The 144179-nt window shown below is 34.6% G+C and overlaps 2 protein-coding genes and 1 long non-coding RNA gene across 3 annotated transcripts; 2 read left to right on the forward strand and 1 right to left on the reverse strand.

The window, feature by feature from the left end:
* The first annotated feature begins 303 nt into the window (after nt 1-303).
* On the forward strand, nt 304-11139 carry lva (lava lamp). The gene is made up of 9 exons (XM_077436377.1): nt 304-497; nt 2186-2352; nt 2428-2590; nt 2659-2796; nt 2877-3061; nt 3138-3345; nt 3427-10693; nt 10768-10922; nt 11003-11139. The coding sequence occupies exons 2-9, from the start codon at nt 2218-2220 to the stop codon at nt 11080-11082; spliced, it is 8331 nt and encodes a 2776-aa protein (XP_077292503.1). The 5' UTR covers nt 304-497; nt 2186-2217; the 3' UTR covers nt 11083-11139.
* Nucleotides 11140-15693: 4554 nt separating this feature from the next.
* CycD (cyclin D) lies at nt 15694-83587 on the reverse strand. The gene is made up of 5 exons (XM_077436454.1): nt 82976-83587; nt 68738-68959; nt 34100-34262; nt 16376-16521; nt 15694-16255 (listed from the first exon to the last, which is right to left on the reverse strand). The coding sequence occupies exons 1-5, from the start codon at nt 83231-83233 to the stop codon at nt 16055-16057; spliced, it is 990 nt and encodes a 329-aa protein (XP_077292580.1). The 5' UTR covers nt 83234-83587; the 3' UTR covers nt 15694-16054.
* LOC143915701 (uncharacterized) lies at nt 46883-56405 on the forward strand. Its single transcript, XR_013260925.1, has 2 exons — nt 46883-47464; nt 55784-56405. It is a non-coding gene; the product is annotated as an uncharacterized LOC143915701 (long non-coding RNA).
* Nucleotides 83588-144179: the final 60592 nt, after the last annotated feature.

A 144179-nucleotide genomic window follows, 5' to 3' on the forward strand; every position in this document is an offset into this window, starting at 1 on the left:
GACCGGTTGTCCTGTGACCGGTTCACATTTGACTAGTAATCACCGAACCATAAAGCAGATGTACACGGATTTGCGGACTTCTCTGCATCTTTGGAGTAGTGTTTTCACGCAGACAAGGGTCTTCATTGAACCAAGTACGCAGGTATTTAAATCTTTTAACTCTTTCTAATACCTCTCCGTCCGACGTTAGCTCGCCGTTAGGTCACTCTGACTTGACAAGCCTGTATTTCACGCAGTTATTTGCAATGCGCATTTTTTCAATGGATCGTTTGAATACGAATTCGAATTTCGAATAGCCGAGGTATTATGCAAGCGGAGTGAAAGTGCGTTTGCATGGAGTAAACATATGTGTGACGTTTCCGTGTCGTGCTGGCGAGTGACGGCGGTTCGCGGCGCCCCCGACTGTCATCTGTGGCGGCTGACGTCACGCGTCTCGCTGGCCGGGGGGCGCTCACCTCGCCCCTCGCCCCTCACCCCCGCTTCTCCACGTTTTTGAAGTTCGTAATCGTCCGTCAAACCCAATCCCCCGCCTTGACACACTTGCACGCCCTCATCAATACAATTAACCACCACGTCATGCACGTCCGATCGTCTCTTACGATGACATTCGCTGCACTTCATTCAATACATTTTTCGCATCTTTTGACAGCTATCGTCATCAGCCCAATGTAAATAAATAATAAAATGTATATCGTGTTTTAATAAATACATATGTAGGTCAAAAGCTCTCCGCTTCTTAGCCCCGTGTATATATATGCTAATTATAGATGTAAAATTCGGTGCCATGTTTTGAACGCTTTTCATTATTGGACACATTTGACGTTTGTCATTACTCACTTCAGTGTTGCCACTCACATTTTTTATCCCGGTTTTATTGCGGCACACACTGTTGAACCAATTCAGAATTATATTTTATCTTAAAATTAACCTTTGAAGGACGGAGTGTCTCGAACCGCGTATTTTTTATTCAAAATACAGCTTTTCTCAATACAAATAGGTTCAATATATATCTTATTTATCATTTTATACACCAACATAAAAAAACATGTTTTTGACTATTTTTGTATTAAAAAATAACGACAAGTGTCGAGACGCAATCGCACATAGGTAAGGCCAACAGGCGAGTGCACGACTCAATAGCCACGCGCCAAAAGCGACGAAAACAATAGCTTACGAAAATATAGCTGTCTCTTTCTCTCGTATTGATTCATCGATCGACAAGAATATGCAAACGAACAGTCAAAAACATGATTTATCGCAACCGCCTTTAAATCATACTTTGGAACTTAGAAATGTATAAATGTATTTTTTTACGATGTACCCTTTTCTAAATCATACAAAATCTATTAAAATACATTTCTTGTAGTTCGTTCTAGGAATACAAGAAATATAGGGTGTATAGCTTTGAAAACCTTGCACTTGCATACCCCACTTCGGTGAGGGAGGGTTAATGTTTCGAAAAAAAGTAAAACGATTTCGGTGATATAATAATACAGATTTATCAATACAATAGAATAACAATTAAAAGGTATAAAAAAAAGATGTACTTGTTTAGTAGTACGGCCCACGCTTCACGCTCAAAAATCAATTATTAAGCTTCGCTGCGACATCACGACATGTTTCGACTTGTTGACGTAGTGACGTATAATTATCAAATTTACAGCAGAAACGAATAATAGTTTCTAAAAGGTCGCGTTCATCCAGATATGAGTCCACAAAGTCTTGGTTCATTCGTCGTTTTTGTTTATGTCCACATTCGTTCTATCCGTAGGATTTTTTTGAGATTCCTGGATGTATTTATTATTAAATAAGAAAAAAACGTGCATTAAATGAGACATCTATTGAAATATGAGCCGTTATAATTGCAAGTGTAAATCTACTTCTCTTAATTTCTAGAAATATCTCGCAAAACATTAAATATAATGTTTATCAATATTTAAAAATACTGGTGGCCTGTAATAGGTTTATTCTGCTTTTCCGCGATTCTGGACATATCTTATTAAAATAAGTGATAACAATTTGTGAATTATGTCAAACAGAAATGGTGTTTTTGGAACTGAAAATTGGACTGCCGCCACTTTCAAATATAATGGCTCGTATAGTCAAAACGTGATATCGCATTGGAAAAAAATATAAATAATAAATCTTATAACATTTTGATTCAGTATGTGTTGTATATTTTCAGATTTATAAAAATATAAAAATAATAAAAAAAAAATGTCCGAAAACGAACCTTCCGCTGCCAAAGCGTCATCAGAAGATGATGACGATAATAAAAATATAACATTACCTAAATCTGTAGATACGTCGTACGAGATGGACAATTTGGAAGAAAGGTTCTCTCAACAACAGGTACTATTACTATTCACATACCACTTTAAATTTGTCTTTGAATTATAACTAAATATTCGTCTTTATTGTGCTTAGGTAATGATTTCGCAATTGAAAGAGATGGTGTTAGCCGAAGAGACGGCCAGAACTGAAAAAATAGCCAATACTAGGTTAAAAATGGAAAAGTATGTTTCGCAATTGGCGAAAATTCGCGACAGGGCAAAGCACAAACAAAAAATTCCTCCAAGCACTTCTAAAGGTTATTTCTCGTTCGTTTTGTGATGCTTTTGTCAATGACTGATCTTGAATTACTCGTTTGCGTTTTAGTTTCAGATTCCGTTGAAAAATCTACCTCCATAGAAGAATCTAGATCAACCGATTTATCAATAACACCGACACCTGACAATAGAGCTTCGGAATCTGAATCCGCTTCTCAATCTAATATTATATCTCCTAAGCCTTCTGGTTCGTATTGATTGGTTGGTTTCGTGTGCGTTTTTATGTCGTTGATGATTGTTTGTATAAATATTTAATCGAACTTACAGATATTGCAAGTGAGAAGCCTAAATTGCCGAATCGTGAAGTTACTAAACTATTGCACCAACAGATTAAAGAACGAAAAGCGATGATAGCGGAACGAACGAAAAATGAAAAAGAACTCGAAAAAGCCTTAATGAAAATTCAAAAACAGTTGGACGAAAGTCAGTCCCAATCAGCTGAAATTTTACAAGTATTGTTTATACGCTATTTTTTTTTAATTCGTTTTTGTAAAATTCATTTTTCATTTATTGCATATTTTTTTGTAGGTGGGACAATCGAAACTAACTTCTAATATTCCATTGATTTTAAATGAAAATGTGGATACTAATAAAACAATAATAGAATTGAGAAGTAAAATTAATCATCTGGAAGGCAATATATTAGACTTACAAGAAACTTGCAAGGAGAAAGATAATGTTATAAGATCTAAAACTGAAGCCATTACTTTGATGTCGGCCGATCTCAGCAGAAAAGGTGGGTTTCCACTACATATGATTTATTTTTATTGTCGTTTCCAATTTAAATGTATTGAAATTATTATATCTATTTTTATAGGTAAAGCCACTTTGGATTTACTCGACGATACAAAAGAACAGATGCAAAAAATGCAAGAGAATTTTGCTAATATGGAAAGTAATATGAAATCGGACAAAGATGCTTTACTTTCGGAGTTAGAAGTGTATAAAAATAAAATAACCTACTTAGAGGAAGCAAATTCTATTCTAGAATCTGAAAGGTTTAAATTGAGTATTGAAAATACTGGTTTAGAAGACAAGATAGCTGAGAAAGAAATTGAAATCACGAATATTAATTGTATGCTGCAAGAGAAAATTAAGGAATTGGATGAATTCTCATCAAAATTAGAAAATGTGCCTAAGATGGACGAAGCAGAAGAAAAGGGTGTCATTGAAGTGGCAGAAATGAATCAAATGACTGAAAAAATTGAAATTTTAGAAAAACTAAACAATACTTTACGTCAATCAAATATTGAATTGCAGGAAAAATTAGAATCAAACGCAGACAGAAAATCAAATACGCCACCCGCTGAACAGCAAGCTAAATCGTCACCGAAATCAAAGCCAAAATTCAACAAAAACACTTACAAAGGCGCTCAGAAAAGTAAATCTTTTGAAGAAGAAAAGAAAAATTATTTAGATAGCATCAAAAAATTAGAATCAACCATTGAAACACTGAATAAACAAATTCTAGAAAAAGAAATATTATTGCATCAAAAAGAAGTCGAAGTTGATCAATTGAAAGAAACACTAAAACCGGTAGAATCAATAGTTGAATATTCGCAAGATTTGGTCGTCACAGAATCATCACTTCCGGTGGATCAACCGATCGAAGGCGTCTCGGACGTTGTAGTTGGCGACGTTGAAGATCCCAACAACGTATCCTTGAAAGATCAATTGGAAGATGCCCTCAAACAAATTGAAAACCTGACTAAAGATCTTTCGGAAGCCAACAAAAACATGATTAAATTGAAAGCCACTCATAAGACTAAAGTCAAACAAATGCAAAAGAGCATCGATGACTACAGCAAAGTGTCGCATAGTAATGCCGAAGTTGTCAGGCTGCAAAGTGACGTGAATATGTTGACGCAAAAGGTAGCCGAACTCGAGGACGATAAAGGAAATCTACAACTTCATCTGGTCGATTACGACAGCGGTAGAGTTTCCGATTCGCAACTGCACGCTAAATTAGTAGACGTTGAAAGCGTCGCAGAGGAACGATTGAAAGCCATAGCCGATTTAGAGATGCAGAAATTCGACCTGGTGCAAGAATTGCACGTCGTCAAGCAGAAGGCCACCGAATTGGAAGACAAAATGGCCGATTTGACGTTCTTGGAGAACGAACATGTCTCATCTGAAATAAAATATGCTCAATTAGAAGAACAATTGGACGCTTTGAAGTCCGATAAAACCAATTTGTTACAGCAGATTGAAAACATTACAGCCGAACGAAACTCGCTGCTTTTGGACGTTGAAGCTATGACCAAAGAGAAATCGGAGACGAGCAATAAACTGGACTATTATATTCAAGAGAACATGGAGCTTATTGATAGATTGGAAAAATTGAGCGCTGAAAAGGTTAGCTCTGCCGAGTCTATTGAGATGGTCGAGTCGTTGACGTCTCAGGAGAAGTTGGAAATTGAACACTTCCAGAAATCGTACAGTGTTCAACAACACGAAAAAGAGTCCGAAGAAACTAAAGAAGAAGACACCTTTTCTAAAAGTGACACCGATAAAGCTAATCTGTTGAATAAAATTGATCTTTATTCTCAAGAAAGGGATAAAGTCATTGATAAGCTTGAAAGTCTTCAGGCGGCTCATAATGAAATATCGTTGAGGTTAGAAGAGTTGACTAATGAAAAGAAATTGTTGGAAGAACAATACGACTTCGTTAAAAAAGAAAAAGATGATGTTTGTATTGAGCTAAAGACTAATGAAGAAAAAATTGTTCAACTTGGTAATAAAATTGAAGAACTATCCAATGAAAACAGTTCATTGTCTGAAAAATTGAGTCAGTTGTCCACTCCGGTGAGAACGGAAGAAGTCATTGTTTCCGAAACCATCGAAGTTGAAGATACGATTGAAAAGGAGTTCATCGAATATCCGATTAAAGCTGAAGTTTCCGAAGCAACGGTCGAATCGAAACCGATAGAACTCGTGGAAGAGACAAGTAAGCCGGCTAAATCAAGTCAAAAAGGAGATAAGAAGTTCACTAAAGAAATACTCCGTTTGAAGAATACCTTAAAACATAAAGAAACTGAAATATCTGACCTTAACGTGAAACTGTCCGAACTTTCTGAAATGATTAAAAATAATGAAGAATTAGTCAGTAATAATACACACCTTAGTACCAAAATGCAGGAATTAATGGATGAAAATTCATCATTGAATAACCAAATTATCCAATTTAACAGTGAAAGAGACGTATACGATGCTTCCGTTAAAGATTTGCAACAATTCAATGCGGAGTTATTGAAAAGTAAAGACACGTTGGCTGAAAACATGTCGGTTATCGAAAGTAAAGATTTAGAAATACTTAGCCTCAAGCAGAACATTGTCCAAAAGGAAGAAACTTTCAATACATGTAATGCAAAATTAATTTCAGAACTAGAAAACAAAATATCTTGTTTACAAATTGTAATCGATCAGAATAACTGCAATGTTTCTGATTTGCATTCGGAATTGTATGAATCTTTCGATAATTCCGACAAGCTGAATTACCTGATGGAACGTTTGCAGACGAGGACTGCAAGTCTGGTCGGATGTTTAGATAACAAACAATTGGAAATTGTCGCGATTACCAATGAAAAGAGTGATCTTGTGGATAAAATGTTGAAACTTCAACTGCAGTGTTCCGAAAAGGATGAAATAATCAACAGTATTAAACAACAGCTTTTGGAAAGTAGCGAGAATTTCGATGATCATTCGCACGAATCTCTGGTGTCGAAATTGAACGAAAGGTTTGCGGCTTATGTAGCCGAAGAGGCGAGGCTGACTCAATGCTATAATTCGCTCGAGAAAACGTACTCAACTCAATGTACCGAATTTGCAGATGCTAAAAATAATTTGAAGAACAAATCTGATATGTGCGATAAGATGAAAACTGTCATTGAAAAGTTAAAAGACAAATTGAAAGCTGAAATTCAAAGATGTAAAGACCTCGACGATGGTATTAAAGCTCTGAAATCGCAATATTCCGATTTGGAAACGAAATACAATTGTATTCATGCGGATTTGCAACAGAGTTCTGCTTTAGAACATACGGTGACTCAACTTCAAATGCAAATTAAAGAACTATCATCTCAGAATGAAAATGCAATAGTTTCGGTGCAATACACCCAGAAAAATAACGATGATTTGGTTTCTCAGATTGAAGGATTGCATGCTAAGATTTCTCAGTATGAGCTGCAATTTGAACAATCGCGGCAAGAGAATGAATCGTATCTTCGGACTATCCAAGAGATGAAAGTTGAAATCAAAAACAACGAATCCGCTTTATCGAAGATTGCCGAACTTGAAGAACAATTGCTCGCTAAACAGGAAGAAGTCCAAACTTTGATAAGGCAATCGGAAGAACTCGGTAATACTTACAATGAGACAACTTCGGCTCACGAAGCGAAAATACAAGAAAGAGAAGTATACATTGAAAGTTTAGAAATTGATTTGAATAAATGTAAAGAGAAAATCAATCGTTTAGAGGAGAATCTGCAAATGATGGAATCTCTCGAAGAGAAAACGAACAGTTTGGTCACTAAACTGCAAGAGAAGGACCTGGCCCTCTCGGAAACGTTGCAACATGAAGACGAGTTGACCAAGAAACTCACCAGTTTGGCCGCCCAAGATAAACAGCTTCAGAAACAGTTGAACGAAATCAAACACGAAAACAATGAACTTCACGAAACAATCGCAAGTTTGAACGATGCCAAAAAACACCTACATGCCGAACTAGACGTGTTCCAGTCTGAACTGTCTCACGTGAAAAACAGCTTGGTCGATTTTGAAGTCACGAATCAGGAAAGGTATACACTGATCGAAAGATGTAACGTTCTAGAGGGCAATTTGAAAGACGTTTCGCACGAGTATTCGGAAAGGTTGAATGCGAAAACGCGAGAATTCGAATATTTGGAAACGACATTGCAGACTCAGTGCGAAAACTACGACGAGCAAATAAAGCAGACTAAAGAGCACTGCAAGCGGCTGCAGGAAGAGATTGATACGCACTGGAAGACCATCAGCGAAGCAACGGCCGACAACGAACGGCTCCGAAACGATATTGAAAATCTCAATTCTAACAATTCCACCAACATATATTCACCGCCTCTATTCAAATTTGAAGATTCCAACTTCCAACAGAGTCAGATTGTGATCGGTCAAGATGTGTTCAATTTGCAGATCGAAATCGGCAATCTGTCGTCGGCGTTGAAAGAAAGAGATGAATTTATTGTGCGGCTGCAGAATGAGATTTCAAGTTTGTCGAGTGCTCCTCAGCCAGTGTTGAATGAGGAAGTGTATATGAAAGCATCACAAGCGGTATCGATGGAAGCTTCGAAGTTCTTCGATCAGTTGAGCGTCGACAAGGCTCCGATATTCGATTTGCAATCTCTAGAAGACCAGATCGTATCCAACAACGGTGCTAAAGCACAAAATGTTTCAAACGTAGAAACTTCTATGATTAGAGGATTTTGCCACGATCCTCCGGTGGCAGTTGTTCAAACAAGCACTACCCAAACAGCAAACACGTCTATTGTTGACGAAATTATACAACCTAAAGTTGCTTTCAAGTGTTTCACATCTGAAGAAGCGACTGATGATTCGCATAATCAAAAAATATTAGACTTAGAAGCGTCAATGGAAACTTTGACGGCTGAAAAGAAGAAGTTATCGACTGACCTGGCTCAAAATCAGCTCAAAACAAACAAAGCATTGTTGAAATTAAAGGAATATAAACTTCGATATGATAATTTGAGCGTTGAATTTAAGAAGTTGAAGTCTAGTGGGGCTACGTCTGATTTAGACACGGCCATCCAAGAAGAACTCTATTCCCAAATAGCCAAACTTGAGGATAGGTTGAAGGATGTGTCGTCAAATTCCGATAAAGAAAAAATGGAGAAAGATGGTTTGCAGAAAAGGATTGATGTTTTGACGTCTTCCAACGAACGGTTGATAGAAATGAAAGAAAAGCAAGATTTAGAAATGGGCGTTTACAAAATGAAAAATCAATCCCTCAATGAAAAGTTGAAGAATCTTCAGTGGGGGGCAGATTTCGATATGGACGATGAAAATAGTCCTGAAGATGATGCTAAATCTGAGGCGTATTTGGAAACTATCGATGAATTGAATGTCAAAGTTAAAGGTTTAGAAATTGATAATGAATACTTGCAGTCGGCTTTGAGCGAACAGGAAAATAAATTCGAACTTATGATTCAGAATGAAAGGCAGCAAATGTCCGATAGAAAGGGTGAGTCTTTGGATGGGTTCAAAAAAGAAAACGATGATTTAAAGAAATCATTGGAAGAAGCTTTGGAAGCTAAAAATAATTTGAATTCTTCCCTCGAGTCCGCTTCAAAGGAAAATAACGATTTGAAAGATGAACTTGCCAAGTCGTCTGATATGATTCTTCATAATAGTGTTCAGTTGGAGTCGTTCAAAAATGAAAACTTAGATTTGAAATCTAAATTGGAAGCGTTAGTTTACGAATATACGGAATTCCAAGAAAAGTTCCATGTGCTGTTGAACGACAAGGATAGGCTGGAATTGAAGCATACCGATGTGTCAGCATCCATCGCAAAATTAGAGGAAGAAAATAAAAATATCACCGTAGAATTGACGAATTCCAGAAATGAACTGAGCAAAATTTCATATGAAAAGCAAGAATTAGTCGATATGTACGACGCACTGTCGGCGAATCACGACGAGATGCGTCGCAAGATAGAACTCTTAGAGGAAGAACTTCATCAGAGCGATACGGCCAGTTCTACATTTGTATCGGATTTATCAAGCACTCGTCAACAGCTCGAGTTAGTCAGTCAGGAGTTGACCGAATGCAAAAGCGATAAATGTCACTTTGAACTGGAGGTGAAAAATTTGCAAACCCACTTGGATAAGATAGCCAATGCCAAAATGGAAAATCTAAACGAAAACGACGGCTTACACATAGAATGTTTGCAGAAATATAACAACTTGAAGAAAGAAATGGTAGATTTAAAATATGAACAGGAAGAGTATGGTCTGGAGGTCAAAACCCAACTAGCGACGGAGATTCAAAAGTACCATGTGTTGTTTGAGGAGTGTGAAAATTTGAGGGCTGCCTTATCTGAAAAGGAAACGGAGAAGATTACAATGAATAAGGAAGTGGATTGTATGAAACAGCAGCTTTTTGATACTCAAACGACCTTAGTAGAAGCGCATAAAATGATGGAACTCAAAGATAATGATCTGAGACTGTTCTATGAGAAAGAAGGATCGTACGATAGCAAACTTGGTGATTACAATAAGTACTGTGACACTATGGATGCTGAATTAAAAAAACACAGAGATGAGGTTGAATCACTTCAGTACCAACTTCATGAAAAGGAAGTCGAATTAGCCAACATGAGGTTGAAAATGCACGACGAACGAACGCATTTAGAATCTACAATAGTCGAGCTAACTAGCAAAGCTACTTTCTTCGAAAAACAATTGGAGACCAAAGTCGAAGAGTGTAGAAGTCTCAATGCGAAACTAGAGGAATTGCGAACGCTCGTCGACGAGGAAGCAAATCAAATGGGCGAGATGAGACCAGCGCTAGAAGCCCAAGAGCTAGAAATCGTAACCTTGAAAGAGAATTTACAAGCTCACGTAGAAGCGTACGATAAGCTGAGCAAAGCTTACAACAAATCAGGAAGACACGTTACTTTTTCAGACGATACCAAATTCAACGACGATAAGAGCTTAGCTAATGTTAATAAGGATGATCCGGTGTCTCCCCGAGCCGATTTAGACCTGGCTCTGTACATGCTGCACCAACGAGACGTCCGCTGCGAGGAGTTGACTGTTGAACTGATGTCGCTGCTCGAAGAGAGGGACACGCTGCAGCTGAAGCTCTCGAACGCCATCAGAACCAACGAAGAGCTTCGCATCAAAGCTCAACAACCCCCTGCCGAGATTCAAATCGAGGAATCGCTCACTAGTAGAGCAGCACCGCAAACGTCAGCAGCTCCAGATAGTCCCGCCGAGCATCCCGAGGAGCCTAATTTGAATGCCAGAACGCTTTCGGAGACCAGCGAGCTGGACGGCAAAGAATCGGCCGGTTCATCCCTAGAAAATAAGTCAGTAGAAAAATCAAAATGGCGTCTTCATACATTTTCATTTATTTCATTTTGTTTTTGTTTTTTGTTTGTAGGATTTCTGAATTGCATTCCGTTAGTCATTTTAGAGATATTCGCGTCAAGGATGAGCGAGAATCTCGTCAACGGCAAATGGAATTGTTGCAGCGTGACATTCAGAACCTGCCACCTGAAGCTGCTGCTCAATTGAGAGAAGCTCACTATACCTTAAGTGTGTATTTTTTAGGTTATGGTTTTTCATACAAAGTCTCTTGAGTGAGATTATGTTAATTTTTTATGTTCATGTTGCAGGTCGCGATACCCAGAGTGCGTCGACAGTTTTGTTCAACTGGTTATGGGGCCGTACAACGCCCAAAGTGGTCCACATGTAGCATAATATCATATCTACATTTTAATTTATCTATGTAAAAAGCATTCCTTATTATATTATATATATATATATATATATATATATATATATATATATATATATATATATATATATATATCTTCCATTTCTGTATATTTTATAATTTATTTTCAATAATTCAAAATAATATGCATATTTAAATATAATATATATATATTCTGAGAATTCTAGTTTAGCCGATAATTTGCATTTGATATTTAAGTTAAAACAAATGAAACAGACTTGTCTCATTCGTATGTGTGATTATATTATAATATATATAATAATAAAAGATTATTATTTTTTTCGTTCTCTTTGTGTTTATTTGCGTCCACTCTGTGTCGGCGGCAACTATTAAGAATCCATTTTTTTTTTTACTGAGCCATCAAATTTGTAATCATTTTACAAGGGTTTATGCAAGTATTATTGTGTGCATGTACATTTGTAAATATTGTATTTTGTAAGTATTGTAAAAAATATACATAAAGACCTGACAGTAATAAAAATCTTTCTATTATTGGCTGTTTGTATTTTATTTGTGTGCATTTTTAATGCAGTTTTGGTCGCAGTGGATGCAACTTACGGCGAATACACATTCAAATGGCTTCCAGTCAAGAAAGGGCGTTCCCAGTTCATAGTTAATTCGTACGATGTTATTATTTCGACAAGTTTCTCCTACATTTCTTCAAATATGAGATTAGCCATTATCAATCACTGTCAAGATTATATCAATACAATGACAAAATATCACTGAAAATACTCTAGGGGGTGATTTTTGGGACTGTGTGCCTCAGGGATGGCTAGGCATAAACACGTGCCGCGTGCCTCTCTGTGTTTTCGCCCTTATTTAGGGTCGTTCTTGTATTAGTACATATTTTTTTACATAGATATTGTTACGTACACCGCCGAGTAAGTACAATCGGATTAGGCCGAGTAGCATCCCAGAGACTGTGTGACCGTTATAATTTGTTTCAAGGATTATCTCTAAACTAAGTGCATGTAAGCTAAACAATGGCCACCGAATTGGCCGCTATTGGTCCTTTCTCAGAAGTGACCGACACCGTGGGAATACATATCCGGGTACATGCCTAAACAATAGGGAAGTAACCGGACGTCAAAGATGCCCTGATAGACCTTTTCCTTTATAAGGAGGTACTTAGGCGATATCAAGACATTCTGGACGAAGCACTGCCGGTGTGTATCTCTTTAATCACCAATAAATGCTGTGACACGACTTTGGCCTTTTACTTGGATCCTCCACCCACCCCTACGCAACAATATATACCAGGAAGGCCTAACAGGTAGATCCCAATGCGCCTTCCTAGACAATTAATTACAAACGTTGCAGCATTTTTATTACATAAATCACTATTTTGAGAGGCTGAAGAATTAATTAATCCATTTAAACATCTATGGGTTTAGACTTGTATATAATTTTTTACATATTGTACATAAATCAAATTCAGACATTGGTGACAGCAGGTAGGATGATTTTTGCCAATTTGAAGGACCGTTTCAACAATGAAAATCAGATAAATTGGCAAACTCTGATAAGAAACGATCGACTTTCAGTCACAAATATCCAAATCCAACCAGCTGTATTCAAGATTAGCACGGGATCGAACTCAGTAATAGCCATACTGCTGACTATATATATGTGTAATATAAATAAAATAATATGTTTTGAAATAAAAACGTCAGATTTATAGTTGATTTTTTTTATTTTGCAATTACCTAAAGTAAATAGACTATAAAATATGACTGAAAAACATGCAAACGTACTTACAAAAATCTTCTAACATATCTATAACAGAAGTTCGCTGATATATTATAAATAATAGTAATAAAAAATCATCAAAATCATATCGCTATCGAATAGTTACAAAGTAATAATGTAGTACAATTTTATTATACAAAAAAAAACAAACAAAAGATAATCGTAACATTTTAAATTGACTTAATTTAAATCTAGAATTTGTTTTCATCCGGCATACTTCTTATGTTTTAATAAAATAATTTTTAAATGTGCGACTCGTTTAACGCAAAAAAAACAGAAACGCTTACATATAAATGCTTTTGAATAAAATTATATAAAAATATATCTTTTTGAATTGATGATGTGTTACATTTTTAAACTTATAATTATAATAAAAAAAAATACACACAATTTATTTCACATAGTGTTGGAAGACTTTAAACATAATATAAAACTACAACATTGTATTTCTTAAGTGGATAGTGGACAGATTTTACATTCTGTTATTTTCTATTTAAAAATATGTATGTTTAATGTAAAGATATATACAATGAATTTATGAAACAGTCTTGTTTATTCTTTCTTTATGAACGTTTGATTTCTCACTTCTCACATATGTATATCTTAATGTTCTAGGAACTGCATAATGTTCCAAAAGCAACGTATTGTCAGATATTGTTGTTTATAAAGGGTTGGATTCATATTTCAAAATGCAAATATTGAATAGTACTTACTATTTACACAATTCAAGTGACGTTCTCGTGTAAATTCACAAAACATAAAAAAAAATCATAAGATTACTAGATACATATCTACAAGAAACAAACTTAAATAAAACTTCTTGATAGTTGATATAATTGATAATTGACCACTATCTCTAGTGGTTCTTAGGAGTGCAACATACAATATTAAATGACTAACATGACTAAATTTGTGCTTTACTCTTTACTATTCACACGAAACTTTGACTTAACACACACGTATTTGTAGTAAAGAAAATCAGATCGTGTGATCCGGTTTGAAAATTAGGAGTATTTTCAAATTTTACTTAAAAAATTAAGCAAAACTCGACATAAATCTGTTTTTTGTAATGATTTTTTTACTACAGTACATAACATGAAAATAATATACATTTATATATATAATATAATTACAAGAATATCTTGTAGCCTGATACATATTCAATAGTACGATGATGCATAGGTATATTATGTAAAATAAAGAAACAATCCAAATATTGGATCAATATTGCTTCAAGTCACAAATATAATTAAAAAAAAAAAAAAACAATATATATGTGAATACATACATATATTTAAATGTGATGTATAAAAAATTTTTGTACAAAAACAAATCGACAAACATTACTTCTACTGTTTAAATGTACTGCTTTCATTATAAAATATATACAAACTACTTTCTAGAATATATAAGGAACACAATATTGACATATAATCATTTAGAATCGACAAATTCAGTTTTATAAAAACGATCTGTTTAATTTAAGACAATAATTGTCTTTTTTTTTAAATTCTTTAAATCAAAAAATTGGTAAATAAAGACTTAAATTTTGAAAAGAAAAATCCTTTATTTCAAAATGGTAAAAAAAATCATATTAAATGAAAAACAAATCTGATATTATATCTTATGAGGTATGTATATACTTATACAAAAGAATTCTAAACGATTAAAAGAAACATGATTGTTACATATCTTAAATCATACATTAAAATATAAAATATACATTACAAATGGTAAAAATTTACATTATTTTAGTTCTCTATGATAGGCAAAAAATACATATATATTGGTACATATAATATTAGCAGTGATGTGCTACAAACATTCGAAAAGTCCTCTTTAAACATTTAAAAGATTAAATCAAAAGTTAAACATCATATTTTTAGATAGAACATATCAACCAAAATGTATAGAAAAATTTAATATTCATATTAAAGTGAATTGAACAAAATGAAACTGACTTCAGCACACCACTGGGTATAAGGCACGTGTAACACAAAAATAATCATATATACATATATATATATATATGTATATGCATGTATGTATAATTATTTTTGTTAATATATAGAGGTACATAAAACTCCTTCAGACACGACTTGCCTTTATCTTCAGACAAAGATGGTTACAATGACTGACCAGTTCTGAATCTATCCGAACGAGCTCGTGTCTGAAGAGTTCACATAATGCAGAAAGTTAAATCCAAATCAAGCGTACTGCCTTTCCCCAATCGGTCACACAATTTTATCACGACAACTCATCATCAGTGAAAATATAAACGTCTAAACTATGTTAAATATCACATTTTTTAATTACAACTTCTTTACACCGCTTCCACTACTCTAAAAATTGCATCACAAATAGTCATACACACACAAAAATTTCAATTTCATAAAATAAAAGTCACGAGTTTATCGAATATATCGAATGCGGATAAACGTTTGGATGAAAACTGATATCACATTTTTGATATGCGGAATATTTAAGTGCCGCTGATGCAAAAATACAACATTTCATAATACTTACAATTAGCGAAAAACATATTTGATTTGCGTATGACTCGTCAAATAACTAGATATATAAATGTATATATGTATAAATACGTGTGTACGTTGCATGCAATCATCTTTTATCGTCAAATATCACATAATTATAGATATATGTATATAATTTGAAACGTGTCTAATATAATAGTAGGCTTTTATACAGAACTTCTTTTGGAAAGCTTTTGCAAAATACAAATACAAGTTCAAAAATTTCGCCGAAACGTTTCCAAATACACCTTTTGTGGTCCACTGTTTTGTTTTTTTTTTTTTTCACAACTAAATTTTAGTTCATATAATTTTTAAGTCACAATATTTCGATAGGAAATGTATTTTAATCATATAAAAGTCCTAAAAGTAATGCAAAAAAGCGATAGGATTTGACGCCTACAAGCTATCGACGTACTCTCATTTCAGTTTATAATTATTTTAACAGAAAACTTTATATTATTTTCTTTCTTCTTTACTTTCGGGCGATTCACCAACAGCAAATGCACCAATCTTCATATATATTTTTTTTTGGCTGTGGAAAATTTTCCGATTTTCCACTATTTTGTATTTTGAAATATGCGACTGCTATCCTTATGAAGGATAACGTTTCTATACATGTTTTTTTCGCCTGCCACGTTGGGCATTCAAAATTGTACGTCCCGTACATCAGTCGGGGTTCTTGCATTGTCCGGATGCTTCTTGGTTGTCTGGGGCTGCGACCAGTCGTTCGTCTGAACTCCGTTCTCTGTCGCCGGCCCCGCATTCCCGTTTGGGGAACAATCTCGTTCCTCCATAGTTCTCTGGACCATATGCTCAATTTGCTCAGCGCACGTTTGTAAATAATCCTAAAACAAACAAACAAAACCGGTCGGTCAAATAAAGCATATTTCAAAAGCAACATTTCATATAATATATCGGTATATAGCTTAAAGACAAGATTCAAAGATTCAAAGACAATAGTTTACCTGCTCAACGCCAGTCAACTGATGCAACGTCTGTAGTAGATCTGAAAAGGACGATCCATATTTAGACTCCCATCCTAAACCCCGCAACGCGTTTGCTATACTGGCTGCAGCTATAGTGCTCGGCGAGTAAACTGTGAAATCATAATCTGAAACAAAACATAAACAGACTTTAAGTATAATAGTACAATTCAAAATGTTGATAAAATCAATATATAATTGGTGTTAGCACCAAAGCTATGCGCACAGTAAGTCATGCCGAATGCAAAGAGATAAGGGTCCCAAAAACGGATGCTGTTGAAGCACAGTTTTGACGCCCTTGAAATATCCTGTGCTTTTACAAAAACCGACTGATAGCGGCTACGATAAGAAAATAACTAGATGAGCCTATCATCGTCACAAATTATATAGCATGGCAGTGAGTTATCAAAGGACGGACACGGCCCACGTCCAAGCTCAAAATTGTTATGCAAGGAAACACAACAAACTACATACCATGGAGTAATTTGTCACAATGAGTTTGATAAAATCAGAAAAAAAAATAAAAATAGAAATCAACTGAAATTATACCATAATAACAGCGATGGCTTGAGAAAAAAGATACGCAATCAATTTTAACCATCTTTTAATGTTAGTGTATATACTTTAAGTCACACTCTCATGATTTTTGCACTCTTTTTTTATAATTAATTATATAATGCCGGAGATAATAAGTTGTATACAAAGTATATGACAATGTATAGATTTCATTTTCTACATTTATTACATATGTCAATACATCCAGGATATAAAAACATGTTGCTAAGGACTAAGATCAGTAAATAGTTGAATAATGGTTTAGACAACGCTTGGTAAATGTTTCTGTATACATGTGTTATATACTGATATAGAATTATGTATGTATACCAGCAGAATAGATTAGTGGTTAGCATATAATGCTTTGAACAGAGTGGTCACGGGTTCAAATCCTACTGGTTTCTGCTGGCTAGACTTTGGATTTGTGCTCCAGGTCAATCGTTTCCTATCAGAGTTTGCCAATTTATCTGATTTTCATTGAAACGGTTCCAAAAAATTGGCAACCTATCCATTTTCTCTCAAAATCTCGAGTTTTCAGCAATCTCGAATTTCGCTGAATTATATAAAATGCTGAAAATTTACAAATTTGACCATAAATGTATCTTTGGATGTTAATCTGTATGTATGATACTAACAATATTTGTATCAAATGTACTGTGTTTCTGGCCAGGAAGTCGCATTGGGGTTTCCTGTTAGGCCTTCCTGGTATAAATTAAATATAAAATAACATATCATATTGTGATGTTCAATCATAATACACTGGTCGATGGTACCCGTTCAAGATATCTCTTTTCAACCGTTTTTAGTGTCTCTATGAAAGTTCACTGATTTGCACCGATAGTTGGCGCCACTGTGTACATATGTATACTAGCGAAATCCCATTGTGTTGCTGATACGCGCCGTATCAGATTCTTCGAGAATAAATTTGGATGTTTGTATCCAAGTCGAGATTAGTAGATAGTGGGGACGATAGGGAGCGGGGAAGGGAAGGGGAGGGTCGAAACCGTGTGCTGCTGCGGTCATGATTACAGTCGGGGCCCAAAAACCGGCCCAGTCAAAGGGGGACCGCCGGCGGTACTTTTTGCAGACAATTCGCGGTGTTCGGCGACCCCCATTGTCCCGCGGGGGCCTTTCTCACGGACCAACTTTGGCAAAACGACATCGACCCAGACCAACCAGACCCTCATATGAAGCCCCCACTCCTCCTCCATCGTTCGGACTTTTCAATCTCACCGTCGAATTTTTCATCGCAGGCCATAAACATACTAACACGGTGCTTCCAACAATCTGACTACCATTATGTATCCAAAATTGAGTATGGATACAACAACCGAATCTCTACATATCTAATAATGCAATACATGCTTATATTTAGAGAAGACTTGTTAATACTCCCATACTTAATTTATTTATTTATACAGGTATACACCCATATTTTTTATTATTTACAATGCTCTTTAAAGGTTTACGTCGCAAATGAATCAGTATATTTTCCTACAGTCTTACGATTGTTTTGAAACTTTGCCATTTTGCGCAGTTTGGTCAACGATGGAAATTTAAATCGATTCTGATAGTTCAATGGTGAAAAATAGTCATAGTGGACACGTTTAAAAATGCTACAATTTTGACCATCTTGACGTTTACTGGTAAGTAGACTTATATATTTACCTTTCTGCCACCCTCTAGTTTTGTCAGATTTTAATTGTTTAAACGCCTATAACTATATATTTTTCACATTATTTCTTACATAATTATTAACACGACATCTATGATCAGCATTGTACATAAGTAATATTCAAGGCCAATTACAAAAATCGAGCATCAAACATTACAATCATCATAGAGACATCTATGGACAAATTTTTGCAGCATTTTTAAATGTCGAAATTCTAGGACAGTACTTCGAATTTCTTGGAACTGTTTCCAATGAAATCAGATAAATTGGCAAACTCTAAAAGGAAACAATCGAAAAGGAAAAGGCCTGGCCGGCAACAAAGCCTGGGACAGAACCCGTGACCACACAATCGAAAACATTACATCCTAACCACTGATATACATATGTTGCTGGTTCTAGATCTAGACAAGAATAGGAAGATCAAAATTAATGAACACTAATTCAAAATCGTTGCAATAGGATAGCGTTGACAGCTTAAACGGTAAGTAAATAGTACTCAAACCTCAAGTATACTATTTTTTATGAATCTTGTTAATAATTTTCCGACTATATGCTATAAAGTCACTATGGTTTAGATTCAATTTTAAATAAATAAAAAAGTAAGCATATTTGACGTTAAATATGCGTTAATTTGCGTTAAACGCAAAATGTAAACTAGATGAGCACCACAGGGTGGCGAAGGTTAGAATCATCACGGTGACGGTTTCAGTCGTAACCACACTAATATTCACTTATTGTCGTAAAACTATACGAGTCGTCATGACTTCATGAGACACTTAAGATCATGAGGCATTGATAATTTTAAAAAAATCGCGTGTGCACATAATAAAATATGCCATATATATGTATGTACCATGCAATTCCAAAGCAAGGTAATTTCACGTCGCCATTACTTCGATTCAATATTGCACCAGATGATTTTGACGGAATACCATCGGTGTGGTGCACAGCAGGTGCGTTTCAGGTGGGTATATACAGGTTGGTAAGTACGCCTAATTGCACAATCGTGCAATTGTAGTATACGACCTCGTTCGTATGAGTGTCGAAAAACGCTCTCGACTGGTTTTCATTGTGCACACGTGAAAACATAGCCATAGTACATACTAGTTAGTAGCTCTGAAACGTCTGGAAAAAAGAAAGTTCGATCGAATCGAAGAAACTGGTTGATTTTTCGATTTAATTGGACTGTCGCTCGATCTTTAGTCTCGGATCTGTCACTTGTATTTACGACTGTGTATAAAATATACGGTGGATTTCATGACTTCGATTGAACGTTCAATAGTATATGGGACTTCTGTTGGAAGTCCCATGCCATTTTTCTTCGCTATTTAATCCAATTAGCGACGCTAGCCCGTTGCCCGTTGACGCCCAACAGGTTTGAATTTCATTTCAAATCGCAAAATGGGCAATATCACATTGATCTATTTAAGTTTGGACCACAGTAGCGTTACAGGAATTCTCAATGCGCCGGAAATACACCAGAAAATTACATATTTATATATAATGAAACCAATAGCAGCAAAAGTTTAAACAAAAATATATGTTAATAGTCACAAAATTGGGAATGTCTTGCATTAGCAGTCAGCACCAATATATGTATGTACAAGAACCAGCTGTGAATACAAAACCCGTGAGGCCCGAATGGAGGAGAGAAGATCAAAATTCACTCATACATATATACATCACATCAAATTATTAAAATAATTATGAGCGCAGGCTACCATACAAATAGGATAAAATAATCTCTATGATAATCTACGCTCATTCAGTTGGAAAATATCACATTCAGGCACGGCAGCAACAGTTTTAATTAAATAGTCTGATAGCTTTTGGAATATTAACTATCCAATAAAGAACTATGCGGGTTCAAATGACTAGAGGTAGGACCGGAAGCGTGTTTTTTTCCAGGAAACAGGGCGTTTTGGGTCTATTTTTCAGGAAACAGGGCAAACTACAAAGCTAGAGGGCATAAAAAAAAGGTTTATCATAAAAAATGAACAAAGCACGGCGAACAATGAACAATGAACTGCGCAAAGTTGGTCCGCTCTTTAATGATGACTATAACGCACATATGTAATTATTAATGATCTACTGATTTGAGGACGAAAAGACTACCGAGGACGCATCTGACATTTGCTATTAATCAAAATGAACGGCGACAGTCCATAAGATGCTAATATATCGATAAAAATGATATATGTACTGAATTTTTTTTTTTTATTGAATTTAAATAAACACGTTTACATTTGAAATATCTTTGAATAGGAGAAGTCAAAGGCTGTATTTATTTGCAATTTGAACGAAGCGTCGGAAATTGGGTCGCTCGATTCATCGACCACTTCCTATGTACATAAAGTGATATAAACAAAATGGAAATCCGAGACATAGGATCTTTCGCCGTGAACTTTTCACACGTGAAATTCGCCGAGTACGTCACATTCCTGACGCGGGTGTAGTGTAGATGTAGTGCTTAAGTGTGCAATTAGGCGTTCAGCACTATCGCCAAATTGCTGAATATTACGCGAGAATTTTTAGGTGGGGTCCTTGAAACGCAGATCACGGTCACCCTGGTGAGGTTCAAAGACCTCAACGGCTAGTGGTTTAATCTTTTTTTTCATTTTGATCGTGTTCAGCACATGATCAACAGCTTTCGTCGGTGATGATGGTGTCGTGAGCTGAAAAAAACCCACATAGATACGAGAGAAACTAAAATATATGCATATCTATGTATATTACATATATACGAGTATGTATATGACGCCAGACTGGGCGTCATCAATCACTCGATTAATTACTTAACGGCTTACTTCAAAATCTACTTGTCGCCTATTTAATAATATGACGATAGTAACGCCCCCTATCCAATGGGATTTGACTGCGTTTTAAACGAAACACTTGAGAATGAATTGGGAGGTTCATTTGCTATTACGTCGAATAATGACTTTCCAATATTTAATCCGAGTCAAGTCCTCAAATATCGAAAGAAATACTAGAAATTAATTCAAAGTAGATTCGACTAATTTGACAAGTCATGCTGACTTATAAAATGCTTGTATATGATGCAAGTATTGAGGTATCAGACTAGTATGCAAGTTGAATGTTGATGGATGAGGATGAACACTTACATACATCTTAATGCAAATTCAATCATTTTTACAAGCCTATTCTATGTTTCATTTCAGTATGAGTATAATCAGTACTCAATGTGACAAGTAGACCGCGCGTTAATAATAAACTTAACATTTATACTATATATTTAACTTCAGCAAGTGTAATCAACTTTGGTTCAATTAAAAGTTCACTATTTTCAAACCCTCAACAAAATGTCTATACCCTTCAAATAATTGCAATTTGCTTTATATTGTCGACTTTAAAGAGTCTTTAGTTAAAAATAACATATGTATGAAATGTATTATGAACTATTGTCAATAGGTTGTTAAGCATTTTTTCTAATTATGTTGTATAGACTCACACAATGCTAATGATTGCATAAGTTCATGCCCGTTTACTGTTGAAAATGTTTAAAAAATCGGGCATAATCTTATGCAATCTACAAATAATGTGTAAAATATGTAGATGATGACCAGCTAGAATGTATTATGAACAATTCTAAACATTTAACCAGCAGCGTGGATTAGTGGTTAGCATATATGCTTTCGAACATAGAGGTCACGGGTGCGAGTCCCACTGGTTGCTGCTGGCCAGACCTTGGTTTGCGACTCCAGGTCGTACGTTTCCTATTAGAGTTTGCCAATTTATCTGATTTACATTGAAACGGTTCCAACAAATTGGCAAACTTTACCCATTTCTGGCAATAACTGGACTTTTGAGCATCTCCAATTTCGCTGATTCGTATAAAAATGCTGCAAATTTGTCCACAATTGTTTTTCATCTTGAAATTTGACGATTCATATATAAAAAAAGCTTCGAAAATGTAAGTTTATCAAAAATTTGTGAATTGAATGAACTTATCCATAGATGTCTCTATGATCCTTTGGGGTTTACCTGTTAGGCCTTCCTGGTATATATGCTAGTAAAATAAAATATAATTGAAAAAACAATTTAATTATTATCCGACTTGCTTTCTTCTACATATGTATTTACGTACACACTTTTGGGTACCGTTCGAGTAAAAGTCCAAATATTCTAGTATTTTACGAGCCATACTGCACGTTTCTTTGAATCTCAAGCAACATTTAACAATCGTTCAAACTATTCATCGTTAAAAATCAAATTTATTTTACAGCTAGGTCCAATGTTCCCGACTTTCAAGCGTTTCAAGTGCGTATAATTCAGTACCGAGAAGCATAGCAATTAAAAAAATTGCACCCAAGGAGCGGGCGTAATAAAATTAATAATTACGAATAATTAACAACGCCGATAAACCTCCATTGCATCACACAAATTTGTACGCCCACAATAAAAGTATAGCACTCGGAACATCCAGCACGACATCGTCTATACACACACATACACGTCGGCAATAAACATTCTCGCACTTTCGTCGAACGGCCATGTGTTTGCACCGGTGTTTGGCATATTATGCAACCTTACAGAAAAAAAACGTAAGTACATATGTACATGTATATTCCACATGCTTTTTTTTTCTACACGAGCAAGCGTTCTCGGTCTGAGGCCTCTTTTTGGCGCCGGCTCGCGAATGTAAATTTCGAGACGACAATGTCAACTTTGGCCACGTGTGCCTGTGTGTGTGTGTGAAGCAGTCCATCATCGGTCTCAGCTGTTGCGAATGAAAGCCCACGATGTATGCATGCATATATGTATATACACGGTGTATATACTTGTGGAGATATCTAGTGTGTGTTCGGTGATATTCAAGTTGTGTGTACATATGTAGCCATTGTTGGCAATAATCGCATGACGAACGCTACAAACACGCCAGGTGCGCCGAGCCACGCTTTTCAGCAAAGTTTTCACTTCGACGAAATTGATAATTCTGCAATGAAAAAGATGTGCAAATGTGCCGTGTTGACTCTAGATCCCTTTCGGAAGGGTTCGAGCAGACGGTACCTAGGAGCGAAGCTCCCAATTTTGACATTCAATGGAAATGTACGGCAATTTTTCATCAATTAAATTCGAATCAAAGTAAGGGCGAAATCACACAGGGAAGAACGGCACGCCGTGTGCTTGGCTCCCCGCTGTGGGGGTTCTCCTACATTTCTTCAAATATGGGATACACCATTATCGATCACTGTCAAGCAAGGATAAATACAAGGATAAAGTTTTACCGAAAACACTCCAGGGGGTTATTTTGGGACGTAGTGTGCTGGGCGTGCCTTAAATATGTGCTGGGCATGGTACATTTTTTTCACATGTTTAAAAGTGTCTAAAATAAACCATGTGCCGCGTTCTTTCCAGTGTGATTTCGCCCTAAAACTTCTTGGTGAACAGTATGGTGAATGCGTTTAAAAAATTGTAATGCTGAAACATTGCACGAAACTTATGTAAGAAGGAAGATGAGAAAAGTCCCTCATTTGGCGGCATCCCTCATTTACCGCCTCATTGAAAATTACCTCACAAGCCTAACCTTTTTATTGCCTAGAGGGTGTGTAATAATAATTTTTATTCCCGACGATAGGGAGAATATTGCAATCCCTATCTTCCATTTAAACAATATATAGGTAATAATACAAGCGATGAAATAAATATAGTAATATATATTAAATAATTAATTAATCAATTGACAAATAATTTATGCTGGTCGGTTTAGCATTGAGTATATGTACGTAATGAATGGAAATGAGTAGTTACGGCAGCAAGATTTGACGATACAGAGACACGGTAATGTAGGGAGGCCGCTCTCATCCTGAGAATGGCCTCAAAGTGAGGCCATTTTCATGCCCTTCCATACACATCTAAACAAGAAACCCGCAGAGAACACGATTGCAGTTGTTAAATTGTACTTTAGGGCTAAAACACACTGAGTAGGACGTGGGTGCATGTTTTTTTAGATACTTTTGAACATGTGAAAAAACGCAGCATCCCGAGCCCATATATTCGAGGTACACAGTACCAAAAATCACCCCCTAGAGTGTTTTTTCTGATATTTTATCCTAGTATTTATCCTTGCATGACAATGATTGATTGAAAGGTGAATCCCATAGTTGAAGAAATGTAGTAGAAACTTGTCGGTTGCATATGGATATGCATGTGCGACTTCCCAAACGGGAAGTCCTTGAAAATATGACGTCCCATACCACTCAGTGTGTTTTCGCCCTTAATCTTCTTCATTGTTTCCTGTTTAAATTTCGTCCATAGTTCTCTAGTATAGAAACTAGTATAAAAGGACCGAAATAAAGGTGTCTTCACCTTTACGCTGAAGTGGTAAAATCTTTGTGATAGCATACTTATTTGATTTTACACATAGTGCTAAAAGATTTATGAGTAATTTCGCTATGAATTTGTAATTTCAGATTTAGTTAGTTGAATGTTAGTTGAATGTAGTTAGTTTCTTGTATATATCTATGTATTTATAAAATAAACGAGGCAAAGTTAACAAATGTAGTAAAATAATAAAACCGTCAGCGGTATCGAAAAGTATGCATAATGAAAATATTGTACCGATAAAATAATATACATTGTAAGTAGATTATTAAATATTGAATAATTTACGTATATAAAAAGTACATCGGAGATTATTTGCAGGGATGTCGGAGTTATCTGAAAGTGTTCTCGTCGTAAAAGCGAAAAATCTTCCGACACTCGCCAGTGTAAATTTGCAAAATTCAATTCGCGCAAATTTAACTTTTTATGGCCGTCTTGTTTTTATTACTCTCGGTCACATATTTAATTGTATAGCGGATGTTACTTTCGTCATCGTCCTTTTTTCGCTATAAACCTTGCGTGGGGCAAAAATTCTCTTCGATGATGTACACACACGTATACATTTTTTTCATACCATATATGTATGCATAACGCAAGAAAAAAACTCAACATTTGCTCGGGCCATGTGATATAAGTTTATCGAGAGATATGTATTTTTTGGGATGATCTAATTTTTTTTCAAGGCGATTCATTCTGTGAAGGAGTGTACATTTTGATAAGGCGGTTTTATGGTTGTTGAGTTCGGTATACAGTTTGAAATATGGCCATTGAATTAATTGTAGGGCGGATCCCGAATGTTGGTAATTTTTCGATACTATCAATTTTCAGCATAAACATTTTAGTTATACATTTTACATATAATGCGTTGATGATCCAATGAATGGACTTTTCATTTGCTTTCCGAACATCAAATTTTGAATTATTTACTAATAAAAGTTCATAACTGTTATTAGTAAATGCAATGAGGAGAAAAATACGCAATTTATATTGGTTAGCTGTGATGTTCTGACCAATAGTAATCACGTATTTTAAGGTTGGCGCATTATATAGCATTATAACGCATGTCATAGGTTCAAATCAAAGCATTTCGACCAATAGGAACCGATATTTACTGCAATTAAATATACATATCAGATCAATCAACATCTGCAGCCGTTCACCATGCACTGATGGATGAAGGCCTCTCCAACAAGCTTCCACTTGTCTCTGTTTTGCGCAACTTTCATCCATATCACCCCACACATTTTCCTAATTTTGTCTACCCATCATCTTCCCTGCGGTCTTCCTTTTACCCTTTTGCATCCTCTCGGGTACCATTCTAATACTTCTTTTGTCCACCTGTCGTCCATTCTTCTAACCACGTGGCCCGCCCATTGCTATTTCAATCTCTTCACTCTATCCACTATATCCACTACTCTTGTCTACTTCTCACCCACGTATTCCGTTTCCTGTCTTTCCTCACTTCTTTAAATGCATTGGAATTTGTGTAGCATCTTGGTGTTCAATGTCCAAATTCTCATATCAATAAGATGAATATATTCCTATTCCAATGTCCAATCAGATCCCTCCGTAATCATTCATTATTTCCCATTAATCCCTGTTCTTTCAACTATTCTTATAGTTCCTTTTTATATACATGCATACATACAAAGATCTTGCTCTTTTTTTTTAAATCATATTGATCCATTTTGTTGTTCCTTTTCTTGCTTTAAATATGTATTATTTGGTCATTATTCAATACTTAATACCTAACTAGTTAAAGCCATTAGCAGAATGTTCTAATGATTGTTTTTATTTCAAATTGTACGGTTCTAATTTGTCTACAGTACGGTTCAACTTGTTTAATGTTATTTTAGATCAATACAAAACATGTAAATTTCTAGTTTACACGGAGATTCATTAAAGAAATGTCCGTTTATTTTGGTTCAATTTATGTAAAGGTTCTCCACATATGAAACGAACCAGGAAAAGGTTTAAAGAAGAAGGTTTAGAAGATTATTACGACCGCAATCAAAGTTATGTACCGTCGAGTTGCAAATTGAACAAAGTGGCAATATTGTGAGGCAGTTCCATAATCCAGGAAACGCAATCCGAACAGTCGAATAATTCAATTAAATTAACGACGCAATCAATCAAAACGATTCCCGAGTTCGTTGAAGGAAACACGCGTGTATTTCGCAATGGCGCATGCAAATTACCCGCGTAAAAGTCATTGGCGAACGTTAGATAAACGCGCTTTTATCACAATAGACACCGTTGGCGGAGGGTTTCTTCAGGTCACGGCGAATGCAAAATGGTATCATTGTTTGCAGTTTATATGTCTGTATGTTTGTAGTAAAATTATGTATATACTTAGGTATATGTGTGTCGATGTGGCGTCGCGTTTGTCCAGGAAGTGCATCGAATGTTATCGTTGTGTATCTCATGCACATACGTAAGCAGAAAATGTTGAGCTCGAGTGCACTTTCAATAGACGGTCGATATCTTTCGCGCCGGCGGATGTGGAAATCAGATCGAGACGTTGGCGCAAACAGCGGGAAAATGGGTCACAAGTTTGTGCCAATCTTCTATGTGATATACAGATTTGTATAATTAGTGTATTTGAGAAACTTCTCAATTGAAGGTGTGATCGATTAGTTTAGTGGTGGTTTTTTCTGTTGTGCATTTATGTCAAGTGCAATAATGATGCATGTGGAAGGCGTGTTTTAATACAATTATAATCTATGATCATATTTGCGAAGTATTTGCTACCGGATTTGGAAGGAAATAAGTGCATGAGTGATGGAAAAATTTTCATCTCCGACGCATTCTTTATACAAAATGGTAAGAGAAGACTCACGCAGGGTGTGAAGGATCGTTGTTGATACAATGTTGCCTAGCAAATTTTTGTAAGTGTGAAATAGAAAAGATTTGTGGCTGAAAAAAAGCAAAATGGCGTCGCTAGTGCAGCGACGTCGAAAAAAAAAAGGAATTTTGAACGACTTAGAGGAGGGGCCGATGAACTCGTCGCGTCGTTCGACGATGCAAATAAATTAGCGGCAGTTCAATGGCCGATAGAAAAATTTTGCGAAACCGTGCCCCCGAAAATGTGTTATGATTGATTTTCGCAATCGATTCCGAGTTCGCCGAGGTCAATAGAACAACATCGATTGTTTTCCTTTGCGAATATTTAAATCGGCCAGAGGAAGTAGGTTGCCGGAAAAAATAAAACCGATACGTGGACATTTACCATCCATAGAATAATATGTATATAAATAGTGTGAAATGATCGATAGTATAAAGGCGATAGTTTTTCCACTGGCAGGTTTTCTTCTTGCCCGCTAATTGAAATCACCTGAGCAGTGCGCGCTGTATATGGTCAGGTTGTGCACGTGGAGAAAAATTAAGATGTAAAATTGTTATAAAATTTGCACATTAAGTACTTTGAGCTGTGGTGCTCAAATTATAGACGACTATGGCTTATATAATTCTTATAAATATTGTAAATCAAAACATGAACAGCTTTAATCTGTGAATATTTAGAGACGTTGCATCGAAAATGATAAACTTTACTTTTTTTGCGGCTGAAAGTAGGTACTATTTAATATTAAAAAGTTTTGGAATAATTTCGCAAGATTGTGTTACGATTGAAGGAATTAACTAGAATCTTAATGCCTATAACAATATCAAACTTTTACATCCTTTCTTTACTGGCAATCGTAAAAAACTAGAATTTGCATCTGGTACCGATGCACCTGTTCGTTTGCATTGTTGATTGTTGGTATTGAAATACCTTCACGAGCTTTAACATTACCTGTTCGTCGATTATATAAAAAAAAACCCGATGATTCTATATGCTTTCGTCGTATCGTATATTTCGAGGATATACTTTTTCGTGTACACGTATGTACTTAATCGTTAGCTGTAGACTTCCTACGGTCTCGAGGAAGTAGATATCCGCCACGAATTCAAACCCAACAACCGTCGGAATATAATTGACAAGCGCTGGTTTAACACTAGTAGAGCGACGTAATCGTCATTGAATCTCAAAACACGGCTAGTGCGCATATCAAAGGTATGGGTAGTAAAATGGCGAGAATGTGAAGCAGACTGTGACTAGTTAAATGACGTTGACCCTTGCGCCAATGTGAGGTTCACACAAGACGGGAATGTACTCAGTCAAGGATTTATTTATAATGATTAGATACGGGTGCTTACTTTCAGCACAATAATGATTTTTAATAGAAACTGCTTGCACATTTGTTTTATATATTAGATATATAAAATATGTAGATATCCAATATCGAATATGTGCAAAGATTCCAAAACCAATCTCTCAGGATCACCACCAATGTATATATAAAGTTTTGCTAAAAACGAAGAGATCTACAAGGATCTGAAAATACAGACAGTAAGATAGGTGATCTGGGAATGTGAGACTACACCGTCTAATATACATACATAGAAGTCATGCATGTATGTACATAGTTGCTGGATACAACACACCAGCTGAGACGCTTTTAAAAGGCTCAAGAATTGGTAGCCTGAATATGAGAAGTTCAGAAGACAAATTCACAATCTTGGGGGACGGATTCCGTAGTGTCCACGGATATTATCGGTGAGGTTGATAAGATAGCACCAGAGAGAGGCAAAAAAGATGCTCAGCTCTGGGTCTGTACTGTACTCACCTTAAGAAAAGTTAGCAGGAATGCGAAAGCTCTCCAAAAGACGAACAAGGACCGAACCGATCCGTAGAAAGGGAGAGTGGAATGTGGAGTCGAATTTCGTTAATTGGATGACATTAAAGGTAAAGAGCTCACAAAGTGCTCACATAATTAAAACGTTCGAAAACAAACGCGAGTGAGGCATTTTTGATCACATGTATAATGCATATATACAATTGACGTTTCGAGGGAAGGGGGGTTAGGATATTCGCGCGCAATTTGCGGTAATTTCCTACGTGGACGAGACGAGAACTGGTTTGGAACACGAGAGGAGGAGAGGGCGCCCTCTGAAGAATTGAACAACATTCCTGGGGCATGCTCTCAGACGGGCAGACAGACGGACAGACAGACGGGACAGCGTGCGTGTGGCGGCGCTAGTATTAGGCAATTATCTTCAGCTGTAAAGGTGGACTTGGCAATTTGCAATGTACGACTCCGTGGCTTAAAGAAATCCTATTCAAATCCGACGTATCTACATACATATGTACATATACATACGTCATTGGAATGGTAAACGACTAATTTGAGCCCATTGAGTACAAATATGACAGCACCAGTGGCGTGACGTGACTATTAAAACAGGGGATTAGGTTTGGACAGGAAATATATTTTTAAATTTTGAATTATAATAATCTGTCTTGAAGTGATGAGTATAATTTTTCATTTTTGTACCAACAGAAATATCCCAAGTAGTATAATTTTCTTAATAACATCTTGTTTGTCGTCAAAACTTAATCTTGTGAATGCTTTGTCGGAACAATCGATCGAAAATGCAACATTTCAAAGCTTCGTTATTTGTTTCTGCACTCTCGGCACTGATTTGTTCTGAAGGAATCGTTTCGCAATCCGAGTCCCTTGCCAAATTTGCACTCTTAATGTTCAGTTCAGAATCATGTTTGATTGACACAAATCAGAATATTCTTAAAATTTAAATTATAAAATTCCATAAATAATTAAAATCTGTCAAGACGAGTGGGTGGCGGAAACATATAAGGCTACTAGCTATTAAACGTCAATGTCTTCTAATTTTTTGTATTTTTGAACGCGTTTATTACAATTATTTTTTCAACATCGTACTGGCGGTAGTGATTTAAATTTCTATCGTTGACCAAACCACGCAAAAATTTCAAAACGATCGGAAGAATGTAGGAATAGTGCCAGACCAATAAGCGAAGTGAAACATAGAAAGGCCTTGTAAAAATGTTTTACCTTCGACGGAATGCCTATAATTAACAATTTTCCAGTACTGCGAATGGAGCATAATTGAGACGGCGAGCCCGTGCAAGCGAACGACGCGGTGGACCATACCATAACAATCCACTACCACTACAGTACCTCAGGTAGGGCCGATTCCGGTTTCTGTACCTCGCTAATCTGAGTGAACAATATCAATACGGACGATTTGTGTTTATTGTAATTGAATTGTTGATATATTTAAATTTAAGGTAAAAGATTTTTAGCCTAGTGCCTTTAGTCCAATGACGGTACGACACTGGACAGTACATATACTTTATTCTCGATAGCTAGGCAGTAGGTAGAAACAATGATCGCATATAATACATAAGTTTGAATGAAAAAGTGTATAATAAATTGTGTAATATATGTATGTATGTATGTTGGACGAACATTTATGATCCATATGGGTGAGTGCACTGCACAACGTGTTCATGTGTCATGCACGTGCGCACTACGGGTGTGTATTTCGCAGTGCAATAAATTGTAGTTATTAGGGTTGTATGCGAAGTTCATTATAAGATTCTTCGATCAATACGAATCAAGATCCATATTTCGTCTACTGCTTATTACGTAGGTACATAGATTGGTTATTGATATGCAAACTTCACACTACAGTAATCTTGATGTTCGTGTTTAGTTTGAATATCATTTATTTTATAATCACGCCGAGGGTCTACTTAGAGAGTTCGCTGAAGTGCGAAAGTCGAAGGAAGTGTTTTATAATGTTCGAATCCGCTGAAGCGTGTAGGTATATCGTATGGGTACCAAGAAGCTTTGCCTATTTATAGATATTTAATGGCTTAATTCACCTTTCGCTTCAGGATGACGCCAGCCATTGACTGCAGAGGGTTATGGATGATGATGTTGAGGAGAAAAACGTCGACGGAGTCATCTCCAAATTACTCTCGATTTATCAAACCGACCGTTGCTTTCCCGGGGTGGTTATGTACCTATGTACATACGTCGTTTCGTTTGACCGTTGCCGTCTTTGCAAATCGAATTCTCTCGGCTTTCGCATGCGATTTAAATGCGAAATCTCCACAATGGGACGACCAAAAATTTATGGGAATATTACGGGGGTATAAAACGGACAAAAAAATCCGGTCGCAGCTCCTTCGCGGCGAGAGTTCGCGACAAAAAGCATCGATGTCGTCGGATTTATAGCGTTTTATAATGGACGAATACAAAACTGGATGACCTCCCGATTGTGATTTTGACAATAGATTATCTCCAACTTAAGAGAATGCATTTGTGTATATGTATACATATTAGAAAAGGTTAAAAATAGATAAAATCGGACGCGGAGAGTAATGCCGTTGGATCTAAGATGAAAAGCTTGAAAATAAATGACATGATATTTAAGCATTCAAAAATGTTTCAAATGTAAATGTATAACAATTTTGAGTTATCAATTATAAACTTAGTATCCTTGAGTCGGCTTACACTTATTCCAATAATACTGAATGTTTTGGAAGCTGGCCTAAACCTATTTTCCCCGAACCTACATATCGTAAGTGATTTGTAAGATCTCCTATAAAAAATTATGAAATTTTTTCTAACATAATAAAATGTTTTAAAAATAAAGAAAGACGTATTGATAAATATAATGTATACGTTACATGCGTATGTATTTTTAATGATAAAAATATTCCTTTTTGACCGTCCGAAATAAAGGCAACACGAAGTCTCGCGTTATGCAAGCAACTTGTGTGGTTTTTCGTCTCCATGAATGAACGAGGGTTTGATGGAAACTGGGCGTCGAGACCTTCAGGCCCTCCCGACAGATTACTGGTTGAGGTTCTTTTGCCCAGCTCCAAGTGCCGACTTTGATTATACAATTTTCCCGCCGGCAAATTGGCGAACCCACTTTTGGCGCCGGCTTCACGCGATATCCAGAAAAATCGCAAACAAAACCTTTCATCCGCACTATCCTTCATCTGGAACCATTCGAATCGTAGAGCAAACTTCCCAGACCGAAGACTGGACTACCGGCGGTAATAAATCGAACCTGCGATCACTAAATAATCCACCTGACGACTAAAAATCGAATCGAAATTAATTTGTAACGCGTGCGTGTTCCAATTAACGCAACCGTGTCCCACAAACGACGATACTCAAAGCGATCTTAGATAAATGGCAATCTGGTCCTCGACTCCATTCACAACACAGCCTTGGAAGAGGTCGTTCTATGCGGATATTTAGCATTCATGATTTGAATAGTGACATCACAAAGTGCGTCGGAAACATTACACGGACCAGAGATGGGCCACTGTCGACACTGTCGAGTGCCGAAATATTGGCCCCATAGATCATCTTAAATTTTTTGACAAGTGTGAACTTTGGCTGCGGCCGCTGTCACACTCAAATAAATTCCACAAAAAATACATACACACACGTTCGAGTACGAATACCTAATGTTTGTTTAACATTCTCTTAAAATTATAATAAATTCACAATTGAAGTACAATTGTATGACGGTATGTTTTAAATTTGATAATTTATTTGCCGGGGAAAACCACATTGAAACTTTCCACGTTTCCTGTTTTAAAACATTATCATTATTCATTAGATATACCATGTGCTATTATAATATTGAATACATGCTAAAATGAGATCATTGCTTAGAGCAGAGCGAGAGATGGACTAAAAGGTCAGAGCTTAATTATCAATGATTTGGAGCCAATTTGAATATATAAATTTGAATGCAAATAATGCAGAACAACTTCATATCGAATGAGTGCAAATAAACAAGAGGAATATTTTACTTTCGTTTATATTTAAGGAAAATTTACTTTTAGCAAAAAAGATAACGTCCGTTTGTATGTTTGTTTGATGAAAAGTTTAAACATCGTTCGAAATTGTGTAATGAAATTAAGTAGAATTGGCAATAATAGGAATGTGGCGTCAATAGAGCCGCTCCTATTGTTCTATTCGCATTTGCAAGACAATTTTTCCGCAATATTGCGGAAAAATTATCGGAACGTTGACATTTGAAACGGTGCGGCAATGAACCCGCTCGAAAGTCCCGCATTTGAATGTTCGACACGCAAAAAAATTGCGAAAAAAATAAAAATAAAATGAGAATACTACCGCATCGTTACGGCAATTTGTCTCGTCTCGAGCGCTCTTATATAATTTAACAAAAATTGAATGAATTATATGTGTATGTAACAAAAAAATAATTCTTCTTACCTCTAGCCGCAAGCGCGATGAAGGTTTGTGCATGTTTGACAACCGTGTCTTGGTTTATTAGGTAGTGCAGTTGTAACCTCGCCATAAGGAGACCCAAGAAATCTTGTGGTGTTACTGCAGCGACGTCCCATTTTAACTTTGAAAGCACCAAAAGTTCCCATTTCTGCAACAAACAAAAAAAAAATCATCAATAATGTGTACAACATCTCGCAAAGAGAAAAAGCTTCGACACACTACATAGTATAGAAAGATTTTTTACATAAATCAAGCGAGATATAATATTATAGATACATAGCCATTCTGGAAGATCTAAACTTAAAATCTAGACATAAATTATATTAAATTCAGTACTATATCATAAACGTTCAGTAAAAAATAAGCTATAAATCAAGTATATTCTTTATTCAACCGAAAAATTGTTGAACTAGCATGATATACAGGCTTTTTGCAAGCCTCTAATAATACGTTACATACTATTGAATATTAAATGAAAAATTAATTGACTGAAAAATGTGTAAATTGGCACAGAAAAATCACAGCCCTGACAAAAAAAAGCTCACGATTGGTTCCGGTTTGTTTCCTGTGATATTGATTACTATTGGAAAAGGTTATGAACCCTTTGTATATCAATTTCAACGATCACAATTTTAAAACAATAGCACATACACAATCAAACCGAGCTTTCAACACTTCCTGATTTACAATCATAGAATAGGAAAATTTAGCGCCAGTCGTACGTATTCACACGTACCAAAAATAAACAAAAAAAACCATAGTTTCATCACGCATCGTCCATTGTTTTCTTAAAATCGATCCGAATCGACCACGCCCAGAGATATCTCACGTGTACGAGAGATATACAACAATGAAAAGACAAAAAAAAAACGCGCAAAGTCGTAAATTATCAAACCGGAAAGATTTATATGTTGAGATACTTTAGAGACTTGTATACTTCGCCACGCGAGTTTAAACGATGTTTATTTATTAAAAAAATGTATGCCCGTCACGCGGAAAAGGGCGGGAAGCGAAACGCAACATAAAAAAAACACCAATTTATAGCTTTAAATTTTAATTTAAGCCTTAGTATGTATGTGTACCGGTTTTTAGTCAAGTCTACGTGCTTTACGCATATTCGACAATAATTCAGATGACTTCCTAAGCGAGCTTTGGAACTTGCGTGGGTGGGTTTCGGTTTGTGGTGTTGGAGTAGGGATGGTCGTTTCGAAGGAGACACTGAGGAGCCTGGTCCAGCTGAGATAGCTGGCTGTTGCCGAGGATGATGGCAAGGCCGCAACATCCTCGCCGCTCCCACAACAGCTCCAAGGAGAGCCAGTTTCGCCAATATTTACCTTTTGCATGTGAATGAAATGGTGTGTGCCGATAAAGCATTCTTCAACGGTCGTTACTCAACACTCCAGCATCCCGACGAGCAAAAGCGCTCATGCCAAACGACAAGCACACTCCAAGACTCAACTGCGTGTTCAGAGTGTTGTCAGACACAATATGGTTTAAAATCTACATTTTTTTTCACTAAATCAAAGGATCTGCACCAATGATCGAAGATGCTATCAGAGCATTGCGGAATTTAGACTGAGATCTTATTCTTAGAACTCACTATCGATGGAATTTACATTTAAACTAGGGATACCAAATATTTAATAGTAGTTTTAAATAATTTAGATTAAGTTTTTAGATAGATTAAGTATATGAATGCTGATCAACGCCGATCGGCGTTGTATTTTGAGCATGTACAGAATACTGCCCGCTAAGCCTTTACAGGTAGAATTAAAAAAAATCATTGGGTCGTGTAATCCGTGTCAATGTTTATAAAGACTGGTTTACACAGGAATTGCTGAATTTATAACCATAGCAGAATTTCGCGATGGAAATCCCTAACTGCTGAGTATTTTATATTGTGGCTTGGCATTTAGATTGCGAGCATTACATTTTAACAACAATGAAGAAGATGGAACTAGTTTTGGATAAATACATTCATTAATAGACTTCTTAATTTTATATTGTTGCCAGATATATTAGAGAGTCTACACACACCTTTACAAAACTCAAAATCCTCGGCTGTAGTTATCTAGGGTTTCTTTAGGTTAGCTACAATTTTTATACCTGCTTTCTATTGGATTTCTAAATAATTCTAGTTGAAAATGTTGGCAAAATTTTCAGCGTGGCGGGCTTTCAACAGAAAAGACGTCAGCACTCACAGGGTTAAGATATTATGAAAATCTTAAGATAATCCTTATCTGGTACGTCAAATAGAATCAACGGTGCTGTATATTGAAAAAAAAAATTGTATAAAAAGTATTCGAATACTCAAATTTGAGATCACTAATTTTAGCCCTTACTAGTTGTACACTATAATCATATTAAAACTTTGTTTTTACGCTACATTTCAAGTTGGAGACATACAGGATAGATGCTGAACTAAGTCACTTCCACATCAAGGCCACATCCAGTCGAATAACTACTGTATTAAAACACCACATCCTAAACATGCTAGAAACTACTAAATTTGACTTCCTTCTAGTTAGATATTTCATGGGACTGTTTTGTAAGCTCTTTGTCGTGGTTTACTTGAACTCGAACCGTCACTAGTCAAATCAGCCTTGATTCTAATGAGCGTTGAATAATTTAAATATATGCATTAGCATTGTCATTGGAGTCGCCCGTTCATGAATGGCGCAATTTGCGCTTTTCCTACGCGTATACGAAGTCGCTTTTGAACTTGAACCTGAACTTTAAAAACGCACACCCAATGCACAATTTACATATAATCGGCGATGACGTTCCGCGATGATCTTAGCTCGGCTTATTTACAATGCAAAACGACAAAATTTTCACATACATATACATACACCACTCCCCACTCGGCCAGATGGTGAGGATCGAAGCTTGTACTTTTTTGAATATTTTTTTGGAATTTTTCTGATACGTTTAAGAGTGCATTTTTTATAGTGGCGTTCCGGAGGGGGTTTTCCTCTCGCAACGGCGCGGTCGTTCAATCAATTTTCGTTTATTGTAACAAATTTTGCGGCCCCGAAACAGGTCGTTGTTAATTGCCCAGAGCTTGGCGGCAGACCTCACAGCCGCAAAAGGAGCTAAAAGTGCCCTCAGAACATCGTATCGGCATTTGGCTTGTGTAAGACCATCGGCCATTTCGTGCAAAATAATAATTTAACCCTTTGCTCTCTTTGGATCTAATCAAATCTAATTTTTTCCCAAGGAGATGATCGAAAAATGACAACTTGGAGAATTGTAATGTGAAACGAAATTCATACCAAACATATTCATATGTATGTACATATCGACAATTAAACAATAAACATGTTAAATAATATTTTCCTATACCTAGATATAATACATATTACGTAGCAAAATCGATTTTTGTTACTCAATTAGGTATACGTTGGAAAATGGTGGCGCAAATTCAGTTGGCACGATTCCGAAGGTTTCTCCCATTTGCTGATATAATTCAAATTTAAATAAACTAGTCAAATAAATATCGAAATATATTCATTGATGATTCTATTATTGCATGAAAATTTAGATAAAATGTATATTGCTATCAATCATGAGTCTTCTTAGAAATATGAAGTGTATTTGAGAGTATATGATAGCTATGTATCAAATACTTTGGGTAAAAATAAAATAAAAGGGTTAACACATTTATACGATAAACATAAAAAATATTGTATAAACATTGTGAAAAATTTCCATGTTTCAATACACATGGAAATATTTTTCCTCTATGGTTGGACATGAAGAATATATATTCATGATATGCATGACGGAAAATCGTAAAATCGAAATAACGTTAATGCACATACATATTTCTTTATACGTAACCTGATAATATGGACGTGAAATATATGCAGTTCTAGGAATCGTAACGTTTCTCATCAATTTATTTATATTTTCCTCTCTACCTGCATATATGTAATGTGCTCACGTTCGCGCATACCTAATAATATCGCATGATCTAATGTTGAATTTGGTCGGATTCGAATGATCAATAGCAATTCTTTTGATTTTAATCATATGTCATATTTAAATTTGTGTGAGATGCACGTAATCAGTAGCTATCCGGTAAATTCCAAAACATCTACAGGTGGGCCAGGAAGGCCTCAAGCTCTACGGACGAATTCGCAGAACTCCATTGTGTAGAATTGTCATATATGCGTATATAACATATGTAAAATGCATTTTTAATTAAATAAATATTGCGTTGGTTAGGGTTTTTATTCAATTTTCGACAAAGGGGGGTTGATGTCTTTATTTGACGGTAAGATTATAATAATTGGTCGTTTGTAAGTGTTGGTGGAGGAGGTCAAAGTTGAGTTTTGGTTCAATGCTTTGCAGCAGAAAGGCACCCCATGTTGTTGATTCAATTTGAAGATCGTCAGACTTGTGTAGGGAGATGAGGAGGGGAGGTCCTGGGAGGCCTCAGGGGCCACGGGGAAAGTCTCGTCTTGGCCTTTTTTGGGTCTCGGAATGCGCTCTCAGTTGGGCCGGCCGATCACGACCTGGTGAGGACGATCGCCGACAATCCGCAAGGATATCCTCGCGTTTTTGCAGACTCCCTCCCACTCCCGAACTGTCTCTCCTTCCCACCCACCCACCCCGACGACGAGTTTGATGGCCAGCGGGTGGGGGATTGCCGAAAACCGAACCGAGAAGAAAAGCGCCGCTCTGGACCGTTCGAGGAATGGGATCCGATCTCACGGTTTCGAACGGCAAAAGTCACCCAGCCAGTTCGCCGATGTATCGATCGCCAAATCTGATTCCGAAACGTCCGACATAACCGCACTGCGAGCTTCGGAATTTACAGTAAGCGCAATAAGAGTTGGTGCTGAAATGCCAGGAGGTTGGTGGGTTGGAAGGGGGCAATGTAGGAAGTACTCCACTGGCTAACAGCTGTCTTGTTCTGAACCTTTCGACTTAGGAATGATACCATAAAAAGGAAACTTCATAGAATGTGAGCGCAGTAGTCTCTAATATACACAGAAACATATTGGAAAATCATCCCAACAAGCTGACAAGATAGCTGCTAACTAGTAAAGCTAAAAAGGGACCTCCTGGATTTGGATCTCTAAAATCGGGCGAAGTGCCAATAGGCATACATACATATGCACAAATGTAACACACATGCTCGGGAGATAAGTAGGAAGACATTCTTATAAGATTAATTGGTCTGCCCTATCAATTTTGTATGCAACTGTACGAGTAATTGTCAAATTCTAATAGATTCTCCCAGAAATGTAATGTTTTTTCTTCTAACAAGGTTTCCGATTTACATATGTAGGAACTTTCATCTCAAGCTTAATGGTAAGAGCACACTGAATTGTACGGCATGGGACGTGCTCGTGGTTTCTAGCTGTGATGGGCGTATCGTCATGTCACCGAAAAGTTTCTCCTACATTCCTTCAAATATCTGGTTTATACCTATATATGTATACATAGGTACATAAACAACACTGTGCTATATTTTGACTGCAATTTAAAGACGCACGCACATAGAGAGGTACGCGGCACGTATTTTTTTTATGGCTAGCACGCCTGATCTATGCAATAATAATCCTCTAGAGTGTTTTCGGTGATATTTTACCCTTATATTGACATAGGTTTGACAGATATGGTAACGGTGATTCCCATATTTGAAGAAATGTAGGAGAAACTTCATTGTATAGTAAATTAATAATGGCCTGAAGAAGCGCACTTCACAGCTGGAAACCACAAGCAAATGCATGGCGCACGATTTAGTGTGTTTTTGCATTAGCACTATACAATGAAGAGAAATGTGGTGAACCTTTCATTACAATCTAAAAATGAGTTTAAGAATACATACTTAAATTTACACTAGCTTCTTTAGATCAAGTGGAAGACAAATCCATATACCTATGTAATATATAATCATGTGAAAGGAAAGACATTAGGAGTGATAACATTATCAGGCATGTACACACATAGAAACTGTGTCCTAGTATTGCTCATTTTTGACTTCTGAATGATTTACCTAGTACTAGTAGGTAAATATAATTATAGAATGTAATAGAGTAAGTCACTCAGAATAGTCAAAACTGAGCAATGCTAGGACACAGCTGCTACGTACATACATACATAGGTCCTGGTGACGTGTCTTTGCAAAATTGAGACCAGAAAGCACTTGATGTAAATAAACACGTTTGAAAACAGCAAACTAGTGTACATATGTATGCACGTGTACATGTACATTTGAGCACACACGATTCCATTGAAAGACGACTCAAAAGGCCGCTGCTCATTACGACCGTATCGAACTCCAAAGAAACAACGCCCATGACTAATTGGGAATCTTGCGACTCGAAACTTTCACACGCTTTGCGAATTCGATATCTGGCTAGAATAAAACTGTATGACGATTCGATTGCATTTGACATGACGGTGAAAAAATTTAAGTTCGGGTTGGTTTGTCGGCGATTGGACTGCCGGAGGCAGGTGGACCTCGGGACACATTAGACGAGATGCTAGGTCGTAATAAATCATTCCGAGGAGCTATTGTGGAGAGATTGCAGCTCAAAAGTCTTGGAAACAGGTAGAGTGCATCCCTGAGATTACGACTTTTCAGGTAGGTGTGGGGCTGTTTTGAAGGTATTCTTCTCTTGCGACAGTGTCTGTGTATTTATTGCAAAATTGCATTATATATTATATATATAGCGCATTTTAGAAGATGGGCAGGTGGATGTAATACTTTGATAAATTGCAGAATGTGAAAAAAGAAAGGAATACCAAGAAATTTGCAGGTAAGATGATTAGATTCAGCTCAAATCTTCTGTAGAATCTTTTTCTGGAAGCCTTTTATATTTATAATGGTTGCAAAATTGAATCCAAAAGGAAGTTCAATTACGACATACAATTTTTTGAGTATGTTTTTAGTTTGTTAATGATCAACTTAAAATGTTACCGTAGTCAAATATTGTTTATTTGTCAATAAGTGACCTTGTAGAATGATTGAAAATAAGAAGAAAATTTAAAAGTACAGGGAAAATGGTACTTAAAAGTCGGCGGAAACAATTAACATCTCGCAAAAGAACAAGAAGTGTTTAGTTTGCCTTGATTTTTTTGCTCGAAAGGCTCATTTATTTTCTAAACATCCTATCCGGTGGATCGCAATGTGTTTTCTTGGAAACTGGGTTCACTTTTAAGGGGTCTCTCGCAGTGCTTCCACAATAATATATCATCCCTTGTAGCGGGATAAGAATTTTCCCATCCCCGTTGTCTTCTCGCGGTAAATAATCGATTCTAGATAGGTCGGTTATACGGGATTTATAGCATCCACTTAAAAGTCGAAAGAGGGTGGATACGACTTTATTACTACCGAAAGGTCCCTCAACCGCCACACTTCATACCTTCAAACGGACATGGAATTTAATGGCGTCTAAAAATTCGTCGGAATCCCACATTAATGGTGGTTTTTTATTGCTTCATTTGCACGATTCGGTCTTTGGATGTCTACTAGTCACACTGTCGCACGAAAATTAACGACTATTGACCATTATCTCAATAAAAATTAACATAAGGCTTGTACACGTTGACCGAGTGATGGTGGTACAGTTCTTCGAATACTCAATAACGTACCTGCGATATGATCCAACGGAAATATTCAGTTAATATCGTCATAAAATGGGAGAGTTCATACGGGCTACTACTAACTGTTTTTATACACCTTCATAATAGGAACATTAAATCTACCTACTTGGAAGAAGTGTAAAATTTTACAGAACGCAAATATAACAGACCTTTGGATAGCCATCTTTTCAAAATCAATTCACTACTATTGAAAAGTGTGATTAGTTGAAATGTTTATTATAACGATAACTACAGTAGATATTAGGTAGTTCAAGGATTGTTAGGTCAAGAATTCTGCCTAATAATCGCTAGATAGATGGAGATTGGACCCTTCATATAATATTTTACATAATACTAATTTCAACTAGTAAAAACCTTTTGATTCCAAGACAGCGTTTTGAATTGCGTGCTTTTGACTATGAGACGACATTCCCCATGAGTATGCTGACCATACGTCCTTTATTTAAGAGGACATTGCTTTAATTCATTGCTCTGTCCTTTAAATTCATGAAATATTTAAAGATCCAATTCATACATTTTATCAAACCTTTGATTGAACACTGAGCAACAAAAAATAATTACCGGAGCAGAGACTAATCAATATATACTAGGTTTGACCGATTGAATTCGGATGTGACTATGATTTGTTGGTCTTTATATGACATATGACCGGTTAAAAAATGCGCAATATTTAGTTTTTTTGGCTTAAAATCTAATATTTCTATGCCAAAAGTGAGTATTGGAATCAATAGTCGGATGTTTTTTCTATTGATTGTGAATTGTCACTTATTTTAATTCGATACGTCCAGAATCTCGGAAAAGCCGAATAAACGTATTCGGTCACCAGTATTTTTATTTAATATTGTTTGAGATGTTTCTCAAAATGAAGAAAAGTGGACTCATGCCACTTTCAATTATGTATAACGGCTCATATGTCCTTTATCTTCTTCCAAAAAACATGGTCACCGGACCCATGAGACTTCGTTAGAGCTAAAAACGGTTATTGAAACAAGATAAATTGGATCAACGCTCCTCGCAATCATCTGATTCATTCCGCTTTTTATTAAATTAGAAGCAAAAATCCGAAACGATCGATCATGGAAAGTTGCTTTACCTTCACGCGCTACCTTATAAGGCGAAAGCCGTACAATCCCGTCAGTCGTCTTCATCATACGGAATAATGAGCTCTGCGACAATGTAATGGTCTATCAAACGTCAGGTGTTCTCAATCGTGAAAAATACCTTCGCAGAGTCATAAAGTGCTCGATGCACGTATTATGAAGTCATCGTTAACAAAGCGCTCCACTCCTCCAAACGACACCGCGAAACAAAACAAACTTATAATCCTTGTCGCATTTAAAATGTCGGCCGGGTTTCTCTCGGTGAGCTTTTCTTGGAACGCATTCCTTACTGGTGGTCCTTGGTTGCATCTGAGAGTGTGTGCATGTGCATATGTGCATACGACCGCTTGACCAACGGGTCCTTCCGAGCTCGTTCTTCGAAACGCCGAAATTTTCCATTTCGTGCCGGATTAAATTTACTACTGGATATACGGGCGGCAGACCTTTCGGCTCAGAGCTGAAAGGTCCTGGGTTCAAACTCTGATCAAAATCGATGACTTTCGAACAGCACCATAGCTGCCTCCGAAACCAGGCTTCTTTTATGAGATGTTCCATACAGTATATCCTCCTATATATCAAATCAATCTACTACATGCTCCAGCACATAGTGTGAAGTCAACTGCTAAAGAGAGTACGGCACTTTCTATCCTCCTACTCACCAAATTAATCTATTATTTGCTTATGTATGTACATAGATAGTATCAAGTCAACTACGAGATTCGTCTATCCAATTCTAGGCCGTTTTTTTATCTACTGGAACTTCTTTCTAATTAATCTTTGATCTGGTTGACCAGTAAGTGTACACGTATTGAATGATAGTACAATGTGAAAGAAAGTAGCGTGTCTCGAATACTTACACTCGAGCTTTCATTCTGGTAAGTAAAATGACAATCGACTATGCATGCTTCAAAATAGAAGTCTTAAGCTTAGTGAGTATAAACTTTTGGTTCTCCTTGGTAAGTGTGACAATGCTGCATTACAAAACTGTCACTACATGATGCATTATGTTGAATTGGACAGGGACAATGTTTCAGAACTCTTCCTATAATAAATCTTAGGAATGAATGAAGATGATGTGTGTTTTGGTCGCCTACAGATGAATACCCCTGAATTTTCGCTACGACAAAGCCTAAACAGGAAACTTGGTTTATTGTTGACGGTATTTATTATTGTGTCGGTCGTTTAGGTTTAGCGCCAAGAGTAATATAAGCGGAATCCGTCTGGAGACTGCGAACACACTGTGGAGGCGCCAGGATGGATTTGTCGAAATAATAGCGAGTCCTTTCTATTGTTACAAATGTAATTCGCCATTGTGCTCAAGGTACATATTTTTATGTAACAAAAGGTAATACTGTAAGCGTCCAAATTGTGAAAACGTTGAGCTAAATTACAATTTTAAAAAAGCTGCAGCACTAGTGTGTATTCTCTTGAAGCTTTTTTTGAGCCTCATCTCTTCTACTTCATCTCCAGTTTGTCAATACTGTGTTAATATGTTAACAATAAACAGGATATTGCGAGTCTGTTAGGAATTCAATAGATAAAAAACAAAAAAAACGACCGCGGCCATTTTAGCTCGCGGGCTTTTCGCGTCATAAATGGACAAAAAAGATCTTGGGAGGTTTGGCCTTCCCTCTCACTCCCTCTCGCAATTTTTATCTTAGAGCTGAGTGTTTGATTTAGAGGTGTGTAAAATAAAACGCTAAAAAATAGTTATAGATTCGGAATAAAAACAAGGCAAAAAGGCGAGTACATAATGGATAATACGAAGCTCAAGCGACCTTACGAAATTTCATTGATAAAATCTCACCAGTTGAACCGCTAGAGGACAAGTCAAACGCCATGGCCGCTCCTTACTATTAGCTAATGCCACATATCGCACAGAAAAAAACGATAAATGTGAATTATAATAGCACAAAAATGTATTTTGGTCGAGTTAATTGATAAGGAACGCTACAATGTTTCCCAATAAACATAATTAGTTTCTTTGTGCGATTCGTAGAGACCTCCCGCTGTCGTTCACCGTGGCAAAACCGGTATGCAATATAAACATTATATTATAAATCTCATAATTAAATGATGAATGACAGCGGCTCTTCTTTCGCTCGTATATCGAATGATTAATTCGAATTTTTCTCACAATCGTTTATTTTATGTAAATAGTAGAAGCATAAAAATAATCGTCTCCCAATCGACCGACCTTCACCTTAAAAGCATACATATTATCCCAATTCTTCGAAAACGTTGAAAATATTGGCAATTTCAACTGAATATAAATAAGTTAATTTTTTTATGCGTAGAGTATTGTATACAGAAGAGGAATATCACACGGATATATTAATAATTAAATTAAATAGCGTCAAGACAATCATATAAGTCCAAGTCAAATTTGAGAGTTATCAAAATTTGACACACATAAAAATTGCGATAAACCATAAAGATAATATTATTTACTTTTTTATTATCTGACTAAATTCAAATATAGGAGATGAAGGTCGCACGTAACATTAATTAAAACGATAATTTAATTGACAAATAGCAACAGCATGTAACTTCCTATGTTAACATTACCTGTACACAATGTAAAAATGCAAGTTGAATTGAAAAACTATGAGGTGGTCTGAAATTATCATAATCGTCAGTGATGACACTAGTACTTATCAATATCAGAAAGATTTTTTTTAGTTAATTAAGCTGTATTATCATGGCTTCATTCAAAAAAAGTTATGCTGATAAGAATATTTGAATGAGAAATATTTAAACAAAGTGATAAACTCGAGATTGTGCTACATTGTATAAAACAGTCAGCTGTTAAACATATTTAAAATTGTATTACAAAATTGACCCAAAAGGGTGACGAATTAAAATCTACCAAAAAGGTCAATCGAATATTTAAAATAAATGTACAAATGTATCAGTTTGCATATATTTGTATTAAAACGCATTCAATGTTGTTTTATTTTATTTTTTTGCTTTATTAATGTAGGTGTACTTCGATACGTTACGACCAAATTAGTTAAAAGAATTGATCTGTCAAAATATTGCAAGCGCATTGCAAGCGAGTGTGTGTGAAATTGATCTTTATTGTTATTGGCGTAAGGGTCATATTCGCCCGCCTTGTGCGGTGGCGCTGCGATCGGTCTAGCCGCGCGGCCTCAATCGTAGTTATGAATGAGCGGCCAACCCGTTCCCCCCTCCCCTCTCATTAATACACAACGGCCGGAGATCAGCTGACCGCGCCGACAGCCGACACCACTCCTTTTGCACGCGCATTTGCCGACTGGAGTCGGCCGTTGGAGTCGTGTGTCGTGTGCACCGCACCGCCATTGCTAAAAAACATTTACGACTCCGCGTTGCGGCCGATCTTTTGACAGTTGGAAAGATCGTTTCGGCTGGCGACCGCCATTACGGCCAGCACACTACTGTCAAAACTCTGCAAGGCAGGCAACCGAGCGGCGATCGTAACACCACAATTCACGACCTATCAAAGATTTTATTGGAAATAAACGCAAATTCGGCAAATCGATACACACCACAAATGAAGACAATTATCAATTACTGACATTGAAATTGTCGATAGATAATTATTCACAACTCAACATTGATTATATCTAATGTAAAAGTGTTCAACGACTATGTATTCTCCCCAACTTAATTACATTATTTTCATATACAGACTGTTCTAAACCAATTAGTTCTGCTCCAAACTGAAATATTTTATAGTTAGTTAAAAGGGATAGTATTTATTATTTGCGTTTTGATTAAATTGACGCTAATATGCTTCTAATGATGCGAATATAAAAAAAAAATCATATGGTAGTTTTCCCTTACGTTTTTTTTTATAGATACAATATTTATTATAATGAACGTGGGAACATGCGACACCGAAGACGTTATTATGCAAAAAAAAAATTAATAAGCTGTCGATCTTATCGAAAGTGGTCTTTCTTCTCTTTCTTCGTCAAAAATTTTGCCGAAAAATAATAATAATTCCGCCCAAATATAATAAGTTGAAGGCCGGTCAAAAAAAAAAAATTATATTTTTTACAACTACCAGAAAACCTGTAAGGTGAGAACCGTTCACACCATAGATAAATCCTTTTTTTTTTTGTTCAAATAAAACAAAATATCGTTTATGTAAAATGGCCGCGCGCTGACTCCACGTGCGCGCTCGTGCGAAATTTGCATAATCCGGGCGCTCATTTCGCCAACGTAACTCTCGAATGCGAGACAAAGGTCTTGGGAAGATAATTCATTAGTCTTCTTTTTTTTCGGCGCGTAAAATCCAACGGATTGAAAATTCGAAGGCGTGTTGTGTTGTATCGTACGTGTATACTTAAAATGTGCGTGGGTGTACCCGGGTTGGTATTATATGTGCAGGAAGTGATAATTGTTAGATTAGCATACGTATATAAAGCGTCTATAAAAATTCGTATTATGTATTCACCTTATTACACCGCGCTTATAGACATATTTATGCTAAGGTGTTAGCAGGACATGGCCGAATCTGCATGGACTACGCGAATCCTTGATTCAGGATCCTTTCGCGCTGACCTTCACCTTGCCTGGTGGACGTTCACCAGCTTAGAGAAGAAGCTCGAGCCTGCCAATGGGCCGCTCCTACCGAAAGGTTAATAAATCGCGTAACTCTTAGGAATTTTCCGTTGGACGAAAATCCCCATCGACACATCACACTTTCGATGGAATTAATACTTTCGGTCGAATTTATCCTTTTGTTACGCCCAGCGTAATCGCGAAATTTCGGTTCCTTTTTAATTTCTTTCGGGCGCGGTTTACACGAGTCAAATGTAAATGGGTAATTGACAGGATTGTTAGTGGAACGACGGACAGCATTCCGCAGTGGTCGTCAACGTTTTTCAAATTCAAAGAGTACACACTTACATATAATGGATACGAGTGTATAACGATAACCCATCGATTGACATCTTGTGAAATTGGGTTATTCAATGACATCGGTTGCAATTATTCGTAATTTATATCAAGTATAAGACAGATAGTGAAACATGTGGGTAGACATGATTTTAGTAAAACTGAATTTAGTGAAATTTAACGTGGCGACAAACTATTAGTAGTAAAATAGAAAATCTTTCAGATACACAATCTTTGATTTAACCGTGGACTAGACATTTGAGATTAAACGCAAGAGGAATTTAATCATTTAAAAACGACGGTAAAATTGTCTGTCAGATCGACGTGATGACAACTGGCGTTTAACAACTTCATATGCTACGTAGTTGAACAATTATAAACAGTTACATTTTTCAGACATTTTCAATCAAAATTTGGTTTTATAGATTTGGTGTACTATTTCAGAGCCTGGAAGTAGAAAGAAAATCAGTGTTCTGATGTTCAAAATGTTCTGACTAATAGAAATTGAGATATAAAGTTTGCTTACTGCTAAGCTAAATGAAATCGTGTGTAGTAAAATCCCTTGCTAAGATACTGATATTGTAAGTAGCGATATCAACAATACACGAATCATTTCACCTGTGATAACCAGATTGTGCTTTTCGCACAAAAAATATTTCACCATTGTTAATTTCTTATAAAAACCAATGCTTTCTTGCCCTTTTGCTTTGAAACACTAATACAGCAGTCTATTGTTATTTAAAAAGAAACCTCATGTGGCTCGCCCTTTAATGAAAACTATAGGGCAAAGTCAAATAACAATACACGTTCCAACAGTGTTGATAGCAAGAGAGCAAAAAAAGTTTCACCCTCTCACGTGATAATATTAGATAAACGATTGTTGCTAGTTAAGTAGTGTATTGGAGAGGTCTTCAGCCAGCAGTATAATAGTCAACAACGGTAATTAAATTGATAATGAATCTATTGAAATATAGTAATAATGTGTAGAAATGGTTTGTTTCTAAGAAAGTTCGACGTTCTGTGACGCTAGAGCGCGCCACTTTCTATGTCCTAGCGGCAATACGAAACGTATACGCGTCTCCGGCGCATTAATTTCGGTCGATTCTGCGCGGCCGCTGTTGCGCCTTTATAATTGACAGTCGCTATACGTACAGCTGTTCGAAACTGTTTCGGCGTATATAAATTGGCCAAAAATGTGGCATCAAAGCGGCACGAGCAAAGAATGCTATGGCATGCCGAAGGCTCACCAGATCTGGTTTGGACGATGGGTGGCCAAGTCCGGTGCGCATAATAACATTCGGCAATAGTCTTTTTTCTCACAGCATCCCTCACAGCCGCTGAGAGCAATCACCGCGAGTGAAACCCATAAGAACCAGCGCTCGCCAACCGAAACCCTTTATAAAATCAAACCGTTTAATACACCGCGTATAAACAATAAAATATTGCATTAATTTTATATCTTGATAATATAGCGTGTAACAGTTTTGTTTTTCGAAGAAACGCAGATCAAAATATGGTCGGGATAACACCATTAAAAAAAATTGTAATGATTTCGAAAAGTACCAAAACAAAAAAAAAAAAAGGAATTATAACTATTTGATGCGATGACGATGGTGTAACTAACTGGCTGATGTATATAAGGCAAAAAACTGGAATAGATGTTGATCATTAGATGGATCACACGGGTTTTTTCTCGACCGAAAACTAGAATATAAGATAGGAAATAAATGGACCGCAAAATTCGTGTTGCAAAAAATATATGGAAGTTGATATTAGCGGCGATATAAAAATACCAAAGGTACATAACCACTGCACTAAAGTTTATCGTGAAACTTGAGACGAATCGCGTTTTAACGAAAATCCTGCATCCGGAAGTAACTTTTGTAACGTTCCAAATTAGTACTTTTGCAAATATTAATTCTTTTAACGTCGTTTCCGCATATGTAATGGTTCGTACCTACATATACGATAATAAAAACAACGTTTGAATCATTCAATATGCGGTTATAATTATAACAATTTCGATATGATTGAACTTCGTGACTGATATACGAAATAGACAAAAAATATCACGTACGTGCAAACGTTTTACAACCGCTTTTTTTGGTTTATTTTTGCACTCTGAGATAGGGGTTCGTAACAGGTGATTCATGAACCCTTTGAAATTCCACACAGGTTAAAAGTCACACATAAACTACGTGCTTACATAAGGTTATTGGTATTTAAAACATTTATTAAATACATTCAAATAATTTCGAATTACATATTACGAGACGTTTCGATTGTTTTATATGTATATGCTGGATTAATTCACACTTTATATTATTAAAAATAAACAACATTTACTCGAAATTGAACCGTTACATCAATCAAAATATAATGTTTAGGCATTTTATTGATGTGGATTAATTTATGCATGGATCGAATCACAAGAATGCAGGCACAAAAGCAGATGCCATCAACAGTACGAATCTTATGGTACAGATACACTGAATCGTACGCCACGACTTGATAGGTGGACTCCAGGTGTGATGGGCGTATCATCATGTCATTGCTAATTCATACGATCTTATTATTTTGATAAGTTTCTCCCACATTTCTTCAAATATGGGAAAAAAATGTTAATACAAGGATACAATATCATCGAAAACACTCCAAGGGGTGAGTTTTGGCATGGATTACCATAGCATTGGTCTGGCGAGCTAGCGTTTTTTTACATACCTCTTCTTACTTCGCCTTACGATTACAATTCAGTAAAAATTTTGGCTCTTATCCGATCGTTTTCATACTTTGACATTTTGCTCACTTAAAAAAAAACATGTCCTTTCTAAGAGATTGAAAATAGTGTTGCGGAATCCACGTGTAGTCTTTTTTTGTGCAAAAAGTGGTTCACTATCGTCAAATACTACTGTCAACCTTGTTTGATCTCTTGCTTTGTAGGACAACAGTAATTGACAATAGTCGATCTCTGGTTCAATTATGTAACATGTGAAGTTAAGTAGGGATGGTAGAAAGGCGAGTCTGGATAGCCAGCTGTCATCACGTCGATCTAACAGTTGATTCTGATGTAATTTTAATGATTAAATTCCTAAATCTGCATGTCGGAGACATTTTCTTATTTTAATGAGAGCTAACCCCTATACGTCGTTAAAATATCAATGCGATCGGAAGAGTGGAAGTGGTTCAAAATCAGCTCACAAACTTCGGACGGTTAGGAAGTGATATTAATAAAAATTCTTTATCGACGTCTGTTTATAGTCTAATACAGTGTTGATGTCTTATTTGTAAGACATGCCTTTGCGAGATAAAACCCCGTTGTATGTATGTATTTCTCGAGAATGGGCTTTTCGATTTAAAGTAAACGGTTGCCATTATTAGCGTTTCATTGCAAAAATTGATATAAACACCGAATGCGTTTCCGAGATTGTACATCAGTGAGTTTTACGATTCGGAGAGGCCTTCGAAAGCTGGTGGAAGCGGTTTTCGGGATCGGCCGAAGCTCGAGAGTAAAATCGACCACACGCAAGCAATAAAACATACATACATAAATTGAACAAAACTAAAACGAGTGCGGATTTTCTCCTGGCAACAGCCGTCGGGAAATTACCGAAGGGAAGTGATCCCGAGATAATAACACACCGACACTACCATATATATACATACGTGTGTGTGGAAAATGTTAATTTGGACGTCGGTCGCGGAAATGATAAAAATATCGGGCAATCGCCCACCTAACCGCAACTTTACCGTTCTCCTCGACGGGCGATTACCACTCGTTGGCCGATTTAGAAAAGTTTCAAAAACCCATATACGTAGCTAGTCGCACTGTTTTTTGGTAGCGGAGAAAAGGGCACATGTGAAAATGTGCGATAAAAGGACGACAGGGAACCCGGCCGCTATCGACACATCCTGCATTGGATATGTGTGTACGCGTGCAATGGAGTCGGCAAACATACCTGGAGAATACAAATAGACTCGAACGTGGAACGTTTTACGGTTGGCGCTTATATGAGATAAATTTCCCATGGCTTGAAGAGTTGAAGGATTCGCCGATTGGAGAGGACGAAGGAATCTTGAACCTTTTGCGCATCTTGGCGAGATCTGGACATTAGAAGATAAGGCCAATATGTACATCAGATCGAATCTTATATACCTACCTTTGATAAGAGATCGTATATTTTTAATGTATTGGAGGACCTGTTTCCATAGCAGTGTTATATTTTTATTATCACAAAATTTACATAAAATTTGTCTTTGCATATGTATATATTTTCTGTATTTTTTCCGACCACTGTGGCGCATTACAGTACTCCTGTAATGCCACTTTAGCTTAAATAAATTATAAATACTAACATAGATAATAGTATGTAAAATAGATAATGATCACTAAGAGTGCAGACATATAGAATCGTACGGCACGGCTTGCCTAGGTAGACTCCAGCTGTGACTTCATGTCTTTGTTAATTCGTACAATCTTATTATTTCAACAAGTTTCTCTTACAGTTCTTTAAATATGGAAATCACTGTCAAACCTACATATGTCAATAGAAGGAAAAAATATCACCGGAAAACACTCCGGGGGTGAATTTGTGCCTGGATTGCCATAGCATAAATCGGGCGTGCTAGTGTTTCTTATACATGTGAAAAACTATCACTCTGCGTCTGAAGTCAGTATTTGTAACTTTGATAGGCACATGCAAGAAAACGGTAATCTATGTCAATGCGATCCTTGGCAAAACTCACTCTCTAGAGTATTTTCGGTGATATTTTATCCTTGAATTGACATGTAAGTTTGACAGTGATTGATACAAGTGATGCCTATATTTGAAGAGATGTATGAGAAACTTGTTAAGAGAATTAACAACGACATAAGACATTTACAGATGGAGTCTACCTAGGCAAGCCGTGCCGTACGATTCAGTGTATCTGCACCCTCAGTGATCATTATTTTACACATTATTTATATATTTGAAGGAATGTAGAGTAGTTAAGTATTTACATATAATGTTTGAACACATGTATTGGAAACTTGTTAAAAATAATAAGATCTTTCGAATTAACAATGACATAAAGTCACGCTTATCACAGCTGGAGTCTTCCTAGGCGTACTTTTGAATAGGTTTTTTACCATTAAAATGAATTCTGAGCAATAAAAGCTTATATGAGCTTTGCAAAAACCATCAACCGATTCCATTATGTAATTTTAAATAATATAAATTTAATAGTTTAATAATGAATCAATTTGGAATATATTGAAGTACATAGGTAGAAAAAAAGGTTCACTATAAACAATTCAAACTAACGATATGTACGTATTTATGTAAGTAATAAAAACGAAAAAAATCATTATCACTAACTTTCTGAATAAACGTTCAGGTGCAAGGAATGAGCTGCCACCAGATCAACGACACGTCACACCAGTGGATAACCACTTTTCGCCCAAATCTATATATGTAAATTAAACATGCACACTAACATAGTCAATTCGAACCTAAAATCGAGGCAATTTTTGAAATGCGGAAACGTCACGATCAATCGCGCATAATCGAAAACAATCGAATGCAAAAGTCAACCGTGCAAAATCACAATATTACAATGGGGCCGGTGCATACATAAAGATAGGTGCTTGGGTCATTTCTCTCCAACACAGACCAAAGAAATACATAATACAAAAAATACACATATATTATAATATAGTGCATAACAACACACGTATGTACATACGGGAGATTGCGGTATAGTTAGTTATTTGATAAGTGGTAAACTGCCCACGCGATCCTTTATTGTTTGAAACTGCATATATAACTATATACATATATATTTAATATAATATACAATACAAATAATAATTTATCGCATCGAATCAATTACAAGCGGACAGAATTGTGAAATGTTCGCTTTGTGTACGCTCGTGTGCGATAAGCGAACCGGAGAAAACTTATGCGAATGTCATTTTTCGGCATGTCTGCACGCTGAGGTCGTATACTATGACCTCAACTTGCATATGTGCGCAGCATGCATCTACATGCGAGATGTATGCAAAAAATCGCATACATTCCAAACATACTACGAAACCTCAATCAATGGATAATTTGCTTAGGGCGATGACTGAATCATTTTTTTTCTAATAAAAAAAATCGTATATATGTATATAATCGTTATATATGTATGTAATAAAAATGAAAAACAGCTGATCGATCGCACTCAAATCTACAGCTGATCTAAAACTAACATGGTGAAGCTAACTTCACCATGTTAGTTCCATGAAATCCGTGGCCGTTCAAAATTTGTGGTCTGATTTTGAACCACTTCTACTCTTTAGATCGCTTTGATATTTTACTGATATACGGGGTTAGCTAACATTGACGTTAGCTAATGTCTCCGACATGAAGCTAGAGGAATTAAATCATTAACGAGCTGGTTAAAATTAGACCGAAATCTTGTGTTGGGTCGAAGCGATGACAGCTAGCTATCTTAATGCGGCTTTCTAGCGCCCCTTCACAACTCAATTAAATAGTGGTAAAAGTCACTGTCGTTTTTATAATATTGGGTCATAGTGACATTGATTTTTACAAGGTTTCATTTCGCTAATTTTACTCTCATTTTTTCGGTAAATTGAAATTTTTGTGTATTAAATTCAATATTTATTATCAATGTGGAGTGGAGATGGAGATGAATAACCGAATTGTGATTTATTTTACTTTTTATATATTGTTTTATTTTTAAGTGATTTTGCTGATATATGAAGCTTTTTATTTGTTATTTTTATATCCAATTTTTTATCTACATATGTATATGTAAAATTTTTGTAAATGGTTTACTTTTTTAAAAAAATTTATGCTGTACATGTAACCATTTAAATTTTCCGAAAAATAAATAATTCTAAAGTGTTATTTCAAGCCGGATTCATCACAATGTTATTGCATACGAACAATGAATTTTTAATGGTTTGGGAATATGTATTTAGTTGATAGGAAGTAAGATGCGAGCTAAATCGTATGATTAAGACAGATGTGAATAAATCGTTATTTAATTCGACAATTTTTGCTATTGAAACTACACTTGAACTACAGATGAAAGGTATATTTTTCTTTGATGAAAAATCTGGTACATTTTCCATTCTTTTGATCGAATCTAAACTTTAAATTGTTAGTGGCGAAAAATCAATCTAATTTCATTGTTTTTACGGTCGTTCTGTTTCTAGTGTGTAGTGGTAAAGCCAAGTTTGTTTGTTGCCATGTTTTTGTCTCTCATAAACTTCTAATGTAAATGTAGTTGCGTCAACTTCAAACAGCTACATATGTATGATTGACAATCAGCTGAAGTGGAGTCCATGAGATAATTCATCATGTATTTACTGAGCTAACAGCTCAGCAAGCAGATATGTTACTATCTAGGTTGCGCTATATTTGGGTTATAGAGCTAGAGAGCAGATAATCTGTCCAAAATAATTCATTCATGCCAGACTTTAAAAGTGTAGTACTATCGCTCAAAATTGAGCAAGTTGCATAATGAATGTAATTCTGTATGTAAAATTACGTAGAAAATTGTAGTTAATGAAAGTGAGGCTCGAAAACAGCTTATGCCGTAATAGTGCGATAATTATAATTGGGCGTCTGATAAGTGAGTGCGACATTTAAATAAATTGTGTGTCTCCTTTTTTACCTGTTTGTCCGACGAGTTACCTGTAATCAGCTGAAAAACAGCTGACTTGTCTAAATGTGATACTTGTCTGTGTACGTATGTATGTTGAGTCGCGGTGTTTTTATTTATTATTCAAATACGAGAAAATTCTACAGAAAATACTATACATACAGATGGATGTTGCGCAATGAGAATTGTCTTTTTTTTTAACATCAATGCATAAACACAGGTGTCGCGATAGTCAAATATTCGTATTCATCTATATTATGATACTGAATATTTATAGTAGGAGTTGGCTTAACGTACATTACATGCTTATATCGAGCAAATATTGTATACATATGAATACTAAGCTGAATTTCGTATATTATATATGTATTAAATTATTATTTTTTATATATATTTACCATTACAGGTTTCCATAAGGCGACACCTATGGTCAAAGTTTTGCATGTACTATAGAGGGCAGGTCGCCAAATTCGGCGAGGAACTGTTTCAACAATGAAATCAGATAAATTGACAAACTCTGAATGGAGTCACAAATATCCGAGGTCGATTTATAACCATTCACCATCCAATGCTGGGTGAAGGCCTCTAAAAACGCTTCCATTCGTCTCTTCTTTGCGCAACTCTCATCCATCTCACCCCACATATGTTTTATTTTAATTTCATCCACCCATATTATATTTAAATCATCATCAACTTAATATACAGCTATTCGCCATCCCTTTATGTAGAAGGCCTCTCCAAGGCACTTCCACTCGTCTCTTTTTTGGTACAACTCTCATCCATGTCATCTCTCATTGTTTTCTTATTTCATCTACCTATCTCCCTGGCGACCTTCCTTTCAACATTTTGTATTCTTTTGGGTACCAATCGAGCACTTCTTCTGTCCACCTTTCGTCCATTCTTCTAGATCTCCGAAAATCTAATTTTTTATATATAAACTTCATATTATAGTATTTTTATGATGACTTTATCTCTATTTTATCAATATTTATATGAACTAAATAACAGACAATAAACATTATATTTCCGAATTTTACTTCTTTAAGTTGAATTTTTGTTAATTTTGTCCACTATGAAAATCTATAGATTTCAGTTTAGAATTATCAAATTAACTATACTATGTTACGGTATTCTAACTTAGACTGTGAATGAATAGGGATATGGGTCAAGGTATACAATATTTTCTGAAAATTCTATTTTTACTAGCCTCTTCTTAGTTCGAAAACGATTTTGTCGTGTGACGAAGTTTGGGTTCTTATTATTTAATAAAATTAGTGTCTCAAATTCAACTGCACTATCCGATCTTATTCCTTCAGTAATATGTAGCAGACAAACTCTCAAATATACATACATATGTAGATGCATTGCATTGATCAGTCGTGCAATAATAGATGAAGAATGATAGAAAGAGTTGTCAAACTAGAAACATCTGCAAAATCTATGTATGTGTCAGAATTTGTTTCGTTTGGAATACCGTAAGTGAGGAGGAGTACCGTGGAGCAGAGAGACGTATTCGGAAAAACGTCAGACTGTTCCAATTATTTATTCCGTCTTGGGTCCGTCTGCCATTGGGAGATTCTTTCGCGCAAAAACTGGGACTCCTGGGAGGTGGGGGGGGGGAGGGGGAGGAGGTAGTCCTCAGGAATCCCAGCATCTCTGGTGAGAGAGAGAGCCGGTTTTTCGGGTCGAGGGCAGCCACCCCGTCGCCTGTCGTCGGAACCGAAAGCAGTTAATTGCGAGCACAGTCTGCGCAGCATTCCTGAGAAAATGCAGTGGAAACTCGACGTGGAAATTCGTCTCGATGCGCGGAAAGGAAGCGGTACGTATAAATACATACATATGTATAAAACGGAATCGATTTGAATACGCGGACCGGTAAATAAATGATAATTTTAAATGCGGTTTTGCAATGTGGGGCGCGGATTAAATTAGCATTTCTGAAATTCGCCGATTATGCTGAAAGGTGAATCAACGGGATCTGAAAATAACACGTATTCTCTAGATTGGGTAACGATAAAGGACATATTTGCATTCATTGTTGGTATTTTCATTCACTTGAGAGTGACAATGCGTACCTATGTACCAATGCATTATTATGCTCGTCGCTCACTGATAGTTGGGATACAGAGCTTTTCAAATGCTTCACATGGATTTTCAACGGGTTTCCGGAAATCCTTTGTTCAAAATTTAAAGTTTCCAGAAATCCTTTGTTAAACGTGCTCGTGAATTTTATGCCTACCAGCAATGTGTTTCTTTAATTCACATTTTCGAGACAACTATGTTATATAAATCTAGGTTAAATACCAATGCATTCTTTAGATCCAGATCGATAACATGTTTATAGAATAATATATTAGTGAATTGAACAAATACAAAAGCTTATAATAATCATGTATAGACTGAAAAAAATAACTTGTGAAGGGGCGGTAGAAAGTAGCGTTAGAATAGTTCTGACATAAGATTCTGATGTTAATGTTAATGATTAAACTACTTAAGCTTCTTGTCGGAGATATTAGCTAACTTCAACGTTGCTTACCCCCGTGTGTCGGTAAAATATCAAAGCGATCCAAAGATTGGAAATGGTTCAAAATCAGATCAAATTTTTTTGACAAGCAGGAATGTCACTGAACTAATATACATAGAGTGAAGCTAATAAAAATTAAGTATGCATGTTTATTTTTCTGTTTTGCAAATCTACCGTTTCCTCTTTAGGACCACCCAATTTAGTATACAATCTCATAGTATTCAAACTTACATGACTGTGGAATGTTTTTAGTGGATTTTCAGTTCCTCAAACTTTCTAGGGAAATTGTAATACAATTGAAAGATAATTTACATAGGAAAAATCCAAGTTTCAAATGGATGTTTGAACATCGCAACAACAACAACGCCTGTTAAAATTACAGGGCCAGAACACGCGTCGAAAGTTCACATCGGAAACCGATCGACGTGAGAAGACAAGACTTGGTCCATTCAAATGAGGAAGGATGCCCCATTGACACGTCGCATTCGACAATAAATAAAGTCGCACAATTTGCACCGTGCTTCGGACAAAAGCGCCAATGGGACATCACTGAAGAATTTATGCAACATTGTGCAGGAGGACGCAAGAATGCACATCAGCTGTCATACCTCGTCTCGCTCGGACTACACCATTTTATCACCGGTTTTTCGGTTGTCAACCCATAGATGGAGAATTTTCAGAATATACGTAGTAGAATCGTATAAAACGCGTCCTTGATGTTGTTAGATCAAGTGTCGCGTTACTCGGTAACGATCCGTTAGATTGGTTCCGCGATCTGATAAAAAATCGACTCCATTTGCCATTTTGTATTGCACTACTGGGAGATCGAATGTCTCTTGTCTCGATCGGTGTTCCGTTTTTTTTTTATTTCCATTTAGCTGGGATTATTTTTGAAATTCCTTCACGCATTGCAGCGCCGGATTAAGTAAGACGCGCCAGGTAACTCGAGACAATAATTAACTTTTAACGTGCAAAATGTTTCAATTAGTGTTTGCAGAGTTCGATGATCGCCGTGTGGATAATTGTTTCTCCTCTTCGACTTTGTGCCGTCTATGGGTTTTCAATTGAAGCAATAGTTCCTAGTAGAAGCAACGCTCTTGAAGAATATGTACATATTATATTATATGGCTGACATGTGCCGTTTATCAAGTTGTTTTGCTCGACGAGAAATAAATTGTGAAATCGAAAAAAAATGCTTCGTTTTGCTATTTTCTGTCTATATTATGAAATAAATTATTCCTTTTTATTATGAATGTACTCGTATGAATTTGTACTTACATATAAAATATATTACGTTTACAGGAAGTATCTGCTTTCTAAATCAAAAAGTAGAACTTTCTGCTGAATAAGATTCCTCACATTTTGCATTATTGTTATATTGTTGAACTTTATGTACATATATTTGACATTAATGAAATTGAGTTATAGATGTTATTATGCGCAATTTTTCATGATTTATTACATTAAAATTCTATCTAAGCTATGTTGAAAAGTATACGCTAAGTGTAATTAAACTTCATGATAAGAAATAAAGTAAAATTATATAGCATTTAATGTTTTATTTCCTAGACAGCAAACTGTTATTTGTTATCAAAATCTTGAAACAAATACACATCATGTATATACACCTATACATTATTTACTCAAAACGATAGTCCACGCATTTAATGGATTTTCATTGTAGGCTAGGGCTGCCATAATTGTCGAGATGCCGATCGGGACGTTTGGAAATTGAATGATAAAAGGTAAAAATGTATGAGGTGAGATGGATGGATGAGCAAGCGAATGGTCGAGGATATGATTAGCTCTGGTGACTTGCATTCGCACCTGTCTTTGGCAACTTGTCGCTTTTACACCTTTCATTCTCACATTTACCAGTTTTTCCTCAGTTATTTTTGTCTGACTGTGCTTGCTTGATAGAAAACCGGGAAAACTGACTCATGAACCGCGACACGGGAACATATGTAGATCTATAAACCGGGACATGTCCCGGTTTACCGGTACATACGGCAGCCCTATTGTAGGCTGATATTAAACCTTATCTTTAGAGTTAATTTTAACACTAAAGATGCTGACAATTTATTAATATACTAGCTGAACCCAGCATACGTTGCAATGCCAGAATAAAGCATGCAATTCTCGTTCCCATTTGTCGGAAAATTATTCAAATGTTTGTTCATTTTACCCTAACAGCGCGGGTGGCGACACGAAAACATTTGAAATTATTGCGTTGCAATGCCACTCATTCCCATTTTTCCCGTTTCCGTTCCCGTTTTAGGGCAATTTTTTTTTACAAAAAACATCGCGAACATACATACAATAACTACTGTAAGTTTTATCGCAATCGGTTGAATGGTATAGAAACGCATACGTGACAGACAAACAGATAAACATTAATTTTTTACTAGCCTCTTATTAGCTCGCTTTTTATATATGTATATATTTATATATTGAAAAAAATATATACATACATGACAATGCTATTCAGAAGTACGTGTCTGAAATTTTGAATATTTCAGAAATGTTATACCTACATATAGTTGTTATGCCATAACTAGTATAATAATCAAGTCATTTTATTTGAAGCCCAATATTGTATGTATGTTACATATGTACATGAGCAGCAATTTAGCTGTAGGAAAGTTCATCAACTCCACTTGCCAAATCAAAAGGAAGAGCACTTGAATCTTTGAAGCTCGAGCTCAAAGGACACATGCAGTTCAGGAAGTCCTGTCCGACGTCACATCCTGCGACGTCAGCTCCTTGATCCTTGAACGTCGGTCACGTACCAGACGACGATCGACCGTCGAGCTCACGGAGGAGGCTCGATTTGGGTACGCAGCAGTCTTCGTCATCAGAAATTTTTTCGCGAAAACCACGTGGCCCAAAACTTAGCTCAGAGAGAGAGATATATGAAGAAACCAGCTGCATTTCGGACAGTGCTAATTGGACCAACTGTAATTATTTTGGGGGCCGGCTCGATTAACAGTGTCCGACCGGGGGGATAAGGAGATAAATGGCTCACGACACACACAAGGCATATTTTCCCTGGACCGTATTCATTGTTGACCCTCGTTATGGTCGGTTTGACCCGAACCGAACGTTTTCAATTTCTCGCTGCTGAGAGAGTCTCGAGGAGGAGACGTGGACCAATAAACAATTTCATTCATGCGCCACACGGCCTTTATTACTTGTTTAGGACTCGTTTTAATTTGAAATTGTCCACATTATTAGCACGTCTGTGTGTGTATGTGTGCGAATGAATAAAAGCACATTTGGTGTGTCGTCTGCAATTTTGAAACTATTTTTAGTGTGAGGACGAACTAGTGAGCATGTGGTGACGCGACATGCTTGGCGATGAAATCATTGAATATGTCGTTTGAATCACTCAAACTTGATTGTTTTACAGTGGAGCTTTTCGGCTGGACATTCCCGGACCTACCCGAAGGGAAAATGTTGACGATCGCTGAAATAATTAGACCATATCCTGTTCTCGTAACACGATTAACGATCACTTGATGCGTCTGGCGTACACGCCCGCTCCTTACACAAGAGTCACACGAGTACATATATTTAGAGACGGAAGATGAAATTTGCAACTTTAAATTGAATATAATTAGATAAAACATTATGTTCAAAGAGAATGAAGAAAAAAAGTTATCAAAAGTCATCGGGTCAGTAGTCAAAAGTGCGAATTATATACATACATACATACACAGATTGTAAGAAATCATCTTAAGTTTTCACTACAAAATATAATAAAATTTAATGATTGTATGCATAGGTAATTATATTCGTTATATGTATGTTATGTATTGATTGCATATCTGACTAATCGGAATCGGACTTCGTATGCTTCAATATATGTATGCAAGTATTGGTTGAATATTGAATGATCAGATTTAAGATCAAGATTTTGATCCATACATTTTTCTCAAGTTTAAAAAATGTATAGTATTATTTACTTTTATATTACTTATCAGTAGGATAAGGAATAGACTAGAGTAACTTTTGAAGGAGTAACTGGAAAGTAATTTTGTATGCAGTTTTTATCCCAAAACTTTTTATTAATCTTGAGCAGGCGCTTTCTTTTTGAACTCTACATCAAAATCGGATTATAGTATTTAAAAAAGATTCCCAAAATGGCAGTTTAATCGTTCTGCGTGTAATATTTAAAAGAACAGAATGATCCAGAATTGAAGATCGAACCAATGAGACGCGAGGCTCCTGGCGGTAATTAATCTGTCATGGACGCCAACAGGTTCTTCGACCACGGAGTTTATTGATTAAAATTGCGATTTAAGTTCACAAACTGTTACATTACACCCAAGGGTAGACAGAAGACGAAGAGCACACATGTACACGTGCAGAGTCGATGCTAGCTGGCGAGTACAAAGTCGTAAGTTTGGAATGTGCAAGCGGCAATGCAAAAATGCAAGTTTTCGCCGACATGTAATCGTGTTGCATTACACACGACAACACGATACACCCACATGAGACTCTGAGGCGCACACAATGGTTTCTGCAAAAAGGTTTGAGCCGAAAAGTGGCAATTCGCAACCAGCCTGCAGTGATTCGGCATGTGTCACGCTCGTTTTTGGTTACTTGTAGCTAGTTTGCGAGCCGGCTCAACATGGCGCCCGAGGAAACATGGCCGAACGAGGGGGTCCGCAAGGGTGACCATGTTATGCCATGATACGCCGAACGGCGACGACCACGTTCTCTAGATCGAATTTTGGATATGTGTGAATCACGCTCTAGAGCAGAGTCAACTCTCTGACTCAAGGGCTATTTAGCACCTCTCGTGGGGTGTATGAATATATGTATATATGTATGTATGGACATACGTACTAACTCATTTTGGAATGTTACTATTTAGTGTTGACCTGTTGGGTTCTGGGTGCATGTTGAAGGTGAAGACAGGTTTTCATAAAGGGGTGGGATAAAAGAAAAGTTCAAAGTATACTTTTGAGGTAAAAAGTGCATCCGGGAACTATGAAATTTTGACAATTTTTTTCAATTTAATTAATATAATAAGAACGTTTAAACCATTATTAGCAAAGACAAAGTATATATGTATATGAAAAGTTTGATATATGAATATATTTTTTATGGTAAATGAGTTCCCTGTGAGTAGATTGTCCATAGTAGGATTGCCTGCGGTTTTACATTTTTCAATGTTCTTTTTGCTATTGGTTTATTTTTGATTAATTTTTTTTGTGAGTGCTATCCACGTGTTGGCAATACTTGTATGAATAATACTTGAGTGGGCAATCTTCTCGTGGGAAATAATCAGACAAGAAATTTTTATACACTTGATCTGATTCATATTCTTATTTAGTACGGAATTGATTGCATAATACTATAAATATACGTATATAATAAGTTATGTACCCGTTGATATTCAATGGGTTGTTTTTATAATAAGTATAAACTTCGATAGGAACGGTAAATTCATACAGAATGTACGTCATGACAAAAGATCGGCGTTGGGACGATGCTTTTGGCGCAAAAATGGTTCACTATTATCAATTATAAATTTTGCTCTCTTGCTTTGAATACTAATGGAGCGGTCTATTTTAATTTGACGAGCAGTCAACCAACGCCTAAGACCAGTCATGAGCAGAGATCGGCTACAAGTAGGTGAAGTTTTATTAGAAATGGTCAATCTCTTAGAAAAATCATCAGTGTTCAAAGCAACAGAGCAAAAGCTTGTAAAAACATATTTTTGCTTAGAAATTGACTAGTCGAAGTCTAGTCATGACTAGACTGCGGATAGAGACAGTGCTTTTTCCATGAATCGAGGCGGTTTGGCTCTATTTACAAAGCTAGAGTACAAAAAAAAAGGTTGGGCGAACCTTTTACAACAGTGTAACAATAAACGGCACGCTGTGGATCCGGCCACTAGCCATGACACTGTAACACCTATTTGTTACGATACGTTGCAATTGTTTTGAAAACTTCTTTCGCTAAGCATATCAGAATATATCAAAATGAAAAGGTATTTAAATATGTATGTATACTTTTTTTAATTCGATGTATTAAATAAATTGTAATATAATTTAATGTGATTCGCAGGTTATGATTGAAACATATGATCGAAAGTGTTTTCTTTGAGCGACGTTGATTTTTATTATAATTCATTATACGTATTGGTTGTTCTTATGAAACGTCCCAAACGTTTACAATACAATTTATCTATGCAAAACGCAGCACATATATTTGAAGATCGGCATGTGTAAAATCGAATATTTATTATTAAAATAAAATCTGTTTACAGCGGTGAGATTTATAAATGCTGAATGCGTATTCTTTTTATACGATTTGCGTAACATCAAAGAATTTTATACGGGGGCTATAATAGAGCTCAAGGTAACTAATCGATATGATACATTGAATATTTTAAAATGCTATTATCTTCGGCATAACTTTGCAGAGGGCACATTCGGCCGAGATTAATGTCGGGGGGACAAGGGGGGCACCTCTAACTTTTTACCTGATGAAGTTATGTATATTAATTGACGAAAAAAAAAGTCATACAAATTAACAAGCGAACCGACAAAAAACCGTCTAGGGGAGAATATTTAAATAAATTATTCGTGTAATGTCATATCAGTAACATCGGCGAGAGCGACTGATTACGTCTCGACCAGACGCCGGTATGAGTCTCGGCTCACAGGTCCAGCTGTTCACACAAACACCCACACGCACAGATCAGCTGTCTGTGCTGGTTCAATCAATAGACGAACCGAAAAAAATTACATCTAATAGCACATTTTCACAAAAAACCTACGTATATATACACTCGAGGCGTATACACTGCATATGTATAGACCGAAATATATACCTATAATACGTACGTCTCTGGATTGTTGCGGTCGAACACGAATTTGAAACGCTCTCAAAGTCGCTTAGCATGCTAAACGGGTATCCTCATGTGTAGTGTGCATTTTAAAAATTCCAAAATTATTATTTTACATACCTCGCGGGGTCTTTAACATTTGCAGTGTGTGTGTGTGTGTGTATAAAATTGTCTAAATTTTTGGACATTCGCTACGCCTCCGAATTCCACTCTCGCTAGAATTGCTTAGAAACGTACATTTTAAGTAGTATCATCTCATTCTGCTTACTATTTATATGCATTTTCCGATCGATGAGTAAATATACCGTATACCGTATGAATGTCAGATGATTGAATTTTATATGATTGATGCTGGAAACGGCCTCAGTTCAATTCACGTTTACCTTTTTGATTTGAGAGTTTTTGAAAGTGTTCCCGAGTATTTCAAAACATGTCTGAAGCCTGCTTTTAAATGTCATAAATCAGTTTTTGAAAATAACAATCCCTAAATCGGTCGATGAATGAAAGCTTGCAAGTATACATAATTATGGATATAAGTTTCAGATTCATATATAATAATAAACGCAGAAGCAACTGGGTATTTACATATATGTATATGTATGTAGGTGGGATTGTTTAAACGTAAACAGATAAAAGACTAAGCAAAATGGGCGGTTGTATGGCCTCCTACTAATATATATTGTCTATTAGCCTTTTGACAAATATATGAAAAATGTGATTTTCTGCATGTGGGATATTCGTGTGAGCAATACTAGTATAAATACTACTCCTGTGGGTAATCTTTTTGTGGGTTATAATCATAGAATCTTAAATAATCGATTCTATGAGAAATATATAGTATTATAGTTTTTTTTGTGCATCGTTGTAAGGTCCTAAAAAGCTACGTATTCAGTCTATCAAAGGTATTTTTCGACGGCGGAAGCTTTGAATTTTCAAAAATTTCAAAGACTCGCGAGATTTACGAGAGTTCTGCATCTTATAATTTACATAATCGAAGAACAAAGGCGAAGCAGTGCCTCCCAAACATCAACAAATGCGAAAAAGTTGGCGCGTAGGTGAAAAACGGCGCGTAGTTCTCATAAATAGGCCGATCTCAGGTGCGACGACCCCGTATATTTCTAGACGAATAAAAATAAATAATGAAACGAGACGAATCCGCGTCAACGTTTAAGGAATAATCGGCGTTGATAGTGACGTTCAAAATCATCGCCAAAATTTCACACCGCGATGGGAAAAACCTGTACGATCATTGAAAATAGTAAAATTATACGTTTGCGGTTGTACGTTTCTCGTTGGCCATTGTTCGAAGATTCCTATGTGCGATATTGCTGAGACGACTAGCAGATGATCTTTGTCGCGTATTTGGAATGACAGGGTCAAGAGTGTCTCACGACGGAGGCTGGCTGACATTAGACGACAGATCAATGAATGGCGTCATCTGGAAGGTCACGGTCGTCGTCTCCCAGCATCATCAGCTCGACGACTCTTCGCCTCTACGGGTCTCCTATTTCAATTGAGCTGACTTTTGCTGATGATGTGAAAGCGTTCCGTGATCTTCGTTCAGGCTCGGAATTGAGATGAAATGTTGCCTTTTTAAAAGGACGATCGTAATGCAGCCGGTCGGCTATAAAACAGAGTGAAATTCGTGGGAAAAACTCGAGCATAAGGACTGCGAATGAAGACACGAAGAAGGCATTACGTAGTACGTAAAACGGTGCATGACAAATTGATTATGTTTGAAATTGGACGTTCTTTGTTGGTTGTGTTTCAAGTTTTAAGATTATTCTGTTTCAAGCGTGTAAGATAATTCTGTCTGTATTTTAATTTAATTTTTAATATAATACTTAAAAAATAAAAGCGTTATAAAATTATTGCAAACAAAATTGTGATAAATTTTAAGCTTAGATAGAAAAAAAGCTTTAAATATCAATAATTAAGAAGGTTTTTATTAGTTGGATTTAAAAGTACTATAATTGAGTATAGAAATGAATAAAAATATTTTTAATAATATTGACGGAATGCAATTTGACAACAATTATCGTGAAAAATAAACTAGTTGCACACTATTTGGTAGGAGTTCAGAAAGCTGTATTTCGGAGGAAAAATTCATTTAAAATCTTTAAATATATATATTATATAATAATAATAAATGGAGAAAAATAAAGATAGTTTGCAACAAAAGTATGTAGATAGAAAGTAATAAAATTAAAAATTCTTTATATAAAATAAGATTTAGAAGATGTTTTTCATTTTTCATCATTCAATCATTTTTTGGTAAATAAATTTGAGAAAGACAAAAAAGACAAATTAATAAAAAAAAACCTTAATGATGAAATAAGATTTAGAAAAAATTCAAATTTATGGGGAATACTACCATATTTCGGTAAATAAATTCGGGGAATAAAAAAGCAGACAAAATTAAAAAAAAAATTGTCAACTTTATTTAAAAACCTTAATGATGAGATGAGATTTAGAAGAAATTCTAATATACGGGGAAAACTATCATTTGTTGGTAAATAAATAAAGACATAAAATTTCCATGTAAATTTTAGAAAGTATAGGGAAAAAAATCTACATATATCTTTTCATGGCTGTTTGGAGTAAATAAAAATGCACGATTCCAATTGGTCAGCTATGATCTTCAAACCGATAAGAAATCGCGTATGTAGAGAGGTTCATAATAAAGCTTTTCAACCAAGAGTAAGTCTATTGATATGAAAAATAAAATGTGTATAATATAATAAGAGAGGCAAACATGATTTTGTCATAAATGTGTGTACGTATCGAATGTATTTTCAACGTATCAAAGAAGTTTCACGACAAAACGACCATACAAGTACTTTCTATAGACTATTAGCACATTCTCCTTACAGTCAATTGTTCCATTCGGACGTGCAAAAGGAGGAATAAACTTGCAATTGAAGACGATGGAATGGCAATGATTAAGCGGGCGCCAAATCTATTCAATCTTTCAATTGTTATTCCTTATGATTCGATCGTCTGGCAATCGATCGCCAAATACCAAAACGATGACAAGCGGCTAACTAACGAGAAAAATATTTTACACACGCGAAAATTACATATACATATATGTATATGCCCCACATTCGAACATTACAACCCATAGAGAGATACGTCCGGTCAAACGTATTATTAAGCCAGAGAGCGAATAGTCGATGGTTACGATAGCTAAATAAAATATGTACACATGATTTTTTTCCATTATTTTTTTATTATCCTATTGCAAATACTCTGTATCGTCATAAGAGCCACAGATGTAGAAAATTCGGCGAATATTTCAGGTAAATACGATAAAAACGATACAAGAGTCAAATTGATATGTTCAATTACAATTGTAAAAGGAAAATATTGATAAAATTTTATATCCATACTAAAACCTCTCTGTAAATACAGGCGCTAGTTTCAATCGACTGATTTTCGTATAAAAATAGTTTTACTAAAAACTCTTATGTATATTATAAATAGATAATGATTTAACGTGTAAAACAATATTCGGCTAACTATGTAATACATGTTATGTAATATGGAAATAAACCACTTCCGTTTGTCGGAAGTGAAAACCTTATCAATATACTATACAAGGCCATCAAAAGTATGAATTCTAAATTTGCTGAAGAAAAATATGCTTTTTTGACGATTCCTAGAAATATGTACATATGTATATTGTCTGTCACATTTTTTATATTCAGATTTTGAATATAAGAGTATTCATTGAATAATGTATGTATGTATATGTAGATATATTAGAATTCAGATATGTAATAGATATGGTTGTTTGTTTATATTGGGTACGTTTGTGTAGAAAGTTTACATTAAAGATTATGTTCTTAAGTTATAAAAAAAAGTTACGTCTTATCTTATGTACTATCAGAAGAAAAATTCAAAAATGAGTTCACACGTGTATAGTATGATAAAAAGTATTAGTAAAATTTAAATAGTTTGATGCAACTTACGCATAAATCTTCCGCTCTTATACTGTTGTCTGTGTAGAAAACTAGCATTTCAACAGGAAGGCACTTGAAATTAGGTTCTCTCAATTTAGAAGCTAGTAATAGGCACGTGGTGCCCAAAAGTTGCAATTCAGTCTTCTTGATTGGACACACGGCCAAAAATCTGTCCAGGTACATCACGGCCAACGAGAACACTTCCTCTTGACACTTTTGCTCCTCACACACCTGCGAAAGAGTAGAAAGGATCATGTTTAAAAATAAAATCAAGGAAAAACAAACACGAGATGCTCCCTTCGAAATATCGAGCAAGAGACTTGGAGAAAAAAAAATCAAACGAATAGAAGACGCCATTATGGGAACGAAAATTTCGACAATTCAAAAATCATCGTTAATGAGTTTCTTCCTCCTCGACGGAAAAAAACCAACGACTGCCATTTTTTGCCGGTGCCTTATGAATGTCCAGAGGTTTTTGTGAAGACCTTTTGTGGAGGCTGTTCAAATACGTCTTCGGCCGCAAACGTTCAACATTCAAATTCACCGCTCAACGGTAAAGTTTAAATAAATAAGAGCGTGTGCGGAATGCGAGACTGCTCTCTTGGGTTCTAGGGTAGGAGGCAGGAGGAGGTGTAGTCTGGAAACCAGCTCGTTAGCGCCGTGGACCTGCTTATCTGGTATCTTTGTGTGGAGTCGCCGCCCCCTCCAAGCCCCTCTCGAGACCCCCGGGGGCTCCGCCACTCCGGGGGGCCACCCGAAACACGAAAACCAACGACCTGGCCATTCTCCTTCACAGGTAGTTTTGATCTTGTCGCAAAAAATAATATACATACATAGGTATAACCAAAAAAATCCATTGTTGAACCGACTGTAGGTGTATAATGTGAACGAGATTTGACCACAGTTTGTGTGATCTCCAATAGTGCATTTCGAGAATGACGAAGTGGAATGTATACATACATACATATATACTGCATCACTTTCCAGAGATTGTATGACCTTTATTATGCATTGGTAAGGATTTTCTTCCTTGTTCAAGCAAGTTGAGTCACGTGGAATTTCAATTATATTACATATAGAACATGTCCATTAGATGAGCAGCCTTTATAGAGCACTCACATAAACGTACATATATATTTTATTGGCGCAATTTATTAACAAACCAAAACACTAATCATTTATAGCCTTTCACCATCCACTGCTGGATGTAGGCCTCTTCAACACGCTTCTATTCATCCCTACACACACACTTTCCTAATATTCCTAGCGGTCTTCCTCGCATATTCATTTAAAATCGCATATTCTACAGAATGTTTATCTCGACAAATTTGTTGATTTGAAAAAAAATACAGTAAAAAATTTTACATCGTTGTATGTATCTTTGCTTTAGTTATTTATTTCCCATAGCACTTTTATCATAGCATATATTTACCAATTCTACTTATCGTCAAATTTTGAATAAACGATTGCTCAAAACTTCCCAAAAGTACTTCATTCTGTATTTACTACGTTACCTCCGATTTTTTTAAATTATTTTTTCATGTATTGGCACTATGGTATGAACCATATTTATAGTATGCTTTCTCATATGAATCAACGAAACATTTGTCATCTAAATGATGATTTTGAATATGCAATAATCTCAGCGATGAGTTCTAACCCTAAAGAGAAAAGAAAAGGCTATGATACTTTCACCAATCGAGTTGTGCCTGTTGGAAAATTGAAATGATCAAAAATTTTCGTCAAACTTAGTATCACTGTAATATATTATGTACATCATGATTTCAAATTATCAATTGTAGCAAAAATGTACGTATGTACATATCAGGCATTATCTCAACACTAGTAAAAATCGAGTTATTAAAGCTTCATATACATGTATAAACATCCGTTGGAAAATAAAAAGAAGAATCACAATATGTAATTCCATCGGTATTTGACGGCTTCAAGATCTCTGGCGACGCATGTCATAACAATACATTGATAACGAACACTAATAGCACCACCGCAAGCACGATTAGGAAAATTTTCACAGTTCGTCGACCCTTTCCGCCGAAATTTCAGTAAAAATTTCGCCTTAAAACGAGCTGGCCGTTTCGATTACCTATTGATATATCGCGAGGTCCAGCGGCGGAGGCTGTTCGGCCAGCGAAAATGGTGGAATGCCGTTTTTGTTCGATCGTGTCGTAATGGCGGTTATAATAATAATGGCGGCGGGTTCTTGTGATGATAGAATCGCTGATGCTGCTCCTTCCCCATCCAAGGCCTCCCGTCTGAAGGTGGGACAAACCCCAGACCGAGAGGAAAGGACCCGAATCCTTCTCGGAACATCTTGTTAAGGGGTCATTTCACTTTAACGGTGGGGGCACGCAATTTGGTTTAATCTCGTTAGTGAATAAATAATGTCGGTGGTTCGTGTTCCAGGGCCGGACAGGATGTGCGCTCCTCAATTGCCCGCAATATCCCCTTGGACCATTCATCTCGGACAGATTCGCGATTTATGTGTGTTATTGTCAAGCGATGAGCTCATCGAAGAAGAGGCCCCAAGAGATATCCCGGGACCGATGTGGTTCATCAACGAAATAAGAGGTCGCTAACCATATGCTAGATATTCCATCGGATGATGACGATGGAGATGAAGAGGCGAGCTTCAAAAGCTCTATATGTACATATGTATAGTGCGGCAAAGAAACGGCCAATTCCTAAATTTTAACCCACTTAAATCATAATTATATTATTTTTAGAATAACAATCGTACAATTGTGTAATGATTGAACATATATACACTCACATAAATAACTATTATATTGTAAAAATGCTAAAAAATATACAATACATTTGTACGCCAATCGCATTTTGCACGGAAACCAAAACATTTCTGACCTTTTCGTTACGATTATATTATTATATTATCTAATAATATTAAAATGTAAGTCATAATTATTGAAATAATTACATCAATGATGTTAATATAAAATTAAATAATAATAATATTGTAGTTTTAGAATGGCCCACATTTCCTCCGCGCTCTGTACGTCTCCGACTCTAGTACGGAATTGTTTTTTTCTTTAAGTTTTTTCGATTAAATCGGAAATATTTTGCAGTGAGCTGGTTTCATACCCCTGTCGCGCCTGATTAAGCGTGAAATGACAATCAATCTTTCTCTGGATCGTTGTGTGGTGTGTGAATATTGTACAAGACGCGGTCATCCGGGAGCAGAGCGCCGGGTAATTTGAACGCACTATTAAGTATAATATAAAAATGATTACACATATACCTTCGCATGGTATAAATTGTCTTTATTTATAAACGCTGTCAGTCGAGATGTACATATGCATAGCGTACAAAGAGTGAGACGAGCTAAATTCAATATGAGCTCCATCCGAGTGACGAATGGACCTCGAGAAGCAGTTTTTGTCGTGTCGCGGTACAAATTCGCTGAGGTCAGGGGTTTCGCCGCTTCAAAAGGATGAATGGACCGAGAGGTGGAAGAAGAAAGAAGGACTTAACAGAAGACAGAAAATGGTAATGAGCTGTGTGAGCTGAGCGCTCATTTAACTCGGCAATGGCGCCTTTATCGCCGAGGGGAATCTGCGAGCTCTCCTCGACGTGGAACTTCTCACCGAGTTCCTTTTACTTCTTTGCGGTCCTTCCTTTCGCAACAGTCTGAAGACAATAATGTATAAATGTATACGCGACAGAGTCGTACGTCCTCGCAAATCAAGACAAAAGGTCAAAAAGCTGGAGAAAAACCCAGCAGCCGGCGTTTCTGACCAAAGTTTTGAGCGCGCGGCGCTGGGCAGGGTCGTGATCAACATTTCGCTCACATGGCCATGATAATCTTAATGAGATGAGAACCCCAGAAAAAATGTTAAAGAACCACCATGTAGTTGTTAACGTTCTAGTGTCAAGGACAAGCTCAAACACACCCAAACATGATACGTTTGTTGAACCGCGCGCTGCGCCCAAGAATTTATCGAACAAGATAAAGATTTGATAACATTTTTGACTGAGTTATATAAGACTTGGATCCATCTGTCGATAAATTCTGCACACGAATAACGGAAGGATGTTCGTTAAAAGGCAATGAATTAATGCATCAGAACTTTTGAGAGTTCAGTTCCGGTTAGTTCAAACGGAATTTTCCATATACAACGTTGGAGAACCCTTTCCACGACTTTTAGCACCATATTTAGATCAATCCAACACATTTACATAAAAATAAAAAATGCTATGCTAAAGAAGCAATCCTAGTGAATAGTCTTGGATATAAATTAAATCAAACAAGCGAATAAATATGGCGGAAAAAAATTCGAGGCAAAAAATATGGTTCAACTTCAACTTCAACTTCAATCCGATTCAAAATTACATATATAAATATTTCGAATGTTTAAAATTGTAATTAATTGTAATAACAATGTGCCTAATTTTGGAAAATATCACCAAATAGGTCAATTTCAATATAATATTCGTGCTCAATAGATTTATTAACTCGGAATTTATGAATGGATTTTCCACCCTTGTTGCACCCACGTTGAAATTTACTAAAAAATGAATGGTAACATTATCTTTTAGTAAATTTGAAAATACATACATTGATAAGGTAGGGGATAAATATAAGCAGCTGAATCACAATCTCTTAACCCTCCGATTATTCGTTCAATAGATAAATACAGACGTTATATTTTTTTACTTTGGGCATATGATCTATAAGTGCGTTATAATTGAGACGTTACACATCACAATTGATAAATTACAAGTGAACAGAATAGGTGTAGTAGTAGTAACACTAAAGCCGCAGTTACACTAATGACGAGACTGGGCGTTTAGAACATTAGTACTCGTTTTTTTCTTCTGTGTGTATTTTCATTATTCAGTGCGTTCACGCACGAAACTAGGTGAGCGTTAATTAAGCGGAATGAATAAATAAATTAAAACAAAAAAAAAATGAACAACGACATATTAATTGTGATTATTTTTCGAGAGCAGGTGTCTGTTTGTCGGCATACAAATTCAAGACGAATGAATTCGTGCAAAAAGCAACGATCTGTGGTATAATATAATATATGTGCGATTACATACATACCGCAAAAAATATATATTATTATTATTGTAATAAATCGAAACGTTTGAAGATCGCTGTGCGCGACCGTTGTAAAGGCGACAATTCATGAAACGAGTTTTGATATTAATTTTACTGAAAAAAATTTTTTTTTTTTGGTGCGAATGACGAACACAAGACGAGTCGTTTATATGTACATATGTATATTCCTTGAGAACGTGATGACATCATCATCATCGCGATTCGGAGACATCCTCGCCTTAATGGCCCGCATCAGCTGTGGTGTGTTGAGAATTCTCTTATCGTGACGTGCCGAATTTTTGCACGCCATATGAATAATTTCCACAAATGAAAATGTGCTAATTAATGCCGCCAAAGGATTGAGCGACTTAAGCTCGGATATCTGTACGGGCGTTTAATTTTAAATACGTGTGTGTATTTCAATTGGGAAAAATGTAAAGCAGTCATGTGTCATCCATTCAAGGACATATTGAAATTATACACCCTGAAAAAAACAATTAGAAATAAACCCTTAGCAAACATCAAAAGTCTTGTCTGAATTTGATACTTAAAAAAACCTATAGATATCACAACCGAGTCTGAAAAACTCGACTTAGAACTCTAAAAGCTGGATATGCAGAAATAATACCAGGTGTGCATGTACATATGAATAGCAGATTGTGTTATTCTTGGAAAAAGTATAAAAAAATATCAAATATCGATTTTTTTTGTAAATATGTATGTACATTTACATAATATGGGATGAGGTTTAAAAAAGTTTAAAATTAGATACTCTTTGTAATACCAAAGTGGCCTAAATGCGCCACATACCCTAGAGCTGGCCCTGATCATGCCAAGAATGAATGAAGCACTTGACCGTATATGAACATATGTACAAACATACATGCTTTTTCTTTTTTGAAATTTAAATTTAAATAATATATAATGTGCATTTAAATTTTATATATATATATATATATATATATATATATATATATATATATATATATATATATATATATATATATATATATATATATATATTTACGAACTCAACTGGGCTATTTTACTATGTATTAAAAAAAAAGAAACTTTTTTTTCTTAACCGAAAACTTATATAAAATTCGTAATAATCAAGCGTATAAATAGTATTTATTTCATTAAATTTTACTGTTAAAACTTAGTCATGTAATGTTTGATTGAGATTGATTTAATCTTTTAATAAAAATATAATAATAAAATTCAAATATGTATTCATTATACATATTGATTGATTGGTCTTTTAAAATAATTTATTTCCTAAATGAAAAGTGCTATATATATATAATTCCAAGTTTTATTAAAAAGTATTTAAGTTAAATGTTAAAACGCAGTTGAACATTGTTTGATTGATTGATTTAAAAAAAATTCAACTGTTTATTATATAATAAATTATAAGACAAAACAATAAATTTAATAATCAAAACCGTAGATGGTAGTTTGAAAACCGCTGATTATAAATAATCATTAATAATTAATAAAATATTTTAAACATGATACGCAAAAGTCTAAGTCGAAAAATTCCATATATATATTATGTGTATGTGTATTTTGACTCATTCCATACAAAATCATTTTAATGTAGTAGAAAATCAATTAATTGGTCATTGTAATAAATATTGCTCAATATCAATTGATTCAATCCATTCAATAAAGAACGTGACATAAATCCCCCCTCCCAACACGTCCTCCACAGCTGAGTAGCTGTGGACTACTGACTCAAAGCTACATCAGCTGCGTGCTCACGCTAAACAGCTGATTGTCAAAATTAGTTCGCGCAATGGCCGCTAGTCGCACTGAACACATTAGGGTTGTCACACACACTTTCGGAATAAACATATTATTAAATAATTATTGTTTGTAACATTACCACGCTGTGAATTTTATTGCCAATCCACGTCTGCGGATCGTGGTCGTCTATCAAACGCCCAAACACGTATGCGATTCGTCATTTTTTTACGATCGTGTTTTCAGCATCGTGGGCTGCTCGGATAGAAGAGTATTCGCGATGTAAATTTTTGCGGCGTGGCCATCTTTTTACCTGATTTACCTGAGCTTGTTTGCGCACTCAGGTATGCAGTCGATGTGTTCAGCGGTGTGTCTCTCACTCACTCACTCTAGAGTCCATTGCCATTAACCATAAGCCAGTTTTAATGTTATGCAGACTGAAATAGCGGATACACGTCCAATTCTTTATACTTGAAGAAAAAAGTCTATTCCTGTGCCAGACGCTCTCCCACTCTTTCCTTACATCATATTCTCGGTATCCGTGTGCCCATTCCGCATTTTTCATCCATTACAACAAAACTTCGAATATTGAACGTATTATAAATTGCAACATCCTAACTACGGGGCTAACGCGACATAAATTATTTCGTTCACGGTTGATATGCGCCCTGAAATGCAACACAACAAACACGCAGATAGCGACTAAACATTGTACGGATGCAATTGTTTATGCAACATTTGACACGTTTATGGCCGTCCGTCCTATTGAACTGAGAATTTTTCTCAAATTTGAAACGCGTTGTTCTAATGAATGTCGGAGATGTTGTCATTGTTTCGTGTATGAGAGAGGCAACACGAATTTGCGACGATAACATGTGCCATTCGAAACCGGGAATTTTGATTACGCTTACCATTTATGTATATTGTATTGTAATGGACCCTGTAATCAGCACATTCGATATTTTCATATGATTCACGTACTGTCAAATGATAGCAACGTAAGCTGATCGAGCTGCATAAAAAATCGCGCATGTTAAATAAACCATTAAATAGTTCAATTCACAAAAATGTACGAAAAAAAGGAGTGCTAAATAGTTAACGAAATATCTACTCAATGATAATGCGAACATCGCAGCTACGGCTATGACACGTTTTATTAATAAACTTCTGGTTTTTACATCTGTTCAAATGTCTTCGCTACAAGTTTTTTTTCACCGTGGTTACATTTAAATATACACACGCAAAAAATGTATCAATTCAATTAAAACTACTTTTTTTCTCTAATTTTTCCTTATTAAATACGCGTACGCGTCCACGTCGTAAAAAATACGCACAAACGACAAATCAAATCGCTGTTCCTTTGTATTGGATCTACATATATACGACAAACATTTAGAAATCCATGGATAGTTGACAGAAGGTTTCACCATTTCAACATATGTATGTAACATACACATAAGCCATACATTGGTATGTACATAAGTCATAATAAAACGACGTGGTACGCGGATACGGTGATATAATACGTTCATATTTGATTATAATTGCACGTCAGTCGCACTGAAAGCGTTTTCCGTGAAAGAGGCGACTTGTGTGATAATTGGATAAATCAGGGGTAGGCAACCCTGTCGATAAGAGCAATAAGGGCCGAATTGATTATGCCATATCATGAAATGCTTCAAATAAAACTAGCAATTAAGTAATAATCAAAATATGTTTACACGCTTAAAACAAGAGTCTAAAATTCAATGCTAGATAAAGCAGTTTTGCGCTTATGAGTAATTTTTTGACATTCCCGACGATTTTGAGAACAATATGCAGTCAAACTTATTGAATTTAATGACAGTAAAAAATACGTATAAAAAAGTACGTGGAATTGCAGATGCCAAAAATTTACTAAAAGATGGTTTTGTCTATTATGCAAAACTATGCACATCCAATTAGTGTGCTGAATTGTTCATTTCTTTCAAATGTTCGGAAAAAGTGGGGTCGACCTGTGTTTCCTTGTTTACAAAAATAGAAAGAAATGTGTAAAACTTTAGGCAAAAGATAATAGGACAAGACGAACCCAAACAATGTGCCAAAGTTTCATGACAGTTCACCTTGCAACATGCAAAGGTATGCTTGCAACAATCGACAAATTTGAACTAGCCAAATTTGTGAGAGACGGGAGGGGGAATGCCAATTTAACTAGAACTGTCACAAATTGCCAAAAAACAATCAAGACGATCAAGCGGGATCTCAAATCCATAACCTCTCTACTGGTAAACAATCGCTTATTTTTTCCAATTTTTATATTTTTAATAATAATAGAACTGTATATGATTCACAGTCGATAATATAACACAATTAAAGCAAGATTTTAATCTTACGTAGACGTTTATTTAAAACTCAGTAAAAGTAGTGTAAAATAGTTAAATGCGTCTTATAATCGTAAAAATGCATCAATAAACAAAGAAAATGGTACGTGGCCTTATTGTGAATATACCAGACCATTCATTTACAACTTCCGGAAGTTATAGTAATCAATAGTGGAGTAATTAATTCTGCATCAACGGCGAAATGAATGGAACAGAAGTCGATATTTTGTGCAGAAATTTATTTATTTATAGCAAACTGCTAATGAATATATAACAAAAGAAAAACTAAAATTATAACTATAACCTAATATATAATTTTACTATTAGATTCGCCATGTTCAAGATATTTATATTACAAATATTGAGTGACTAGCCGGGTAAAATAACTAGTATAACATAATTAACAAAAATATAATCAGTAACCATAACATAATATTGTATATTGCCAAACATTGTATTTATTAAACTTATATAATTAAATGCAGATATTAACGATTTGTATGTATCTCTGATAAGCAATAATTCATTTCCATATAATAAAGTTTCTATGCGGTCTGTCACTATAATTATTCCCGACATTTAAAAATTAGCGTGCGTAAAATCGATGCATGTAAATAAAATATTAATCTAATATATAATACCGAAAGAGACTTTGTAAGAAGTATCTATGACGACGATTCGATTTTTTTCGATTCAAATAAATTTAATTAAAAAACAAATGAATATTTACTATTAGATTCGCCATGTTCAAGCTGATTATATCTACTAACACACTTGTGAAGAGTCTCGGTGATAACAACAAAATGTCTAAACCGATTACCAGATTAAACACAGATTACCTAAACATAATCTGCTTTAGATCGTCGACTTTAGAGTCTTTAATTAATTTTATGTATTAGATGTGTTATGAGTAGAGATAGGACCGGAAGCGCATCGTCTATTGTTCCATTATTGTAAATGCTTTGTAAAAAAGGTTCGGCAAACCTTTAACAATGCATTTACAACATGTGAACAATGAACAGCGCGCTCTGAGTCCGCTCTTTAGTGATTTAGTGATAGGCTGAAGGGGCCGTGTATTGTTCAAAGGTTGTAAATGCATTGTGAAAGGTTTGCCGAACAATGGATAGCACTGTGACTATCCTACCTCTAGTGATTACATCAAAATGTCTATACCCTTCAGGTATAAACACAGATTACCTAAACATAATCTGCTTTAGGTCATCGACTTTAGAGAGTCTTTAATTCATATTATATATTAGATGTATTATGAGCATTTATAAGAATTGTAAATATGTTTTTGAGCTCTTTTTCCTATTACGCTGTACATATTAACATTATAATAATATAATACTATGATTACTAACAAAATTAAATTAAAATTGTAAAATAGAAAATGATCAGTAGATCAGTAGCTATTAAAATAGATATAAGATGTAATTGTGAACATAATTTAGTAATTATTATTAGTCACCGGCCTCAGAAGGTGCTGCGTATTGTTCAAAGGTTGTAAATGCATTGTTAAAGGTTTGCCGAACCTTTTTTACAATGGAACAATGGATAGCACTGTGACTATCCTACCTCTAATTATTATATTACAAATACGAAGCGAAGCCGGGTAAAACAACTAGTATAACATAATTAACAAAAATATGTATACTGCCAAACGTTGTATTTATTAAACTTACATAATTAAATGCAGATATCAACGATTTTTATGCAGTTTGTTACTATTTTTATTTCTGACATTTAAAACTAAGCGTGCGTTTTTTTTAAATATTAGAAAAGGTTGTTCATCAGTGTATCATACGAAGCACCGAGCAGTGAGCCGGCACCAAGATAAAGAAGTTAATTAATTCGAAACCTGAAGGGAAAACTATCGTAAAGCTGCAATACGACATGTGATGCGATGCGAAAAAATTTCTAACGAAATTAACGAATCGAGAAATTAATTAAAAAATAAATAAATTCATTAGTGTACATCTCGGTGTGGGCGCACGTTTATAGCCCCGGCCATGTGTTTATGTCAGAATCAGCTGATTGCGAGAGGCCTGCTGAGGAACAGTCAGTAGAGGCGCAACAGCGTCATGGGTAACACGTTGCGCGTGCTGTCCCTCTCGCACTCGCACACCGGGCCCATATAGCTCGCTCTCTCGCACTCGCACTACGCCTACTAGATACAACGCACTGTGGGCAATTGCAAAACGTACTAATTAAACAATATTTATTTTCATACACGAAGATATACGTTAATAAGCACTGTGCGATTTCGCACCACGTGGCTACCAGCTCGCCCATACACACACACACTCACATAACGAGCTCTTCGATATAACGAGCGATTCTCGGAAGGATGCAATATTTTTTTTATTATAAAACGCTAATCGTACGGGTTCGGGCATGATGATTCCACCATACAAATTACAGTTAGTATCCATCATTTGTTGCGCTTTATGCAGGAACGATTCTTCACAGCGTCAAAGTACACAACAATTAAAAGTAATTAAAAAGGCAACAACGAGTTCCTCCCCTACTTTTTTGTAATTAATTCAGACTTTGCGTGCTGATTTCGAGTGCAATGCACGTGCGCACATCCGATCTAAAAATGCATAATTAATCGTGTGCACCTATGAAAGTGTGCAATTAATTATTGTAATTTTATACATGCTCTTTTACACACATGAGAAAGGATTGTATTGTATGCAATTTATTATTTTTATATTCTTTTTTTTTTCTATAAAACTAGAATATGCGTATTATATATTCTAAATGAACGAAGCGCGCAGTAGAGATAAGTTCACATTTACATGTATATCTTATTGTCGGTAATTTGGAGTCGGTTCAAAAAAAAAAAAACTCCGATTCTATACTTCCGGATTGTTTGTTAGCTTCGAACGAATCCCTGGATGTTTTCGATTTCAGGAAAGCGAAAATTCGTTAATGTGTAAATACGCTTACGTACATTTCTGCGTATATAGAAGTAAGCGGTGATATGTTTGTCTTATGATAAAATAGCTTATTCTGCTAATGAAACGTATCAAATTTTGGCCCGATCGCAAATACCTATGCCGAGGCGAAAATGCAACGTTTGTTCGATTCCATCTGACATGTAATGTCTCGGGGTCCAAATATTTCAGGGGTCACAATGATGGGCGATAAAATGGAAATTTGGTAAATAATCAACGGAATGACGCGCATACGGAATTGAATCTTCAATGCGGCGGAAATTCATGAGAGAAAGTTTGACAATTTCAGGATAGGCTCTGCTGCGGGATTGAGGCTTTCATGGTATGGGGTTTCGGTTGAGTTTCCCATGGGCGAGAGGCCCCTGAAGTTATGGGGGCCCCCGCATTCAGATTAGACGCGGCCCGTCGTAACCTGAGGCCTCTCGCCGTCTCGGCTTGCTCTTTTGCAGTTTTTATTATTATTTTTTATTAACCTTATGCAGACCTCGGGTTGGTAAAGGGCGCCTATGCGCTGAATTTCCGTCGGAACATATGCGCCAGTTGACTTTTTCAATTGAGACCATCTTTTCGTGGCAATTAGTGAATTTGCTGGGGCCCCACACCACCCAAAGATCGCTATCTGCGAGCAGGCAATGCGAAAAAAATTATGTGAAATTCTCTAGCCCGCATGCAAGTAATAAAAATTAAAATAAATACATATATCTTGGTGCAGTTTTAATCGTGCACTACCGTGTGCCAAGCATTTCCAACGATTGGGTGCGGGAAACGTGGAATTTGCGTCAACATCTACATTTCAAGCGAATTGCTGACTTGAATCGGTAAATTTAATACAATTTTACAATTTACGCTTCATTTTTAAACACCAATCGATACAATAGAATACTAAAAATATAATAATGCAAAAAAATATATCAAAACTATACAAATCGATGCCTTTTAGTGTTTACATCAGTTCAAAAGTAGAAAACATCACCGACTCACGCACAGGTCATTGAAATTTGAACAGAAAACCATTAAAAACATAATATCAACAAACTTTATATAATATTTTCTAATTCTTCTATTCCAATTAATTCACTTATTATGAACATTTATAATACATTTTACGTAACGACTAATTCGGCCGACGGTTGAAACATTTACCATTAATGGTAAAATTATTCATAAAAATGCCGGTTTTGATGCAATTCTAAAAAGTGACAAATTACAGATATCGCTTTATAACCATCAGTATCAAAATCAACGACGATTTCATTACAGAGCTGACACGTGTAACTTTCGCTTACACGTCCACCCATCGCGCTAATCGACATGCGACTAGTTTGGATCGGTAATATTGTGAAATGTAATTAAGTTACACATATCCAAATTTACATATCGAAACTTCAAAACCGACGGATCATTGTGACGTTGCTATTCTAAAAAAGTGATCTTTTTCAAAATTGATATTAGTCGCACGAAAAAATTTAAACCATATGTATGCATATAGACACGGCAAAACTTAATGTAATTGTACTTCAAATACGCAACAGAATTGAATATTACACCAGATGAATTATAGATATTGAATTTTACACATTGAATGAATAATATCTCAGAGTTTTTGTTCTATAAGTGTGCATTTTAATTATAAAACATTTAGATTGAATATTCACATAAGTGTCGCATATCGCTTTGAAATACCATTTCGATTAGGTTACACTCATAATATGACGATATGTTCGGTGTAAATGTATAAAAAGCTGAATTGATCGAGTGTTTATATGTTAATTATTATAAAACGATTTGGGATTTTAATGATTTTTATAATGGGTGTTGAAATTTTGAGAGTATTTCAGTTGCATTTTGCTTTCGCACGTTTTCAAACCGAAAAATATTTTTAAAAAAGTAAGAAATCCGAGTAAATATATCATCATTAAAATACACATCAATACTAAAAAGAGTATTTTTAAACATTCACGAACGGAGACGTGTAGGTAAACTTAAATAATCGGCCAGAGGCGAAAACGACACGCGGCGACGCGAAACACGCGGATTTTTCATAAATACACTCACTAGAATAACGTTTTAAAATTTCTACAACGACAGAACTGACCTCCAGCATCCAGGAGGCGACAATAGTCCTCATGTTGACGGTGATCTCCTTCTGGACGGTTCCGAAATACGACGCAGGTCTGACGTGTCTCTCCTCCAGCTTGAGCATGTTCTCCAGCACTCTGTCCTGGAGGAGAGCTGGATCGACCAGAGCCCTCCTGACAGGCCTCTCCCTGGTAGTAGTCCTGGATCCATTGGTGGTGTTGGTGCTGCTCTCCAGTTCACAGCTGTTAACAACTTCGTTGCAGCGAAGGTCCATATCGCCACTCCGGAATCGAGTTTTTTAATATATCCCCGATTTTGATTATAACAAAATGCACATTCGTGTTCGCACTACAGCCCGCGATTCATATATGCCAATAATGAATGATATAAAATGTATTTATATAAATATACACTCGTGTGTATATATTTATATATATATATATTATGTGTGTGAAATAATTCTAATTATTTAAGTCGATTATTATTATTTAATAATTGGTATATACACATGTTTTTATATATAATGTTATTATATATGTGTGTATTTTTTTAATATTTAATATTTTTAAGCGTATTGTTGTTCCCCCAGCATATCAGTGCTGCGTTACCGACGAACGAGCAGAGACTTATTCGAAAAATGAAGTTGAGTTTCATTTTACTTCACCCCACCACCGATTCCGAACACTCGCCAGGACCGACTCAGCCACATGCATGCATACATACATACATACGAGCAAGAACTTCTGACATAGCAATATATACGTACATACTCGATTATCCGGCTGTATACAGAGTAATTTGAATCATTTAATTTTTTATATAATTTTTTTCAATTTTTTCAATGTAATTTAGGTGAGTGTTTTGGTGTTTGATCAGCTTCTACTGCATCTTCTTGTTTATTGATAATAAAATTTAAGTCTGAATTAGTCTTTATATATATATATATATATATATATATATATATATATATATATATATATATATATATATATATATATATATATATATTTATATTAAGCAACTGGTATATATTTCATATTACGTATATAATATAATCGTAATAGTAATCGCAAATTGATATTGTATGATATGTACTACATACATACACATGAACTATGTTTATAGTATTTGGTTCTGAATACAGAACCAAATGTATTCAGAACCGTAGTTTTACAGTAGTTATCAAATATATACATACATACGTATTATAAATAGAGATCCTTTTTTTTCAATTTTAGCGCTTTCATTTTCATTCAATTGAATAAATAGGCGTTTCAACTTAAGCATATATTTCTTTAAGACATAATTTTCGAAATAATTTATAATCTTATTATAATTATGGAAAAATAAATATTTAATTTTAGTAAATGAGTTTTGTTGCAAGCCGTTGAATCAAGTCTGCAATAGAAAGATGATTCTAAACTTATCTTATTTTTTATCTAATTTTAATAACATGTTTTCGTCGTTTGCTATGAGTATTTTAACGCTGAATCCCTATTTAATTCTGCGAAATTATTATAACAACTATGTAGGAGACAGTGGTGGATCATCCCAAAGGCGCAATAGGTGTCGCCAAGGGCTTCTGATCCACGTAGGGCCCCAATAAAACCGTGAAAAATATAATAAATTGTTTAAATTTCGAAGTTTTTTCAAATTGAGTGTCTTATCTTTGAATAGCATTATTTATTTGGAGGAGATGGGGGCCCAAAATCGAACCGCACCTAGGGCTCCAAATCGAGTTGATCCAAATTATTAATCTACTGATTTTATTTGTAGATTAATTCTTACGAGATCAATTAAATTTCGAAAGAATTTTCCAACGAAAGTATTCTCAACGAAATATCGAAGAGGTATTTTCCGAGAGAAGTATCGAAGACGTGTTGGTGTTAAAAATATCTATAATACAGCTGAGAACTACTGCAGTCTGTCTATAGCTATACCCTCAGACCTTCTGCAACGAATCTTCCGGTCACGAAATATTTTAATGTCGATAAAAATATCTCCAAGAACCTAACGCAGTCCAAATGCGCTGTAATATTCCGCAAAGGACCTTTCGCAAGGAAGCATCTTCCATTTTTATTACAATAACTTTTTCAAAGTCTCGGTCAGTCCACAAGAGCTATATAATCGAATCGGAAAAACTCTGACATCATACATAATTTAGCAATACCTTTACGACCACGACTTTCTGCGCAAATCAGGAAGTCTTCCGACGCACTTTTATGGGAAGACGCTCTATTTGGCAACACCAATAGACAACGGTGAATCGCTGAAGATAGACTGCTCTAGTCCAGACACCCACGTGGCAAATAAAATTTTCACGTACGACCCAAAGCGGCCCCCTCGTCTGTGGAACGTATTAAAAATACTGATGCTGTACGGTGCATCAGCCAACAGTAGGAGTACCTGATATACATACATATCTTCCTGGTGAATTCCAACAGAATCCACAGAGGATTTAGAAGACGATGATGACGAAGAAGAAGAAGAAAAAAAACACATTTGGAACTCTGTTGTATGAAACTGCTAAATATTTATTATACTCGCACCTACTCGTAGGATCATTCAAAAGTGTCTGTCGCTTATATTATAGTATGACTAACATCGGGAGTTTATTTTGGTACTTACTAAATAGCCATGGGAAATCTTTCGGTTTCCCACGTGGAAGATATTTATACAGTGCGGTTAGTATTTTTTTTTTTAAATAATAACATCACTGTACTGATTTTGTGACCTCGTCGGATTCGAGTTCGTTGTCAGTAATCGTTTGATAAATAAACATTGATACCTCGGTGATGTAAATTATGCGTATGCGTATGTAATTAAAACTGGAATCAATGTTTGGAATTATGTATGAATCATATGGTATGGTTAATGTAAGAGAGCAATGGAGTAATTAGCGCCCCCACAGGTCATTGCTCAGTTTTTTTTTGTATGTTCATAGTATGCCTAGTACCTACTAATTTGTATTTGCAACAAGATAGATTACTGTTTAATTAAATTTAGAAACGTTTGTTATTGATTTAACAAAAATTTGCTATTTCATACTAGAAATTACGATTGACCAACGTATAGCACGTGTCGTCAACAGATGTTAATTTTTAATAAGTTTTTTCTGTTAACTATTGGAGTCAAAGTGGGTTTTATTATTTTGAAACCTTTCTTTCACTTTTTGCATTTTTCTTACCTGAGCAGAGCCTTTCTCCGAAAAGGTGGCCCTGAGACGTGATAAAGACAAAGAAAAAAATACACAGATTTTTACTCCACTTTTAGGTAGTACATTTTTCGACCGTTTCCAAGTAATAATTTATTTGCAACATCGAATTTATCGATTTTAGGACAGACAGAGTTGCAAAATGGCACGAGATTATCAACTCTTCGCCCGCAACGGAATGTTGTATGGAATGCAGTATGAAAATTTGGACTTTGAGAATACAATGCTCACTATATACTCAATAGTAAGCATAATAAAATAAATTTCGTAATAAAATACCACCATTGAATGAAATTATATGACGACGAAAGTGTATTGAGCAATTAAAAAAAAAAAGTTGAAAGCCCCTGCATTTAAAAATAAATCATTTAATAAAATATAATGATTGAAAAAAATGTAAATGCTTCTATCGAACGGTAAAACAATTACATATTTCAAAAATGCGTTTTAAAAAAATTAAAACAAAATCATTTAAAACCCCTGACTTGTATTGATATACTTTTGAATTTAAATTAGTACATAAAATGCTTAAAATTTTGATTATTATTTAATGTTAGTAAATGATCGTCATATTTGTCAATACTCTTGTATACATAGACAGACGCCTATACTAATTATGAAAAAAATAATTAAAATAGGATTTTCTTTATCGGAAAATTTCCAATTTTCCAAATTTCTACGCCAAAGACATTCACTGTGAAAGTTCGATGGGATGAACTTATTTCAAAACAAAAATTGACCCGTAAGTGTTCATTAACGCTTGAATTACCATATATGGAAATTGCCGACTTTTTCAACGGGATCTCCCCGTTCGTCGCAGTTTCTCCCGTTTTGCTCCGTTTCTGGTTGACTCAAATCGCATTAAAATATTCAGAAGCACCGACGACCACCTGGCAGATCCAAACTCAAATAAATAACGTGTAAATTAAATTAAAAAACAGTGATTATATAAGAATACGCATTGAATAGGTGAAGAATCTCGAAGGTACGCGCATGCCATTTCGTCGGATCGGCAGATGTGATTTGAAAAATTGAATAAAATTAATGATTTCGAGAGCAGATGTAAACGAATGAACTTTAAAATTGTCAAATACGGCATATTCGATAAGGTCAATGCTTTAAATTAGCCAAGTTTGAAAATCCGTTTATGAAAAGACGTCATACTTAATTAGCGTCTCTGCATGTATAGGTACAATATAAGTGTTCGGAAACATCATACGAAATTTTAACAAATGTTTATTAAGTGTTTTAAATTATTTTGAATTTAATTAGAGGATACACCTTTAGATACAACCCTTCCGCTTTTCATCGCGAATTTTAAACGAAATAATTTCCTCAAATTAAAATTAATAACAGAACACGAAAAATTTTGACATAGTATTTGACTACTTATATTTTTAAATCAATATCTAAATTTAATGTTAAACAACTTATTTGATAATTAAATATTTTTGTTTTATTTTTAATAATTAAAATGATATAAACATAAAGTTTTTTTTAAATTAAATTATTATTAAATAATAAATAAGTTTTGAAGATTTGGATATTTTATTTGAATGTAACGAAGACATTCAACTTTAAATTCGGTACTTACGCGGCCAACAGAGGACCGTTACGTAAAAATATATTATTTCATATTGCAGTTTCATCGGTTTTTAAAGGCTTTTTTAAATGTAAAAATGTTTTACGGACGAATGGCGGTATTCTTTTAATGTAATTTCATTTTTTTCCAAATTTTAATATGAACGTTTAAAATTTCATTACATTTTACGTATATTATTATGTAAATATGATACGTAATGTCATCGGTGTATCATTTATTATATCATACGCTTGCAAATGAATATTGCTTTACTTAATTTCATACTCATTTAAAGAGCTATCTATATTTAGACGGCATATTGGGGCCCACGAAAGGTTTATAATTCGACATTGACCTCGAACATCTTTGCAATAATAGCAAACCGCGACTGGGCCAACGATCTACAGAAGAAAAAGTTCTAATTTTCCTTTAAGTCACACGAAAATCAACACGATCTGACTAATCGGAACTTGCCGCATTTGTTTATATTTATGTATTTTTTTCATCGTCAAATATTTACATTGGTTTTTTGCTCTTCATCCATGTATCTCCTATCTTACGATCGGATTTTTTTATTACAATATTGTATATATGTACATATACATAATATTTATAAAGAATGTCTTATACAGCGACGCGACCAGCTTTTGTTAAGTTTGAAAAATCACCTGTTCGAAAAATCAATTCATCAACTGAACGTGAAATTAATCATAGACCGGAAACCTTGACCTCTCTCATCGCTGAAAGGATACTGTAGCAAATAATGTATTAAAAAATACATATAAATTTGTGTGGTCTGCATTATGATACAATTCAAATAAAATGTACGGTAAAAATTTTACAACGCACGCAAAGTATGCAGATGAAAAAAAAAACTGGCGGAATCTAAAGCTTAACGAATATTTTACATCAATTTAATAAGTTTAATGAAGATTGATGTTTTCATTATGAGACTGGCGTCGCAAACCTTCCCGATTAAAATCAAATTCGAATCAATTCAATCAGGTTTTTCTAGTATAAATGTATCGAGTCGATTTCCGAGAGCTTCGTTTCGAATCTAATACAGTAATATTGTAGTGTGCGTTCAATTAAAACGCTAAAAATGTAAGTCATTCTTAATACAGGGTTTTGGTAGATGATGGAAGTGTTATTAAAATCAAATTTGAAATGTATAAAAGCAGATAAGTATGATGTACACACGGTGAGAACAATATTAGCTTCACATACCATGCGTATATGTAGAATAATACATAATACATACATACATATGTTATCTCTTTTGGAATATCGGCATTATAGACACATTATATGCAGCTTGAGGTTAACTGTATTATTTTGAGATTATTAAGACACCGGAAATTCCCCCCCCCCCATTTATTGATTTTTTTTCTATTATTGTAACCTCTACTTTTATTGACAATTGAAACATTTCAATAGTATGTAATCGAATAATAAATCGTATTTGTTACAAGATTGCAAAGTTGACTCAATTATATAGAGTTGTCAAAATGTTTGTCAGTCGCAGTTTTGGAATTTTTAGTTAAAAAGTTTTATTTATTAAAAGGTGAAAATTTCCAAATGTATCGCCATTAGAAGGGATCGAAATCGTGTTGGATAGAATCAACGGAAAATTTTACTTTCGAGGAAATTTTGGGCCTTTCCGATGACCCATCAGAAAATTCCAGATTTAACGCTAAACTCTATCTATTATGCTACGTTTAGTTTGAAAAGACAGTTTACCAAGTAAAATATAGATAAAGTAAAAATGGTTTTAAAAATGTAGCACAGATGAGAAAAAAACAGTATAAAACATCCATAGCAATAAGCACGAAGTAACGAAAAGCATGACCAATTTATTTTACTGAGAATTTAACATACGAAATATGGTCGAATAGCAAACCCATGCGACATTATTCTATACAGCGACTTGTGATTTATCGATTTAAAAATTAGTGAACCTCGAATTTTATGGGGTTTTGTAAAAGTATACCTGGAAATCATAAAATATGGAATACATTCGAGTTCATATTTTTCGTTACGAACTGAACATTAAGGAATTCGACAAAACACACAATCGATTCACAGGAAAGCCTAAAATAAAACTATATTTGGACGCACGTGTATTTTAAGTATCCCATTTCGTAAGCGGCAAAGTTTGAAAAGCGCAGCCTCATCTGGACAATAGCTAACAAGACTTAAAGGATTCAAAACACGAAACAATAAAACTAGCAGGGGTTAACAACAACCCGTGTATATACATACATAGATATACACATATTTTACCGTGAGAGAGAGAGATTGATTTAATTTAAATTCTTCGACAAGATCAATTATTGTCGAACGCGTACATATTATAACACACTTCAATAATCCGCGCCGCAAATCTATTAATTTATTACTATAATTATTGACCCGAACGAAAAGCGAAAAAAAGGGTAAATTATTGCGTGTCGATTTCGGTCGGCCTGTGGCGCTTAAAACAGCGATGGTTCGCAAAAAAATATAATAGCATGATTAGCATTCGAAGAAACTATGCGCGAGTGGTAAAGTGCATGACATATTACATATGTTTTTTACTTACGTTTCATATATGTATGTATGGTGCAAAGTTTATCATTGCATAGCGAAATAACGGTGTATTAATATTAAATATATGTACATACATATTATTATACATACATAGCGTGAAGCGTTCAAACGAATACTGATAATTAATTAATCAGAGATCTTCCTTGAGATGTTAACTAGAGATCATTCATCTAACGCCGATCTTTTCTGATCACATTTTATGTCACGGAATATTTTACGAAATTATGTTCACAATACATCTTATATCTATTTTAATAGCTACTGATCTACTGATCATTTTCTATTTTACAATTTAATTTAATTTGGATAGTAATCATAGTATTATATTATTATAATGTTAATGTACAGCATAATAGGAAAAAGAGCTCAAAAACATATTTACAATTCTTATAAATGCTCATAATTAAAGCCCGGACCCTGAGGGGGCTGTATATTGTTCAAATATTGTAAATGCATTGTTATAGGTTTGCCGAACCTTTTTTACAAAGGATTTACAACAATTGAACAATGAACGGCACGCTTCCGGTCCTACCTCTACTCATAATACATCTAATACATAAAATTAATTAAAGACTATCTAAAGTCGACGATCTAAAGCAGATTATGATTAGGTAATCTGTGTTTATACCTGAAGGGTATAGACATTTTGTTGTAATCTTCACAAGTGTTAGTGTGGTTGTTAGTGATTCTATCATAGAATCTAGTGGTTAGACCTAAAGCAATTTGCTTTAGATTTTTGACTTATACAATATGAAAATAATAATAATATAAAAAATAATGGGCTCACACATTTTCGGGGCCGTCCAATCGAAAGGAAGAGTGTCAAAGGAGTTTTTTTTAATTCAGGGGGTTGGCCTATTTTCTTTTTATTATAATTAAACTAAAAATTTTAAAAATTTCATTTAAAATCCTGCATATTTCTAGGGGCGGTCCGAACTAACTAGAACACCGCTTCTTCCTTTAAGTATGCTCCAATGATCTTCTGTAGAATTATAGATTAAACATTTCTGAAGGATTTCTTGTGGAAATAAAATTATCATTTACAGGACTACATACAAAGTTTTGACATCTCAAACAAATATGGAACGCTACTCGGCATAACGAGGAGAGATTGGAAATGGAATACGTGGGTGAGAAGTATGACAAGGGTAGTGGATGTAGTGGGCGGGTCACGTAGCGAGACGAATGGACAAAAGAAGTGCTGGAATGGTACCCGAAAGAATATAAAAGGGTGAAAGGAAGGTCCCAAGATGTTTGGACGAAATTAGAAAAAATGTGTGGGGTGAGATTTATGATATGTATGAGAGTTCGAATAGAAGCCTGTTGGAGAGGCCTTCATCTAGCAGTGGATGGTGAATGGCTGTAGATGACGATGATACAAAATTTAAGACATTTAGGGCGAAAACACACTGAGTGCTACGTACGTGGTACGTGTTTTTTTAGATACTTCTAAACATGCGAAAAAAAAAGCAGCATCCCTAGTCCATATATGTACATGGTACACAGTCTTAAAAATCACCCCTTGGAGTGTTTTCGGTGATATTTTATCTTTGTATTTATCCTTGCTTGACAGTGATCGATTACGGTGAATCCCATATTTGAAGAAACGTAGGAGAACCTTGTCGGTTGTATATGAATATGCAATATATGCATACACGTGCGACTTCCCAAACATATGCATTCTGCAAGTGCAACTACACCCGAATTCGGTTTGAGGAACACCCACTGTTTACGGTCACGGAACAGCCACTGTTTACAAGCCAGGGACGTGACGTCCTATACCACTCAGTGTTTTCGCCCTCAATCATAACTTTGACGCAATGCTGCAGATTGACTTCTAAATCGCCAAACTACAAAGCTACTAATTATAATTGCTACAAAGCGCCATTCTTGTTCTATTCAATGATATGTGTATGTAAGTATTAATACCATACATTAATAATACATATAAATATATATATATATATATATATATATATATATATATATATATATATATATATATATATATATATATATATATATATATATATATATATGCAGTGCCAGTTTTAGGGGGGGGGGGGCTGGGTCGGGCGGCGTCCGAGGGCGCCGAGTATGTTGGGGCGCCACTGCATGCACCGAAGGGGCTTTAAAATTTAAAATTAGGGCCCCAAAGACCCTAATTTTTTTTAGATTAGAGTGCCAAAGGTGAAACTTAAATTGATTATTTGAAATTGAAACTTATCTCCTGTCTACAATGTCACAATTTTCTAGGGGCGCTTAGAAAAAATTGCCCGAGGGCGCCATAGGGTGTAAGGCCGGCACATGTGGGTATGTGGGTATGTGCCGGACCGTGGACACAGCCAATCAGAGTCAAGTGAATAAGATAAAATAAAAAAAGGTAAACATGAAAAAAAATACGAAATAAGAGAAAACACCAAAAGATAAAAGGCCCGACTACACCACTTCATACACACATCCACGAAGACACACATTCATTCATTCATCATTTCAAACGGGTGAAGGGCGCATTAATACGCGCGCGCCTATGAATTACCTTAAACTATATTTATATATAACATATAACTTTATTTTAATTTGTGTTTCAATTCCTTTCCAAAGTCACCCGTTGAAATCAACGGGCACAACACTGGCTACTTATATTCACCCCCACAAGTTTTAAATCCGCTTCAAAGCCTTTAATACATAAACTTGAAGGAATCCCGTCAAATCGTCTAAATTGACGGTTATTGTTTGTTTTTTTTTTTCACTTTATTTGGGGGAATTTCACTTTTGTCCAGGTGTCTTCTTCCAGGTGTCCAGTAGACCTGTCTGATGGCCTGGTCTAGAAACGTACGCGTCACACTAGACTGGTGGCCTACTAGTCAAGGCCGACGTGGAAAATTCGCCAACAATTCAGGGGGCCCCTCGACCGAGGCATTGACCTCAACTTACCACTACTATTTCCGAATGGCAAGACGTAATAACCGCCATTGACACCAAGACCGTGAAACACACGTTTCGAAGACACTTCTCATGGCGAATCTTATCCACGATTATCGTCTTGCAATAATGGCCCGGCGACTGAAATTATCAGAATCAATCCACCGTTCAAAATCCTGCGTTTCGTTGAACTTTCCGTAGAAAGTTTGACTTATAAGAAAAAGGAAACCTACATACATATAAACGATGGTACCACTTTTGGTTAACCATTTCGTAACGATAAACTTTTCATATTAAATAGATAAACCTGCAGCATACATATATCAATGTTTCAATTGTCTTGTTACGGGTTCAATCCTTGGCTGTGCTGCTGGCCAGACCTTGGATATATGACTCCAAAATCGATCGTTTCCCATCAGAGTTTACCAATTTATCTGATTTCATTGAAACGGCTCCAACAAATTTAAAGCATCTCATAAATTGTTGATATTTAAAAATGCTGCAAAAATTGCTGGAGTTTTTAATTTACCTTAAATCATACTTATGTAAGTATGTATGATAGAATGTTGACAATAGATGTCGTGTTAATAAAAATGGGTGTAACCTGTATATGTAAATAAATAAATATATAAGTATATAACAGTATTAAATTAGTATCCAATTCATTAAATATGTTTTCAAAAATAAACACTAACTTTTGACATAATGTTCTTGTTGTCGTTTTTCGGTTCGGTGATTATTGGTCACAAAGCGCCCAAAAGTCACTACAATTTCTATAACGGAACATCTGGCAGCCGAAAAGTCCATCATACTAACGATAACTATCATACTAACGAGAATTCGAGTGCCAAATATTCCGTATTCGTGATTTTCATGGCAAAAATTGTCTTTTGGGTGATTGCAATGTGACTAATAATCCAATTACTCGTTTTTCATAGCATTAAAGAAAAATTTAAACTTTTTCGCTTATTAAGAAACTCTTGATAGTAAACTGTTTCTAATACGGATCCATTTCTATGAGTGTATGTAATTTTTCAATTGTGTGGTCACGGGTTCAATTCCTGGCTGTACTGCTGGCCAGACCTTGGATATGTGACTGCAAGGTCGATCGTTTCCTATCAGAGTTTGCAAACTTATCTGATTTCATTGAAACGGTTCCAAAAAAATTGACAATCTTGTCCTATTTCTCGCAAATTTTGAGATCAACGACATAATAAGTATCTCCAAAATACACAAACACACATACAGACCATTAAAACATGATCAATTACCGATTCTAAATTCAAATCAGTCAGAATATCGAGGCTGAATTTTTAAATTATCAACTATTAATTACGTCATCTATCGATCACTGCGGTGTGCCCCGTTCTACCAACTCGCAATATCTCGAGACTCGTTTACTCAACTTTTCTCGTTCGATGATAGTGAAATGCCATTGTTTTACACGAATCGCGCCACCCCACGTCACAACCCCGCCCCTCTCCAGAAAAGGGTTGGTTTTATTTATTTAAGGTTAGGTTAGGTTAAATAAGGGTTGGTAATATGACGTGCACTAACGTATGGTGCATTAGCGTTTGCATTACGAATTCACTGACATTGAGAAGGGAATTTGTAATTCTATTGTTACATCCGTACTCACTGCTTGAGTCACTGTAATATATATACAAAATCGAAGACGAAATGCCCTGAAAACGTTGGGAAAACGAGTCTTGGGATATATGTAGCAAGTTGGTGGAACGAGTTAAGCCTCGATCACTGATTACGTTTTCATGGTTTAGAAAAAATGTGTGTTTTTATTATTTCTTGTACATCTGATTCAACAATGCAAACAAGTATATAGTGTATAGAAATTGCAATGAATTTTCTCGTTAATTGTACAATATTTGAAACTGCACAAGTACAGTTATCGTCACTGTCGATGCTTTCACAGTGAGGCAAAATTTTATAGTATGAGTGTTGTAGTAAATTTAAATTTATGGCAAATGAAAGGCTGTTTCATTAATTAGCTTATGAACATTCTATCTATATACTATCCGATTGCATTTTAAAAGCTTTACAAAAATGGTTAGCTCTCAAACTTGGCATTGAAATTGATTTTACACACTACGATGGTGAATTTACGTTCTTTTTCGGAAATCTTCAAAAGCAATCGAGATAAACGCAGATCTTTAACAGCCGCCGCTTCCTAGAAAACTAGTTTTGCAGCACAAAAGTTTCATTGTATTCCGAGCTTTAAGTGCAGGCAATATTTTCGAGATAAATTTATAGTACACGGAGTGCTTATTTTTATTATCTTCAAGCACGTCCATAACGGAATATAGGTACATAATGTGATTTTTTTTCACGAAGAGGTCGTAATTTTCTGCCAGCCTATTCGAAAGTGATTCTCAACAAGATCGATACCGATCAATATGTCGAGTTTTGATTCCAATTAGTACTTGTTTGAAATGTATCCAAGTTGCGGTTGCGCAATTCGGTTTTGACGTATTGTCAGGGTCAATTCTTTGTGGCATAATCGGAATAGACACCTGCTTCCGTGTTTGTTGTTCTGAGTTCAATGGACATTCGTTTTCGTGTGAATAAGATTTATTTATGCCAAAATATGGACGCGTCGACGGTCTCATCTCTCACCTGAAAATGTTTTCAATGTCAAAATATCCGAATAAAAAATTGTTTCTATATTTGTAGCAAAAAATGAAAAAGCCTATTGTGTTGTATGATGTGTGCGGATGTGCGTATCTCTATGTAATTTATTTTATGTCATTTATAATGTCAATGTCAATGCTTTTATGCAGGTCTGAATCGACCGGCCGTAATTATGATGGTTAATAATTTATGCTCTATAAATTTATGCAGTTACTTGTAGGTTAAATGTTGAACTAATTTTCAGTTGATAAGTTTCATGTATGTATAATATTCATAGAGATTTGTTTTATTGTGTGTATTAAGGAGTCCATTACCGGCGAACCAGCATGAAAAATGGCTCGAAAAATACATAGCTCGGTGAATTATGACTCTTACCGGTAAATCAATCAAATATATTCGCTGCGTTTTATCAATTACCACATCCTTTATTTCATCTTCTGGCAGCACAGGTCCAACTCAGAGCTTCATCCAGGAGAAAAATACAATAATAGAAGTTATACATGTAGAACGAATTTACTAGGATTTATCAGTTTCATATTTTGATGATGATATTGCAGAAGTTCCACAGTGTGTTATCAGTAAACGAAGTTTCGGTTAGTTATTAGAAATAAAACTGAAGACAGTTTGAAAAAAAGAAATCACCCAGGATAAAAAAATAAATAAAGAAATCGTGAGAAAGGTAATGATTTTTTTGAAGAAATGAAATAAAATTGAAAAAAATACTTGAAATATTAGATCGTTATTATCTGACGATGGCGTGAATATTTCTTCAGTTAAGTTACTATTTTCTTAAGCGATGAAAAAAAACAGTTTATAAAATATTAATTTATAAAGAATTCATTACCTCTCATACCTTTTTTCGGGCAATATATTTTAGTATATAAAAATAATGCTTATTAGCGTTTGGTTAAATATATAATATTAAGTACAAAAATATAGTCTATTTTTGAGATTGAAAAATTTAATAATTTACCGGCAAAATGAAATCAAATTACCGGTAAACGGAAATAACGGTAAATTTGACTAATTTAGTGTAAGTTTTATTTCAAAATATATTCAGGACGTATAAATAAAAACAGCATTTATAGATACATATATGATACATATTACTTAAATTTATAAGATTTGAATACATATTCAATTATTTAAAGTGTTAAAATGTCTATATAAATAGATTTTCATTTTGAAATTAAAATCATGTAAAATTAAATAAAAGATTCATAGTTTTTGTTAGAAATGAGTCAACAAAAACTTTAGAAATGCACGTGAAATATAAAATAATGATTGAAATGTAACACGACATCATCAACAAGAATCGAATAGTAAATGGCCTCCTTTTGACAGATGGATTTCGTCAAAGCAATTTGAAATATCAATAAGATATATTATTGTTTGACATATACGATAATTAAAATACAAGGTAAACATATCGATGTCAACAAGACTAATCTGAAAATTATCATTTTTACACGAAATTTCTAACATGTACCTATCGAAATTACAAAATAGCTATTTACCATACTATTATACTGCTGCTAATTTGAAATTTCAATGATTTCGATTGACAAAACCTCATCGGATACGTAAGCCACAACAAGGTTATAGGTTACAAACCATTATTTTCGTATCACTCAGCTTTCCAACGGATATGATGTCACATCCATACAAAAACCGAAGAAACATGTAGCAAACACAATGACGAATTTTTAGATGGAGCCGATGTGACTATAAAATTACGACGATTTTCGAGTATTTTGTCTGGACTGGAGATTTATGCGACTTATGTACACAATGAGCTTTCGAAGGCCTGCACTTCGGCGGTTTCGCATTTCAAGTTATGAATGAATTCATTCGTTAACTTCTCGTTCGACCGAATCGCCTAAAGTTTAAGCGAATGAATAACACACCTCAGAGCTTTTGAGTCATTCTGGGACGAGTTTTGCTTGCTATAAATTTCAAAAGCTACGCAACATTGAAAACGGTGAACTTCGATGAATATGAGGTACATATATTTAATTCACTTTGGCTAGCAACTGTTCGCATGAAGCAAATTACTCTTTAATTATTGAGAAAGTGCAAAAAGCATTTCTTATTTTCCTATTTAGGTTAGAGTATGGGTATTATATACATATCTCTACCCTATTCCTTTCCTCTTGGGCATGCTTGTTATAGTTCCATTGAACTTCGAAGAAACTTCTCATTAATTCCATTTGTTCTCCAGCGTTTACGTGGTAGTACGTCATGCCCGTTGTTGCTAGAACAGTTGGGATTTAATGTCCCTAATAAATATGTGCGAGGTAGACATCATTGTTTGATGTTTGTATCTCCTGCCGGAATGGCTCGTATTTCAAGAGTTATTCGACTTTTCTATGAAATCGTCGCTGCTGAGCCTGATTTTAATATTTTTCACCTCAGTGAGCGTAGGTTATTAGATATTATTTTAACCTATCTGTCTGGAAATCTGCGCTTATCATTATTTTCATAATTGAATATGATGTATGAGTAGAATTTTTATCTTCTCTCTTCCATTTGGACCTCACAGGGATGTTTTGTATTTGCGGCTGTTTTTCATATCGGTATTGGTAGATCTACATATCTATATGGAAGACATTCCCTACTTTGTATTTTATTATTTGATATTTTTACTTTATCTGCTATTATGATAATGTTTTATTTTCTTTATGATTATGTATAAATGTGTTTTAGTCTATGTATATATTTTTATTTTTGTCATCTTTCTGTATTTTTTCGACTATTGTAGCGCATTAAAGACTCCTGTAATGCCTCTATGGTCTAAACTTAAATATATATTATTATTATTATTTAAAAACATACTCGAAATTTGCTACTCGAACCCAGCTTTGCAAGGCATATTTATCGACTCGATTTGTTTAGATTGTCTCTGCATACTTATAATTTGAAAGTTTGATTCAGATACAGAATTTTTTCGTTACGATATTTTATTTGGGATATAATTTTCAAATGTGTGAGTTTGGTAGACAGTTTTTTCTCTATTGAATACAATTTCCGAGACTTTTTTATAGTCAAAAAAATCTATATACTATAAAGGTACATACATACATTAGTGTGTAAAAAAAGGTCTACATTTTGATTGAATTCCACTTGCAGAAGGTTTATTTAAAAAAAATTCCGAAAATATATTTCATAGAGCAGGTGTTTCAGCAAAATCATCCTTCTTCAAAGATTGCTTCCACAATTTTTTGTTGCAATTAAAAGAAGGCATCTTCAATACACTTCTGTTCTTCCTTACTATTACCATCCTTCTATCTTTCTCACTTCATCAGATAAGCAAACCTTCTGCAATCTTTTGGGTACCATCTCGAGTATCTCCTTCGTTCATCTCTTGTCAAATCTTCTAATCACATGTTCCAACCTGCAACCCATTGCTATTTTAATCTTTTCATTCGTTCCGCGATGACATTCGTCATACATTTGTACATGCATTCCAATGCCTGTCACTATTCATTATTCTAATCATGCTTTATATTTCTATAATAGATGCGAAATTCTATCATTCAACACTTACATATATACATATATATATATATATATATATATATATATATATATATATATATATATATATATATATATATATATATATATATATATATATATATATATATATATATATATATATATATATATATATAATAACAGATAAATATTATTATTGATATTCTTTTTATATTGTGGTATTTCTGATAGCTTATTTTCAATGGTAGGACTATCCGCCGAAGAATTTTTGTCAATCAATTTTAGCATTTTAATTAATTATAGACACGTTTCAGAATCATTAAAATAAAATGCGAATGATTAAATTCTTCATACATTCAATTCAAACGTCTCACTTGACATTCAAGAGGCGAGCCAGATGACGGCTTAAAATTTCAACGCACTCGAGTGAACTTAATAATTCGCGTATTATTTAATACCACTGCAGAATCCTTTTGCAAATTAAAATATTCTATTTATACGTGTTTTTTTTTTGACGGGCTTGAGCCATTCGACATATTCGAGAAGTGACTTCATTCATCGGTTGATTTTCGACAACAAGCGTTTCGAGAGCTCGGAAAACGACATTTTCAATTCAATATTGTTTCGGTCTTATGTGTTATTGGTCAGCTGTCGAACCTGTTTTTCGGTTTCCGGTCAACTCAACGTTTTGTCAACGATTTTTTTTTCGTAAAGATCGTAAAACGACGAATCTCTTTGCATTTCTCACGAAATGCTATCGGAGATGAATTCGTGGAGTGAAACAAACGACACGTGTCGTAGAGTCGACTACGCACGCGATGGCACTCGTCGGATAGTCATAGAGCCTCATAAGTTGTTCACGCTTAGCATGGCGAATTCATCGTTCGTCCTTCGACTTAATGAACAGCTGTATCGGCATAAGCGAATGTAGTTTTTGATGGCTTAATAATTGATAAAGGCAAAATTTTTAGTACGATGACCCGTTTTAGGAAATATTTATTCACGATCGTTGCCATTTCGATGATAATCGTCATAATTATAAAATTCGCAGCTCGTACATACATATAGATATGTATATTTCGAGTGTGATCAAAATTTTATTCGCGATTGATAAAAAGGGTAGATCTTATCGATGTAATCAATTAATATGTATAATTCGAAATATTTAAGGTTACATATGTACGTATGTCGACATGTAAATGATTTCGGTAATATATATTATTTATTATGAACTTGATCGCCTATGGCGAATGAGATTTGAATAAGTATAGTATACGTTAAATATCGTGGCGTTATATATATTTTTTTGGTTTCTATTGTATATATGCCTATATAATTTACATTCTTTGAATTTGTATGTAGATTTGTAGGAGTTTAAATAGTCATTATTTTTAGTGAGAAAAATATATACAAATAAACAACTAACAAGTATTCTATATTTTCTAACACGATTTTTGTCCGTTAGATTTATAGATGTTTCTAATTGATTGTTTTTAAATGCATGTTTAGAAAATCTAGTGATAAGACAAATAGTTCTAATGATATTCAAGATTTTTTAAATTTAGGATTGTTGATCGGTGGAATTTTTAATATTTAAGGTTAATGCTTCAATGCTACCGATGTCGCAGTTTGTTCTCTTCTCCTGTGGCACTTACCAACTTGATGGCTTCATCACCTATTGTAAAGGCATCAAGCTGCTCAACCAGATTGCTATTAACTTGGATTTGTTTAATTTAAAATATGCTGATCTGGACCACGACATCGGTGGTCAAACATTGTACAGAATTATTGTAAGTATTATACAAACAACGATTAATATTCACATAGACATCTATGGACAAATTTGCAGCATTTATACAAACCAGCGAAAATCTAGATGCTGAATAGCTCGAATTTTGGCTTATACCTTAGGACAGAGATGCCAATTTGTTGGAACCGTTACGTAAAATCAGATAAATTGGCAAACTCTGATAGGAAACAATCGACCTTAGAATCACATATTTAAGGCCTGGCCAGCAGCATAGACCAGAGATAGAACCAATGACCACACAATTTAAATCATTAGATACTAGCCATTGAACTAAGCTGCTCATTATGTTTAGCCATGGAGTAAAGCTGAAATGTCACTATTGGAAAATTGTAATATGTACTTATATAAACATTGCCATCCCGGAAGACTACGCCACAACGAGTGGCATGCGCTCTACTCGCAGACCTGCCGATCATTATCAATAAACGCAATTAAATCGATACAATTAAAAGCCACCGACGCTAAATGAATATGGGGTAAAAAGTGCCCACAGATTGAACGAACGGCCGTCGAGAGAGTTTTGATAACCAGTTACCATCTGACCGGCGAAAAAAAAAGATAATTTCTCATCAGTGGCGCAAGTTTTTTCCGCATTTTTCCCTACAAGGTTTTCTTCGCCACGAGTCAATCGAAATATCGAAGAGCTATCTATGTGTTCCAGGGAGTGTGGTTAATTGCCTCGGAAGCCTCCTGCAGATTGTCACCACAACACGGGCTGGTCGACTCCTCGAATCGGCCTGATTATGGACCGGTGGAGTCTGCCAGCACCTCTCATCTCAAGGCTGTGCGAGTTTTTCCCACAGCCTGCCGAGAGCCGGATCGTTGGTCGGGTCAGGCGAGAACATTTTTGCGATCTCTTGTGACTCGGGACTTTCCAATTCGCGGCTTGCGGACCGACGAGTGGCTGAAAAAATGCGAAAATTTCATCCACAACACACACTCTTCTGGTATTAGGTGAAATTATACAATCATAAACTGTCGAGGAAAATATAAACTGCTCAGTACCATCAGTCAAATAACAAATATCCCAATGAGACAGTCAGGATTTTAGCTCTAGTTGTAGTTTAAAATATAATGAGATGAAAGGCTAAACTATGTATGTACATATATAATTTGGCAGTATGAATCAACATTTACAATTTTTGTTGAATAATGTACTTTTGTATACATAATATAATATACTGTACTGCGTCTTGAATGTGTTCGAAAAGTAACGCAACTAAAATGAACATTAAAAATTTAATGCTCCTGCCGTTTATCGTCACATATTTTTTGCTCATATTATTCTAGAGGCTTTCAAAGACAAAAAAAGTAATATTATTTCAAATTAAAAGAAATAATACTTTATATATACATATTTGAAAATAAACTGTTTACGTAATGCACAATTCATACTTTGTAACTTTCTGAACGCAAATTTTTGTGAGCAGTTTTATCATTTAATACATTTTGAGCATCTATCGGTAGCTTTATTTAACAAACACTATACATATCCATTCTACAACAAACAAATATTACAGGGCTGTGGAGTTGGAGTCGTGGTTTATTAGCTGTGGTCGAAGTCGCAACAAGTTTGAGAGACTCCAATTCCGAATTTGCGTTTAAATTGCATATATGTTGTTACTTAATAGTATATATGAACTATTAACTATTGGTGACTCAACAATACTGACTATATTATTACTAATAGAATTGTGATTGAAGTGAATATTTATATGAAAGTCAGTATGTCTACTAAATATGTAACTTCCTGTGAATCATCCAAGAAAAGGAAGGTTTATGTTAGGTTAATATTTACATGAAAGTCAGTATGTCTACTAAATATGCAATTTACTATGAAACAATAAAAAAAAGAAAGGTTTAGGTGCCCTGCCCTAGATGCGATCAGCGAGCGGTTAACATTTATTGCTTTGATTGATCTCCTCCGTGAGGAATCCGCAATGATTTATCAATACTAGATTTTCGTGATTGAGGGTGGCCGCTGTTAGCTACACGGGTATTAGTTAACCTTAGCTACACCCGGCAGGCACTGGCGTTACACGGCAAAGCCTTGTCGCAAAACACGGGCCATATAACATATTTTTAACACAATAAAGTCGGACCAGTTAAACAAATGGGTGCGCCGAATATGCGCCCTTGAACCGTCACTGTATACGTACACGTATGTATGGAAGCGTCATTACCTGTAGATTTGGACAATACTTCGGTATTTAATATAATAATAATGAAAATGTATACGTATGCATGTAAATCGTGACCGACAGGCGACTTTTTTCGTATTGAGTGTGTTTCTGAAGACCGGATAGGTAAAATTACGCAATTTCGCAATACAAATTGCCCGTATAATTTGAGGATGTGCGAACGCGTTAGTGAAGAATGAGTTGCTTAATGTGTTTATTAATTTTTAAACTACCAATCCCATTCATGTTAATGTTCTCGTTAGATGCTGGGTGCACATGAACAGGTACCTACTTACAGGCGAAAGTGACGACTCAATACTTTTGATGTTGGTGTAACCTTTCGTATACATACGTACAGTCTTCATGCGTAATTAATTGAACGATGAATATTAATTTAATATTTTTCATTATGGGTTTTCTATTTAAATTTTCCGCGATTCGGGGTGGTCATCGAACATAACGCTCGATAATAATAATGTGGACGTTTGGTTGTTTTGTCTATAAGATGATTAAATTTGTGATTAAACTAAGCGCTCATGAGTGAAGAATCTCCATTGAATATCAATTTCGTCTATGCAAAGTTTAAAGGAAGATGTCGACAACCTTTGAATATGAGGTGTGAATAAACATGAGAACAATGTCCTTCTATGTGACCGTAAATTGACGTAGTTTTTCTCCTAATGAAACTTACACACGTATGTAATGTTTTAAAATTCGCAACTTCTCGATTCATTTTTTACATAAAAAATAAAACAAACTTTGGTATTACACATGGGGAAACAAAAGCAACAATATATTCTTGTGTCCTACCAAAAAATAAATTGTATTATTTACATTGTGGCTAGGACAATATGTGTGTTAACACTTTATGACTTTAGAAGTGTTGACGAAAATTGAGAAAATACTCACGTGGGTTAGCCCTGTAACATAAAACTTCCCCATTAATCGGGAAGTTTTATGTCGTCCCGATTAAGTTCCCGATAAGGCGTCCCGATTAATCGGGATTGTCACCAGTTTTAAGTCTCGTGTCCCGGTGTCCCGAACAAACCTTTCGGGACGCCCAAATGTTCCGGTTTACTACTTTTTAAATTTCTACTGAAGTTTTTAACAAAAATATGTAACATATCTAAGCTATAAAGAAAAAGTCGATGTTTGGACCATACTGCAGCAATATGCAATAATGAACTGTAGACTGTAAACTACAGACTGCCTTAACAAATTAATGCCAAAACGTTTAAAGATTTTAAAATTGCCATACAATATTCTTCGGCCAAAACAAAAACAACTTCTTTGATTAATCAAGTTTTCGCACCTCATTCAGTTGATCTCATTCGTAATGAACTTCAAAGTTGCTCATTTTATAGTATTAGCACCGATTCTAGTAACCACAGAAATCAAAAAATATTTCCGCTTGTAATTCAATATTTTTCCAAAACAGATATGGTCATATGGTCGTCAATTTTTGTATACAAACGATAAAGGATTTGAAAATAGTTTTAAAAAAATACATTGAATTTGGGGGCGACAATGCTAATGTTAATTTTGGTGGGCGACAATGAAATGAAAGTAATAATGTGTATAATAAATTGAAAATAGAAATTGGAGCAGTTTTTTCAGAATTTTACATAATACATTACAAACCGCAGCTGACCAATTATCTTGTGACATTGATAAAATAATTTTTAAAATATTTAGTTATTTTGCAATTTACACCGTCAGAACAGAAAGACTAAAAGAGTTCTGTGACTTTGCTAATATTGAATATAAAAATCTACTCTTATAGAACCTACTACCTGCAATAGAACGCACTCTAAAACTATTTGAAGCTTAAAAAGCTTTTTTTTAGCGGAAGAAAAAGCACCAAAAACCTTATTAGATTTTTTCACCAACCCTCTCAGTGAAGTCTATCTTTGGTTTCTTCATTGTAATTGTAGCACTATTCATTTACTTTATTTTATTAAAAATATAAGAGAAAAAAAATCAATTATATAATTTCTAAATATAATCAGTTCGATTGAAAATATATCTATAGAAAAGTCAAAGAACTGACTTTGGGGGGGGGGGGGGGGCAATGTCAAAGATCTGATTTGAAATCTGACAACCCTACATAAAATTTAAGCGAAATGTCATATACTGCAACAGTAAATAAAATAAAATAAAAAATATTGACTTTTTATGATTTAGGCAACATGCAAATTGGCATTAAGATTTTGAATGAAAAAATGTGATGTTTTTCTTTATATACATATGCACATATGTACATACATAAATAGGCCACTAATTTACTCTAGTAGTTTTAAAATATGTCTAGGATTCAACTTACATAATAAACTTGTTTACTTGAATCGTCTTTTTTACGTCATTGAGCTTTTGATACGACAAGAACATGAAAGAAATTGATACGTTTGGTTTTCGTACGTGCTTAGTTCCATTCATAAGATAAGTACGAGAGGAGACTGAAAACCAAGCTAAAATGTTCTGCTCAAAACGAGACTTTGAATAGTAAACTTCAGAATAATCTGAAACTTTCATCGAACCCTGACACAAAAATACTAGAAAAATGACGGAAAATCTAATTTCCACGCATATATAAGTCCTCGAACAGATCCTTGGAGGTCAGCGTGTCGAGTATCTTCCTGGAATGCTCTTCAATCGTGGTCCTCTCGAGCTCTCGCGGTTTCCTTTGGCGTTGTCTAACGTGCGTATAAAAATATCTTATATCTTATGTGTGTTAGGCTTATTTTTTATTTTTTTTTGGGAAGCCGGTTTTTAGTGGCAACACACACACGTAATGGCGCTGGGTAAGTGCGTGACGCAGATTTTTTCGATATCCCACGATCGCACAACACCATTGCCCGAGGCATTCGGCCACCGAGGCAAAGGAGTGGCTCTAGAGCCGGAAAATGAGAGTGAAGAAGTCTATTGAGAGTGAAGACGAAGCCAGGAGGGCAGTCGGCCACAAGGTACCACTAGAAAAGCCTAGTATAGTAAGTAAATGGAAAATTCGATAGTATTGGGGATAGAAGGATTTTTTTTTTTTGGAAAATTTTACATGATACTGTTAACACGTTTTACACATATTAAAGGCAGAATATGTATTTAGCAAGTGGTTCAAAACTAGTTGATTGCGAATAGTATACTACTATTTAAAAATATATTGAAAATGGTTTCAATTTTGGGGTTTTATTTTCGATATTTCGTCCTGAAGCATATTGGTACTAATTTATGTATGTAGATGTTACAGTGAAAGCATATATCAAGTGAAAATATATTTTCACTATTGAAAATATATTTTCACCAATTCAAGCAGTGAAAATGTATCAAACAATGAAGTTACAACGTTTAACTCTATAAATTTAACATTAAGAGGGCTGTACACCCGAAACCTTAATTTTGTTACCGTTCCTTTCTTCGATATATATATTGAGTGTATTTATATATTGAATGAATGCGACAATATATATCAATATATATATTGAGTGAATGCGACAGTTGCGCTTCGACCAGATAGAACGTATTTTAAATTGACAAAATCGAGGTTTCGTATTCTCCTATTTTCTGTGCATCTATTGGCGTATTTTATCATCTATTTCTCCAAAACTGGACCAATTTTTAAAAAAATTTCATCATCGGTTTGAGAAAGATACTTTCTGTGCATCTATTGGCGTATTTTATTTTAAATCAACCGTTAAATAAGCACGCTGGACTCATTTCGTGGGTGTAAAAAAGAGGCGATTTTATAGATGTTTGGCGGCTCCTAGATCCTATAAAAAATAATTAATCAAAAAAATAAAACGATAGATGCACCCCAATGGTGGATATCCATAGCATATTAAAAAATAATTTCTCTAGTGCCATAATTGAGGAAGGGAGAAGTATAGTACGTTTGTATGGACAAGGCGCTGCTATCCAGCCCTCTTAACAACCCAATCTTAAATTAATAGGGCCCTTACTTAATCTAACCTATCCTAACCCTAACCTAATAAATAAAGACATGTAGTGTAAAAATGTCAAAATATTTGCGAGACAGAGCTATTTACTTGAATACTAGCCTCTTCTTACTTTGTTTAAAATATCAGCATGGCACGAAAACAACAGATTTGAGCTTAGTATTGAATGTGTTAAATAATACCAACGCTAACAATCTAATCTTAAATTAATAAAACCAACCCTGAAAATGTAACTGGTTATGATTTCACTGAAACGCCAGTGAAAATATATATATATATTCACTTGAAATATAATTTCACTGTGACATTGATACTAAATTCAAAGATCAATTTATCATTTTTTTATGTTCGTTCGAATTCGATTAAATTTACCTGACGGTTTATTTATTTGTTTATTTAAGTTTGGACCATTGTGGCATTACATGAATCTCTAATGCGCCACAATGGTCGAAAATATAACAGAGAAGAGTCACCGTAATGATTTTTATATATTTATTTAAGAATACTTCGGAAAGGCAGCTTAGCGATGAACCCAAGGGATTTGTTAATACATAGAGTTATAAAATAATACAACTACTAAATAATATAAAAAAACAAAAAATCAAATACAAACAAAACACAAGAAATTCAAAATAGAGAAAAATATACAGACAAATATATATTTATAAATAATCATAAAAAAAACAATAGCATTATATGTAATAGTACTAGATAAAGTAAAAATATCAAATAAATACAATACATATGTAGTATGGTTACTACATTTTGAATACTACAGTCAGCACCAAAATATATGTAGGTATATATAAGAACCAGATAAGATAAAAATTCCACTAATACATCACATACAATTATAAAAAAAAGCAATGAGCGCAGGCTAGGTAGACAGGTAGGCTAAAATATAAATATAATATTAGAATATATTGTATTTATTTATTTAAGTTTGGCCCATGTGGCATTACAGGAATCCCTGATTCGCCACAATGGTCGAAAATATAATAGAGATGAGTCACCGTAATGATTTTCCTATATTTATTTAAGAATACTTCGGAAAGGCAGCTTAGCGATGGACCCAAGGGATTTGTTAATACATAGAGTTATACAAGAATACAACTACTAAATAATATAAAAAAAAAAAAACAACAAAAAATCAAATACAAACAAAACACAAGAAATTCAAAATAGAGAATAAAAAGAAAAACAAAAAAGGTGAACTGATAAAAGAAAAAAGTATAAAAACCCATTTATTCTTAGTAAATGATCAAGTTTATTTTTAAAAAGGTTTAAGTTACTAGCAGTTATTAATTCATTGGATAAACTATTCCAAATTTTAATCACTAATAAGTATTCTCTAGTTATTTTGAAGTATACATTTTTATGGAGTCTGCGAGTATGACCTCTCAGATGAGAGTGTTATTTTTAAACGTTTTAAAGAGTTTATCATAGGGCAATTTTGTAATGATTATTTATAATTTTATAGACTTCAATCAGATCACCTCTCATTCTTCTGGTCACCAAAGTGGAAAGATTAATTCTTTTCAATGTCTTATCAATACAACGTCTTTTTACTAGGTTTTTTTAAAATGAGGATTCCAAATGAAATAAGCAAATTTTAGATATGGTTTAATATATGTTTTATAAATTTTAGCCAAAGGTTTGGTTATTGAGACAGTTAAAGACACGTTTAATAGCACACAGAAAAGAAAAACAATTTTTAATCATAGAACTTATGTATATTTATTCGACCATTTTAAATCGCAAGTTGTAATACATAACTCCAAGTTTGAACTGAGCTTGGACAACTATCATATTCATATGTATTGTATACAATTTTGATTTTGATTTTGAAATGCTTTTTATTGTTCAAAATACATGTTAGGTCTATTCTAATAGCCACTGATCCAGTGATTATTTTCTATTCAAATTTTTTTGATAGTATTTTCAGTGTGATCTTATTTTAATGTTACTGCACAGCATACATAGTAGGAAAAATCTCAAAAATATATTTACAATTGTATGTAACTATTATATAATATATGACATAACCATGCGTGACTTCAAATTCATACATATGTATTTTTATTTTATTTTATTTTATTTATTGAAAAATCAACAGACAACAAGATGTAAACATGCATAAAAACAAAGAGTTAATATATAATATATATAACATACGAGTCCAATTACAGATTTTTATAAAGATAATTAAATGAAAAAGATAAATACAAGATAAACAAATTAAAAAGAAAATAATAAAAGCTATAACATGACAAAATAGCACATTGTATAACTAATCTAAAGTGTTACAATATTGGAAAAAGGTTATAAAATAGAATAGAAGAAGAAATGGATCAATCGGTCAAGATTCTCTTGATGTTAGTCCTGAATTGATGTAGGGAAATACCGAACAGAATTAATATTGAAAGGATTAAGTGAAAAGAGTGTAACGTGTCTAGAATACCTAACTGGGATCCTGAAATCAACTTAATTCAGTAAATCAGAACAATCAAGGAAACCATTTATGAGCTTAAAGAAGAATGTAGCATCAGTAAGTCGTCGCCTGACAGAAAGATTGTTAAAAGATAGGATTTTTAAAATATTGGTAACAGTATGTACATATGTATGTATGTAAAATTTACTATATAGCTACATTTAAACAAAAAAAAGTTCGATAAGATAAATACAATCCTAGTTAATGATGGTACACACATTATGCTACATATAATTTAACTGAAAAATATAAAAAATTTATTTAGTTTATTTTATTTAAATTTGTGAAAAATAGTGTATTGTATGCGTGAAAAAAGAAAAGAGTACGACTTCAACTTTCATCTGAATATTGCGAAATTTCGCATTTAATTCATTTCCACACGCACGTTCGCAGATAGTCGAGTTACTTACGCATTTTTTTTTAAATTTCGAAATGAAAATCGACTCAAAACATAAATACGCATAAATTGCACTATTTATGGAACTTAACTACACGACAATGCCCCGATCAGGTTTACCCTGTTTAACCAGTCGGCATGTATGAAAAGACTTGTCGAAATTGAAATATTTTCTCCGTCTGATGACATCGATCATTCGACGACGAATATACATATGCACATACATATGTATATGTACCATACATATATTCAAAACGGAAACGATCACAATAAGCGGCGGAAACGATCGCAAAAGTTAGATCCCACATATAAAATGTCTTACATACATACATACATATACGATTTTATTAATCAAAATGTTTCCTAAAACGTCGGATATGAGGTTTTATATGCGCATATTTAATTCAGGTAATTTTCGCAGGTCGTAAAACTCGATCGTAAATTGATTCTTTGAAAATTGCCGAGTGCTATACTTAAGAGCAGATCGATAAGTAAATCATGTTCGCGTAATCACGCAGGATTATAAGTTCTCGTATTGTTTATTGGAACACACGTATGGAGCACGAGTTTTCGTGCACTTCTATTCTATTTTTTATTTGAGGCTTTGACGTAGCGAAAATAATCATAAAAAATTCCGAAGATTATATATGTACGAGTATATTGGATATTAGTATTGTATTATTATTATTTGATTTTAATAACACACAAATAAATCTATCCAAGAAGTAATTAATTGGGTATATTTTTCCCATTTCATTATAGGCGTCAATTGATTGTATTTTATACTATAATATGTCTATAGCTATGTAAAGCCTACTCGATTCATAGTAAATACTCATTATTAAAGGTAACACGTAATCAAAAATTCTAGTAGTAGTAGAGGTTGATTCTTATATGATTTTAATTTAAAATACATTTTAAATGATTGATATAATACGAAAACAATAAAATAATGCGGAAAAGATACAATCCTTTTTGTACACAAACAATGAGATAAAAGTGATAATAAACATTGCAAAGGTTTAAAATTAATTGAGCACATTTTTTCACATTTGATCTGAACTGGACGTTTGATGATTCAAAACATTAAAAATATTAATTACATTTATCTAAATTTATGTTTTGACATTTATTTTAAATAATGAATCACTGCTTTGCATGTTTGCATGATTTCAAATTTAGGCACATTATAAATTAACGCTTATATAAATAAAATGAAAATATCGCAGTAAGGATACAATCCTATTAAATATCTTACAATAAGAAAGAGATTGCATAAAATAATAAACAATATGATTAAAAAATCTTAATCAAAAAGGAATATATATTTTTTAATTTAACACTGTTGATTATTAAAATATTTTAACATATTAAAAGACAATTTGTATATGAATATACGTATTTTAATCATAAGCTTATTAAATTTGTGGAAAAAATCAAATTCTCAACAGTCGAATAAAGTTAATTTGCGTGTATGTAAGTTGACACTTATCCGCACACTCGAGTGTGCGGAAAAACCTACGCGCTTCACTTCGACCTCGATTTTTCCGGAATTTTCCCAAGAGATAGGCTTGACTGTCTGTCGCGTCATGCGATGCACATATTCATAAATAAATAATTTAACAGAAAGGTCCATTAAATTGGCGACCGGATAAAATAATCGCGAAGGAAGATTGGAGGAATGCCGTTCGGCGGGTTACCTCCTTATATCTCCACACGTACAGTTCACATGAAAAAGTCGACGTGAAAACACACTGAAAGGAAATCGTTCATATGCTTATATATACATACAAACATACATATATGTATGTATGCACACATGATGCGTAAGCATCACCAATCATTATACCAATAATACTTTTTTGCGAGTTTGATTTTAATGTATGGAATTATTATTGGGAATGGGTTCAATTAGTGTTCCGTTTATACGCTTGCTTTTTTGTTTATTTAATTTCTGGTGAACTTCTGTCTCTTTTTCATCTGATTGATTTGCCGCTCTATGCAAATATTCATACTACGTTGTCCTTGTTGTTGGATTGGTCTTCGAGAGAACATAAGTCGTCGCCGATATGTTCAATTCAATAAATTCGACATTCGGGCAGTGATTTCCAGGCTTTCCAAAGGATGAGGAAATTTATTAAATATTTTTCAGTTTATTTATTATGCATTATTTACATATTAGCCACAGTGATAATATAGCATAATCTATCCCATCACTGTGACCAGACATACATACATACATACATATGTATAAGCATAATACAAATACTATATATAAGAAAATTAGCGAGACATATCTATATGTTATAGATAATAAATTTTTGAAATCAAATTCAAATAGTGGTGACATAGTGGATAGGATGGTTTTTGCCAATTTGATAAAGCAACTGCTTCAACAATGAAACCAGATAAATTGACAAACTCTGATAGGAAACGATCGATTTGCAGTCACAAATATCCACGTCTGACCAGCAGCATTAAAGATTACACTCAGAATAAATTCTCTTTGCACCTTTTGGTGCTTAGTATCAACGCACCCACCGAGCCATACTGCTGGCTGATTTTGTTGATCCTACCTGATTAAAACCCACAACTACCTTCCAATAACATGATATTAACTTTAATGTACAATTTTGCACCTCAATCCGACATTATATTATACTAATGTTGTACCCGTTGATTTCAACGGGTGGTTTCTGAAAGCAATTGGTACACGAATTAAAATAAAGCTGTATGGTTTATATAATATAAATATAATGTACTAATGTAATTAAATATAATACTAAGAGGCTTGGGCCGCCTTTATATCATTACATACGTACTTACGCGGCCCAAGCCTCTTAGTAATATATTTAATTACATTAGTTTAAGCCGGGATCATAATTTTGATTGAAATCCCACACATTTTATATATTTATAGTTTATATTGTTGTACATTTGTTATTGAAATATTGTTTAAATTTCCATTTTATTTTATAATTATTTTTTATATTTTAGTACATAGGTTTTTTTATATACATTTTTAATATTTGTTGTATTGAGCATGTAAAAATTAAGCGATATTCTTTCTATTGTGCGTTTTTATGTTTATACATATTGATTTTACAAACCGGGACATGCTTGTAAAGCGTTGTTTATGTGAATATAAAGATAATATATACGCAAAGTTTGGAAAACGTTGAGTTAAATCAAACAAGTATGTGTAATATACTAATATATAGACGAATGTCACTGATGTGTATTTATTGGATGTGGGAAGGAATCTTTTACTACGAAAATCTGTCCTAAATAAGTTTGATATATGGTTTAGTAGTGTAAAAGTCGAGGTCAGATCAATGCTCACTGTCATATGAATATGACTTGTTCCCTACAGGAAGCAGTGGAGACGAATCGTCACGAGGACTAATGTAGGACAAAAAGGTCCCGATTGTAATTAAACGATATTGATATCGACTAAAATACGTACAATATAATAGAAGTGGAAGATAATGAGTTGGAAAATTTTCATACAAACGAGATAGCTGTCTAAGTTTATACTATGATACCTATAGACGAGATTCGTTCAAGCTTTGGACGAAAAAGGCTTCAATTGACGATACAGAACGCTTTGACGAAATCGAGATCAAATTGAGATTAGGCGTAGGCGTTGAATTAAGACGATACAATCTAGTATCCAACAGAATGAAAAAAAAAAATAATAAAAAAACACCGACTCAAGACTGGATTAGTGTTGTTGAGTATTACATAATTAAAAGTATGCGTACAAACTATATTATATTGTATTTGTGACAATTGTAAATTTTTATACGTAACATGACATACAATATTTTAGATGAAATGTTGACGATATCTTGTTAGAAGGATGATTTATGTTCATAATACAATTATAGAATTGGAGCAATGTGAATATGTACGCATTGAACGGGTCAAAGTAGTTGAAAATACGTATAATATAATGTCTTCCTAAGTTATGTATATTGCGTACATTATATCACGTACTATTTGCGGTATGTATGTATGTATGTATGTACTACTCCGAAGAAAATGTTCAATGTGTCGTTTACGAATTGAAAAATTATTTTTTAGTGCAAAAATCATCACGAGGCTTAATGAAACATTTTCGGCATAGCAAAGTAGGACAATTTCTCGGTAATTCTATGTAAGATATGTAGTTCTATCGACTCAAACTTTGCCTCTTACGTATGCAATGGAGGCCCCAAATGTTCAATACAACATACAAATACTCCACTCAGGCTCTATAACAGAAGTTGCCAACCACAGGCAACTCTTCTACATATTACATATACTACACATATGTATATATGCGTCGTAGACAATTTTTTCATGTATGCAAAAGTACATCTTGATATATGGTACATACTAATAACATAAGCATGGCATATAGCCCTTTAAATCCCATAGTACTGTAACCTTGCTTTTAAATTCAATTGTAAGAAGTCATCTGGAATTTGCTAGTACTAGCAGCTAGCAGCGTGGTTTAGTGTTAGCGTATTATGCTTTCGAGCAGAGCGGTCACGGTTCGATTCCCACTAGTAAGCTGCTGGCTAGACCTTGGTTTGTGAGTCGCTCGTTTGCCAATTTTTTTCTGATTTTCATTGAAACTGTTCCTGTAAATCTCCTTTCCGATCTCTCTTGAAAATTTCAAATTATTCAGCGTCTTGAGGTTCGCCCATTTGTATAAGAAAATGTATCCAAAAATTTATCACTATGGGTGATGTTTATATGAATTTCATTGTATAAATGCTTGTATTGAAGCGATTATTTGAAGTATTTGAAGCGATCTATAAAGGCGAGTGTACATGTTAGAATGAAATAAAATAGTATAAAAAAAATATTATATGCTAACAATTTAGAACGCATAAATAAAAAAAAAAATCCATACCAGATTTCTTCACAATGATCGTTTTGTTTTCTTACAATCTAAGAGGAAAATTTATGATTTATATTTTTTGTTTAAGTATTGAATTATATAATTGATGGTTCTTATTTATTAAGTAAGATCCTATTCCAATGTATAATTGGATCCCTTAGTAATTATTCATTATTTCATATTAATCCCTGTTATACGAATTATTCCTGTAATTCCTTTTTATATACATACATCTTGCTTTTCTTTTAACAATATTCCCCCTCATATTAATCTTTTTTTTTGTTCCTTTTCTTGCTTTAAATTTCTATTGTTTGATCATTTTTCTTAGTAATACATATCCGAATCCTATATGATTCGCTAGTACGAAATATTCTTGAGTTAAACTTCTGTTATACGGAGCCCTAGTTATAGGGTCCATAGTTTGATAATCGAGAGAGTACCGATGAGGTTTTTCAGATATACCTACATACATACATGCTAGTTTACGATCGTTATCTTTGTTTCTATCCTATTGCTTACCTGATATATGTAATTCCCTCGAATCACGACGTAGAGTATATTTGGGGAAACATTTCTACAAATTATTGGTTGGATTGGTGAGCAATTCTTGCAGAATTGAGCTTCAATGTTCCGTTACCTGAGGCACGTACCAATTTGATGGTTTCGTCGCCTGTTTTTAGAACGTGTTCTAAAACGTGCATTTGTTTAATCCAAAATATGCTGATCTGATTGTGGGATTGTATAATTTGAGATCGTAATGTGTTCTATTATTGTATTTATTTTATATTTATGCTAGTTTTGTTTTATTTTCATCTTATTGTATACTTTGTCCTATTTTTGTTTAACCATAGTGACGACTTGGATCTACTCTGTAATGTCACTATGGCAAAATTGTAATAAATAAATATGTACATAGATATATCCCATATTTACTATTGTTCAATGCGTTTCTTAATTTATTTATCATTGCTGTAATTTAGAAACTTTTTTGGTATAATGCTGTTTGTTTCCGTTTTTTTCAATATAATATATAATAGGCTAAGAATTGCGCTTTGTAGGAATAGTAACTAGCTGGTTAGTCACTTCACTTATGCTTTGCTTATAATGATGAAATCAATATTTCATAAAACATAAGCTCTGAAATCTCCAATGTGCTCACACCAGAATAGAAAGTATTCCTCAAAATGTATTATTATATATTATAGTTAGCGAAACACTTATATTATATGGGATTTTAACCGATGAATACTTTTCCCACAGACTATTGCCTGATAGGGATCCCGTCCGATAAGACTTTAGCTCGATAATACTCTTGTCCGATAAGGCTTTTGTTTAGTTTGACTTCCGACTGAACTTTTGGTTTGGATATCAATAAATCAGGCCTTTATGGATGGGCGACGATTCGAGAGAGCCGCATGCGGTTCGCGGGCCGCAGTGTTGCCACACCTGATTTATAATGTAGTCGTAGCACCGAAAAAAATCCGATTGGGTTATTGGCCTGTAAGCTGACCTTGAATTTTGAGCTGAAGTCATCTCGCCATTCATGATTGCGGACATTCTCAGCCACGACATTCCCACGAGGCGGGCGATCGGCGAATTTCCTCAATTTCTGGAAATTCTCCGTTCGGGGCTTTGGACATGTCGGCGTTTGAAGACAACACTCGCAACTTGTAGAGAGCTCCGTCTGTAAACAGTGATGTAATTTTGGGTGTATTAGATCATACTCTGGTTTGAGCTGGCTGGCGCATAGCGATAGCTCAAAATTTGTGTTTGTTGGTTGTCGGAGGCCCTCGCGCTCTGCAGGGGATCGCGATTATTATAATCACATATGTGTGTGTGTATGAATGGTCGTGATGATTACAGCTGATATGTGGTTATGTGGTTGTACTTGTTAAACCGTTTCGTTTAACCGATTAGTACACTTCATTGCTATTTTTGAGCCGTACTTTTACATACACTCATACTAACCTATGCTTCACCTGTATGGAATAACGACTCGAATACTTACCTTTCCAAGCTCCAAGTAATACAAAATAAATCCCTAAAAATAATTCATAATACACCCATATATACTAACTTGAAAAAACTGCATGCCATATATAATATTCCGTTTGTTACAGACATTACTAACAAACTAACCAGTAGATTATATGACAGAATCACTAATAACCATACTAACACATTTGTGAAGAGTCTCGGTGATTACAACAAAATGTCTATACTCTTCAGGTATAACACACAGATTACCTAAACACAATCTGCTTTAGGTCATCGACTTTCGAGAGTCTTTAATTACTATTATGTATTAGATGTATTATGAGCATTTATAAGAATTGTAAATAGGTATTTGAGCTCTTTTTCCTATTATGCTGTACATTAACATTAGAATAATATAATACTATGATTACTAACAAAATTAATAATTGATCAGTAGATCAGTAGCTATTAAAATAGACATAAGATGTATTGTGAACATAATTTCGTAATAATAAAAAGCATTAAAAAATTAAAAAGAAATTAAATAAATATGCATTCCATTGGATCCGTTGTGTTGAAGCGTGTGGAATCTATGTACATATGTGGTGGATTTGGTATCACGTTTGATCCTCAACTCACCTTTAACAACCACAACAAGACAGTGGCTGACGTTTCCTTCCATTATGCTAGGTTATTCTCCAACCCTTTTTCTTCTCGTTTGTGAGAAGCAAGCTAGAGTATAATGCGATTGCGTGGAATCCGCATGAAGCAAATTACTCTCTAATGATTGAGAAGTTCAAAAAGCATTTCTTAGTTTCCTATTTAGGAAATAGTATAGGTATTATCCATATCTCTACCCTACTCCTTTCCTTTTGGGCGTGCTTGGGTATAATTCCCTTGAACTTCGGAGAAACTTCTCATTAATTCGTTTTGTTCTTCAGCTTCTACGTGATAATAGGTCATGCCCGTCGTTGCTGGAACAGTTGGCACTTTATGTTGCTAATATGCGTGGTAGACATCATCATTTGATGGTTGTACCTCCTGCTTGCACAGTTTTTTATCGAATGGCTCCTATTCCAAGAGCTATCCGACTTCTCAATGAAATCGTTGCTGCTGAGCCTGAATGTGATATTTTCTACCTCAGTGAGCGTAGGTTATCGGAAATTATTTTAACCTATTTGTCTGGTAGCCTGCACTCATTGTCATTTTCATAATTTAATGTATGTATGAGTGGAGTTTTTATCGTCTCTCTTCCATTTGGACCTCACAGGGATGTTTTGTATTTGCGGTTAGTTCTTGTATATTGGTGCTGGCTATACATATGTACATATGTCGGTGCAAGATATTCCCTACTTTGTATTTTATTATTTTTACTTTATCTGCTATTATTATAATGCTATTTTTTGTGATTATGTATAAATGTATGTTTTTGTCTGTGTATACATATGTATATATATTTTTTTATTTTTCACATTTCTCTGTATTTTTTTCGACCATCTTGGCACATTAGGAACTCCTGTGATGCCACAATGGTCCAAATTTAAACAAATAAATAAATATTGGTGCTGACTGTTGATGCAAGCCATTCCCAATTTTTCACTTTATATTTTACTATTATTATATGGTCTGTGACTACTTCTATTAATGTTTAAAGTTTTGCTGATATTGTTTTTTCTGTATATATATGTATATATATTATTTTTCTTTGTTATATTTTCGACCATTGTGGCTTTTCTGTAATGCCACAATGGTCCAAACTTTATATTATAGATTTTTAGATTTTCAAATATTATATTATAGATTTTCCTATGAAAATTGGGTTGGTTGTTTTCTTAAACCGGAAGTAAAACTATTCGAGTGTACTGAGAGCTAAATCAACTCCCATAAATGTACATACATTGCTACGAAATCAATAGATTTCGTTCAAATTCATTATATTTACATGTCGTGTTGATTTTAACTTCATGTATGTTTTTTTTAAACTGTCGTTAAGTCTTTTGTTGGTGGAAAAATCAGTATGAACAAAAAAATATAATAGGTTTTCCGACTTCTGACAAAAAATTATAATTGGTTTTCCAACTTTATAACAGTTTAAATTGTTTCATACCAAAATCATTATTATATTTTACCTTGAATTAAATCCATATGCTTTGTAGCGAATAATATTATTTTTTTTAATCTAAATTTGTCATCAAAGAAACTAATTTTCCTAAAATACACTGATTTTCATTGTAAATATTTTTATCGACCACTAACTATTTAAGCCAAATCATTCATTGAAATCGAAGACCTCTTCAAAACAACACTCTTTTCCGACTTTGTTCTCCTATTTCACATGGGCTTCTATTTTACACTTTAGACGGTAGACTTTACACAGTAGCTTTATACTGTAGACTTTACACCATAGCTTCATTACCCACATTAATATGCACTTTTCTTGTCAAAGCGGTGATGTATTGACTTCGGTATTTGTATTGAAATAGGTTTGACAGCGATCGATAGCGGTGATTCCCACATTTGAAGAAATATGGTAGAAACTTGTCGAAATAATAAGATCATAAGAAGACACGCAAAACACAGCTGGAGTCTACCTAAGCATGCCGTGCTACACTTTTGATTGTCAGCTAATGGAATATGTACAATTAAAAAGACATCCTTTAAATGCTAATTGCTGTAAGTCAAGATGAAAAAATGTTACTCGATAATTCATATTTTCTATTTTAATACTACAATCCGAATTCCGATGCTCCTTCGACTTGTGAACATAATAACATAACTGCATCATTAGTTTGAAATATGAACTTTTGACAGGCCACAGAGACCGCTTTTAATTTAACGTCTGACCGATCGCGGCTAAGCACAGCATTGACAGGCCGAAGGTTACGCTTGTATAGAGCTGCTGAAAAAAAACCCCAACAACTGCTGACGAAAAAAACGTTAAAAATGAGTGAAAATTCGGCACCCCGATTGATCCTCATCGTGTCGAACATATCAAAAATTTCAAGGTGGTTCGCCTCATCAGAATACGTCAATGGGTGATGTGCGAGCCTCGGGACCGGGTAAGTGATTGATTAATAGGCGGCAAACTATAATGCGTCCATTCATAACATGCGAATACCTTATCGAACGGATTATGCCTATATTTATTTTTTATTTATTTTTTTAAGCCAGCCTGAGCAAATTCCACGTTTGGTACGTGTGATGTATGACCTTACTAAATTGTTCATCAAAGTCGCCCTGAATTTATTTACGACTTGGTAGTTGAGTGATCAAAAGACACGGTGCTTTATTACCACTCGATAGGTAACTACTATGTATAGTATAATGAGCTTGAAAATAATAGTTTTGTACATTTTAGAATTGTGACTTGAAGTAGTTTGCTTGCTAGATATTCGATGATTGGTTTCGTTTAAAGGTTTGAATTATATTGACAAGATTAATATGCTATTAGACAATGTATATACATAGGTGTATATGTATCAAATGTTCTGAAATTTGGAAGAAGAGGTCAATATACCAATGAAATAATTGAAATTGGATTTTTAATAAAAAGTTTTAGATCAATTTATTTTATTAGACTGATGTATTCCAAAAATAATAAATTTATTAGTCTGATGTATTCCAAAATTAACGTTGCTTAAATTATGTACGTGTATATTTCACTTGTACAGGAATCAAAATCTTATCAAACTATTTATTTATTTATATAATTTTAGCTATCTAGCTAATTTAAAAAATACATTCTTAATTACTTAACTCTAAAATTATATACACATGTTTCTAGAATTGTCAAAAGAATCACAATCATCGATTTAAAGTACAATGTGCTATAGGTATATGATTTTGATTTTTAAATGCTTTTTATTATTACGAAATTATGATCACAATACATCTTATATATATATATATTTTAATAGCTACTGATCTACTGATCATTTTCTATTTTACAATTTTATTTCAATCATAGTATTATATTATTCTAATGTTAATGTAGAGCATAATAGGAAAAAAAACTCAAAAACCTGTTTACAATTCTTATAAATGCTCATAATACATCTAATACATAATATTAATTAGAGACTATCTAAAGTCGATGACCTAAAGCAGATTACTATAGGTATATAATTATTATATTTTGATATGAAAGAAGGTTAATTTTTAACACTTAACTATGCGAATTTGTATTTATGTAGGTACCTATCCGTAGCTGTGAAAAACATTTTTAAATGTGTTAAATTGACCAGCGTTGCTCGGTCAAGTGAAAGTTGAAATCAAAGAAAACGAGATAAACATTAACTATTAAAAAAAACTGTTTTTTTTTCTAGTAGCTATTTACAATCCAAGTTAGAGTACGCCAAATTTAGTGGTTTTAAATTGAAGATCATAGATTTATATAGCAGAAAAACTAACATTCCTCTTTATATATGTACATACCTAATAAGAAGATAATATATTTTAATTTACATTGGAAACATCACCATTCATCCTTCATTTATTTTGATGAATTCTTTCACCTACAGGACTTAAGGAATCAATAAGTATCTTTGGAGTTGTTCTTTTAATCAAGAAAATCAAATTCAAAACAATATGTAAGTTGAAATTTTTACTGACCAACTTCAAGAGGCCATGCTAAACATTTTATAATACAAATTAAAAGTGACACTATTGCACATTTTCAACTTACAGATTTTACCGAAAGCATACGAAAGATACGTGTACATTTTTTTCAAGGGGATTGTCCGAGTGTTGTATAATATTTTGTCCATTTGTTGAAAATGTACGTTAACCTATTGAATGTCAATGACTTGAATGTGCACGCGTGAGTCACCAATGAAACGTCGGTTATCCACTTCCATGTAAGGTTACCGACTAAAAATTGTGGAAAATAATACATAATGCACACAATGCGACGATTAAATCTACCAAAAACTTGAATAAAAATAGCAAAAAGACTACGAACCAGAGCCGACAAGATAATAATGAGTTGCGTGATTTCCCCCTACCCCTGCTCACTAACGAACACCTTTTATTTTATTTTTTTTGGTTTATTTCAGCGCTCCAAAACTGGAGGTACGCGAGCACTGGGGGTACGTGAACCCCTAAGAATATTAGCAATGGCGGGACTTTCCTTATTGATTATTTTCGTCTCTTTTGCCAAACGATGCATGGGATGGTTTACTTATATTTATTCATTTATATTGAATTCAATTCTAAATGAAAAAAAAAGAGTTAATTAAATGTAAATAGAAAAGCTGAATGTCCTGAATGAGTATTTAACACTTGTTATCCAAGCGTCCAGTTAAAAATGGACCTTTTAAGTTAAAATAATGCAAAATTTGCTAGAATAATTATTGTAATTAGCTATAAAAATCATTTTATCACGAATCAAACGATGAATAATATAAAATAGAGTACAAGAAATGAAAAATGCGACGAGCGGATCATTCTCAAATCAATTATTCTAAGGCGGATATCATTCTCACACTGACCGTTGATCGCGGCGCGTGCTGAATTTCATCTCTCTCTCTCGCAAACGAGCCTCTCGTGAAAATAACAACTTCTTGATATTGATCAATGTTTTTATTTAGTAATGGCATAATTCGAATCATAGAGGTTTTGGTGAAGAATACATAAAATTTTAAAACCGTACATTTGGTATATTTGGAGAAATAAAATAAAATATACGTCCTGGTCACTCGATATCCATCATAGTGCGGCCATTTTCGCCCGAGCCATTCTCTTCCTGTCCCTTCTGGGGGTTTTTGATGATTTGTTTGCAATTTGCAACAAACTGGCTGAATTTAATGGTCTTTTACGTCTTGTGTTGAAGAGGGCGTGGTTTTCGTCTTGCATCGTGCTTGCACACACCCAAGCAGCTTGCATACTGATCGCACATAGCCTCGTTTACGTGAAGGAAACAATGAATAATAGAAATGTCACTAGTTTTAAAGGTAATTCAACCCAAAAACCCACAATTACACAAGACTAGTTCGTTAAATAATATAGGATATATGTATATTTAATAAATATTTAAATATATACGACCTCCATAAGCACCGTCAAAAGAATGAGGTTTGGCAGTTTATAAAATTAAAAAAAAATCTAATACGAAGGGTGCAGTTTGTGTCGAGAGGTACGCGATTCAATAAAGATCGAGAGCCGCTGAATTTATTCGAAATTTTTTTTCTCCGACGGTTAAAAATCATGTTAATTTACGTTCATGATTCCCACAAGTCATGTGTGCATGTCTCGCTCCGCGTTGCATTTCAAAAACGGTTACCCCTGAGATTCGCGATAATTGCCGTACAAAAAACAATACAATAGTTCGTTGACCCACACACCGGTGTGTATACATACATGTGTTCGCGCTTTTTTATCCATTGGATGCCGACACACATGCTCTTATGCTAATGGACATTCTTACGTTGCTGAATTAGTATTCCATCTTCAGAACGAACTGTCGGGAATTTATCTCGAGCGTCGTCTGAAGAAATAACGTGGCACGGTCACACTCGCAGACCTGCCACGTATACCCACGGATCATACGCACTGGTATAGGTGTCAAGTTCAACACCTCGCTCTCGACTAAAGCCGTTTTGTCGTTGCGCAACTTTTTACTGTGTTTTTCTCTTTATTTCTTTTTTTTATTTTCGTGAACTAGGAGGATTTGCGACTGTAATCCGAGACTTGTTCGACTAGAGCTGGTCCAAGTGTCGGGATTGAGGATCGGTGTACTTGCGGTCAAAACAGTTTCAAATCTAGCCGTTTAATTTTATTGAAATTTTATATCAATACTCTATAAGATATCTAAAAGCTGTGTATGAATTTTGATGGAAATCGCATGACCGGAAGTGATTTTGTGTTGAATGGAAATTTGAGTTCTGGTTGGTATGAAGTTTCAGCTCTGATGTTTAAAAGTAATCGTTTTTCTTGGAACTATAATTGATGTAATGCTATAAATAGTTGTAAAGGTTGCTACAGCTGTAGCTCAGATGGTGGAACGGTCTGCTCGTGGCTGAAAGGTCTTGGGTTCAAAATCGTATATGTATGTATGTACAATTTATTCACACTTCGAATATTTCAAAGCGTTTACTTATAATTCTTTTCATTTTTGAATCAAGACCATAGTCCTAGTGAAGATACCAACATGAAGAATCTTTATAATTGAGCCTTTAACCATCGATAGTGCAGACGTTAATACTTACTTCATCAGTTAGTGCCCTAGACAGCTTAATTGACATCTGCCATTAACTCATTATATTTATTTTAACTACGTAGTAACAATAGATGAAGTTTTGTGATCACGCGAAAATTCGAACTCGAGATTTTGCTTGATTGATTCGAACTCAGAATCGATCACTGATCACGTTCTAATGATTTTTTTTAAATTTTAAGTTGACCAGAAATGGTACTTCCCCTTGTAGGTGTCCTTTTTTTTAAGTTTTTGAATTCAATTATCTCCTAAACCGCTAACTGAATCGGACTGAAATTTATTTACATCTAATAGAAATAATAATCTTAATAATTTTATATTTTTTAAATATTTTTATCTGAACCTGAAGTAATACTTTTACTCCAGAGAATCGAGATTTATATGTTTTTCTCAGAAAATTTTTGGTTTATTGAACTGAAATTTTATATCTAAAGGTTTAAGCTTAATAACAAGTTATGTATAAAATTTGGTAAGCATCCGTCAACCGGAAGTGGCAGTTTACTCTTGTTCGATACCTTCTGAACTTATGTACTTAAGTCACTTTCTTATAACGAAAGATTGAAAGGAATGAATCTCACTACACTGGAGATGAGAAGAATAAGAGGCGACTTAATCTAAGTCTTTAAAATACTAAATAATCATTATAAATGTCATATGTCTACTCTTTTTACATTCAACGAAAACACTCAGAGGTCACTCGCTTAGACTCCAAAAAGAAAAATATAATAAATTGATCAGAGATTCCTTCTTTTTAAATAGAGAAGTTTCAGTTTGGAATAGTCTTCCCAATGAAATTGTAATTTCTGTTAACCTTAATATTTTTAAGAATAAGCTTGATGCATTTCTTAAACTTAAAGGATTTCTGTAATTCTTCCTTCCCAATATCTTATTTCCCAATTTCTTATTTCTGTTTCTTGTTTACTTTTTTTCTCTATTATTTTAATTCTAATATTGTCATTTTGAATGTATTTTACTTTTTTTCTCATTTAATTTACATATATATACATATAAATCAAACTACTTGGGTCTATCGGCTTTGCCACCTCCCCCTAGTATATTAAATAAATAAATAAAATATTATATTAAATGTTTTGCGAGATACTTACATATGCCACTTTCCATTATAGCAGCTTATATATTTCATTTTAAATAGGGAATTTAGTGAACTTTCAACAATGTTTTGGCTTCATTTAAAATGTGTTTAAATAATAAGTTGCTTAAACAAAACGTAACTTCAATATTTGTACATATTTACATGTAGTAATTACCCACGTTTTTAATCCTCCATATAAAAGCGCATGAGAATAAGGACAGAATAATAATCATACTACATACATATATATTCACACATAAATGTTTTGCAAAGTAAAAACATTTATTACACACGATAAAATTTATGTTTACTATCGAGTATATTGTCCGTTTATATTTCACACACAACAAAAGCTTTTGCGGACCCTTCCCCACTCTAGCCCATTCATTTGACTTATTCTCGATAAATTCTACATACGTCTATTGAATCGTCGGCAATTTAAACGACGGCCAATAAAAGAAGTCGACCGCTGTAAATTCTCGCGTCGACCGATCGAGAGATTGATTTGTGTCGGACGTGCGCGGCACGAGCACAAATTACAAGTGTCCATACCGCAGACGGACCACCGCTAAACTTCACCAACCGACATTCGAAAAGCTTATAACGACCGCCGACCAGCTTTAAAAGTGAGCCAAGACCCCCAGCTACGAATCTCATCAACAATTTTCCAAATCGCTCCAATCGCTCTAGTGAAAATCTAGGAGTTTCGGCGAAGGGTGAAGGGTGTATTGGCCCCGCGCAGTTCCACTGTTACACAAAGGCGCCCGGTGCTTCGCAATGGCTATGCATATTATAATATAACACGCACGTAACCGGGGTAATTGATAGGTAGCCAGCTCAGTTATTACCGACGACGTTCTGGCGACCCACTTTTTGAGCATCGCTTGCACTTTCGTTCGGAAGGCCGACCCATCGTGACCCGGGGGTGGGCCTTCAAAGCAATCGGGGTTTTGAGTAATTTTTGAGAGGTCGAAAGCTTTCTGTCTGCGAAAATACTTAACCTAACTCGCCTTTGTCCGTTGTGAGGTATGCGATGATGTCAAAAATGGTGACAAATTCTCCACGCTCTTGAATTTGAATAGTGAATTACAATTCACCGAAAAAAGTGTGATACAGAATTTAACCGAACCATTCGTCATTCATTGTTCTAGCGTTCTAAGTTTGAGCACATCTCAAAGAGCAATACAATTTTCAATTAAATATAGATTTCAAAGGATGACTATTCAAATTACAGGTTTTATGAATTCGGGAACGAGTGCTTTTGAAAGAACTAAATTATTTTTCGATTTTATGTTGCAATATTGTTGGGCTTTGGGCCAATTCGTTTTACTGCTAATGACACATACATACATACATAAAGAGAGTATTCTTAGAATAAAGAAGAACAAGTGGGTGATAACATGTAACGGAATAAATGAAAATATTTTAATAGGACTAGGCAAAAGGACAAGAAGTAATGGAATCGTACCAAGAGGACGTAAAAGAAAACAAAGTAAAGAAAATGTATGAAATGTGCAACTGTATATGTACATACGTTTTATTTAACAATATGTGATCTGAAACATTTTGAACCAATTAAGTGATCATCAAGAGTTGACCGAAATAAACAGTTGACTCAATAAGTCGACAATTTAATAACTAGAATTCATTGATTTTTGGAATAAGTTTAGATGGGAGAAGATTTGAAAGGTTCTCATCCATTCATATAATACATAGATTAATGACTCAATTAATCAGAATTAACTGCTTATTTTATAATAAGCTAGGATGAGAAAGTATTTGAAAGGCTGTCGTTGAATGAAATCCGTCTATATGAATGGTGAAAAATTTTCAATTTAAGCTTTTGGATATTCCATTAATACATATGTAAAAATATGTTGTAATCGACAGCAAATATGTATTATGATATCTTTCATAGAGTATAATTAATTTTGTACGAGTATATCGATAAACACCACACTTTTTATTGTTTACTGTCATAAAAATCTCAATTAAGATCGGCATAGTTTATTTGATTGGCAAATCATCACAATTTGACGGCAAATCAGCAATGTGACATTAGTCACGACATCAATCAGACAACCTTACATAAGAACGCAATACGTTCGTATGTACATACATATATGTATACATATGTTTTAAAACGTTTATTTATTTTTTGCGCATTTTATACAATATTGTCGTTAGCTAGTAATAAATGTATTTATGACATTGTACATACAAACATATGACATTGAAATCTCATGACAATTACGCGTGTTTCAAGCTTCAAGTGCTGGTTTTTTTTTCGACCATTCGAATTCAATTCGAAACGATTGCTAGTCGATCTGATAAAAACATTCATGAGATGCTGCAGAAATATGGGCAATAATGTAACGCGAATAATTTATTTAATAATCTCTCTCATACGACGATAATAAATACATAAAATAATACCGGCTATTATGTTATTTCATATTTATACAAATCAAAATATGTACATATTTATTTATGATTTATGCAAATCATCATTTCAATTTATGTAATTATATGATAACATATACATCACTATTTCTAAGAAATGCGACAAATTCCCAACAGCGGCCAAATCTGGCAAAGGCTCTCGACAAAATTCTGACTACTTTTATATAGGCCATGACAAAAATATCGACATTAATTCGCAATGACACCGGAGAAGTGGTCTAGAAAGCTTTGCAATTTTGTGTAGAGGAAAATCTAAGGAAATAATCATAGTTGAACGTTGAACGGCAGCCAAGACAGGTAAATCTAAATAAAGTAGCAGAAATTTCATGTTCAAAATGAATATTGGAATCTATAGTCGAGTATTTTATCTTTCTTTTGTAGTACTTTTCAGCTTTAAAATTTATCTAAGTAGTCGTCCAGTTCAAATCAAAAGTGTTGCAACCTATAAAACCATAGCACCTATTCAGATTCCGTGGAACACCAGTGTTTCGCGGAACATACATATGTATGTATGTAGTTTGGGAAACCTCGCATTAGTCTATTTTGCTGGTTAGCTAATCGAAACTAACCGGTACTCATTACCTTTTATTATTTTTGTGATATTTAATTTTTTGCATGAGCCTTGTATGTAAATATTATTTAGAAAATATTTTCCAAAAATTAAACATGTACCTGATTTCAGAGCATATGTATTATGTATGTATTTTAATAGTTGTTTTTCAAGGTACATAAAATCTAGAGCAAAAATATATCCACAGCAAATTTATGCCTATTTAGTAGTATTTTATACTCTATAAGTCTCACAGTTACATAAAAGAAGTTTTGCTAACACATCATCAAAGGCGATGAACGCCCTTAAAATTGTATTGAGAAATAAATTATATTATATTTAAAAGCATAAAACGTTTTATGATAAAATTCGTAGAAGTTGACGTTAAAGAGAATGTATGAAGGAAAAGTTCGTGGAAAATATCTAGTACAGGTAGAGTGAATATCATAGTAGGAACAAGTATGTAGTATCACTTCATTTTTTATATTTTTTATTGAATCACCTGTTTTCTCGCCCATACAATGTGCGATCGAAAGCCATGTATAGCGCTTTTCAAAAAAGCGGTTTAACTTTTTGAAATACGGCCATTTTCGTGCAATCTTCGAGTCATATGATTCCCAGAATGTCCCGTCGGCGATTTATATGAGAAAAGGAGGCTCCAGTTTACACATACGAGCAGCACAAACGAGAAGAATCGGCAGCACACACGGACACGGAGGGAACAAAGGAGAAATGCCTTCGGAGCGTTTTGTTTGTTGGGTCCACTGGCTGGTTTGCGAAGTCAGCGAGTTCCAAATTTGGTAGCGAGACCGCATTCCTCTCCCGTGGACAGTTCTATTTAAAACTGTAACGAGTATGTCCTAGCGATAAAGCAAAAAGGACGGCCGAGAGAGCAGGACTGGTGCAATCCTGAATTTATAACGTCGATTGAAAAACCGGAAAGCCGGTCGCCGACGGTCGCTCGGTTCGTGTACATGTACGTATGTATATTTTTGTATTTGCGGTCGGACAATAAACACAATAATTAATGTGTCGGTTCCATCGCGGGGCGCCCTTGCCATCTGTTGGCCGCGGAAAAAACTGGAAAATCTCCATTGCTGCGAATATCGTGCCGTGGAAAACCGCTTTTCATTCGCGACTCGCCCGCGAGAGTGCCAAAGGTTGCAGAGGGCCCACTGGCTACAAACAGACCTGGTTAAGATTTCCTGAAGCATTTCAGAAGCCTTCCTTCACTGCGTTTAATGTGTCATCATTAGATAGAAGGTCTCATTGATATATTATACATGTGAGGGTCCATAATGTTTTCCTGAAACTACTGTACTAAACTAAACCAAAAAAATCTTGATGTGGAATCTGTTTAAACAGTTCAAAATTGAACTGTATGTCGAATGTATGGAATTGTGAATGAGAAACCATTTTGTGAAAATATGAAAATATGGAAAACGAAAGCCTTGTATCGACTTTGAAAGCATTGAACTGTCACATGTAAATACTTTTATTGATATTTCATATATGAGACGTTATATTTGAGCCTCGCAGGGTTGTTTTGTATTTGCGGCTGATTCTTATATATTGATGGTGCTGGCTATATAGGTGCAAGACAGTGCCCAGTTTGTATTTTATTATTTGATATTTTTTCTTTATCTGATATTGTTTTTTATCATGTATAAATGTATTTTTTGTCTGTTTATATATGTTACATATGTACACATATATTTTTATTTTCCTCATCTTTCTCTATTTTTTCGACCATTGTGGTGCATTGGGTACTCCCGTAATGCCACAATGGTCCAAATTTAAACTAAAATAAAAATAATTGAAAGTGGAATAAGTCCAGTTTTCTATATTTCGAGAAATATCTTGCAAAACAGTAAATACAATGTTTTGTATTTAACAATATTTAAAAATACTGGTGGCCTGTAATACGTTTATTCTTCTTTTCCAAGATTCTGGACATATCGGATTAAAATAAGTGATAACAATTTGTGAATTAAGTAAAACATAAATAGGGTTTTTGAAACTGAAAATTTGACTTCTGCCACTTTCAAATATAGCGGCTCATATAATACTACTACATACATACATATTGTATTATATATGATAGAAACCCTAGAAATTACATAATATGTAGTACTGTTTTTATCTCGTCTATGTATGTATGTATATAGTGGAACTCATTTTACCTCACGAGTATTTATACTAAGATTCGGATTAAAGGGTTGCATTTTCTTCCTCCAAAGACTATCATAAAAATATGAGATATTTAATGATCGAGTAAAATCAAGTATAATTAATGTTCGAATATAAATAATAATAAAAACTTTTATATAATGTAAGGCGGATCGGCCAAGCAATCAAATCAAATTAAAATTTTAAACGCCATATATTTACGACCAAATTTTGTAAGCATTTGAGTTGCTCAAACCCACTCAATTAAATCCAATATTTTTTTTAATTTCATATATACGATCAATCGGATCATACAATCCCTTCAGTTGTTTTATCGGCATTGACGTGCACTTCACAGTTATGTTGTTAGTCAATTATGTTGATATAATTGAGCAATTAATTATTTTGAAGCAACAAGATTGCTTTCCACTTAAATCCAGTCAAAATTGATTTTGGATACGTCTTTTCTAAAGGAATTTTTTTGAAATATTTTCTATTAGAATGTCGGTTAAATTCAGTTTTAAAACGCGTATGAAGATTCATTGATGGTGTATGCTTTTCTTGGTTTAAACTACGATTTATTTTAATGAATGATGTAAAACAAATCGAGCGAAAAAAGTGTAATGATAACACATGTCTCGTAGCTGTTTAATTCATAAATTGCTCATTCATTTCATCCTTCCATATAGTTTATTTTATTTGCTGAAGAAGAATTGCTACTTTGTAAACCGGGAGGATCATATTGTAAAACTTTACATCAATTTAAATCTACATATATAGATATAATATTAAGCAAATGTATCATATACTTTATATGGATTAAAATAATATATATATTATAATAATTACGATAATACAAATGATTTTGATCTTAATGTGTTCTTCAGTCAATGAACAAAGACTTTCAAAACCGAAATCTGGACAGGTATATTCATAGAATTGTATATAATATATGTACATAATAGCATTCAATTATATTTAATACATCTTAGTATCTACATATGTAGATTATATAGATTTTTATTGTACATATTTGAATATACTATATACATTAAGAATAACAGGAAAAAATCATGTTTTTATGAGACTATATGACAAAATGTCTTAATCATCCCCATCCCGAATTACTTTTGATATTGTAAGGGTTGCTGAACGTTTACGATAAATCTTCACATAGTCTATTGAAGGTAGTGGTTACTACGGAATACAGTAAGTATATTGAAGTGGGTTTCGTTAGCTTTTGAATGTCCCACTTGTGATAGCACATGTTTCAGGAGTGTAAAGTGCAAAGAGCTTTTTTCATCGAGCGCCGGTTCTATGGAGGCTGTGTCAAGGATTGGCGACATTAAACTCGGCGCTTCTCCCGACATGGACATGGACATATATAATCACCATATTATACACACACACACACCAGTATCTAGTACGGCACTGACAGAGGAAACGAGTCATTTTTTAGCGCTCGCATACTCGCCACATTCTCGCGAGGATGGATATCTCCTGCTGAGGTGGAGGTCACCTCGACACATGACGACGACCACGGTTATGATGATCGTCGCCATGACTATGTTGGATTTATCTCGGGGGCCCATAGATACCGTGAATATTAATTGTAATCGAAGTTAAACTCAAATTAATCCGACAGGTGTTTGTGAATTGCCGCCGCTCGCTCTTGTCTTGGTTTTGGCGATTTTCAACTTTTTCTTCGGGTTGTAACGTGCTGTATGCCCATTATTATGGATACTGCTGCGGCATTTTCGGCGACTTTTACGACTTTCTCTTTATATGAAATCATTTTTTGGGACATATTACAAAATTACACGGCGAAGCTTCAATGAAAGTCGAGCGCGTGGCGTGATGTAGGATAATGTCGATAAAAGTTCCAAATTCATTAATCTCTCGTAATATTTTATAGGTTAAGGAGCTAAAGACTATCCAACAAAAATAAATATTGTGCCAATTAAATGGTAAAAGTACTGTTTACAGCATTGAACTAAAAATATATATCAAATTTCATACCTAAAAAGAAAATAAATAGATATGAACAATACTGAACGAGTTTTCGGAAAATGCTTTCCGATAAATTGAAAAACATCACTTCCGGCTACCAAAAAATTCTCATACGTACGTCTATATACTATGAATATATAAGAAAAGTTTCACATTAATATTCATTATTGTTTAAAAAAAAAAAATTAAGTGACGAAATTTCCTACCAAAGCACATATACGCGTTACGTCTAATGTTTGCATAATATTATGAATATATACAATTTATTGCGAAATCGACTATAACTAATTTCCAATGAAGCTACATATATATGTATGTATCTATGTAATTACAAAAAATAGCATTATCTATATAATCATTTAATTTGAATATGACTTGAAGAACACAATAAATATAACGACCTTAAGATCTTCATAGTGTTTGTCGTGTGTCAAGTAAAACAGTACAAAAGGCGACTTTTATTCAATGAAAAAGGTAAAAAAACCGAAGAGCAACCAGCTGTTTTTTTTCCACACGACTTTCAGATCAACGGACTTTTCAGGTCGACCATATGATGGACGCGGCATCGAAGACTGACTTTCATGTCTGTCGCACACCACTGACACGTTTTATTTTTCCGTTTTTGCGGCGGATGTCAACTGTGTTGACACAGAACCGAATCGACAAAACGAAATCGACAAAATCAACTGTTGCCAAGTCCAACGGGTCGAGAAGAAAGAGTAGAGATGATGAACGGACAGAGTGCATTTCAATTGAAACAGCTGGAACGGCTAGCTATCGATTCCATAATATATCCTTTAAATGTATCCATGTACATATGTATGAGTGAATTCAAAGAAAGTTTTTGAATGAGAGAGCCATGCTTATATGAAATTGAACTTCAGAATGTTACATCGAATCACATGTAAACGAAGAAGCTTGGTAGGACTATTTATTTAAAATTTGAAACATGGTGGCATTCATAGATCTAGAATATACTAGATCCGCCTTCACGTGTTATACTTGTCTCCCTTTTGGCGCATGCAAAATACATGGCGCATGCACAGTTTCTCTTAGTAGATAGGTAGGTACCGCTGCGTCGTAGGGAAAAAAAACCCAACTTCCCCGGTAGTTAAGCCCCCCGCACCCCTCAGTTAGTGAAGACAAGATCTCCGACCAAAATAACACGTCTGGGTCCATCTAGTGTATTATACATCAATGGTGGCATTACAAGAATTCCAATACGCCAAAATGGTCGAAAACATAACAGAGAAAAAAAAATACACATTTTTACAAAATCTTAATATATATATTAAGTTTGGTTCGTAAAACTCGTGACGTTCAATTTAATAAAACAACAAATAAATATGCAAATAAATTTATATAAAATAAAACTATTCAAATAAAATTAATAAAATATCTACTATTAGATTGGCCATGTTTAAAAACACTAGTACATCTAATATATAATAAAATAATAACAGAAAAATACAAGGAGAAAAATTAGGAATGTCTTGCATCAACAGTCAGCACCAATGACCAACATACATACGTATGTATTTACAAGAACTAAAAAAACAACCAAAAAACAGAGAGAAAGTCAAAATTTACTCAATTATGAAAATAGTGATGAGCGTAGGCTACCAGACAAAATAGGTTAAAATAATCTCTGATAACCTAAGATCGTTGAGGTGATTTCATTAAGAAGTCGGATAGCTTTTTGAATTGTGGCCATCCGATAGAGTACTGTGCGGGCAGAGGTACAACCATCATATTATGTTATCTACCACGCACATAGTTACTATGGACATACATTCATACATAAAGTAACTGTTCCAGCAACGACGGGTATTATATTATATATGTAGATCAAAATTCCACTCATACATACGTCACATTCAATTTTGAAAATAATGATGAGCGCAGGCTATCAGACAAATAGGTTAAAATAATATATGATTGCTAAGGTGGAAAATATCATATTCAGGCATAGCAGCAATGATTTCATTGTGAACTCGGATAGATCTTGGAATTGGAGCCATTCGATAAAGAACTGTGCCGGCAGGAGGTACAGCCATCAAATGCTGATGTCTTCCACGCACATAATTACTAGGGATATAAAGTCTCAACTGTTCCAGCAACGGCTGGCATGACGTATTACCTCGTAGAAGCGGGAGAACAAAACGAATTAATGAGAATTTTCTACGAAGTTCAAGGGAATTATACTCAACCATGTCCAAAAGGAAAGGAGTAGGGTAGAGATATGGGTAATAACCATGCTCTTTCCTATATAGGAAACGAAGAAATGATTTTTGCACTTTCTCAATCATTAGAGAGTAATTTGCTTCATGTGGATTCCACACAATCGCATTATACTATAGCTTGCGTCTAGCAAGCGAGTTGAAAAGCAAGCGAGAAAACAAAGGGTTGGAGAATAACCTAGCATATCTCAAGACAAATTCGAGTCGACGAAAAGAAACTTCAGCCACTGTCTCGAATCTTGATGTGATTGTGAAAGGTGAGTTGAGGATCAAAAGTGATACCCAAATCGACCATAGATTTCTCACGCTTGAACAAGGTGGATTTAATGGAAGATGCATATTTGGGTTAGAATTGTGGCCAAAAGTGAATTATATAATTTCCATAATTAAAAAAGTGGTCAATTCTAAACTAAACGAATAAATGAAACATTAGAATTCACACTGACGAGAAATTTCTCACTATTCGCTGAAACTGTGTACTTTTCATCGAACGGAAATGGCACTTTGACTTTTTGTTTTGACTTCTTTTACATTTTCTCCTACCAAGGCTGTTAATCATACGGATCGAGTTTAAATTTTATGTATATTCAAACTGGAAATAATACCACATTTAAATTCACATGCATAGTTTTCATGTAAAAGATCTCAGAGATTGATAATATAATAATGGTTATTGATAATGCTGTATTTACCATTAAAATAAGTACAGGTAAGTATGCAGTTACGGATAATAGATTGAAGCTCGGTACATTAACCATTATTAAAACAAGAATTGAATTTATTTCATCGAAAACTTCGATGCAACTATTAGACGCATTCGATAACTTGAGGTTTTTTCATTATTTTATTTCAATTTATAAAAATAACTAATAAAATATTGTCAATTAATGAAACTATGCATGTTAAAATATACTCTAATGTACATATTTTATGTATGTACATATGTAATTTTCATGAAATTCATTTAAAACCTATAAAACTATCTAGCTTTTGGTATGTGAAGTAATAGAAAAAGATTCCCACGTATTTACATATTCTTCATGTCGTGTCATTTTCATTTTTTCTCCTAAATATACTCGACATACATATAATCAGTGGTGTAGTCGGGCCAGGTCGCCACCCTGGTACTTCTTTTTGAGCCAGGTCACCGCCCTGGCACTGTGATTGATATGAAAATTGTTTTATGAGTAAAATTAAAAAATATGTTGGTTAATATTAATAACACTTGAGACGAGAAGAATAAGAGGCGACTTAATCGAAGTCTTTAAAATAATAAATAATCATCATAATTGTCTTATGTCCAAACTCATTACGTTCAATGAAAACGCTCATCTTAGAGGTCACACTCTCAGACTCCAAAAAGGAAAATCGAATAAATTGATCAGAGATTCCTTCTTTTCAAACAGAGTGGTTAAAATTTTAAATATTCTTCCCATCAATGTAGTAAATTCTGAAAACCATAATATTTTTAAAAACAAGCTAGAAGTCTTTCTTAAACTTGAAGACTTTTTGTAATTCTTCTTTTCCAATATCTTTTCTATATTTTTGTTTTCTTTTAGTTATTATGTTACTTATTATTAAGTTTTTAGAAAATATAATTATCTCGCAGATAAAACTCCGTGAAGAGATATATTTTTAGACGTGAAATGTCAGATCTGACATATTTGGCCAAAAATCAATATATATCGTGTATTACATTACATGAAGCTAGACGCCAAATTTGAAATTTATATATACATATGAGAGTTAAAACTATAAATATTTAAATATTAGAGATAACGAGAACCTATAGAGCAAATTTTATAAAATATAGAGTGAATTATAGGCGTTTAAACAATTAAAATCTGATATCACCATATCAAGGCGAAAAGGTTGAAGATAGATTATGGTAGCTTGCCGTACCGTCATAGACGTCACCGTACTCGAGATTCTGGATATTTGATACGCATTGTATACGATATTTTATCTCCAACGTAATGGCAGACGATACATTAACGTATATTGATGACCAAAATCAGCAATATGGCAAAGTATGAAAACGATCGGATAAGAGATAAGAGATATAAAAAATTACCACTAACACGAAAACCATGTGAACTTAATAAGAGGTAAGTAAAAAAAACATCATAATTTCAACAAGAATATTTTTGTTAATTAGTATTTGATTTTTTTTTATAAATATTTGAACTTCCAATATTAGGATATATATTTTTAAGTGATGAAAAAAGAAGGGGGGGGGGGGGGGGTTATAATAATAATTAAACACCGTCCTGGTTCTTTTTTATTTAGCACTACCCCACTGCATATAATATTGGTCACTAATGCAGTTCCATTGTATAAGTACATAAAAACCTGCGTAATAAAAAGCACGACGTGTTGATGAGTCAAATAATGACATGCGTTTAAAGTCGGGACAAAATATGGAGCGGGTTTCAAACGGAGCCGCAAATTTTCACACTGAAATTGTCTCGGTCGTCCGTCCTTCTTCATCTTCTTCATCGGTAATGAAAAAAGTAATAATGGGAAGCCTCGTTAAAATGAAAATTAACGTTTTCGATTGCATTGGGACGAAGCTGCGGTGGTCGGTGGTGTCTTCTGAATAAATTATGAAGATCGTGCTCGCTACAGGGACGTCCAATTGTCGATAATTGGAAGTCGTAACGAATTAACCTCGACGAAGACGATCTTTGAAGCGCGAGCGGCAGGCTAAAAAGGCTTTCATTTTCTTGTCGACAATTTCGCATTATTGATATGTTTCACTAAAGGGGGGGAGAAAGCAGACGAGAATCGAGAGGACATCGGGGCCAAGGTGCTCGGACAAAACTCTCGAGCCCTCTCAATACACGTGTATTCTGTGCCCGAGCATTGTTTACAGACGCATTGTCGCACCTGAGCACTGGTCAAAGTGACGCAGACAGAAGTTCTGTCCGAACTGTCAAATTTGACACATTGACGGCAGTTGTGATTCGTAGTATGAGTGAGATTCTGAAGCCTTCGGTGGCAAAGAAGCTGTAAATCTTTATGTCTGACTTTACTTTAAGCGAACGTTGTGTTGTGGCATAAGTCTTCCCTCATTTCCTGATAATTTTTTAAGCATTTTTATATTATATCTAATATATAATTTCGAAAGAGACTTTGCATATATGTAATATAACCTTCGTTCGTTGGTTGGTTGGGAAATCCGTGACGTCATCGAACAAATGATTCGATTTTTTTCGATTCAAAGGATTAGAAGTTCCCGGGGGCGAAAGCGCCTCCGGAGGAAGCAGGCGTCGAAGGCGAAGCCCAAGGGGGCGAAGGCACCGCCGGGGGGCGCAGGCGCCGAGGGGCTAGAAGCCCTAGGTGGCGAAGGCTCTGGGGGGCGCCGATGGCGAAGGCGCCTTCGCGCCAGATACTTAGTTTATATGTTTGTTTGTTCGTGACAGTCAATCTAATAAAAAAAAAAACAAATGAATATTCAAATAAATTTATATAAAATAAAACTATTCAAATGAATTTAATAAAATGTTTACTATTCGGTTAGTCATGTTTAAGCGGTTTATATTAAAAATACCGAGCGAAGCCGGGTAATACAGCTAGTGTCTAATATATAATTTCGAAAGAGACTTTGTATACATATATGCATATATATTTTTTATTTTTATTTTTATTTTTTTTACATATATACCAGGAAGGCCTTATAGGTAAATCCCAATGCGCCTTCCTGGCCAATTACAAATACAAATGCAGCATTTTTATTATAGGTCGTTGAATTGCGAGACACTGAAAAAACTCGCAAATTAACGAGACATATATGAATTGTACATAAATTTTTATTGTACATCAATCAAATTTCAAATAGTGGTGACATAGTAGGTAGGAAGGATTTTTAGCCAATTTTTTTTCCGGGAACCGTTTCAACAATGAAATCAGAGAAAATTGGCAAACTCTGATAGGAAACGATCAACCTGGAGTCACAAATCCAGGTCTGACCAACAGCGGTATAAAAGCAAAGGTGCCTATGCCCTATGTCCTATGTGTGGACACATTCTATTTAATTTTTTTTCGATTCATTTTCGCCGATTTGATTTTTTTTCGATTCATAGGATTCGAAAGCCCCGGGGGCGAAGTCCTCGGAGGCGAAGTCTTAAGGGGCGCCGGGGGTGAAGGCGCCTGGGGGACCGCCGGATTCGGGTATACATATAATTTCGAAAGATACTTAGTATATATGTTTGTTCATTCGTGACAGTCAATGAAAAGACAGTAAAAAAACAAATGAGTATTCAAATAAATTTATATAAAATGTTTACTATTAGATTAGTCATGTTTAAGCGGTTTATGTACATATATTACAAATACCGAGTGAAGCCGGGTTAAACCACTAGTATAATATAATTCTGAATCACATTGAAAAAAATTTTTTTTTTCAGATGTCACCAACGGTGAACTGATTATTTCGCACATTGCGATGGCGCATACAACAATAGTTGCTCCGAAAATCGCGAATACGAAATATCTGACATTCGAGTTCTCGCTAACTCGATAGATAGATTTTATCACAACTGCCCTTTATTATCTGCTACGCACATGATCGGGTTGTAGGTAGTAGGGATTGCAATACCGGTATACCGATTTACCGGTAAATCGGCAAAATTTCGCCATCGGTAATTACCGGAAACGATTTTATCGGGAATCAAGTGCATATACAGGCATAATTGCATCATATTCAAATCATGATGCATAATTGCATCATATTAAATTGATCAAACACAGAAAAGCCTATTGTGGATTACGGTGGTCTCGAATTTATTTATTATTTTTAGTATTAAATGTAGCGATTTCAAATTGATAAATTCACTGGCAACATTCAATCTAGGTTAACGTTTTTACGAAAAGTAACCACATATAATACAGTTGACTAATACCAGAAAAAAGATTTTTATCATTTATTGGTAAATACCGGTATACCGGTAATAGGTAAAATGATTTTCCGTTACCCGTTTATGAAATTTGACGGTAAATTGCAATCCCTAGTTGTAAATTTGCTCGTGATCAATATTTTATTATGACAAGATATCATTTGATTTAATCTAAATTGATAAGTGAGTTTTCCGGCAGCTTTTGATTAAAAAATATATCCTATTGAGTTTTTAAATATATAATTATGTAGATATAGATAGTCTTTAAAAAACATTCAGTTATTTTATCATTGTCACTACTGCTTTGTGAAAATCATTTCGATAATTAGGACTATTTGCAGGATTTCATATATTTTTTTGTATAGGTTTTTGAGCTCTTTTTCCTATTATGCTGTAGATTAACATTAGAATAATATAATACTATGATTACTAACCAAATTAAATTAAATTGTAAAATAGAAAATGATCAGTAGATCAGTAGCTATTAAAATAGATATAAGATGTATTGTGAACATAATTTCGTAATAATAAAAAGCGTTTAAAAATCAAAAAATATATTTTTTGTATAACTTTGACGCAATCCTACCAACTGGCTGTAATTCATCAAGCTAACTTATTATAAATTTTACAAAACGTCATTCTTATTCAATTCAATGATACAATTATAATTGTAATTTGAGAGATAATCTCCTATTTACAGCTATTTAAAATGTGAACCTAACAAATAACGTAATCCTACGTTGAAATCCTCGCACACACTATACATATACATACATACATATATACTTACTTGTATTTTTGGATTTTCTTCAAAACTATGCTAAACTGAAATGGCGTTCAAATAAATTAATTTATGACCGTTTTCGATCCAGACATAATAATGGTTGAAGGCGTCATCGGAAGACGATTTTTAAAACATCTTCCAAAAGAGGCAGGACTGCTGGAATTAACGATAATGGCTAGACGAGATGACGTAGACATTTATATTCCATCTTATATGTTGATTGTACCTTGTTGATGCTAATATTTCAACTCTAATTGGGAATCAAAATGGCAATAAAATATGTACGTGTGTTCCGTCGATGGGCTCTGAAACAAAGAGTTTTCCGCGGTCGAAAAAAACTAAATACGAAACGCTAGTGTAAGGTAATGAAAACAAGGGTAAATTTAATGGCTAAAACGGTTCTGGTTTTTCGATTTCGACGCAATTACAGTCAATTATGAATTTATATATCGATTCGACAAAAACTGGTCGTCACGATTACAACAACAATAATTTATTTCTAATTGAAAATAGTTTAATGTCAATGTCATTGCAAATATATGTATATGTACATACATACATGTATACATATTTACATGTGTGGGTTGTTATAAATATAGACAATTTTAAAAAATAGTCAAAAATTTAATCAGTTTTTTTTATTGCGATAAATGCCAAAGTATTATTTTAAGACCAGGGATTCTTTTACCGGTTTTAGTGAGGTCACTATTTTTAAACTAGAACTTTATCGAGTTTGTCATGATAAAAACAAAATAATTGTGGCGCATTTTTAGCATGTTATTTTATACATATTACAATTTAAAATTCTTTTTTCAACGGCAAACGTAGATAAATTTTCATTTTAATTTTCTTTTACTTGCAGTGCCTATTTTCTCATTTCAAAATTAAGGCTTGTATTTTTTACTCTTATCATTTTTAATTTATGTATTTATTAAAAATTCCTGTTTTTGGATACACAGATGGATCCAAGGGAGGAGGCCATGGGTGCCATGGCCCCCTATTATACTATATTTCATTTATTACATATATCATCATCATCATCATCTACAGCCGCTCACCATCCACTGTTGGACGAAAGCCTCTCCAACACGCTTCTACTCGTCTTTGTTTTTAGCAAATCTGATCCATCTCACCCCACACATCTTCTTAATTTCGTCGCCCATCCTCCTTGTGGTCTTACTTTTAACCTTTTGCATTCTCTCGGGTACCATTCTAGCACTTATTTTGTCCACCTATCGTCTTTCTTCTAGCCAGGTGGCCCGCTCATTGCTATTTAAATCTCTTTACACTATCCACTATGTTCACTACCCTTGTCATACTTCACACCCCACGTATTACATTTCCTGTATTTTCTCGTTATGCCGGGCATACAGCGTTCCATACTTCTTTGAGTGCATTGGACTTTGCGTAGCAAATTGGTTTTCATTGTCCAAGTTTCATATCCATACGTCATCACTGGCAAAAAACATTGATCGAAGATCTTTTTCTTCAGAGTGACATTTTTATTTATTTAAAAACAACATTCATTCGTCCAACTGCAATCCATTCTGATTTCATACGTCTCTTTATTTCTTCTTCTTTACTACCGGACATTTCTATTATTTGACCCAAATATTAATAATTATTTACAACTTATATGTATTAATTTCATATACATATGTACATACATATATACATACATACATATGTATGTACATTTGTACCTGTGTTTTAATTTTTCCAAATCCTCATTTTAAAAAAGTATCTTTACAAAAAATAGGTCCTTAAATTTTTTGACCTAAGGCTTTTAACAAGATTACAGTTTTATGAATTATGTTTTCAATTTGAATCCCCCCCCCTCCCCTCCTGACTAGATTTCTGGGTCCGTTAGTGCCTCGATAGATGTTAGAGAAAAATCACTGCTAAAATACACAATTATAATATGAAATAAATGAAAATGAAATAATGGTAACTAAGCTCATTAAACATCTTATGTATAATATTATATCTGATTACATATAATATATGTACATATGTATACACAGAGCTCATTTAAATGATTTCCGGAACTTAATCATTTATCTTTTAATGACTTTTGCGTTTAACTTGATCTTGATAAATTGAAATAAGACTGAACACATTTGTTTGTTTATTTTACAGTAGAAAAACACGGCCAAAAACATAATAAAACAAAGTTTTAGTCAAAATAGTTTCTAAAATAACCAATAAAGATGCTTTATTGATTGAAGAGCACGATCTGTGTACGAAAGGAATTCCTAGCATATACTGGCAGAACAAGTACAATGATTTCAGCTGAAAGGCACAACATTTGAAACTGCACACAGACGTATGTATCGTCATTGAAACGATTACACACACAACGATGACTCAATACTCGAAAACGATTACCGGCAGCTACGTACATATCACATAAGTATCACTTGCCGTGAAAATTTTCACGTCACGATTTCGCCTCAAGAATTATTGTTGAATTTGCGAAAGCGACAAACGCGAAAATTACTTTTCTCACACCCACACAATACATACGTAACAATACAGACTAGTCCATACCCTTGAACGGTGGTGCGGTTTCGAAGGCTTTCGTCGGGCGTTTGTCCGAATTCGGCCTCCAAGGTGATTTCGTTCGATTTCGACCACCCGGTTTCTTTGGACCGGACCACTCGAATCTTCTGCAACTCAAGACGTGTGTGTGTGTAATATTATATGGTTTTGGGGGCCGATTCGGGCACGCGGACCGCCGTTTGGTGTCCGCTTTCAGTCTCCCGAATGTGCGCCGAATTAGACCGAGCGCCCGCCCGCCCCGATTTTGTTTTTCAAAATCTCGGACAAATCGCTAGACCCGTATCCGGGGTTGGAAAAATAAAACAAAGCAAACCGGATGATACGCTTGTTTCGACGTGTGCCTTATGGCGCGTTCACAACGGCGGACACGAGCTCGAAACGCGTCCAAAGATATGCACGACGTAAACCCGCACAATTCGTGCGCAGTCTTGTAAAGATTTTCCTGCAAATACATATGTATGTTATTTTATTATTTTATCATTTTATCATAATTATTTTCATGATTGAATGTGATGTATGAGCGGAAATTTGATCTTCTCTCTTTTATTTGGGCCAGGGATGTTTTGTATTTGGTTCTTACATACATATATATTGGGAAAGAGTATGGGTATTACCCATATCTCTACCCTACCCCTTTCTTTTTGGGCATGCTTGGGTGTAATTACCTTGAAATTCGGAGAAATTTCTCAATAATGCGTTTTGTTCTCCAGCTTCTACGTGGTAATACGTCAGGCCCGTCGTTGCTGGAACAGTTGGGACTTTATGTCCCTAATAGTTATGTGCGTGGTAGACATCATCATTTGATGGTTGTACCTCCTACCCGCACAGTTCTTTTTCGAATGGCTCCTATTCCAAGAGCTATCTCAATGAAATCGTTGCTGCTGAGCCTGAATGTGATATTTTCCACCTTAGTGAGCATAAGTTATCCGAGATTATTTTAACCTATTTATCTGGTAGCCTGCACTCATCATTATTTGCATAAATGTGATGTATGAGTGGAATTTTGATCTTCTCTCTTCCGTTTAAACCTCGCAGGGATTTGTATTTGCGATGAGTTCGTATGTATTGGTGCTGGCTATAGGTGCAAG

This window comes from Arctopsyche grandis, chromosome 8, assembly GCF_051622035.1.
Source record: "Arctopsyche grandis isolate Sample6627 chromosome 8, ASM5162203v2, whole genome shotgun sequence".
Taxonomy (NCBI): Eukaryota; Metazoa; Arthropoda; class Insecta; order Trichoptera; family Hydropsychidae; genus Arctopsyche; species Arctopsyche grandis.

Excerpts from the sequence above, each read along its gene's own strand:
- lva (XM_077436377.1), top strand. The coding sequence starts at position 2,218 with ATGTCCGAAAACGAACCTTCCGCTGCCAAAGCGTCATCAGAAGATGAT. Across the intron at positions 3,346-3,426 it reads GGCCGATCTCAGCAGAAAAG|GTAAAGCCACTTTGGATTTA; the intron begins GTGGGTTTCCAC and ends CTATTTTTATAG. Across the intron at positions 10,923-11,002 it reads AGAAGCTCACTATACCTTAA|GTCGCGATACCCAGAGTGCG; the intron begins GTGTGTATTTTT and ends TTCATGTTGCAG.
- CycD (XM_077436454.1), bottom strand. The coding sequence starts at position 83,233 with ATGGACCTTCGCTGCAACGAAGTTGTTAACAGCTGTGAACTGGAGAGC. Across the intron at positions 34,263-68,737 it reads TAAGAGCGGAAGATTTATGC|AAATGGGAACTTTTGGTGCT; the intron begins GTAAGTTGCATC and ends TGTTTGTTGCAG. Across the intron at positions 16,256-16,375 it reads AGTTGACTGGCGTTGAGCAG|GATTATTTACAAACGTGCGC; the intron begins GTAAACTATTGT and ends TGTTTGTTTTAG.